Here is a 144,179-nt window from a genome sequence, read left to right on the forward strand (position 1 = left end):
CCATTGATGAATTATCTCATTGGCTTTCTCCGCTATTTGCGTCCAATCCACAGTCAGGTGCGGAATGGGTGGTAGTTCAGTAGGAACATATTTCTGCAGATCTTGGTCTATATTGGTACGTTGGACTGTGAGGTTTTCATTTATTACCATCCTCATTATTGGCTTAGGCAGAACTTGTCCACCGATAACCAGGTCTAAGGTCACATTGTTAATGGCCACATTGTGTCCTTCTAGAGGGCACTGTTTCCATCCTTTGCTACAGTTCGTAGCCGCTGTGACTATGTAATATGTTTGTCCCACAAGGGCGTATTATAAAAAGGACTGGCTGTTAACAGGCAGAATGGACAATGAACAATTTTCATAAGTACTAAACCCGCAATTAGTGAGTTTCTGTCTTGTTATCTCTTCTGGACAGGCCCAGTGACTCCCTCCTTGGTGACACTTTGACAAATCTACCCCTTTCTCAGCACCGTCCTTTACGATAGCACGAGATGGTGGGTTGCTCAAAGATATCCAAGTACCCTCATAATACTTGCCCACGTTATGAACTCTTTTTAAAGGGTATGTCAAATTGTTTCAATGCCGGGGAATATGAAACACTGCCTCAACATAATATCTCCCTTTATCCTCATGACAGGTATCTAACACCCTATTAGTTAAGGTTAAACTCCTAAGGTGACATAGGAGTATTTCTTCTCCGACCCATTTCTCTAACTGCTCATCCGACACCCAGTCTGGAACTTGGTGTGTATTGAGCTGTAACAAATTAGTACCAATCATAGTCAATATCCAGCTAGTATATAGGGTACACGTCTCGGCTTTATGGGCCTCCTCTGAAGTATTAGCCGTACAGTCAATGATCAAATTCATTGTGTCCTGTAAAGGTTTCAGCAATTTAACTGTGTCTACGGTCACTCGTGATGCATCCTGACCTATTTGGCTGGTTTGTATCTGATCCCGATAACCCTCTCCAGTAATAACCTGTATTTTCTGCTGGAGGGATTGTATCTGATTTTCCAATTCTGCCATGTCCAACGTATTGACTGTTGCCACTCCTGATGCATAACCTGCCCCTGGTAGTTCTAACAGCCCTCTTTTTTTCCTTTTCTTTACTGGCCTAAACTCATTCCTGCTTAACTGTCTCCTAAGGAGGTGGATAAATAAATGTTTTGTGGTGTATGAACACCATTCTGGAGCAGTTAGTTCAGTCAAATTGAAGACCACCTGCACATGTTGATATCCTGGTACCAAAGTGACAGATTCTCCTGTTTCTTCCAGCACCAGACCTACACCGTCCGTTTTGTACTGAGATTTGCAACATTTAGGTTTTAATCACTGGCAGGGGTGGTGTGGTAAGCCTCCTTGGGGTCCTGAAAATTATAAAGGGTCCTGGCCCCCGACAGAAACTCCTGTCTGCAGCCCTTAACGCCCTTTTTGCTCTACCCCTTTCCTGTGTTGTGTCTTCCTTTCTACAATTGATGATGATCCAGCCAATTTTTCTAAAACGCCTGCTTTATCCTCCACAGTCAATGTACCTCCGATCTGAGTTCCTACCCCAGTCAATATTCTCATAGGTGTGGTCTCAGTGGACCATAATTTTACCTCGACCGTCGCTCCCCGATGGTCGCTCAATAAATGGGCCCACAAATTGACTAATAATTTTTCCCTAAGCTAAAAGCAAAGAACTGTGGATGCTGGAAATCCAAAACAAAAACAAAAATACCTGGAAAAACTCAGCAGGTCTGGCAGCATCTTTGGAGAGGAGCACATTTAATGTTTTGAGTCCAAATGACCCTTCAACAGAGCAGTTCTGTTGAACGGTCATTCGGACTCGAAACGTTAACTGTGCTCCTCTCCACAGAAGTTGCCAGACCTGCTGAGCTTTTCCAGGTATTTTTGTTTTTGTACTAATTTTTCCCTCTGGGATTATCGACAATGTCACTTCTAGAACTTTATTGCATGAAAATTGTACTCCCGCTCCCTCCGGTATACCCAAAGTTTTCCCCACGCACGTTAACCCATCCATTCCCGTATAATACAAATTTAAGTCCTCTCTTTTCCCTTTGTTGGTTCGGACTGTCTTATTCTGCAGAGCAAAGTTGTTCCTGGTCTCAGGATATCCCTCCTCCGTAGACACTGCTTCAGGTATGTTCATTCGTTATGAAGGCTCCGAGGCAGATTCAACCGCAGTTCTGATGATGGTCAATCCGATAGCAACAAAATGCATTACCCCTTTCATTTTAGGCCGGACCTGTAATGAACAAGTGTAATTTCTGCTCTTACTTACAGTTTCTTTTGAGTACTATTTTAAGTCCAGTCTCTCCGTGTGCTGAGCCAAACTGTCCATATCCTGTTCCCAATTTGTTTCAGATTCTAACCGTCCGTTTCTCCTAATCCACTTATTCCCTATCTTTGTTTTATTTTTCTTTCGTTTTTTTCCTGGATTCACCTTTGAACGGACAGTATCAAATTTGTTTTCAATCACCTCCTCTTTGATCTGTAGCTGGTCCTGTTCTTGATCTCCCTGACGTTCGAGACTCGGAACATCATTAGCATCGAGCAGCACATGCTAATGGTGATTATCTTGTTTCTCTCCCACTAACTTTAGCTGATTAATATGATACCAGCCACTCTTATCTGGTGTCGTTAATATCTTGTATACAGATGGGCTAGCTTTATCTACTATCTCATAGGGGCCAGCAAACTTTGGACTCAAGAATGAGGTGGGTTGATGTATTCTAATCATTACTCTTTGTCTGGGGCTCAACTCTATCAGGCTAGCTTTTGTGTTGAAATAAGCCTTGCTTTGCTGTTTTTTCTTTCCCTGTCGGTAAGCGGCTACATAATTTGCTTCTTTTACTGTTTCTACTAGCTGTTGTACCCATTTTTCTGATATAATGTGGTCTACCTCAGGTTCGGACAAATCCAAACCTACCAACCCCTCCATTCCCCTCATGACCCTTCCTGTCATGAGTCTATAAGGAGTGTAGCCTGTTGATGAAGCCAGGGTATTCCTGATTATCATCAGCACATAGGGCAGAACGACCTGCCAGGTTGTCTTGTGCTGCTGCACCATTTTGGCTATCATGTTTTTCAATGTCCGATTCATTCTTTCCACAATTCCACTAGACTGTGGTCTATAGGGTATGTGGAATCTCTGTCTGATCCCAAAAAGGGTCATAACATTTTGCATTACTTGGGCTGTAAAATGTGTTCCCTGACCCGATTCTATGCTTCGGGGTAAACCCCAATGGGTAAACGCCTTCTCCAATAGAATTTTCGCAGTAAATTTGGCTGTGTTTGTTCTGGTCGGAAAAGCTTCCACCCATTTGGTGAAGGTATCCACTATTACTAGAATGTACTTGTATCCTCCTGGAGTGGGAGGAAGGGGTCCTACATAGTCTATCTGTAAATTAGTCCAAGGCTCTTCTACTGGTCTAGTATGTCGGAGGGCCCCTTTCTTAACATTTCTATCGGGGTTGTGTTGTGCACAGATCAAACAATTCTTGACATAGTGTTCCACGTCACCTTTCATTCCGGGCCACCAGCACACCTCCTTTATCTGATCCAGGGTGCTCTCCGTCCCTTTATGTCCCCATAAGTCATGGTAGCAGTGGGTAATTTGGTTTCGTCCCCCCTCTGGCACCACAAATTTTCCCTCACATAAAACCACTCCGTCTTGAATATGGACACCCTCGTGCCTTTTGTACGTGTCTGACTCTGCTCCTTCTATTAGTTTTTTCAATTCTCCGTCTTTCTTTTGCTCCTCTGTTAAATCCATTACTTTGACCTGCTTCTCTTTCTGGCCCCCGATTTCCCCAATCGGTGGCTGCCATTCCTGTCCACTTACAGCACGTCGTTTGGCTAGTTCATCAGTTTTCCTATTCCCTTCGGGAGATAGTTTTGAATGAGCTTTTACTTTTGTGACCCCCAAATCCTTTCCCCTGTGCTTCTTCAAAGATGTACCGTAATAGCGGGGAAGAAGGAAGGGGCCTTCCATCCGCTGAGACAAATCCTCTCACTTCCCTTGGGGCAAATGTTCTGTGAGGTTATTACAGACATACATGCTATCAGAGTATATGGCTGATCTAGGCGGAAAGTATTCCGGGTGACCAACCACATATGCGACGGCTGCTTGTTCTGCTGCCTGCACACTCATGGTTTTAGGTAATTTCAGAGCCGCACTAAATCTTTCCTGTCCGTGTTCATCCTCCATGTATATCCCACAGCCAGTTCTCCTTTCCCCATCCTGTACTGATGAAGAGCCATCCACAAAAATTTTAAAATAGGGTTCTTCCTTTCTTGTTTCCTCTGTTTTTCTACTTTCAGGCCCCGTCTTACTCCCTCCCTTTTTCTTTGTTACAAATGGGCTTTTGGGGTCATTTGCTATCATCAATTGACATTCATGTTTTTCTTCCTGATAAACTAAGTTGTCTGCTAACATAGTGGTGGTTTTTACCCCCTTTACGGTTATATTTCTCCCTTGCAGCAACAATGTCCATCTAACGATTCTCTTTTGGCTAACTGCACCATCCTTAATCCTTCCGTCTAACAATAGCTGTACAGGGGCGTGTTCTGTTAATATTGTAAGTGGGTTTAGTCCCACTATATAGGTAAAATACTGCACTGCCCAAAAGACAGCTAGCAAGTGTTTTTCACATACCGTATACCCCTGCTCTACTGATGAGAGCATGCGTGAAGCGTTCGCTACTGGTCGTAATTTCCTGTGTGTCTCCTGTAATAGAACTGCTGAAAGGGTGGTGTCTGTAGTAGCCACCTCCAATGAAAATGGCTCAGTTGGATTTGGGGTTTTCAGAGCAGGCACGGCAGCTAGTGCTTGCTCTAGAGCGGTCGTGGCCTGGGTGTGTTCTGTTTTCCACTCCCAGGCCACATTCTTTTTTAATAATTCCATTAGCGGGGCCGCTTTTGTGTCGAATCCATCATTGTGGTCCCTGCAATATCCCACCAAGCCTAAGAAGGACCTTAACCCTTTTACATCCCGCGGAACAGGGAGTCTGCCAACCGTCTCTATCCTTCGCTTGTCAATGTCCCTCTTCCCTGGTGTCAGAATCATTCCCAAATAAGTAACTTTTTGTTTCATGATCTGCGATTTTTTAGGGTTGATCTTTAATCCCAAGTCATGTAACAACTGCAGTAATTCACTAAGCAGTTGATAATGTTCCTTTTTGGTTTTAGTTTGTAGGAGTAAGTCGTCTACATACTGCACTAGGCATTCAGGCCTTGAGAATCCTTTTAACCCTTCCCTCAGCCGTTGGTGAAATTTGGACGGGGAATTGTGAAATCCCTGCGGCAAGGCAGTCCATGTATATTGCTGCCCTTGGAAAGTAAACGCGAATTTATATTGACATTCTTTCTCCAGTGGAATAGACCAAAAACCATTATTTATGTCCAAAACCGTAAACCATTGCGCTTCCTCATTTTGTCAAAGTACTGTCTCTGGGCTAGTTGCTACAGTAGGGGCTGTTAACGGGGTGACTTTATTTAATTCTCTGTAGTCTATCGTTAGTCGCCAGCTACCATCGGGTTTCCTCATCGGCCAAATAGGTGCGTTGTTAGTAGAAGCTATTGGTCTTAATATCCCTTGCTGCAGCAGACCCTGTATCACCTTCCCTATCTCTTCTTCTGCTTGTTTTGGGAAATGGTACTGCTTTTGTGGTTTGGGGTCTGGACCTTGTATACACACACTCTCGGTCATTTTCCCACAATCATGTTTTTGTCGGGCAAATACTATTGAATTTTGTGCGATAATTTGTTGTACTTCACGATCGTCACTCATTTCTCCTGGTTCTATCCACATTTCCCCGATCGTGCATATCCTATCCTGATAGTCCCCTACCGGGATGAGTGTGTGATTTATACTGCCGATGCCCAAAGGCATTTGCCAAATCATACAATTAACGGGGTCAAAGAAGAGTCCCGCTTTGGCCATATAGTCGCCCCCTAACATATGTTCTTGTTCTCTGGGTAATTTGATAAGGACCACTGAATGCTCTATCACTATGTCTCCCACACCGACTTCCAACGGTACACTCACATATCCTACTTGTGAATGCCCTGTGAATCTGCTTAGAATAACTTTGTTTTGAATTTTCCAATCTATGTCATTGATCTGAGTGGTGTTAACAGTGGTGCGGGACCCCCCTGTGTCCCAAAGGAATGTAATAGGGTGGCCTCCAACCCTACCATTCACTAGGGGTCTCCCCGTGTCATCCCACTGCGTATCACACACCCATAATGGAGAGGCCTGAGACCGTCATAGCAGTTCGGGGTACAAGCCGGAACTCGGTGGTATTTCTATCATATCACACTGAGGACTTGGTCTATTCGGCCCTTCCACATGTAGGCTCTGGTTTCCTCCCCAACCTGCATTCGCTCATCTCGAGTTTGGGCAGTCCCTTGCAAAGTGTCCCTCTCGGCCACAGTTATAGCATCCGGACACCTCTCCCTGAGTTCTCCCCGTTCCCGAGAAGTTTTCTTTTTCTCTACCTCTATCCACTGTCTGATAAGCTGGAGGGGGTTCCCTCTGAGTAGGTCCCCTCCCTTTATTTCTCCAGGTTGTCGCCAGATTCTTCACAGGCATTGCTCTGTCCCTGGATGCCTTGGGTAGTTTGGTGTTTCCCTTTCCCATACTCTAACCATCTTCCTAATTATCCAGGGCTCTGTATGTGTGTCATCAGTGGGATCAAACTGATCTAATGCTTTCCTCGACTCCTCAGTGCCATGTGACACTAGCGTTCTCAGCCATCGGTTCCTAACCTCTGGCTGTAAATTATCCTTATCTAGGCCTGTGCCATAGACCCCTTGAAACACCACCCAAATGCGAGCCGAAAATGCAGTGGGGTGTTCACCTTTTCTTTGATAGCATTTCATCAGCCCCTCCACTGGGTGCCCTCTGTTATCGCCCATGACAGATAATACCTGGTCCTTTAAGGCCTCATTTGTGCCTCTACCAAGTTTTTATTCCTCCGGTAGGGTGGAATGTATATGTGGGTGTAGGCACATTAGAATTAATTTTCTTTCCTCCCATCATCTAAACCGTGTACCACTCTCTGTTGCCTGACCGCTAGGAACAACTCCCAAGGATCATCCCCGGGCGCACACGTCCCAATATCTTTTGCAATATCCCTCAGTTCTTGTATCCCAAGTGGGGTGGAATATGTCATATTCGGGCTGGCTTGCCCCTGGCCATCTGCCCCTACCTGTGCTCTAGTGGTTACAAGGGGGGCCATTGGGGCAGGCAGTTTTTCTGACTCTGGAATATATGCCAGCGGTGGATCCTCTGGTGGAGGTTCCCCGTCACCGCTGCTGTATTTATCCTCCCCGTCTGCTAAATCATCCCAATCTATATCCCCTTGACCATTTTCTTCACCTCTTCCGGGTGCAAAAGCACACAGTATGCCCCTCTGTGCGGCTAGCTGATCTTGCAGCTTCACTATCAGTTTCTGACACTTTGTGTGATCACCGGTACTGCTCCTCCTTTCCTGAGCTGTTCTGTGAATCACATTCATAGCAGTTTTTAAATCACTGCATTGTTGTTTCCATCCCTCCACCTCAGCTTTAGCTGTTTCGGCTTCTCCCTCTCTCCTTTCATTAGCCAATTTTTCGCACTGTAACTGATATTGGTTCATGTGCATCAAATCCGCACTTCTCTGTTCCTTTAAATCAGTTACCTTCTCACTAAGGTGGGCTCTCTCCTCACGGAGTTTTTTATTCTCTACCTCTAGTTTGTCTCGCTCTCTCCTAGCCTGCTGTCAGCATTCTATCCATTCCTCAAATAAACATCCGATCGCTACGGACTTCTGTACCTTTTTAAATTTCTTATCTGACATTTTTGTTTGCGCAATTCTCCAAAGGGCTTTCCCACAGCAGGTTTTCCCTTGTCACCAATGTGACCTGCATACTCCCCGTATTGCAGCCACTTCCCTATTACGTATTTTTGAAGGAGTCCCTTCCAGTCGAAACAGTCCAAGCCCCCGGGGCTTGGAGATTCCCTTTGATTCGTCATCTTATGTTAATAGCTATGAATTAACCCAAACTCCTGTTCTCTGTGTACTTTGCCAACTCGGTTCAGCTTGAGTCTCCCGCTGACTCAACGGAGAGATTTATCCTCGAGCCCACCCAGGGACGCCAAATATGTTGCCAGAGATCACCGGTAATGGTTATTGGCTCAGTACACAGAGGAGAAGAGTCAATTCTCTCTTAACTCTAAACTCGCTTTATTCATGTCATTAAATTATCTACATATAGCTTATACGTCTGGTTAAATATAGACATGCAGTTTACAGCAGGTTATACAGTTTTATACCCAAAACTAGGATCTAAACGCACACCCACTAGGTTTCTCTGACACTCCCTGAGTGGTCACAGAATATAAAAGCTAATACCCGAAAAGGAGAGCTGATGCTGGCCAGGCGTTCCATTCTCTCTCTCTCTTGCGTCTCTATGTTGCTGACGTAGGTTCTTCTGCTTCTGCGATGGTTGGTCTCCGGAGTCTCGCTGCCCCACACCTGAAATCCTCTCAGTATTATACTGAATCGTATCTCTTCAAGCTGTGCTGGCTCTCTTCCCGTTGGTTTAGGCCTGCTTGCCTGATCTGTGGCATCTTCTCCATTGGCTCTGTTCCAAGACTTGCAGGATCACCTCGTTTCTCTGTTTCTAAATAAGGACACATCACATTTCCTTTGTCTTCAAGACACTCAGCTACTTTGAAACCAGTTCTAGCCAGTTCAGACCCAGTGACTGGAGTCAGGTTTCAAAAGTTACTCAGACCAGCAACTGGACTCAGGTTACTTCAGGTCAAAAGTTGCTTTTGCCTGTGTCTGGCAGTTCAGCTGCAGCCCCTGGCCAACAGTACACACTGTTGGAGGCCAGCTATGACATCAGTGCTGGAGTTGAGCCCGCACAGCAGTGCAGGAGTGAAGACCTGGACTAAGGTCTCCATGGCGGCTGCCACCTTACCAGTGTTGACCTTAGTGTGTTGGCATGCCGGCGCTATCATCTCAGCCTGAAGACGGATGGACTCCTCCATCATGCCTTGCAGTCTGAGGAGTGCAGTGGACATTCCTTCCTGATGTTCCCGAGCTTGCCTTTGCAGTTCCAGCAACTGAGGCATGACCGAGTCCAGAGGCTCGTCATCTGACTCGGACTTAGCAAATTTCTGGCCTCCAGCAGTCCTCCGTGTGCCGGAAACATGGGAAATCCCTGTCGCCGCCTGCTGTGGATCAGACTGTGCGATGTGCTCATCAGATTGTGACCCTGAGGCTACTCTAGAACTAGGTCCCACTGAGGTGTGTGCCTCTGCGCTGGTGGAGGATGTGGGTGAGCGCTGTGATGAGTCTTCAATTGGGGTTTCAACAGATTTCTCTTCCGAGGTGTCTTGAGTTGAGAACCTGGGTCATGGACTCCGTTGGCTGTTTCCCAGATGTGCCTGCGAAAGTGTCACTGAGATAATTAGTGCATGGCAAAGGCCTGTGAAACAGGACACATCAGTCACAGAATAGTTAAGCATCTGAGCCTTTCTGGGTCAGCCATACTGCAGAAGGCAATGGGAAACCACTGCAGTACTTTGTCAAGCATAAGCCTCCACCAATTCAATAAAAGTCCATCGTCACCAATGCCCTCTTAGGGCAACGTATCTGAAGGAGGAGGAGGAAAGATTTGCGACTCATTTCCAGATTGAGGGCATCATTAGTAAGGCTAGCATTTATCAAGAAGGTGCTGAACTTGCTTGGCATCTTTACAGGACAGTTCAGACATCATCTGCGGAGAGGGATACAGTTGAAGTTTCGAGTCGATATGACCCTTCATCAGAACTAAAAAATATAGAAATGAGATGAAATATAAGCTGGTAGAGGGGAGTGGGAGGGACAGGTAGAGCTCGATAGGGGGCCAATGATAGGTGGAGGCCAAGAAGAGACTGCTAAAGATGTCATAGTCAAAAGGACAAAGGGGTGTTGACAGTGGTGATATTATCTAAAAGATGTGCTAATGGGGACATTAAGAGTAACAAACAGGATAAAGTAGTGGCAGATGGCCTAGTAGGCTGGGGTGGAGGGAAGGGATCAAAATGGGCTAAAAGGTAGAGATGAAACAATAGATCGAAATAAATTCAAAAATAGGTGGGAAAAGAAAAAGTATATTTGTAAAAAAATGATAAATTATTGGAAAAAGGGGGATCGGAAAGGGGGTGGGGATGGAGGAGAGAGTTCATGATCTGTAATTGTTGAACTCAATATTCAGTCTGGAAGAGTGTAAAATGCCTAGTCGGAAAGTGAGGTGGGTGTTCCTCCAGTTTGCGTTGACCTTTCCAATCCCCCTTTTTCCAATAATTTATAATTTTTAAACAAATATATTTTTCTTTTCCCACCTATTTTTAAATTTATTTTGATCTATTGTTTCATCTCTACCTTTTAGCCCATTTCGATCCCTTCCCCCCACCCCACCCCCACTAAGGCCATCTGCCACTAGCTTGTCCTGCTTGTTACCCTTAATGTCCCCATTAGCACATCCTTTAGATAATATCACCACTGTCACCACCCCTTTGTCCTTTTGTCTATGACATATTTGGCAGTCTCTTCTTGGCCCCACCTATCACTGGCCCCCTATCAAGCTCTATCTGTCCCTCCTGCCCCCCTCTACCAGCTTATATTTCATCTCATTTCTATATTTTTTAATTTGGTGAAGGGTCATACAGATTCGAAACGTCAACTGTATCCCTCTCTGCAGATGCTGTGAGACCTGCTGAGTTTTTCCAGGTATTTTTGTTTTTGTTCTAGATTTCCAGCATCTGCAGTATTTTGCTTTTATTTACAGGACAGTTAATTGACAAGCTCACTGGTGCAGGACCATTGTCACACCCAGGCCAGGCCTTGTAATAATCGCAGATATACTTTACCAAGAGACAACAGTGGACCTGTTGGGTTCTTACAAGAACCTGAGCATTTTTGCTGATCCTATCTTTTTTATTCCCAGATTTTAAACTTAATTCAAATTTTCCTAATGCCACAATTAGATTCTCAGAATTGTTAGTCCAGGTTTACTGGACGTATCCATATCAAGATAAACATTACACTTCTACACAGATACATTCATGCCACATTAAACATTCAACAAGAGAGGGATTTTTTTTCACTGTGAAAGAGTTCACCACAGCATCAAAGGCAAGGGAATAAATGATTTTTTATTTTTTCTTTCTTGATGGCTTTGATGTACCTGACTGTACGTTGATGCATAGACTCGAGAGTATAAAACATTGCACTGCAATGTGGCTATAGCACATTGATATCCCACTTCGCTTCATTCAGATAACAATTCTCTCAGCAACTTGTTTTCTGTGACCTAATCTACCATAATTATTCCTGTAAAAGTCAAATTTTTTGAGGCCATTTTTTTTTTAGGCAAAATGTTAAGGAGTCAACAAACAATGTTTGTGAGGGGTTACTTTCAACTAAAATGTACATGCCCGGCACACCTAACACGGGTCTCAAAATAATACACATGGTAATGGGGGGAGTGGAGCCCATGCTGACTATTTATTGTCTCCCTCTCTCTCTGTGATTTTATTAAGGAGTGTGGCTAGTGTTGCCAACCCTCCAGGATTGGCCTGGAGGCTCCAGGAGTTGCAGATCAATCTGCAGCTGCACAACTGCTGTGTGCAATCCTGGAGAAAAATCATAGGGACATTAAAAAAGGTAGTTTTAAAAAAATGTACTTTGAGTATTTATCGTTACCAGATACAAAAACATTGAAAATCGGAAAAAAAAAGGCTGTTTGGCTGACAGCCAAGCATCATCCAGTTGGGTAATAAGTCTTTTCGCTTTCCAATTGGAGTAGGGAGGCAGTATGTCACAAGGGTGGATGTATTGGCCACAAATGGCTGGAGCATGAGATTAAGCCGTGTGTTGAAACCTCCAGGAATACTTTTAATCATAGCTGTCAACCCTAACCCCCCACCCCCCCAACCACGGGAAATAAACTGGTGGCATGGGCAGGGCCTGTGGTTTCACTGCTGCCCAGGGTACAGGGGAAGGGAAGGGAAGGAAAGGGCCATGATATTTGAAAATGTCACGCGGACGGCACCCAACCCTTGGCCTAGGCCTTGGTGCAGGGGGATTGCACTGAGTTAGCACCTTGTAAGGGCCCAATTGACAAGGCCTGAAGGCTCCCCTCCCCTTCCCAGGAAGGTTGAAGGTGACAGTTGAGGACACAAGGCTCAGGCCTCTATTTTTTTAATGCTTACTTTGGAAATTGGCCCCTGCGCCCTCTTTCGATCAGGGCTGTTTACTTCTCATCTCCAATCTGTTGGTTTCTCCCCTAAAAATAAAAAATGATCTACATTCTCCCTGTTTTAATTGACCGGTAGGAACTGGGGAAGTACGATGAGTGTAACTTTTTTGCTGAATGCTGAATTCAAGTTTTTGATGTGATTTTAGAAATTATACTTTGGTTCTGAAATTTCTGGACTTTGATTCCTGAAAATCTAGGGTTGGCTTTTATATGAGGTATATGAAAAATTATGTTTATTAGGCCAAAAATCATGGGGTCCATTTTCACATGAGATCAGCTTTCACACAAGTCTATACGATGATACTTTAACTATGAATTTTTGAACTTTCCACTTCTGGAAGGGACCCCCTGGGAAAAAAATCAGAAGTGCAGGAGTTAGAAGCTGACGATTAAATTCAATGGTGATAAAATCACATTCAGACCCTTGCCTGAATTTTCAACATTTTCCCTTGATGGTTATGGATTCACCCTTGGAGTAAATCCCTCTTCCTCATCCTGTTTTATGTTCTGGCTGTATCAATGGTTTTGGATGTTTGTGAACCAAGAAGTCCAGTGTACCTCAGGTGACCACCAAGGACAAGGACAGAAGACAGATGTGAAATCCCCTCCAGGAGGCAGTCTCACACTAATCTGAGTTCCCAAAGTACACAGTGCAATCAAATCTTTTGTGAATGATTGATTGGTTGTTATTAGGACAGTTAATAACATTATTCCAGACCAACATATTAATCCACACAAGAGCGCAAGTTCATACCTGCGAAGTGTTCCTCAATGATATGTGAAGAATGCCATGCATTCCTATTTTTGTACTAATATTTTATATGTATATTTTTAATGTATCAAAAGCAGAGTTGGACAGATTTTTGATTTACAAGGGAGTCAAGGGTTATGGCGGCAAGAAAAAATATTGAGGAATAACAACTTATGTTTCGATGACACACTTTGCAGCCTTCAAGACTCAACATTGAGTTCGACAATTGCAGATCATAGGGGGGGGGAAGACTCTGTGAACCTTTATAAATGGCAAGCAGGTAGGTCCGTAACGCAGAAATTCAGTCCCCATTTCTGACAGGCCATCTGGTGTAGGTTAGGAAAAAAAATTACCATCAGTTCCTGCAGTTTCCACAGAATTCTTTGCTGACATTTCTCAAGGGATGGTATTATGTCATCCGAATGCTTGGCTGAGTTTCAAAAGCTACAATTATCTCAGCAGGGGCTTCTGAGTTCACAGTTTTACTGACAGTTTAAAGAGGCTATTAAAGGATTAGCTGTATTTGATATGGAGTCTAAATAGAAGTTTTTTTTTATCAGAGTTTGAACATTTGAGGAGATTTAAAAGCTTTGTATGGTTTTCACGAATGGGAGTTGCTTTCACTTTCAAGTGTGTACGAGTGGGAGCTGTGTTAGATTGTTAGCAGTTGCTTTTCATCTCCATATGGCTCCTGAGCTCTGCCCACAGTGGACACTGGGTGAGTGGCTACTGAAGTGGCATGGGGCTATAGGGAGGGTATGAGGGGACATGGAGATGAGTGGGGGCATGAGTTGGCAATGAGGAGCCATGGGGGTATGATGATGTGTGGGGCACAAGAGTTGGCATGGAGGGGCCATTGGGATTGAGGGAGTGTGAGGTGTGGGGGCTAGAAAGCCTAATAGCTTCTGAACAACTGGGATGAAGTCTCAGGGAGCCAAGGCGGGTCTTCTAACCAGGCCACTTCAATAATCACCTATACCCATGGCCACATTTGGATCTCCTTCTGAGGTTGGCACATAATCTCTGATCCCATTTTGTCAGACAGTATGTGCTACAATTTAAAGGTCCACTACATTATTTTTTTTCTTTATTAGTCCCTTAATCAATCTTGCCTTCTCCCCATCATCAATCTTCCCTTTTGTTCTTTCCTCCTGTTGTAGGGTGGCTGAGTTGTACTATTAGTAATAGAGTTGAACTGCAGACACTTCTTAAATGGAAACATTAAGTTTATTTACAATATACTCAGCAGCAACTACACGTGTGCTTTCAACACCAACTCTATCTCTACATTGTCTGCTGAGGTAGCCTGCACTACTCTCCTATTGGTTACTACAGATCATGTGATCTTTCCTAACACGTATTATTCTTAAAGGTACATTACACATTAAATAAAACCATAATTGTTACATTCCTCCCACTTTAACTCAGCTATACATATTATATTTACAAGTACATATTTTTCAAGACAACATAATATTTGAACTGGGTAAGGAACTCAGTCTTTCAGGTGGTTTCCTGGTACGTGTGGAATGTCACAGCTCCACAACTTCAGATCCTTTGTCAGGTACCTCATTTTCCGGAGTTGCCTGAACATCAGGAGCTTCGGTGGGCACTTGCAGTTCTGTATCCTCAACTCTTACAGGAACATCAGGCATGTCAGTCCTGGGCTGAGTATCCTCAACAGGAAATGCAGACCCGCTCATGATCATGAACCATATCTTGATGATTTATCTCTCTCTTCCTTAAATGGTCTACATGTTTACGGATGATCCGGCCTTCCACCTCCACATGGTAAGATAGAGGTCCAGTCACCGCACTTATTTCACCTGGTAATCACTTTGGTTCTTTCCCGAAGTTCTTCACATATACCAGCTCTCCCACGGTAAATTTCCTCTCACAACTATGCCAGCCATCTTTAGTTTTCAGCATCCCTGTCCCTTTCCATCTTCCCCTCTAAATTCGACATTATTAAGCTTAATCTCGTCCTGAGACGGCGTTTCAATTAATAACTCCGCAGGTGTGACACCCGTTGTTGTATCAGGGGTAGTCCTGTAATGAAAAAGAAAATGTGCTAGCTTGGTTGCCAATGAATCACCGGTTAGCTTTTTCATGCCTGCATTGAACGTCTGAAACACCCTTTTGGCCAGTCCGTTTGAGGGTGGGTGGTACGGTGCAGTTTTTACATGAGTGATACCGTTGAGGCTGATAAACCATTGCATCTCAGCACTCGTAAAGGCCACGCCATTATCGGAAATGACTACTTCTGGTAGTCCATGAATGGCAAAACTCTGACACAGTTTCTCAATTGTAGCACCCAATGTTGGTGACTTCACCTCCTATACGTCCAACCATTTTGGATGGGCATCGACAATGAGCAGAAACATGTTCCCAGGAAAGGTCCTACGTTGTCAATGTGTAACTGCACCCAGGGTCTTCATGGCCACTCCCATAGGTGTAATGGAGCTGTCACTGGCAACTTTTGCAGTTGCTGACATTGCACACAGTGCTTTACCATACTCTGTATTCCACAATCCATCCCTGGCCACCACCATAGCTGCATGCTATGGTCTTCATTCGGGAAATTCCTGAATGAGCATTGTGTAGTTTAATTAAAAGTGGCTCCCTTCACTTTGGAGGAACTCGTGCACCCCACAGTAGGATGTCATCTTGGCTGGTTATTTCATGTCTTCTGTTGAACTATGGTTTCATTTAATCAGCTATGTGCTATTTTGACCAAACATGTAGTACTTGTTCTCGTACTTGAGATAGGACTGGGTCCCGACTTGTCCAGTCTCTGATCTGTCGAGTACATACCAGTGAGGAACCTAAGAAATTTAACAATAAAACGAGTTCCTGTGGAACTGGGAAATGCTCTGCATTTTCTTGTATAGGCAAATGACTAAAGGCATCAGTGTTTACGATTTGGTTGCCAGACCTGTGTACGAAAGTGCATTTATATGTTGCCAGAATTAAGACCCTATTAGTATTTCTGTATCTTCCTTCTACGTGCCTTCTTTCTAGCGCAGGCTTTAATCTCGGCCTTCTTTTTGATTTTACTATTGGCCAGACTTCTCTCAGAGTCAAGCTCAGCTTGTCTGAGCTCAGTGGCTGAGTTTCCCAAAATTCCATTTCCTGTCTGCTTCTTGGAAAATTCTGCGACTTTTGCTTCCAAAGTCTCTTTGGCTTCATTTAGCTGATTCTTCAGCTCTTCTGTATCTTTTTTGTATTTGTTTGCTGCCTCCTAGAAAATTGAGCATTGTTGTGTCTTCTCTGCCAATTCATTCTTCAGTTTGTTCAGAGAGGTGCTGAGTTATTTCTATTTCTCTTCATACTTTACCAGAGGTACAAACTTTGACTTGAGGGCAGCTTGTAGTGTGTCAAGGTCTTTCAACAGGTTTTCTTTTTCCATGCGAAGGTTGCTCACCTTGTCTCGAACTTTGTCATCAAGCAGGGACTCCTCAATTTTCTTCTGTTGTTCTTCCAGGTTTTGGCTTAAGACAGCCTGTATTTCTTCAGGTTGTTGAGTCCTTACACACTCCTTTTTCAAAACATGAAAGCTTCCAGCTCCTGTAACCTGTTCAGCTCAGTGTAGATTTTTTCTCGTAGGGCGTATGGCACCGGTCTCGACTTCATGAAGCGAGGGGTTGTTTCTAGATCCACATAAATCTTGGCCTGCAGGCCCTGGATTTGCCCCAGTTCATCCTTGAAGATGGTGGTGTACTTTCTAAGTAGCTCTGGTACCCCACTTGCCCTCAACTGGAAAATTTCAGACTATTCTAACTTAATCTTCTTTAACCAATTTTGGCCCAGGAGGCTTGGCCCTTCACCTGCTACCACCATCACAGGTAGCTGTGCCGATTGGATTCCATAATGGACAGTTACTCTGCTTATGCCTTTTACTTGAATGTCTTCATCCGTATATGTTTTTAGCTTGGCATCTGTTTCTTCTAAACTTAATTGACGTTCACCATTATTCAAATATCTGAAGGTATGTTCCCCAATTACTGTAGTGGAAGCTCTCATGTCCATTTTTGTTCTAACAGGTTTGCCATTTACTTTCACTATGACAAAAATTGGTTCTGTATTTCCAACTTTCAGATTAAACAATGAGTAATTGTCTGAATTTGCTGTTTCAGGCTCTTCTACATTGTAGATTTCACTGGGCTTTTTCTTTAGTTTACAAGCCTGCTTGAATCTTTCCTTGCATTGCCTCATCATATATCTATTCCTGTGACAACAGTAGCATTTGATTTTTTTAAACTGCCAATCGCTGAAAGGCTGAATGTTTCCACCTCTATGAAAATTATTCTTCTATCTCGCTGTCATGTTATTTTCCTTTATTCTTCAGCCAGCAGGGGCTGTTTCCTGCTTCACAGCAGGGTCTTGCTTTTTCATACCACTTTTGCTTGAGGTTTCCCGCCTGATGTGGAGGACAGCGCCATTCTGCACAGCCTGTACTGCTTTTGAATCTCTTACTGCGCTTTCCATGGCCAGTGCTATCTCTAGAGCCTTTTTGAAATCCAGATTCTCTTTGGACAATAATCTTTTTTGAATAGTGTCCTCTTTCACACCACACACTAAACAATCTCTGAGCATGTTGTACCGAACTCACAATGTTCCGTTAGCTACTTCAAATTTACCACTTGCAATTGTCTCACACGGGGCTCTAGTTCATCAATTAAACCTTAGCCTCTGCATCATGACTGAGGGCTTGGGTTGAAAGTGACCCTTCACGAGGTCCACCAGTCCATCGAAATTCTTCAAATCAAACAGTAGGTTTTGCTCCCATAAGTACGCAAGAGGATTGCTCGCCTCTTCACTTCCCCCATAATCTCGCTCGCTTGAAAAAAAGAATGTGAGGCATTCTATGTATTGAGACCAATCGTCTGTGGCTGGTTCAAAAGGATCAATTCTCCTAAATTGTGGCATTTTGAGAGGGAATAACTTCTTCAATTCTAACAGAGCTTGCTACTTATAATCACTGGGCGATGTACAGTGTCAATTTCTTTTTAACTTGATTTCTTCTGTTCAATCCTATCCCATCTGTGTCGCCAGTTTGTGGTAGGGTGACCGAGTTGTACTATTAATAATAGAGTTGAACTGCAGGCACTTCTTAAGTGGAAATATTAAGTTTATCTATAATATACTCAGCAATAACTACACATGAGCCTTCAACTCCAACTCTATCTCTACACTGTCCGCTGAGGTAGCCTGCGCTAATCTCCTATTGGTTACTACAGATCATGTGATCTTTTCTAATATGTATTATTCTTAAAGGTACATTGCACATTAAATAAAACCTTAATTATTACACCACCCCTTCCCATTTTTCTGTTTCTCTGGTTGATTAAAAATTGTTACATCTGGTTTCCAGTTCTGGTGAAAAATCACCAAATATTAACACTGCTTTGCTCCTCACAGACACTGACTGACCTATTGAGTATTTCCAGCATTTTCTGTTTTTATTGGACCTAGGATCATTATTATGATTTGTGTATCACTTCAACACTCATCCTGTGATCACTGCAGGAATGTGATTTCCATAAGCAAGTCACCAATGAATTGAAATTTGTACTTGAAGTACAGCCTGGGACCAACAATTACCCTTCACCATGACATATCAGACTGGAAACCATGTAAAGTGCCAACTAGGCTCTCCTGCCTACTTCAAATAGCAGTAGATTGCGCACGATCTGAAAATTATAATTAAGCTAAACTAATTGCTGTATTTTCATGATGTTACACAGAAGCTGGGAATCACATTTTTTTAAAAAACCAAAAAAAATACTAGAAATGCGAAGTTATCTAGAAAGGATGAACAGTGTGCCTCTGTTCTCTCTGAAAAAGTTGAGGGGTGACCTCATGGAGGTCTTTAAAATAAGGAGAGGCTTTGCTAGAGTTGATGGCGAGAGTGTTCTCACTTGAAAACTAGAGGCCATCAACATAAGATAGCCACCAAGAAATCAAATAGGGAATTCAGAATAAAACTTCTTTATCCGCGAGTGGTGAGAATGTAGAACTCACTGTCTCAGGGAGTAGTTAAGGCAAATAGCATAAGTGCATTTAAGGGGTAGCTAGAGAAGCATATGAATGAAATGAGAATAGAGGGTCAGGCTGATAGACTGAGAAGAGGAAGGTGGGGAGGAAGCTCAAGTGGAGCACAGGGCTGGATTTAAATCTCTCCCACTGGCAGCTTTGAAGGCAGTGGGTATGTCATTAAATCCAGCAGGTGGCCTGTCTGCCACCATCCATCCTGCCCCTGCCCCCACAGCAATTATACCAGTAGTGGGGATGACATTGGGATGCCCACCTACCAGTGGGCTAATTGAGGACCTTAAGTGAGCAATTAATGTCCACTTAAGATCCTCCTTAGGAAAGGCCCATGACAGGTGGCCAGCCCAGCTAGTTTCGCTTTGTGGGCTGACGGCAGGGATGGGGGGGTCCCTTCTTAAGGGGCCCCCTGTGCTCATCAGAGGGCCCCCCAAGGTTCTCCGCCCCCCCCCCCCCCCACCAACCGGTTGCCCTGCCGCCATGGCCTCTCAAAACCCAGCTTCTTGCACCCCCTGCCCCCCTCACCAGGGCTGGCCAGGCTGGTAAAACTCCCAAACATATCGAAATGGTCCAGCACCGCACGTTCGAAGTGCTGGTGAACTGCTGCTCTCTGATTGGCCAGCAGCTCTCTGAGGTGGGACTTCCTCCAGTCCACTAATGACCAATTGGGCTGCCACCGTCTTTTTAGCTGGGAGGGGGTATAACTCAGCCCATTAACACCAGCATGGACAGGTTGGGCTGAATGGCCTGTTTCTTCATTCTATGTCACAATCCCTCATTCCTCCCCAATCCCACCACTCCTGTGGAACACCAGGGCCTTCTCCCACCATTCTGATATCTCCTATATTCCCTACACCCCAAAACGCACACTGCATGCTACACCCTGGGCCCTGAATACTAACATATTTCACTGTTCCTCCCCCTCGTACCACCAAACCACATCCAATTTTCCTAAATTCAACAAATATACTTCCACTGTTCCTCCACCCTAATACCATCCTCTGCCCACTGCCCTTCTCCCCTCTTACCAGAAACAAAACCTCCACACTGATGCTCCATCTAATTTCTCTTTGCTGTACAGGGACCTGCTTATTGCACTGAATAGTCCCTTTAATATTGATGCACAACTACCCATGCATGTGCCTTAAAGGAAATGATGGTTGTGGTTGGTTCGTTACTGTATGGTACATTCTGCATTCCTGTGCAGCCATGCACCCATGCAGCTTAGAGGAAACATTGTTTTGCAGTATTCCCAGGCCTCAGAATTAGGCTCCCACCATTCACATGTTCCATTACTCCACACGAATCCTCCCAATAGTACCTCCATCACTATGAACACGGTCTGCAATCCTCACCCAACCCGAAATCTGCCCAGCGCCATTATATCTTATCACCTTCTGACGACTGGGAGCTCAGTTACCATCATAGGCGTGGCCATCTTGTTTCATTGTTACAGATAGGAGGAGGTTTAATATAAACAGCCCTGATTTCTCCTCTCACCACCGATCCGTAAACAGAAAGATGTTTTTGATTTTTGGTTTCCCCCTTTATAAGTGGTGATGTATTTCCTAATCCCTTGGTTTTGGTGTGATCCAATTCTCTATTTATAACCCCACAGCAAACCTGACATAGGATGAACTCAAATGGTTAGTTTATTTGCACACACTCAATTGTGAGAGGAGGGTAGCAACATGGCCTCTTTTCATTCATACAATAATGATGGGATAGAGAAAGAAAAGGTTTTCAGGGAAAAGACCACAGAGATCAGAATTATTGTTTCACATGAGCCCAGAGTCCAGAATCAAAGTCCGATGGTGTATTCTTTCACAGGCTGGAAACTGATTCTGCATAATTCACTCTTCCCGTAGAGATGACCTCCATGATGGGACAGGCACGTAGAGATAAATTAATCTTGTAGGTGATGGTATAGAAGCTCAGAAGTCCCAGTAGAAACAGTGTAGATGTGGGCCAGGCATTCACCTGGACTGAGGCCTTGTCCTGAACTGCTGCTTGCCAGATGGAAGATGGCAGACTGATTGGCAGTACAGCAAGACAGTGTAACTGCTACTCCTAGCAGGGGCGGGATGGGGGCGGGGGGGCGAATCATGTGACTCATACCTCTCCACTTTGGCTTTGATAAAGAATATATATTCCTTAGTCTGGATTCTTGAGATGGTTAATGTTTCAACCATTAAGAATTTCAAAGGAGGTTGCAGGGTCCTTTGTCCTAGTGGACCATTGGCCAGGCCTGGCTTAGGAAATGTAGATAGGCTTTGTATAATTCCCTTTGAAGCTGGTTTCTACAGCTCACAGGGTTGTTCACGTCTCTTCAGAGATAACAAGGTGTCAGTTTCTCTGACTTCCAGGAAGTTCCTTTTGTTTGAAAATCACAGTTAACCATGGTTTCAGTCATTTTAAAGTTTTTGTCCAGTTTTTAAAATTTTATAAATTAGCCATGATGACAGATATATATTTTATAAAAATATAGTGTGAGGTCTTAGCTTTGTTACAATTCTATTGTACTGTTGTTTTTGTGGCTGCATTAAACTTTGGTTCTTCTACCTCTGCACTGTTGTTTGCGCCATTCTGAAAGTAAACACAGCACACTGGCATGATGGCAGCATCTGAACCTTTCCATGTCCCAAAGTATCTACACCACTCACTTCGATATGGCAGACCATCCATCTACATTATGGTTTCCAGGCCATTGGTGCCCACCTTTTAGTTCTAGCCAATTTCAGATTGCAATCAGGCGAGAGGAATGAGGATGTATATCAATGTGGTGGCACTCATACACCAATATTGACCTCTATTTAATTCATAATATTACAGTAATAGTTGAAATTATGGCAGCCACACATTGGGCACCAAAACAGGGGTGCTTAGGAAAGGCCAAGATAATCAATTTGTTTGAGTACTGGCATCAGAACCTAGCTTACACTTTGACGATTGAAACTAACTTTGTCCCCTTCTTCGTTGACGGTTTCACCTGTGAGAATAGAACCAAGAATAACCCTCTCTGTGGAATCAGAGACACAGGAGGTGCAGGGGCATGTCCAGGATTCACCACCCAACAAAAAGTGAACTTATTGGATCTGATGCTAGAGCAGATAGCGAATTATTACCCTGTTATATTATGCAACTCCATAGTTAAAGCATCTACACCACTCACTTCGATATGGCAGACTATCCATCTACATTATGGTTTCCAGGCCATGGGTGCCCACCTCTTAGTTCTAGCCGATTTCAGATTGCAATCAGGCGAGAGGCATGAGGATGTATATCAATGTCTGATGGCCATCTTTGAGAATGACTTCTTGCAGAAAGGTGGACTCAGTCATCACAGTCTACCTCTTGATGAGGATGAGGAGGTCACTCTCACTGGAAAACATAGCAGTGCTACATTGATTACAACTCATTCATCCCAGTCTACCACATCTAGTGAGGCAGAGGTACAGCAACGAGTTCAGGTCACGCACCCTGGCATCCATCAACCCAGAGATCTCCCAAGCCTTGGATTCGCTGTTAGATGAGACTCATGCATTTGCTGATGCCAAGGCTCTCGGTGCTGCTGCTTCCTCCTTCCAGGGATGCTGGACCATTTCACCTTCACCTAACAAGGCCAGACTCCGTAACTCCTCTCCTTCACACACATGATAGGTATCTTGCCCATTGCATAAGCAAGCAGGACGACCAGATAAGTATTTTCTCAGCAAATGTAGTTTTCTGCCAGATTAGGCCAAGACCACCAATATGTGGCTAAAGCTTGTAAAATAGCTGTTATCCTGGATGATGATGATGATAGGATCACTATCCTATCATCCTAAAATCCTCTTTTAGGCAAAGGGGTTGTGGAACCTGCTGACGTCTCATTGGAAATACAGCCACACTCCATGTACAGATTCATCAGTCACCCTACTTAGACACATTCTTCTAGCACCCATGCTATTCAGGTGACCATTGACAGTGGAGCCACTGACAACAAGATCTGTGCTTCCACAGCTATAAAACTCAGTGTCCCAGTCAAGAGTTCATTCCAATCAGCTCATCAGGCTGATGTTTTGTCACTGTTACGTGCGGTTGGTGAAACACACTTCATTCTATCCAGAGACCATCACCACCTTGCCTTTGAAGGCCTGGTCATGAAGAACTTTGATGTTGAGGTACTTGAAGGCACTCCATTCATGGAAACCAATGATGTGTCAATCTGACAGCCAAATGCCGAGTGCTAATTGGTGACTCCACCAACTATGTTTATGGATTTCATCCTTCCTCTAGCCCATGTACTTCGTGCTCTTTCAAGGTCAACAACAACCTGGCCAGGGAATTTAATCGAGATGACTCTAATGGATGATCTTGCTGACCATACAACATTTGCAGTTGAACTGTCCTCTTCCTTCAGCACCAGAATATAGCAAGTCACCCAACACTTGGCCTCCACCACTTAAGTGGACTAGTATTGCTAACAAGGTTCATATTTCGAACTTCTTCCTTGAACCGTAAGTCTTGTCTTGCAATGAACGTTTTGATCAGATACTTCTGATCTTCACTCCCAACAACCATGATTCTCAGCCTTCTCAGGCGACAAGGCCCAGCCAGTTACCAAGCAATGCAAACATAAGCACCATCAGCTGTTTTCAGAATTTGTTCTTGTGGATCTAGATCACATCCTACCTCTGCACACACGTTCTCAGTTCTACACGTTCCTTCAGGGGTATGAAGATGTCTTCGATCCGGCATTCCCGGGTTACAATGGCAAGGCCGGACCCTTCAAGGCTGGTGTCAACATGGGACCTGTACAACTTCCACAACACAAGAGACACCTCCCCCAGTATGCCAGAGACAAACTTGTTGAGCTGCAATGAAAACTTGATGACCTTTAAAACCATAGAGTCTTTGCTCAGACTGAAGATTTGGGGATCACTGTGGGATACCTTAACCAATCATTTCTCGTGAAGATGTGGGGATCACTGTGGAGTACCTTACCCAATCATTTCTCGTGAAGATGTGGGGATCACTGTGGAGTACCTTAACCCATCATTTTTCAAATGGGGGTTTTCAACTTGCCACAGCATTCACCAATGTTGGGCATCACAGTGAGCTGCAACCTTCACTCATGCCAGATGTTGACTCAACTTTACAAATGGTTGCTCAGTGGAAGCACATCATTGGAGCTGATTCAACCAATGCCTTTTACCAGATTCTATTAGCTTGATCTTACATGAAGTACTGTAGAGTGGTCACACCCTACAAAAATGTTTGTGTATATGCTCGATCTGCCATGGGCATGCCTAGGTCTGAAACTGCCCTTGAGGAATTGACATGCATGTCCTGGGTGATCTTCTAGTGGAGCATATAGTTGTCAAACTTGCAGATGACCTTTACTGTGGTGGTAACAGTCCTGAAAAACTTGCTCAAAAATGGAAACGTTTTCTACATGCTCTGCCGCAATGTGACCTGTACCTATCTGACCCTAATACTGTCATCTGCCTGAATACAACCACTATTCTGGGATGGATTTGGTCTCAGTGCACCTTACAGGATAGCCCACACTGCGTAGCCACCCTCTCTAACTGCTCCCCATTTTTCTGGTATGAGATCGTTCATTGGAGCCTGCTTCCAAGAGTCCTGCCTCAGTATGCCTCTTACACAGCTCCTTTGATGCCGTTACCACCGGTCGTCGGTCCAAAAAAAGGATCGAATGGACAGATGGTCTGCGCACAAGCTTTCAGTTGGCACAATCTGCTCTTTCATCCACTAAAAACTTAATCCTTTCCCATACAGGTGATCAATTCTGGGTTGTCACAAACGGTGCTGTTAAGAAGCATGGCATCACGTCCAACCCTGTATGTGACCTATGGCAGTAGACTCAGGCTTTCTGGTTTTTTTTCAGTGCCAAACTGCACAGTCATCAAATCGCCTGGTTGCTTTGTGAACTTGAAGCTCTAACCATCGTAACTTCTATCAAGCACTTCAGCCCATATATTGTAAAGTCCATTCATCATTCTTGTGTGCTCACCGACAGCAGTCCTTGTGTGCAGGCCTCTAAGAAGCTGTGCAGGGGAGAATTTCCTTTTAGTTATCGTGTCACTAACTTTCTTTCCACAATCAGTCACTACCACACCTCTGTCAGACACCTAACTGGATCTGTGAGCATCCCTTTAGATTTTGCAAGCCCAAATTCACCTGACTGTGAGGACCCCACATGACAAGTCTGTTCCTTCACACAACAGACCCCAGATTCCATTGTTCAGCGGGTGTCCATTCTTGACATTATACCAGGCTTTATAAGACTCCTTTTCACTAGTAGGTCAGCATGGTTAGCTATCCCATCTCACTGTTTCCTCCTTTGCTGCACGCACTCTTCAAAGAACATTACCAACATTAACAATGTCAAATGCTACCTCCGGGTTGTTGCCATCGCACAAGATGATTTTCGCATTATTCGATGCACTAAGCCCCTTGAACTCTCCAGGGAATGTATTATCATTCCATGTGATGTTCTGGAAGGCCTTATCATGTCTCTCCACCTACATCTTGGTCATTCGTCATGTTATCAGCTCAAGTTGGTCACCCACCGATATTTCTATGTGCTTGACAAGGATGCCTTCATTGAACTGGTTATAACCAGTTGCCATAATTGTGCTGTCCTCCAGACTGTCCCAAACACTGTCATTCCCCCAGTCTTTGAGTGACCCGCCAGAGGTGGTTGGCGACTCATTTGCTGCTGACCTTACCCAGTGTGAGTGACAACCCATTTTGGTGTATGAGAGTCTGTCACTTCTTATACTGCTGCTTGCATCATTGTCAATGAACAGCATGACATCTTGAGGGATACTCTCCTCCAGTTGTGGGCTTAGTCCATTGGATTTTACCCTAGCTGTTATGTGGACTGATCCTGCCCCTGGGGTTTCCACCCTGTTAGCTGACAAGCTGCTTCACAAACATTGCATTGCCATTGAGCTCAGGAGATTGCAGAACCCCAACAAGAACCCTGCAGCAGAAAAGCAGTACGGGAACTGGAGGATAAGCTCCTATGCCACAAACCACAGGGAGGCCCTGTCACATCTTTAGCCCTGTCCATCGCCATTGCATGACCTAACTCACATCTTCATTTTCAAGGCCTTTCAGCTGGAGAATTATAGACACAGAGAGACCAGTTCACCAACTTTCAGGTTCCCCTGTCCGACGACATGGTTATTGAGACTCAACATCATCTCCATCAGGTCAATTTGTAGTCTTATGTATGTGCTTGGAATCTTTTATTTTGTTAATAAATATTCTAATTTAATTTTTTTTAAATCTCTAGAAGGCTTGATGGACTTATTACTTCTGAACTCAGTGCATGCATCTCTTAATAAATACAAATTGCAAAACTGTTGTTATAGCGCAACCAAGTTCCCCTCATGGATTTGGTCCACCTGGCACACATCGTCTGCCACATCATAACACTTTGGCCATATATGTCCACTTGTGAATGCATTTGGATGCAATGAAACTTTACATGTATTCATCTTGGTTGTTTTTTTTGGGCATCAATAGTTAGCACCAGATGAGTATGTGATGGACAGATGAGAGAGAGAAAGAAAGAGGTCATGTTGATAAATGTTATCGCTCTCTGGTGGCTGGGTGCGCATAGCCATCTTGTTTCATTGCATTGTACTGTCATTTTCGTGGCTGCATTAAAGTTCGATGTTTCCACCTCAACACTGTTGGTATTGTGATCTTGAAGATGTGCCAATCTGAAAGTAAACACTGCCTTACGGCACTGTATTCCCCTTATCCCCAAGATTTCCCACCCTGGTAGATTTTAGTTTCCTCCAGACCAATCCCTCATTTCACCCCTCTCCTATTTTTACTTAGTTCTGTTGAAGGGTCATGAGGACTCGAAACGTCAACTGTACTCTTCTCCGCCGATGCTGCCAGACCTGCTGAGTTTTTCCAGGTAATTTTTATTTTTTGTTTTCCTCATCTTCTCTCCTTCGTTATCAGCATCTCTTCTTATCACTCAGAGCTCATTCCCCCAGTTCTCTTGCATTTAATACCAACCGCTCGCTCCCCTCAGTTCCCTAACCAATCAGCGATCTGTGCAAACTCCCCAAATCCTCAATTTTGTCACTTGCTGGTCACCACCAATTGTGTCAACAGTCACCAAAACCTATACCTCTGTCCCTGCATTTTTTCTCCTCCCTTCTTCCCCAAACCTTCTCACCATTCAACTCAACCTCCCTTCTCTACATGCCACATGTTACTCTCCGCACTCAGACAGTAAACCTCATCTACACTGCAAACAATTCTTCTTGTAAGCAGTTGGTGTGGAAGATTTGGTGGGGATAGGGGAAAGAGAGGGAATGGGAGAAAGAGATGAGGAAAGAGGGCGAAACAAGATAGAGAGAGACATGGAGAGAGAGAAAGAGAGAGAGAAATGGGAAGGGAGAATCAGAAACGGGGAGAAAGAGAGACGGAGAGAGGGAGAGATAGGGAGGAGATTGAGTGTGACAGAGAGAGAATGGAAGACAGTGAGATGGAAAAGAGAGAGTTGGGAAAGAGAGAGAGATGGGGATAGAAGGGGAAGAGAGAGAAGGGCAAATTAGAGAGAGAGAAATGGGAACAGAGAGAGAGATGGGAAAATGAGATGGGGCAAGAGAGAAAGATGGGGAGATAAAAAGGGAAGAGGGAGAGATGGGCAAATTAAGAGAGAATAGAGAAATGGAAAAATAGAGAGACATGGGAACAGAGAGATGGGGTCAGAGAGAGAAAGATGGAGAGAGAAGGGAGGGATGTGAGAGAAAGATGGATAAGGTGAGAGAGATGGGGGAGGGCGATGGGGCAAAAGACTGATGGGGAAAGTGAGAGAGATGAGGAAGAGAAAGAAAAGGAGGAGAGAGATGGGAAAATTGAGAGAGAGAGGACAAGAGCTGGGGTGAGAGAAAGATGGAGAGAGAAGGGAGAGAAAGAGATGGGGAAGAGTGACAGATGGGGAGACAGAGATGAGGAAAGGGGGGAAGAGAGAGATGAGGAAAGGGGGCAAGGAGAGATGAGGGGTGCAGAACCAGCGCAGATGCAATTATCCTGAGTTAAAATTCGCAGGTCGGGAAATCGAATCGTGAGAATTAATCTGGGTTAATTTTTTGGACGGATTGTAAACTGTTGAAACGCAGGGAAAGTAGGTGGCTGGTTCATTCTTTGACGAGCAGCAGCAGCAGGAACAGGAAGATGTCCCTCCCCCTGCGCTTGTAAAGTACAGCGGTGGCCGGGACAAAGGGAGCACTCAGGCGGACAGTACAGCCCACAGCAGCGCTGCTCACTCACGGTATGTGCAACCCCCAGTCACAACTTCACTGTCCAAAATCCTCTCCAAGCATAGTCACCGGCACAGCCAGAGAGAAAATAACAAACCTTTCAAACTGACCAAATGCGGAAAGGCAGAAATATATTGGAATGCTCAGAATCCTGCCGAATACATTTTTTAAAAATGAACTAGGGCCATTGTAGAATGCTCGTATTATGTGGAAATGATCACGTCTCAACTACCCACATTTAGTCTACCTTTACCAGATAAGACATACATATAAATGCCAAGTTAAGCAAAGAAGGTGTGCAATGTTAAATGTTGGACCTCACATCCACAGTTGTGCTGTCCTCCTACAATATGTAAGCTCCTGGTATGTGTGTTTCCATATTGCTTAACCAGAAGCTGCTGATACTATAGATGGCCAACTAATGTTGTTGGAGCGTTATTGAGCAGCGGCGCTCCCATGAACAGATAGGAGAGCTTTGTCAGGGCTTCAGAGAAGGAAAGCCTTAACATTTTCACTTTAAAAACCAAGTATTTCTCTTTGTTAATTTAAAATATGGCCTGGAAACAAAATATTTTCTTTTTAAAATTTCTTGCAAATGTTTGACTGGCTCATATAAAAAAATGTTTTTTTCTCTATTTTATTGTCCAATGGTTATTCCCTGTCTGTTAAAACAGTGAGGACTAGAATTGTATTTTGTCCTTTGAAATGTATAGAAAAATATAAACAATGCCGGCAAATGCAATGCAGGTTGTTGGGAGTCTGAAAACAAAACAAAAAGAGGTTCACAGTTTCAGCTGTAATCTTTCGTCACAACTGTTGTGCGTTTCCAGCATTTTCAGTACCACCCCAGCCCCGATTAGCAGCATGTTACCTCTAACATACCCAGATCCATCTCCCTGCCACTCCCTTGACAATCTCATTGCTTGGCGACTGTTTCAAAACCTAGATGAGCCAGAACCATCAACTTAAGATCAAAACTGTTTTTTTTGTTAAAGAATTTTTGCTAAAAATGTCGTTCCGTGAAATATAATTTTGTCCCCTTTCGCAGACAGTGCATCTGATTGTCTGTAACCATGGTGCCATGCTTGACGCTTAGCTTCAAAATCTACCCAAACTTTCAGCATGATGCCCTGTGTGACCTCTTCAAAATTTCTCACCATCCATCTTAATTCACCCACATCAGCAATGAACTTCATATTCCTATCTTTGTGGACTTGAGGATTAATTGACAGGATTTTGGCCCCAATATGGGGTGCGGGAACTGAGGTGGGCAGGCGTGTAATTTCATGCCGCTGGCTGGCATGCTAGCATCACCCCATCCCAGGTCACTTTCGGGAAGGCCAGATGGGAGGCAGAATTGGTCCCCGCTCACAAGTAGTGGATGGCTTAAGGTAATTAAGGCCATTGATCAGAGGCTGACTGGAATTTTCGAGTTGGCTGACAGCATCCTCCAGCTGACTCATGGCGTTAAGAACACAGCAGCTGCCTGGAGCTGGCAGACCAGGAGCAGACCAGGATTTCAGTGCTCCAGGAAGCCTTTGAGGTCCCTTCCCCCACCCTTGGCTACAGGTCGCCCTTGTGGAGGGGTTCTCCCTCTGCAATGTTGGCGCGGCAGCAATGGCCATTTCTTTTTCAAATGTTTTATAAGTGCTGAGAGGAGAGTGCATCCCAAGATGAGAGGCGGCCTGTCTTACCTGTGTAGAGTTTAGGTCTCCTTGTTTAAGAAAGGAAATAATTATGATAGAAGCAGTTCAGAGAAGGCTCACTCAGCTGTTTCCTGGGATTGGGGGGTTATCTTATGAAGAAAGGTTGGACATGTTGGGCCTGTTTCCATTGGAGTTTCGAAGAATGAGAGGTGATCTTTTTAGGACGAATAAGGTTCTGAGGGGAATTGATAGAGTGGAGGCTGAGGATGTTTCCCCTTGTGGGAGAAACTAGAACTAGGGGACACAACTTAAAATGGCCAGGCAATGACCATCTCCAACAAGAGAGAATCGCTCCTGATGTTCAATGGCATTACCATCACTGAACCCCTCGCTATCAACATTCTGGCAGTTACCATTGACCAGAAACTTAACTGGACTAGCCATATAAATACTGAGGCAGGTCAGAGGCTAGGAATCCTGCGATGAGTAACTCACCTCCTGACTCCCCAAAGCCTGTCCATCATCTACAAGGCACAAGTCAGGAGTGTGATGGAATACTCTCCACTTGCCTGGATGAGTGCAGCTCCCACAGCACTCAAGAAGCTTGACACCATCCAGGACAAAGCAGCCTGCTTCATTGGCACCACATCCACAAACATTCACTCCCTCCAAAATGAACGCACAGTGGCAGCAGTGTGTGCCATGTACAAGATGCACTGCGGAAACTCACCAAGGCTCCTTAGACAGCACCTCCCAAACCCACAACCACTACCACCTAGAAGGACAAGGCCAGCAGATAGATGGGAACACCACCATCTGGAAGTTCCCCTCTAAGTCAATCACCACCCTGACTTGGAAATATTTTGCCATTCCTTCACTGTCACTGGGTCAAAATCCTGGAACTCCCTCCCGAACAGCAATGTGGGCGTACCTACACCACAGGTTCCTGAAAATGCAGCTCACCAGCAACTTCTCAAGGGGAATTAGGGATGGGCAATAAATGCTGGCCTGGCCAGGAAAGCCCACATCCCATGAAGAATTTTAAAAAGGGGGGTCCCATTTAAGAGCAGTCGAGGCAGGGTCATTTAATATTTTTAAGACAGAGGTAGATAGATTCTTGGTTAACAAAGAAGTCAAAGGGTATTGGGGATATGCAGGAAAGTGGTGTTGAGGTCACAATCCAAACAGCCATGATCTTATTGAATGGTGGAGCAGGCTCGAGGAGTCGAATAGCCTACTGCTGCTCCTAATTTTTATGTTCGAACCTGCAATGGCAGGCTGCAGCTCCTTCTGTGCTCGAGGTCCTCCTATTGGCTCTCCAGCTGCAACAGCCAGTCAGGCATCCTTAAGTGAATGGCGAGCACATCCTGTGGCCACTAATTGCCCAATCCAGCCAGAATTGATGTTGGGTGACTGCTGCCAAAATGGCGCTGGGTCAGGATCTGTATTTGACCCCGACCTTGGGGGTCCCGATCCAGAATGGAAAACCCTGCCTGGTATCTCCCATACTCTGATAAACAAGGAAGATAGAATCAGGCAGAGGCAATTTAGCCCCGTGAGCCAATTTACACTATTCAATTGGGTTGCGGCTGATCTGTATCTTTACTCCACCTAACACCCTTGCCGAACAAAAATTTGTCAATCTAAGTTTTGAAATTTTCAATTGACCATAGCTTCAGGAGCTCTTTGGGAGAGAGAGCTCCAGCTTTCCACTACACTTTGTGTGAAGAAGTGGACCCTGAATGATCTCGTTCTCATTTTAAGGCTAAATCCCCTTAATTTGAACTGCATCACCAGAATAAATGTTTTTGACCTAATCGTATGTTTTTTTATTCATTCATTCGATGTGGGCTTCACTGGCTAGGCCAGAATTTATTGCCCATCCCTAATTGCCCTTGAGAAGGTGGTGAGCTGCCTTTTCTTGAACCTGTGGTGTAGGTACACTAACACTGCTCTTAGGGATGGAGTTCCAGGAATTTGACTCAGCAACAGTGAAGGAACGGCGATATATTTCCAAGTCAGGATGGTGGGTGAACTTCCAGGTGGTGGTGTTCCCATGTATCTGCTGCCCTTGTCCTTCTAGATGTTAGTGGTCATGGGCTTGGAAGGTGCTGTCTAAAGAGCCTTGGTGAATTCCTGCAGTGAATCTTGTAGATGGTACACACTGCTGCCACTATGTGTCGGTGGTGGAGGGAGTGAATATTTGTGGATGGAGTGTCAATCAAGCGAGTTCCCTTGTCCTGGATAGTGTCAAGTTTCTTCATTGTTATTGGAGCTGAACTCATCCAGGCAAGTGGAGAGTATTCCATCACACTCCTGACTTGTGCCTTGTAGATGGTAGACAGGCTTTGGGGAGTCAGTAGGCGGGTTACTTGATGCAGGATTCCTAGCCTCTGACCTGCTCTTGTAGCCACAGTATTTATATGGCTAGTCCAGTTCAGTTTCTGGTCAATGGTAACTCCCAGGACGTTGATAGTGGGGGATTCAGCGTTGGTAATACCTTTGAATGTCAAGAGGTGATGGTTAGATTTTATCTTGTTGGAGATGGCCATTGCTTTGCACTTGTGTGGTGCGAATGTTACTTGCCACTTGTCAGCCCAAGCCTGAATATTGTCCAGTTCTTGCTGCATTTGGACATGGACTGCTTCAGTATCTGAGGACCATAAGATGTGGGAACAGAAGTAGGCCATTCAGCCCATCGAGTCTGCTCTGCCATTCAATGAGATCATGGCTGATCTGATAATCCTCAACTCCACTTTCGTGCCTTTTCCCCATAACCCTTGATTCCCTTACTGACTAAAAATGTGTCTATCTCAGCCTTGAATATACTTAACAACCCAGCCTCCACAACCCTCTGCGGTAGAGAGTTCCACAGATTCGTTACTCTCTGAGAGAAGAAATTCCTCCTAATATCTGCCTTAAATGGGTGCCCCCTTACTCTGAGATTAAGCCCTCTGGCCCTAGACTCTCCTACAAGGGGAAACAACCTCTCAGCATCTACCCTGTCAAGCCCCCTAAGAATGTTATATGTTTCAATAAGGTTGCCTCTCATTCTTCTAAACTCCAATGAGTACAGGCCCAACCTACTCAACCTCTCCTCATAAGAAAAGCCCCCCATACCCAGAATCAACCTAGTGAACCTTCTCTGGGCTACCTCCAATGCCAGTATATCTTTCCTTAGATAAGGGGACCAAAACTATTCACGGTATTCTAGGTGTGGTCTGACTAGTGTCTTGTATAGTTTTAGCAAGACTTCCGATATTAAATTATGAATGGTGCTGAACATTGTGCAATCATCAGCGAACATCCCCACTTCTGACTTTATGATGGAAGGAAGGTCATTGCTGAAGCAGCTGAAGATGGTTGGGCCTAGGACACTACTAAGACACTATTATTTTGCTTAATAGTCTTAAATATCTCAATTAGATCACCCCTTACATTTCCTTAAATATAGAAAATTAAGCCTAATGGATGCAACCTGTCCTCACAGTTTCCCTGAGGTTCATCAAAAATACACTCTAACCCATCCTATACTACACTATCTCTTGCCCTTCCATCACCACTCCCCTTGTCAACCACCATTGACTCCCAAATCCACAATACATTGAATTCAAAATCTTTGTTCTAGTCTACAAGTATAAGGGCATTTCCCATTCTAGTGCTGTGACCTCCTCTAGCACTAGGCATGTTATGGTTTTTTCAATTCTATCCTCTACAGCCCTTCTTTTCTTATCTTTAGATGCAGAACTTTCAGTCCTTTGGTCCTAGACACATGCTAAAGCAAAGAACATGGTTCCTCTCTCTTAAACTGTCTCTCTCTTGTCTTTATGATGCTGTTTTTCTTTAATCTCCTCTTCTTCCCCTTCTCTTCTGCTTTTCTCTGTGCCTACCTGCTTAAAAATCTAGCATCTGCAATATGCAACTCATGTATTCCTTTTTAAAAAAAATTACTTCATTTGATCATTCTTTTCATTTCACTTTTGTGTAAATTTTCCCGTTATAAATTCCTATTGCCACATTTTTGAGAAACCAATTCTGTAACTGTACAATGCGGCCACTGGGTGTTACTGTATTATTTTTTCCCTACACACACTGCTCAAGATAGTTCCTGAAACATTTGTTAAATTTTATATTCACCATTCTTTCTCAATCACTATTATTTCTAATAGCCAGATTCAGCTCAGCCAAAATGACAATTCGAGGCAATACATATTCCACAATGATATGATCAAATGCATCCATTGTCATTTAATGCTTTCATTAAAGTTTTACTTGAAGGCACAAGCCGCTCCCAAAAACCTGGGCTTGAACCTTGATCTTTTTGCCCTGGTGAAGAGGTGAATTTTGATTGTAATGTTTGAACATGCATAGGGTACCTTATTTCCTAGAATGCGTCAATCAGTTGTATAGATTAAATATTTTTCTTTAGATCCGAGCAGATTCCTTTCCACTGTTTTTTAATGCCATTAGGATTGAAAGGCAAAAAGGGAAAGGGCATTTATATAGTGCCCTTTCATGGATGCAGAATATCCTGAAGTACTCCCTGCCAATGATGTTCGTTGAGGGATAAATATTGGGCAGGACGCTAGGGGAATCCACCTGATTTTCTTCAAAGAATGCTTTGGGAATTTTAACATCCACTTCAGGGGGCAGGTAGGATCTCAGCATAACACCTCATCAGAAAGACAACACTTCAAACAGTGTAGTACTATTCTCTCAGCACTGCACTGAAGCATCAGCCTAGATTACCTGCTTAAGCCTTTGGAGTGGGGCTTGAACTCAGAACTTTGCGACTCACAGGCAACAGTGTTCAAAGACAGTGTTTTATTTAGAGAGCATATTGATGCTTCGACAGTCCTTTTCAATTGTCACATAATGCTAGTTTAAAAAAGGGACATTGGTTCCTTTTGAGTAACAGGGGTTTAAATCTTAACATTTCACATGGATTTTGGCCTTGAGCAGATATGACCGAAGAATGTTTGCTGTCATCACAATGTTTTTTTATTGTGATTTTATCGCTAATTTATTTTCAAAAAGTCAACAATGTAACTCAGAATAATATTTTATGGAACTACACTGGTGGTGATGTGTGGTTGGCTGGATTTACATATTTGAGGTGGGTAGTGGGCGTCAGGAAATTTCCTGGCTTGGTGTACCCGCCTCAGGAGAAAGTGCAGGTAAAGATGGGGTTTTCACTTTCGGAGGTTGGGTGCTAACAGGAGTCGGGCCCACCATCCCCGGAAAAGCTCGAAGGCAGCCACAGGGGCTGCCAGGTGTCAAGGTAGGGCCTTTAAAAGGCCTGTCTCAGTGCTCTGGGACTTTGTCCCACTTATAATAAAAACAGTAAGGGCCTCTAGCCCTCATCCCTCACACATCCTTACCCCACACACACTCCCCATGCCACCTCATGCACTTAATGCCAAGCTATGCCTCTCCATCCCTCCCCCCCCCCCGTGGCCCCTTACACCCTCCATGCCAAGCGATAGCACTTCTTTACCCATTCACCCACTATAAACTCTGTATAGAACCAATTAACCCTATAGTGCCAATAGGATGTGTTTAAAAAATAACTTGAAAAAATCTATCATTCATTCGTAACTTTCCACTTTGTTAAAAAAAAACTCTTTTCACTACTGCCCAACAAAGGTATCAATCAACCAGACCCTTCAAAGCATCAATAGCTGAAACTGGCAGCACTTAACCTCTATCTTTTGTAGATAAACATTGTAAAATTGACAGAATAGATCAGAGAACAAGAGCTCTCAACCAAGTAATGTTTTCCCTGGGGCACAGCTGTTTCAAAAGTCTAATGGATATCTGGGCTCTCAGCCAAGTATTATTATGCATTCTTGGCATTGAAACAGCTGCACCCCAGGGAAAATATTGCTTGATTCACAGCTCTTGCTCTATGATCTATTCTGTCAATTGCCAATGTTTATTTACACAATATAAAGAGGCTTCAAGTGCTTGCACTTTCTGCTATTGATACTTTAAAGTATCTGGATGATTGGCACTTCTATTGGGCTGCAGTGAAAGGTGCTTTTTAGGAAAGTGGAAAGTTATGAATGACCTTTTGTGAAATTTTTTTTTAACACATTATAGGGTTCATTGTATAGTAGGTGAATGGGCATAGATGTGCCATAACTTGGCATGGAGCACATGAGGGACACAGGGGGTTGGGTGGGGCGGGGGCATAGCTTGGCATGAGGGGTGTGGGTAAGACCATTTCAACTTGCCTCTCAAAAGATTCCCTCATCCAGACTATGGTGCATATTTTAAAAATCTGGCCCATCTCCATGAAAATTGCGGAGGACTAGGACATGCCTATCCCCGCTATGGAGCCGGCCAGGTCAGGCCAGCAATCCACAGCAGCCTGCACCCTTACCCTTCATTGGTGAAAAATTGGAAACCTCAGGAATGGGGTCGGGCAACCCGGAATCAGGTCCCAGCCGACATTGTCACACCTCCATGGAACTTCCCCAACTCCATGACAATCCAGCCCATGCTCACTATTCTGGACTCAAGTGTAGGTCTGTTGAAAGCAAATCATCAGATTGGACAAGAGCTTTACACTCTTTCTATAAATATGATGCATTTGTTCTAGACATATGACTAATGGATACATCTCAGGTAAAAAGCTACAAATGTATCATTGCCACTTGCATACAAGATAAAACTCACCAGCTTTAAAGTTTAAAATCTAATTTTCAATTTCAAACTTGTGTCCGAGCAAAATAGTTTCATAAAAATACGAAGAAAATACCACAGAATATTACAAAACTGTAATACAATGACATTTGGCTGAAAGTCCCATTCACATTATTGCAATTTACACCAACAGAGATGTTTCAGACCTTTGATCCAATTTAAAACGTCAGGAATTATGTGTCACTGTGACATGTCTGACCTCAATTTTGTCATAATATTGTAAATTTTCTTGCAATTGTCTGTCTCCAGTTTTCTGGTATTATCTTAAACGGTAATAATACACAATGTACTTTATTTAATCTCCTTTATAGGCCATAGTTAGCAGATAACAACATTGTGCAGAAATCTGTCAGGGTCTGTTGCTTTAATAACATTTTACATTAACGTATGACCTTTCCCTTTTCAGCACATTCTACAATATCCTGTTAAGGCTTTTATATCTTATTTTCCTTTGTTGTTTTTCTTTCCACTGCTCACCAAAAATGTAAGAGCTGAAGTCCCTCACCTCTGGAATAATTTTTGTGAATCTTCTCTGCACTCTCTCTATAGTGCAGCGCCCAGAATGAGAACAATACTCCAGCTGAGGCCAAACTAGTGTTTTATAAAGATTCAGCATAACTTCCTTGCTTTTGTACCCGATACCTTAAGGGGTTGAAGAGGAATTTTCCATTTTCTTTCCTGAATTGTTCTGGGTTTTAAGCTGTTCTTTTGCCTTTCCTGGGGATTACATAACCCTGGATTGTGGGGAGTATATTTATTCTGATCCATTAAGCATCACAACTGTATACGGGATGGGTTGGATGGACCACTAGGTCCTTTGTTATGTGCCATTTTTGTATGGTCACGTAAACCTCTTTCATGAGTTTATGTTACAAAGGATGTTCCTATGGGCCGCTTTGCAAAAATGTGCAATCTAGCTGTCTAATTGATCTGAATTTTCTATGATATGAAATGTCCAAGCCCAGTAGGTAGACAGACTCACAGGTCTCAACTAATTCCACTTTCAAACTTGCTGTCTGGATTTTCACGAATGTTTTTATGAAAGAAAAACTACGCAAGCCTATTTTAGGTCCTTATGCATAATAATGAGGGTGAATTGTCTTCGCTCAGATTTAGTGCACGTTGAGTTTTGACATCTAATGATGGATGAGTAGTGCGGGGCTCATTCATGACCAACACTCCCCCATTCTCGAATTCCTTATCACTTGCTGTATCATCCAAAAAAGGGAATACCAATATACCACATGTTGGAATGTGAACCTTATTGAGAAGACTCTTGCCTGTTCTTCTCATAGCATTTCTAATCTCAGCTATGCCACTGGAGAGAGCTACAAGTCACTTCCCCAGAGAGAGATAAAATTGAAAGGAGATTCACGTTAATCTGTCGTCGTGCAACTCCTGACAGCAAGTTTGAAAGTGGAATTAGTCAAGGCCTGTGTGTCTGTCTACCTACTGAGTTTGGTCATTTCATATCATAGAGAATACAGATCAATTAGACAGCTAAATTTCAGATTTTTGCAAGATGGCCCATAGAAGCATCCTTTTTTAAATATAAACCCATGAAAGAGGTTTATGTGACCATATGAAAATGGCATATAATGAAGGACCTAGTGGTCTATCGAACCGATCCCATATACAGTTGTGATGCTGTCAGAAAGATATAATAATTTTCATAATGTTAATGGAATTTATTGTAGAGTAATAGTGGGGTGTGTGTGTGTGTGAGACTTAGTTGAATTAAAGGCAACTGGTCTGAAGGCTTTGATGTATCAGAAGATAAGCTAGGTTTGAAATGTTAAGTAGGTAAACATAGAGGAAGTTTTAGAATGTAAGGTATAAAGGGAACATTTGCATTTTAAGTAAATCAGACTAGCTTGAATTCAAAGCTTGGGGGTGGGGGGTGGGGGGGCGGCTGAAATGTTTCACCTAGCCAGGAAAAGTTAAGAAACAGTGTGATTATTTTTTCCCAAAAATTACTGGTAGAACTGACACCATGAGAAATGCTTATTATTAAACAGGTAAAGCCCAAAGACATAGTGAAACAATGGGAATCTGCATTCAAAGGGGAAATTTGTATATAGGAGAGAAGGCTGTGTATAAGGGGATGCATTCTAAGGTCTAACAGGTGTGAAAAGCCTCCAGCATTTGAGCCTCAAGCTGTTGTCTACAAAGAGCTGAAGATAAGAAAACTTTGAATTGGATTGTTCAGGGTTTTGTGTTTCTTTGCCTGAGCCTTTTAAAATCTATGTGTCTTACTGTTGCCTCAACAAAAGTGTAACTGGGGAGTTAGATTGATTAGGGGATTTAGTAGTTATCATAGTAGTAATTTGTAGATTTATACGTGTACTTAAAATCATTTCCTCTATTAGTAAAGGTTTAATTTAGTTTTATAAGAAGCCTATAAGACCGGGTGGTTTTATTACTGCTGAATTCAAGGCACACATCTCAAAATTTATACAAATTGCAAAACCGGTGTGGCATTTATTTCAAGTTTCCTTTTGGGATTTGAGCAGCTTAGCATTTGCCATCGGCTGTGCCAGAACAGATGCTTAATACATCAGAATACACACACCCAGAGTCATGTAATTCCCAGGAAAGGCAAAAGAACAGATTAAAATCCCAGAACAATTCAGGCAACCCCTTTGGGCATAGAATAGAAAAGCAAGGAAGTCCTGGTGAATCCTAATAAAACACTGGTTTGGCCTCAGCTGGAGTATTGTTCTCATTCTGAGCACCATTCTTTAGGAAGGATTTGAAGGCTTTAGAGAGGGTGCAGAAAAGATTCACGGAAATGGTTCCAGAGATGAGGGAGTTCAGTTACATGGTCAGACTGGAGAAGCTGTGGCTGTTGTCCTCAGAGAAGAGAAGGTTGAGAGGAGATTTGATAGAGGTGTTCAAAATCATGCGGGATCTAGACAGAATAGATGGAGAAAAACTTCCCATTGGCATAAGGGTCCAGAACCAGAGGACACCAATTTAATGTAAATGGCAAAAGAACCAACAGTGGCATGAGAAAGAAATGTTTTATGGAGCACGTGGTTATGGTCTGGAATGCACTGCCTGAGAGGGTGGTGGAAGCAGATTCAATTGTGGCTTTCAGAAATAAATTGGATAAGAAGAACAAAAATAACTTATTTTTTATATAATGCCTTTAATGTAATAAAACATCCCAAGATGCTTCACAGGAGCATTATAAAACACAATACGATACCAGGCCACATAAGGAGGTAAGGCCCAGAACTTCCGATCTCCAGATAGTCGTACCGCAGAGGTACCACCCAAGATGCTCTGTGGTACCCCCTTGGAAGTCCTGATGCACTGACCATGTAGCAATTGACCGGGAAGTTTGGACTTCAACAGGCAATTCCCCTGTTCCTTCATGTTATTCTCTTCTTTGAGCCTGTGACATTTTGTGACATTAACCTCTTGGCTTGGACTTTGTCCACTCATGTGACCCAATCCCAGAGATTGTGCATGAACTAAGAGGGAAATAGTGAAATTAAAATCCTGGAAACAATGGATAGTATTCAATTCTTAATAACAATAACAGTATATAAGTTTATATTCCTGTAACTAAAACTGAGACAATTGTATTGCCAGCTTCACAGTGACTGAGGGATTAGCTGAAATTTCTTGATCGAAAACTCTCTTCACTACAAAACTCAGTGTTGCCCTGTTGTACATTGTAGGATTCACAGATTATCCAAGTGCTCAGAAACAGTATTGCTCCTCAAAAGCATTCAATATTATTCCAGTATTGAGTTATATCAGTTCATAACCTAAATTTCTTTATGATGACAAAATGAAATATTCTCAAGTTAGCGTTCAAATGATTCCTTAGGTTTGAAAATAAAGGTGTTAATGAAATTTGTATTTTTCCCTATTTAAAAATGCGGGCAAAGCAGTCTGCATTCAAAAAAAACACACAAGAAAACAAGACAAGGTCAAAGGAAAAATGTCCCTGCCGGCAGAAATAGTTGCTTTATTTTTTTGTTCATTATAACAATGCAGTCTGACACTGTTAAACAGGCTAATCTTAAAGTGAAATCAAAATGGGTTCATGACCAAATTGAATTCTATATAAAGAACTGGCTTTGTGACTTGACATCTGAAATGTCCAATTTACAGAGATGCATAATTAAATATCATGGGGTTGTAACTCGAATTTGAGATCAGATATTGATCTAGTTAGGAAATTGGCTGAATGATAGGAGACAGGGTGTGAGGATAATAGGCAGGTACTCTAATTGGCATCAAGTGACTAGCGCTGCCCTGTTAAGCATGTATTGGGGCCTCAACTATTCACTGTATTTATTAACAATTTAGGTGGTGGGATAGAAAGCCACATATCCACGTTTGTAGTTGGCACAAAGATTGGTGGCAGTGTAAGTAGTGTATTTGGAAGCGTAAAATTACAAGAGAGATTAATTGACTAAGTACATGGACAAAACTGTGATAAATGGATTTCAGTGTGGGCAAATGTCATCCTTTTTGGACCTAAAGAGGATAGAATGGAACGCTTTCAGAATGCTGAAAAGTTAAAAAGAATGGAGGTCCAGAGAGACTTGGCGGTCCAGGTACACAGATCATTAAAATGTCATGAACAGAAAATAATCAAAAAAGTGAATGTACTGTTGGCCTTTATATGTAGAATACAATGGGGCAGAAGTTATGGTTCAGCTGTACAAAGCCCTGGTTAGACCACACTGTGAGCAGTTCTGACACCACAAAATAGGAAGGATATATTGGCCTTGGAAGGAGTGCAGCTTATATTTACCAGAATTATACCTGACCTAAAATGATTAAACTGCAAGGAGAGGTTACACAAATCAGGGTTGTAGTCCCAGGAATTTAAAGGTTAATGGGTGATTTGATTGAAGTTTTCGAGATATTGAGAGGAACTGAGGGGGTAGATTGGGAGAAAAGCTATTTCTGCTAGTTGGGAAGTCGAGGACCAGGTGGCATGGTCTAAGAATTAGATCCAGCCCTTTCAGGAATGAAATTAGTAAACATTTGCACACACAAAGGATGGTGGAATTTTGGAACTTAATTCCACAAACAGCAATTGATGCTAGATCAATCTTTAATTTTAAATCTGAGATTGGTAGATTTTTGTTAACCACAGGCACTAAGGGAAATGGGAGTTAGTTATGGGTCACAATCAGACATGATCTTATTGAGTGGTGGAACAAACTTAATGGGTTAAATGGCCTAGTTCTGTTCCTATATTCATGTGTTTATTCAGTTTGATTTGTTAGTTCAGCTTCCTACAGCATGACTGTTCATTTTTCCTATAGTTTGATTTTGTGCCTTGACTGTTGCCTAACAAAAAAATGAAAGTCTGCATTTTTGCTATAAGATTGCGTTTTTCAGTTTTCTAGCTAAGCAGCTTTAGTCCATGAAGTGATTTTATGCAGTAGCCTTTTGAACTTTTTTTTTTGCAGTGATTACTGTGGAAAAAGTCAAATACACTTTGACAAACTTTAGTTTCTCTGGTGTTATTCCACAAGTACTTTCTGCTCATGGCAGTCAGTAGAGGCAGACTGTCAGGAATTTTTGAGGTGTTTTCAATAATCTTTGCACTTCTGTAATTTCCCTTTCAAAATGTTCATAACCTTTTAAAAAAAAATAAGGCTAACTAACATTTAATATTGATCATAATACTTTTGTTTCAATTTTCTCCAGAATGTTTTCTTACAGTCACGTGATGAAGCTCAACAGCAATTTGAATTTAATACCATCTTGGAGAAGTTGTAGTGAAAGTTGTAGATCTGTGCTGGTGAAAGTATGTGGAGCCATTAGCAAGTGGGCATTCCTATCGTTCAATAAAACAAGGAAATGAGGGTAAGGTTAGAAACTGCTTTCAACAAGGGATAATAGATTACAAGAAGGTTTAGTATGGTGCCTGAAGGGTACTGATAATGGATGGCATTGGGGAAATGATATGATGAAGCACAGTTCAAAGAATAGAGGGTATGTCTTGGAATGGAGGCTGGAGCAAATTGCAGAGTCATGTTGTGCAAAGGCCTTGGAGGCATCTGGAGATAAGAATGTGAATCTCTACATTGATGTATTGAGACAGGAAGCCAGTGTAAGTCAGCAAGGACAAGAGTGGTGGGTGTGCAGGGCTTTGTAGCCACACAGGCCACAAACACCCTGGATGGGGAATTGGAGTTTGTGTAACGTGAAGCTGGGGAGACCACTTGAAGAGAGAACATTGGGAAACCGAGGCCAGAGTGATTGACAGTGGAACAGAGGTAGAATTTGAAGCCAAGCTAACGCTCTTACCTTGGACTCAGCAGAGTATAGGGTTGCCAACTGTGACTAAATGTATTTCTGGAAATTTCATCACATGGCCTGCCCCCATGCTCCAGCCATTCATCAGCTAATATATCCATCCTGGTGATGTTCTGCCTTCCTATGCCAATTGGAAAGCAAAAAGACTCATTACCCAATTGAATTATTTTTTTCCCATTTTCAATAATTTTATATCTGGTGAAGAGAAATGTTCAAAGAAAATAACAAAAAAAAAGTATATTAACGTCCTGATGATTTTTCTCCAGGATTGTACACAGCAGTGTCCTGAAGATTGATCTTCAATTCCTGGAGACTCCAAGTCAATTCTGGAGGGTTGGCAACCTTAGCAGAGTGGATTGAAGCCCCCACACCAGAGAATTGAGTGCATAATCTAGGTTGACAGTCCCATGCAGTACTGAGGGAGTGCTCCATTGTCATTGGCCCAGTCTGACCTAATGGATGGACATGAAAGATCCCACAGCAATGTTTGAGGTCCAATGACCTGGTAGATATTTATCCCTCAGTCAACACCTAAAACAAGTGTTCTGCTTATTTATTTCATTCCTGTACACAAATTGGCTGTCACATTTCCTATAGAGTGTGACAACACTTCAGAAGTATTTAATTGGCTGCTAAGAACTTTGAGACCTCCTGAGCTCCTGAAATATACAGCATGAATTCAAGTTCATTCTTTGTTCCTTTGGAAACGGACAGTCCATCATGGCTGCACTCCATCAAACTTAGTTTGAATAAATAGCGTGGGCAAAAGCTGGACTCAACACCTTTATGAAAAGGTTTCTGGCGGGAAATCTTTAATCTTGCTGACGTTACATTGCAGAAGGTTTTAAATGCTGGAGGATATGATGTTCGACAATAAGTTGGACAACACAAAAAAGGTTGGGGGATGAAGGGTGGTGACGGAGAGGTAAAGCTAAGTATCATCATCATCGACGCGGAAGCAGAAATCTGTTTATGGATAAAATAGCCCAGAAGCAGTAATATAGAGAAAAGAAGGTTCTACCCCAGCAGGCTGTGTAGGGTCAGTCATTGAGCATATTCAAGACAGAGAGCGATAGATTTCTAGATACTGAAGATGTTAAGGGATATGGGGTTAGTGCAGGAAAATGCCGTTGAGGTAAAACATCAGCCATGATCTGGCTGAATGGCAGAGTGGGCTCGAGGGGCCGAATGGCCTACTCCTGCTCCTATTTCTATGTTCCTACAAAACAAGGATGAAGATTTTAAGCACACAAAGTGATAATTCATGTAAAGTAGGAATACTGACTGTATTGGGACGGGTAGGAAAATGTTCACAAAGTAACACAACTGCGGATGCTGAAAATCTGAAATAAAAACAGAGGCCAGAATTTTCCCGTTGGCCCCCTGCACGTCCATGCGTAAAATGACGTGTGGTGATGTCGGGCGAGCATCCTGATGTCACCGTGCGCCATCGCGATATTTCGTTGGGCGGGCACGGAATGCTGTCTGATGCGTGCCAGCCATTAATTAACGGGACACTTAAGTCCCTTGAGGCACCAATCGACGGCAATTTTTCGGCACCCGTGCAATCTTCAGGTCGGCACAACGGGCAGGCGGGTAGGACACATTTGTATAAACCTCATCCAAGGGCAGGATAAGAGGGCTCAGTGGGGTCCTGAGTGTGCTCTGTCAAGTAATGTTTTTTTCAAAATTACTGAAACTTGCCTGTGTGATCTGCAATACTTCAAAACGCTTACCAGCTGCTTGGTCTGGACTCACAACCTTCAGGTCAGCACTCTGCAGTGAGGAATCTTTTTTGGGCTTGCAGGTTTCAGGAAGCCTTCCCTTAGCCTGGGAATGGGAGCTGAACTGTCCACTGGAGGCACCTCCTCTGAGGAGGAAGGGAGGGCTAGAAGGAGGAGAAGGCCAGGAGTGGACAATCAGCCTCCAGGGGAGCCACCTTTGGGAGGACAGGTGCAGGCACAAGGGGCGCAGGGCCAAGAGGTTGTCCAAGGCAAAAGGGGCCGCAGAAGACACCACTATCCTGCTGCCAGGGTATACAGGTGGTGAAGCAGCTACCTCAATATGTCTGAGGTGCAGTGCTGAAGGAGGCTCCGTCTCTCAAGGGAGACGATCAACTCTATCTGTCAGATGATTGGGCCTGAGATCGCCGCAAACTGTGTGGGTGGACACCCCATGCCAGTGGCTCTAAAGGTCACAGCTGCCCTCAACTTCTATGCCTTTGGCTCTTTCCAGAGGTCGGTGGGTGATCTTTGCGGCATCTCCCAATCAGCTGTCCACGCTTGTGTCAAGCAGGTCACAGACGCTCTGTTCAGGCGTGCATTGACCTTCATCCACTTCCATTGGGATCAGGCAAGCCAGGCATAGCGAGCCAGAGGCTTACGGCCATTGCTGGCTTCCCCCGCGTCCAGGGTACAATAGGCTGCACACATCAAGGTGCCAGCAGGTGAGCCCAGTGCCTTTGTCAACAGGAAGGGCTTCCACTCCATGAATGTGCAGATAGTGTGTGATCACAGGATGCTGATTCTACAAGTCTGTGCAAGGTACCCAGGCAGTTCCCACGATGCCTACATCCCTAGACACTCCCAGGCGCCGGGGCTCTTCAGTGCTCCAGCCCAGCTGGATGGTTGGCTGCTGGGTGACAAGGGCTATCCCCTCAGAAGGTGGCTCATGACGCCTCTCCGCCATCCAAGAACAGAGGCTGAGCAGTGGTACAATAGGAGCCACACCTCCACAAGGGCTGTGATGGAGAGAGCCATCGGTCTTCTCAAGATGTGCTTCTGATGCCTGGACCGCTCAGGGGGCGCACTTGAGGAACCCCCAGATCGTGTCTCGGTGATAGTGGTTACATGCTGTGCTCTCCACAATTGTGCGCTGGAAAGGGGGGATACTGTGGATGATGAAGACGTCGATGCAGTGGCTGCAGCTTCACACAATGAGTCCAGCAGTGAGTCCGAGGATGAGCGTACACAGGGAAATGCTGACGGGGTAGACGCTGACCTAGGAGGCAGGGACACCCAGGAGGTTTTAATCCAATGAACCTTCAGCTAGCACACCACAGATGGACCACCAGGACAAGCCTGGGCTGTAGGCTCCATACTCGATACCTAAGTCCCAAATCTGCCAGGTTAGGAACATTAACTAAGAGCCTTGTAAATAAAGCTGAATGTCCCACAAAGCACTCCTAACATTTTTGGAATCCATCCACCTGCAGAAGAAAAGAAGCACCCTGAGCCATGGTGACATGTCTGAATTTAATATCACAAGCAAAGAAACTATAGGAAACAAAATGACAAAGGTGTTCAAAATCAAAGCAAAGCATAAAGACCTTATCTTGTCCAACACAAAAGCACCAGTGATAAACCCGTGGTGTGCCTAAGGTTCCTTATGTTTATGTTTCTGGGTTCTATGTCTTGGTGCTGCCCCCTTGCTGGGAGTGGCGTCTGAGACAGCCTACTGACTCTGCTGTCCTGTTGGCCTCGGTGACCTTGGCGATCTTCCTCTGGCCCGTGGAGCCTGTGCTGGTCCCGCCTGGGAGGGAGCTGCCAGTTCCACAGCTGGCATCTCCCCAGTTGTCGCAGCCTCACTGGGTGCAAAGGTCACTGGCAGAGGGGCGCAGGAGCTGCCACCCTCATCCAGAGTGCCCTGAGAGGAGCCCGCAGAGATGACAGGCAGCTGCTGCGCCGATGTGAGGTCGCTTCGGACCTCCCTGCTCACCGTGGATGGATGGGCACAGAGCTGGAAAACTTGGTGCCCAGATCATCCACACTGGCACTGACCAGCTGAGGTCAAAGCCGATGTGAGGGCTTGCAGGTCAGAGCGCATCCCTAGGAAGCCCTGATGGGTCTCCTGGAGGAGCCTCTCCACGAGAGTTGCCACTCTCTCCATGGAGGACGCATGGCGCTCGGACATGTGGCTCATTGCTTCGACGATCGTCCGCGTAGACTCCTCCACCACGGACACCAAGCCAAGCATAGCCTCATGTATCTCCCCCAGATGCTCCCGCACACCAGGCTGCATTTCCTGCACCTGCTGCGTCGCGGACGACTCCAGAGGCACCATCAGGCACCGACTGAGCATGTGCCTGGTCCCCTGCAGTCCTCCGACTGCCGACGCCATGGGCACTCTCTGTCTCTGCCAGCTCCTCCAGCGACTGTGAAGTGCCCTCACTGCTGTGCCACGTGACACCAGCCAATGTTCTAATTCCCACCAAGGTGCTAGTATCTGCGTTGGTGCCTGCCTGGCAGAGATGGTGTGACGCTGGTGAGACTTCAGGGTACCTCAGGTGTGAGAGGGGGCCTCTCCTGCTCTTGTTCTGCCCCCCACGAGCTAAATTCTGCCCAGAAATGCTAGAAGTGCTCAACAGGCCAGGCAGCATAGTCAGAACAGAAGGAAGATAAAAATGTAATTTTTAAGCCAGTAAAGGTGGGGGCTGGGGGAGGGGCAGGAAGAACAAAGAGGAAGATCTGTGATAGGGTGGAAGGCAGGAGAAATTACATAGCAAAGATTTCATCATGCAAAAGTCAAAGAGAGTGGTAATAGGTATAGTAAAGAGACAAGGGTCTTGTTCAGATGAGGGATGAGTGGCTGTATGGCAGCCACCTGAATGCAACATGAAGGGATAAACAAAGCAGGAGAATAAAAAACACATAGAACAAGATGGAGGCAGAGGTTATGATCTAAACTGTTGAATTCAATATTGAGTCCAGGTTCGAGACGAAAGATTAGATGCTTTTCCTCATGTTATATTATTATAATGATATAGTACCTAATTGCGCATAAGGGATTGGACACATACCTTGTGGGTTCATTTATTAAGACTAGGCAACAATTATACATAGGTATAAAGCTTGAAGGTATCAAAGCTGTGTGTGTGTGCGTGCTCTGCTCAAAGCAAAAGAGAAACTAAGACTAGATCACATGACATGTTTCCCTTCCAGTCATGTCATGCTACTGCCCCCTAAATGCATATTACAACACCTCAAGCTTGCGTTGAGCTACATTGGAACACCCTAATAGGCCACAGCCAGAAAGGTCAGAATGGGAGCAAGGTGGAGAATTACATTTTAAATTGAAATTAAATTATACTAAGCACCCAATTATAGGGTTGCAGGAACAGCAGTTTTTTTAAAGCAGCTTTTTGAATGGTATTTTTTCCCCTCAGCATTTCAACACTTGCATTGTTATTATATGGCGCAGTAGTTCTGTACATACTGCATACTGGATGAACGGACATGGAGGTGGTATAAGGAATGGGTGGAGGGGTGAGTGTGTGTGACGGGTGAGGAGTAGAGAGCTCAACAGCTTTTAATACAACTGGGGCACCGCCCCCTAACCAGCCTGCCTCAGCACTCACTGACTCCAATGGCTGCCTAAAATATGCTTCCGGGTTCAGCGGGCATAACTCTCTCCCACTGTTGCCTCCCCAGAGTGAAGATTGCACGTGATGGAGCCCTTTGAACCGAGGCCAGTCTGCCGAGTTGGGAAATTTTCTGACCCGAGCTATCCGAGTCGGTAGTGAAAATGTGTGAAAGAGTACAGCTTAAATAAGGCTTGTCCAACCTTACAAGTGAGGGGCCACATTTCAATTTTTTTCTTACTCGAGGGGTCGATGATCAAATTTCAGAGAAATAAATTTTGGCACAACATTAAACATGAATTTCAAAAAAAAAAATCAATGTCAAAGCAATAAATTGATAATTTTAAAGAAGGTTAATAAATAAAAAATGAGCATTAAAAGGTGCCAAGCAGCAGAGCTAACAATAAGATCTTGTTGCCTTTTTAATTAAGAAGCAGAACTAGAGAGACAGACTCAGCCTTAAGTCCTGGTCACCAAGGAAGGGGTTGGGACCGGAGCCGAGCTAAGGAGTTGGGTTTAACAAACACCTTGCATTTGCCCCTGGTGGCACACACTGTGAGCGGAATTCATATGAACTTAGGGGTCGGAAACGGGTTGCCTTTCAGCCTGGGTTTTCCTCCTCCTCCTGGCATGTTTTGTGGATAGATTTTTGGGGAGGAAGGAGGAGGGAAGGGTGTATCTGTACCCAGACCACTCCCAATCCCAGGGTTCTTGCTCTCATCTGCTCACTTACACACATTCACCACACACTCACACAGACTCACCCATTCACTCACACAGGTTCATTCACTCACTCAGAGACACACACTCACACAGACTCAATACACACGCAGACAACACACCCTCTCTCTCACAACACACACACAAACTCACTCACACACTAAACTCCCTCACTCATTCACACAAACTCATTCACACAGAATCACTCCCATTCAGACTCACTCACACTCACATAGACTTACTCACGCAGACTCTGTCTCTCACACACATGCACACACAAACTCTCACAGACAAACCACCTCATGAGGAATCAATCAGGTGGTAGTGGGTGGGACCTCCTCCCATCTGGTGGGCCTTAACAATCTCCTCCCGCTCTGCAGACCATGTCGTTGCCTCCTGCTACGTGGGCCTTCCCAACTTCCTCTTGATTGCCAAACATTTTGTTGCTTCCTGCTTGCCACCCTTCTCACCGGCTCTTTCTTGAGCCCTTGCTTGCTTCCTTTGCTTGGGACGGCCGCCAGAGCGATCAGTCGATTAGCACTATCAGGAAACAGCAGGGTTTAACCTCCGGTTCTCAGCCAGCTCTGCGTGTATCTGTTTGCAGATTTTGATATTTGATTTCAGTTTTTTTTTAAATATATGCCCTGTGATCACTTAAATAAGCAATCAACAAAAAGAGAGACACAGCCAAAAGGGGCATATTCAGGTAAGGCTGGGGAGTAGCTTCTGTTTGGCGATAGAGTGCCCAAAATGAACCAGACTTAACCAACTCCACTTGAAAGAAAGAAAGTGCAATGGCTGCTCCTTGCGGACTGTCAATTGCACTTACCTGTATTTTGAACACTGTCTATGTGGGCCAGATAGAGAGGCATGGTGGGCCGGATTGTGGCCTGTGGTTTGGACAAGCCTGCGTTAAATCAACCTGCCAAAGACAAGGAGAATTGCGTGACTGCATATTACAGTAAGACAGAGTACTGTCACAAGATATTGGATCATGAAGGCACATTCTAGATTCCAGGGGACATATGTTCTGTTTATAGAGGTGGTCATTGTTGCTGGAATTTCATAAGGTATCATTTTCGTAAATGTTGTAAAACTTATATATATAAATTGTACATAAAAAAGATCTCAGTCTATGGCATTGCTCAATTATTTCTTGAAGTAATTATATTAAAAACAATTTGGGTGAACTATACAATTGAATGAAAATAATTCCACATTTGTTACTATGAAAAATGGCAAGCTCCATTCTTAGTGCAAGGATCAAAGGTGAAACCTCTTTTTTAAAAAAAGCTTCACGTTTTGACTACCAATGCCAATCAAAGTTTTTAGAGCCAATAAGTGAATGCATGACATTTTATGTGTGAAATAACTTATATTATTATGCTTTATAGATCTTCAGGTCCAAGATGGGGTTTTTTATGTCAAAGTCAATGGATGAAAGCCTAAAGAAACAGCAGGAGTTCATGGCGGCAAACAGTGCTCTGCAGGTATGACTGTTTAATTCTGAGTGAAGTAATGCAGAGTTCTGAGTCACATGCCTGTTTTCTGTTTCAGATTGGAAATATGAGATGCTGTGGCTTAACTGGTACCAGCGTATTGATGAAATGGTGCGCTTCGGAACAGATTTTTAATGAAAAATAAATTGCTTGATAACACAATTGTTACTTATCCAGGCACCCAATGGTAGAGTAACTAAGAAATGTGCATGACATGTGTAATTTGCTGGCAAGAGTCACATAGCATTTACTCATCAATCGATCAAGGATTTTTCTATATGGAGGGTTATTGACACTGCTGGTATGAGTACAGGCCTAGTTTCCTTTATCCAAAACCCATGGAGCCGATTGTATTTCGGATTTCGGGTAATTTTGGTTTTCGGATACCGCATATAGGCCTACTTATGTTACAGTGGCCGAAGCCTAGGCTAGCCATAATCTAAAGTAAATATAATGGCTAGAAAAGTGAGATGTACTACTGAATAATAAATGCAGGGTACTTGTAATAAGATTCCACCTGTGGCACCATCTGTGATTTTGCGATTCTGGGTTCGCAAGATAAAAGTGCAGACAAAAATTGCAAGGTAAACAGTGCAGACAATCATCTAGACTTGCACGTTAAAGGTCGGATGTGATCGGTGATGTTCGTATCGGCTCGGGTCAGAGACTTCCTGCGCTAAGGGTCGGCTGCGGCCAGCAAGGTGCGTGTTGGCTTGGGTCAGAGGCTTCCCACTCTGAAGGTTGGGTGCTGTCGGTGTGGTTCATGTCAGCTCGGATCACAGACTTCCTGCGCTGAAGGTTGATGAGGTTCAAAAAAAGTGCTGTTTTCGGATTTATGGATAAAGGATAGTCAACCTGTATATTCCTATTTAAGTACACCATAGCATTGGTGCTAAACAATTTATTGGCTTTGTGCAAAGTCAATGATGCCTCATATCCTGGGGGAACTACCAGTTTGGCAAACACTTTAGATGTCTTTGCTGCTGGTGGTTGCTGTTAAAGTTTGTGAGAGGGCATGCTTGGTGAAACAGAGCTTGAATTATAGACTTTGTAAAAAAAAGTAGTTGACGAATTCTACATAAATGGTTTGCTAAATTCAACCAAATACTTTCAACAAAATTTGCAGTTAGTGAATCAGATCCTGGTTAGTCTAGAAGGTTGTCTCTTTCTGGTAATCCTAAATTATCTCCTTGAAAAGAATGATAGTGAGTTTGCAGGAGAAGAGGGCTTGGATTGGACATGTGGGGCTGGAGGAGGCTGTTGAGATAGGATGGAGTGAAGCTTTGGAAGGGACTTGTAAATGTGGACAAGGTTTTTAATAAAATGAGTAATTTGTTAACTGACCTATCCTAGCATGTGTAAAAATATTGATAGTAACGGGAATCACATCAACTCAGACAAACCAATGAATTTCTACAGAAAGCACACTTCAGTGTGATCCTTAATGAGCATGTCTAACTGGTGCATTTAATTGATGAGGTTTGGCATTGAACCAGCCAGTAGGTCTTTTTGCAGGTAATTATTTAAGAAGATGCTAGAATGCAGACCTAAGAGGATTGATGCGCCAAGGGACAACATTGACTTAGGAAAGTAAAGCTAAATATTATGATTCTGCATCTACTATTGTTGCACGAGGTTGTACAGTTTCAGTATTTTAGATTAGTCTTGTAACTGAATCCTAAGTGCCTACGACTTTGAGATTATCTTCTCTTGCCTCTATAAGTAGGTAAGCCTTTGGCATTGTGTCAAGGATAACAAAGAGGAAAACCTTTTCTGATAATTATTTATACGCTCATCATGATTCTTCTCCCACCTTTGATAAGCGACAGTGTTACAATGTCAGATTGCATTTTTGCTTTAAGCTGAAAAGAAAGTTTATTAAACATTTGAAAAAGAGCGCGGAGAGCGAGGGGAGGTCAGTTGAAAAAGAGCGCGGAGCTTGAAGGGAGGTCAGTTGAAAAAGAGCGCGGAGATTGAAAATAAAAGGCGGGGAAGCTGAAGAGGAGTGGCCAGTGTGTGAGCGGCCCAGTGAAGGAGTGGAGCTTTGAGGTTTTGGCTCGAGAGGCTTCGACGAGCAGAGGCTGAGGACGAGCTTGCTCCCAGTGGGGTAGGGCCGGGTAAGTTCCTTTAATTAAATTAGGAGTAGGTAATGGAGACAGCAGTTGGGGCAGTCGAGTGCTCCGAATGCAGCATGTGGGAAGTCAGGGACAGCACAATTGTCCCTGATGACTACACCTGCAAAAGGTGCAATCAGCTGCAGCTCCTGAGAAACCGAGTTAGGGAACTGGAGCTGGATGAACTTCGGATCCTTCGGGAGGCAGAGGCAGTAATAGACAGGAGTTTCAGGGAGTCAGTCACCCCTAAAAGTCAGGAGGCAAGCAGCAGGGTGAATGTCAGGAGAGGGAAGGGGAATAGACAGAAAGAGCAGAACACCCCTGTGGCCATTCCCATCAACAATAGGTATACCGTTTTGGATACTGTTGGTGGGGACGACCTACCAGGAACAAGTTGTAGTGGTCGCGTCTCTGGCACCAAGGCTGGACCCTCAGCTCAGAAAGTAGGGAGGGAAAAGAGGAGAGCAGTAGTGATAGGGGATTTGATAGGGGGACAGATAGGAGGTTCTGTGGGAGAGATCGAGAATCCCGGATGGTCTGTTGCCTCCCTGGTGCCATATCTCGGATCGAGTTCTCAGTATTCTCAGGAGGGAGGGTGAGCAGCCAGATGTCGTGGTCCATGTAGGGACCAATGATGTGGATAGGTAGGAGGAGGAGGTCCTGCAAAGAGAGTTTAGGGAGTTAGATGCAAAGTTGAAGGACAGGACCTCCAGGGTTGTGATCTCAGGAGTGCTACCCGTGCCACGTGCTAGTGAGGCTAGAAATAGGAGGATAATGCAGCTAAATACGTGGCTAAGGAGATGGTGCAGGAGGGAGGGCTTCATGTTTCTGGACAATTGGGCTGTGTTCCAGAGAAGATGGGACCTGTTCCGACAGGATGGTTTGCACCTGAACTGGAGGGGGACTAACATCCTTGCGGGTAGGTTTGCTGGTGCTGCTCTGGGGCCTTTAAACTAGATTTGCAGGGGGAGGGGAACCAGAGTGTTAGAGCAGATAGTGAGGTGGAGGAGGATAAAGGTCAAGCGAGAAATGCCTGTATAGACAGAAATCAAAGGTTTGTACGTGATAGAAATGTTCTCAGTTGCATCTATTTCAATGCAAGGAGTATTGTCGGAAAGGCAGATGAGCTTAGGGCATGGATTGGCACGTGGGATTACGACATTATTGCTATTAGTGAGACTTTGTTGCAGGAGGGGCAGGACTGGCAGCTCAATATTCCGGGGTTCCGTTGTTTCAGACATGATAGGGGAGGAGTGGCATTACTAGTCAGGGAAAATATCACAGCTGTGCATAAGCATGACATCCCGGAGGGCTCGTCTACAGAGGCCATATGGGTGGAGATGAGGAATGGGAAAGGTGTGACCACACTAATAGGGTTGTATTATAGACCGCCCAATAGTCGGAGAGAATTGGAGAAACAAATCTGTAGAGAGATAGCAGACCAATGTAAGAAACAGAAAGTTGTGATAGTAGGAGATTTTAACTTTCCACATTTTGACTGGGACTCCCATACTGTAAAAGGGCTGGATGGCTTGGAGTTTGTCAAATGTGTTCAGGAAAGTTTTCTAAATCAATATATAGAGGTACCAACGAGAGAGGATGCAATACTTGATCTCCTATTAGGGAACCAGACAGGTCAGGTGACAGAAGTATGTGTAGGCGAACATTTTGGGTCCAGTGATCACAATGTCATTAGTTTTAAGTTAATTATGGATAAGGATAGGTCTGGTCATCAAGCTGAGATTCTAAATTGGAGAAAGGCCAATTTTGTGGAAATGAGAAAGGATCTAAGAAGAGTGGATTGGGATAAGTTGTTTTCTGTCAAGGATGTGTTCAGTAAGTGGAAGGCATTCAAAGGCGAAATTTTGAGAGTGCTGAGTTTGCATGTTCCTGTAAGGATTAAAGGCAAAGTTAACAGGCATAGGGAACCTTGGTTTTCAAGGGATATTGGCGATCTGGTTAAGAAGAGAGAGGTGTATAGCAGGTATAGGCAACAAGGCAACAAGGAGCAAATGAGGTACTTGTAGAGTATAGAAAATGTAAGAAGATACTAAAGAAGGAAATCAGGAAGGCAAAAAGAAGACATGAGATTGCTTTGGCAGATAATGTGAAAGTAAACCTGAAGGGTTTCTACAAGTATATTAAGAGTAAAAGGATAGCAAGGGACACAATTGGTCCCCTTGAAGATCAGAGTGGTCGTATATGTGTGGAGCCTCACGAGATGGGGGAGATCTTAAACAGTTTTTTTGCATCAGTATTTACTCAGGAAACTGGCATAGTGTATAAGGAAGGAAGGGAAACAAGCAGTAGTGTCATGGAACATATAGAGATTAAAGAGGAGGAGGTGCTTGCTGCCTTACAGCGAATAAAGGTAGATAAATCCCCCGGGCCTGACATGATATTCCCTTGGACCTTGAGGGAGACTAGTGTAGAAATTGCAGGGGCCCTGGCAGAAATATTTAAAATGTCCTTAGCCACGGGTGAGGTGCTGGAGGATTGGAGGGTAGCTCATGTTGTTCCGTTCTTTAAAAAAGGCTCCAAAAGTAAACCAGGTAATTACAGGTCAGTGACGTCAGTAGTAGGTAAATTATTGGAAGGTGTTCTGAGAGATCGGATATACAATTATTTGGACAGCCAAGGGCTGATTAAGGATAGTCAGCATGGCTTTGTGTGTGGTAGGTCGTGTTTAACGAACCTTGTAGAGTTTTTCGAGGAGGTTACCAAGAAAGTAGATGAAGGAAAGGCTGTGGATGTTGTCTACATGGACTTTAGTAAGGCCTTTGACAAGGTCCCACGTGGGAGGTTAGTTCAGAAGGTTCAGACACTTGGTATCCATGGAAAGGTTGTAAACTGGATTCGAAATTGGCTGTGTGGGAGAAGACAGAGAGTGGTAGTGGATGATTGCTTCTCAGACTGGAGGTCTGTGACTAGTGGTGTGTCTCAGGGATCTGTGCTGGGACCATTGTTGTTTGTTGTCTATATCAATGATTTGGATAATAATGTGGTAAGTTGGATCAGCAAGTTTGCTGATGACACTAAGATTGGAGGCGTTGTAGACAGCGAGGAAGGCTTTCAAAGCTTGCAGAGGGATCTGGACCAACTGGAAAAATGGACCAGAATATGGCAGATGGAATTTAATGCAGAAAAGTGTGAGGTGTTGCATTTTGGAAGGACAAACCAAGGTAGGACATACACAGTAAATAGTAGGGCACTGAGGAGTGTGGAGGAACAAAGGGATCTGGGAGTTCAGATACATAATTCCCTGAAAGTGGCGTCACAGGTAGACAGGGTTGTAAAGAAAGCTTTTGGCATACTGGCCTTCATAAATTAAAGTATTGAGTATAGGAGTTGGGATGTTATGGTGAGGTTGTATAAGACATTGGTGAGGCCAACTTTGGAGTATTGTGTGCAGTTCTGGTCGCCTAACTACAGGAAGGATATCAGTAAAATTGAGAGAGTGCAGAGAAGATTTACTAGGATGTTGCCAGGTCTTAAGGAGTTGAGTTACAGGGAAAGATTAAACAGGTTAGGACTTTATTTCTTGGAGCGTAGAAGAGTGAGGGGAGATTTGATAGAAGTTTACAAAATTATGAGGGGTATAGACAGAGTAAATGCGAGTAGGCTCTTTCCACTTAGATTAGGAGAGATAAACATGAGAGGACATGGCTTTAGGGTGAAAGAGGAAAGGTTTAGGGGGAACTTCTTCAGTCAGAGAGTGGTGAGAGTGTGGAACGAGCTACCATCTGACGTGGTAAATGCAGGCTCACTCTTAAGTTTTAAGAATAAATTGGATAGGTACATGGATGGGAGAGGTCTGGAGAGTTATGGATTAGGTGTAGGTCAATGGGATTAGCGGAATAATATTTCGGCACAGACTAGAAGGGCCGAATGGGCTGTTTTCTGTGCTGTAGTGTTCTATGGTTCTAGTAGATGAACAAACAAATAATAGCAGCCGTAATATTTGCAATCGCCGTTATATTAGCTGTTCAAGAGGAAAATGTCAATGCAATGTTCCTTCATCTAATTTTCACCATTTTGGAAGCTGATCTAGCCTGGTACAACTCTTAAAGTTGCAAGAAGATGCTATCAACTCAATTCCCCTCAGCTAAACTCAGCCTGTTGGAAAGCCTGAGCAGGTCTATATTCCTCCAGCAGTTTGGATTTGAATTACTGACAGTGGATTCAAAAAGAACTGACTGCCAAAACATTTACATGGACAATTACAGCATGGATTGGTTTAACTGTGGCCTGATTGCCTACTTTTGGACCTACTGATCAAAAACCGGTTCCAACTGTACTCATACTATTTATATTCATTCAGACCAGAGACTCTGCTTATAATACAATAATAACAATTGGTTTTAAACTCCTTGACAAAAATTTGCCAAGACTTTAGGCCATTGGCAGCATCTCAGGCACAGCTGATGGCTTATCAGAAAATCATGGACATGCTGTCTGCTATTTTGTGTCCATTGCAGGCAGCGCAATAGTGAATTTTAGATAAGCCATCACTGTGTGAGGCCCTCTTGGTAGCACAGTGTCTCAACAAATTTTTTCCCTGTGTTTTGGGACGGAAAATGGAATTTAGGGCTACCGAGCCAAAACTAAATGAAATGCTTCCAGGCAGAATTTTTGATTCCCAACAGAGATAGGGCCAGAGGAGGGAAGGCCCAAAAATTGGTGTCGGAGAGTGGCTTTGCTGGCATATAACCTGTGATGTGGCACAATATCAAATGCCTTTTGGACACCTAAGTACACCACATCTACAGGCTCCCCTTTATTCGCATTGCTTGTCACTTCCTCAAAAACCCTAATAGATGCGTTAAACATGATTTCCCATTCACAAAACTATGTTGGCTCTGCCTGATCACATTATGATGTTTTAAGTATCCTGCTATAGCCTCTTTAATAATAGATTCTAGCAATTTCCCTATGACAGATGATGGGATATTTCAGCAACCTGACAATTGACATAGAAAGTGACACTCTCAGGGAGTGCGTGCTAGTCAGAAAATCAGTGCTTTTCTCTCCAGGATTTGCCATGTTTCTTACTTGTGTGTAGTGTAAAATGGCTGCATGGGACCTTTGCTCCGCACTCAGTCAGCTGAAAGCTGTACCAATTTCATGGCTGGGCCTAATTTAAATGCAAATAAAGAGCCACCAGCACTAACTAGGGTCACTACTGGCAGTTTGCTGATTGGGAAGGTGAGAAATATGCCACACAAAGAAAACCATTTGTCCTTAAAGTGAGGTGCACCTTCCAGTGGTGGACAGGTGACAGCTATTTTCTGGGACTGCAAGCAATGTGACACGAACCAAGGCCTCTCAGACTCTGCGATAGAAGAGATGCGCATAGAGAAAGTTAACAGCAGTAAGCAGTTCCTCTTTCCCTCCAACAAAAGACAGGTGCACAAACAAATCAGCAGCGATGGAGAGAACTGGCTTTGTGACTGAATGCCGCAAACATAGTTCCCAAAGCCTGAATGTAATGCAAGAAAAATAAAATGACCTCACCAGGAGTGCCAAGGTACAACTCCCTTTCCCGCACCTCTTTCTGCTTCCACTCACACTCTTACATCTACATTCCACCCTTTGGTCACACTTGCTGTTCCTTCTTTTCATTAATCACACTGTGCTAAACTACCTCAGTCACCCTGAAAGCCCTTCAGTAAGGCACAGACTAATCCATTTTTACACTTCACACAAGGGAAACTGGCACACAAGAAAGGAAAGAAATGAGAACAGGAGGAAGTCTCACCTGTATATAGATCCTGACACCAATAGTGGAAGCCATATTCAATGTCATTGACAGGGAGAAGGCATCGAGCACTGGAGATGGCCAGGCTGGAGATGGTGTAGGGTGGGTGTGCATCTTCCCTTCCTTTCCTTGTTTTACTTAAGTCTCACACACAAGCAAACATTCAGCATGATACCTGATGGTGCAATGTGCTGCCACATATCTGTTACTGCTCACTCTTGCCACAACATGCTTCCCCTGTCCACCTCTCTGGGTCCATCATGTGTGTTGGGCCTTGTAGTTGCACAAATTTTGGGCAAGAACCCTTCCAAAGATGAACCATCACTCATTCTCACCAGCACAGAAATTAACCTGCCAGGTGAAATAGATATTGAGCTAAGTTGAGTGTGGGCAGGGGTGGGGGTGTTTGGTGGGCGGGGGAGGGGGGGCGTGGGCAAGGGAGAGGTGTGGTTCTACTTTGGGTGATTCACTGAGCTCAAGTAAGCCGGAGCAATTGTAGTTTGAAAGGCTGACCTAGGCAAGTGTTCACAGCTCACGTTCTCACTCTGCCGCTGAGGACAGAGGTAGATGCAAATCACCTTTTAAAAGATAAAGTACTTAGAAAAATACTTGCTGAGCACCAGCAATGCCCCAATGCATGGGACTGCCTCCCAGCCAACCCCTGCGAATATGCTGAGTATGATGTAGACTCGCCCCAACTTGTGTGAGGTTCTGCGCATTTGCATCAGCACTCTGCAGTCAACATGTGATTGCTTCAGTGGAAGCTGCAGGGGTCTGTGGCACCATCAGTATCTCGCAGAGTTGCTAATACTGGGATCATGCAGGAACTGGGTTCAACCATTTTTTGTGCACAGATTTTAGAAGATGGCACAGTGCTAAGATGGCCAAGTTATAGGTTATGACTATATTTTGTGCCCTGTTTCTATCTTCCATGTATGTAAGGCAGTCTGAATGCTTGGCATGCAGCAGTCGATGCTTAACAGTATATAAGGAAACATATTTTGTGTATGCATACTTTACCTGTTCTTGTGTTATATCCTGATGGTGAGCCTTGCTAAGGCTGATTCCCTCAGTTAAATTTCTTTCTCATTTGTTGGGTTGTTTCTTTGGAGGGACAATGTGGCTATCTCTTGCACTGTCTTCTCGCAGCTAACCTACACTACTGAGGAGGATGCTATGGAGTGCCAAACTTAGCAATTCATCTTTCATCCACTTCCTACTGCAGCAGCCCTTCAGCTGTGAATAAGTGGTTGTGGACTTTGAAGTAAATAAAGTGTTTGTTTCGTGAAAACGCTCTTTCTTTTAAAAGACTGCTGCAGTCCTTTAAATACTGCACTAGTGCTGATTACCCCACCTCTCCCAACCTGCAAGTTCACCACCTGTTATGAACATGAAATGAGGCAGGAATTCGTACAGAAATGGCTACAAACAGCCAGAACTGTTTAAAACGTATTGTGCATCTTTTCTGCTGTTGGAGCCCAGCTGTTAGAAAATTCAGTTCTCTGTCATTTTTAAATGCCTCTTTTAGCTTTATTCTTATCAGCCAAATTCTTATTTGTGAAAAATATATTCACTGGTTTATATATGGATCTGGATACCCCTGCTACTCTTCAAAAGAAAGTTAAAAAAAAATGCTGTACTTGGGATCAGATCACACGTTAACCTAGTTTAATTTCTGATCACTTGAGGTTTATTAACCTTTCCATGAGGGTCATTTTGAATCTGGACAGAAAATAAGTTCTGAAATGTGTAGTGTGTTGGTAATCCCCTCCACTTACTGCCCCTGTATTCTAGACGAATGGAAAGTATGCCAGTCAGACTAGACAATCTTCAGATACACAATTGGAAAAGGGCAAGAACATTCAGTTTTCTGATATCCTTGTCCCCACACTGCAAAAACATATCAATAACCTTTTCAAAATTGTTGATAAACTTACAGGACACACCGAGGCCAGAAATCTGGTGACATTACCAAATAAACAACCTTTATCGGCAACCTTTTACCAAAAATAAACAGCTGTCTTTTCATAATCGCCAGTTGTTGTCACTTGTGTTTTTTTGCCTGGGCCACTGTGCTGTTTAATAGAAGATAAGAATGCTTCTGGTAACGAAATGTGAGACTGGAAATTAAGCTGTACAGTTGTTTCACGTATGAATATTTAACACATTTGTAACAAGTTTGTTTTAAACAGTTTAGCTGTGAGAATAATGGATTAAGGAATTTGACACGAACCAGCTAAGCTCTCATCCGAAAACATTGAACAATTCTTTTGATGAAGTTCACAGAATAGACCAAAGATGTTCAAGGAAAGTTCTGAAGAAGCTATCAGCAAGCAGCCAGCCACTCTACTATTAGGACAGCACCTAGAAGAAGCTCAAATTTAAGAACTAGAATATATAAAACATATACTACAGCCAAGGAGAAGCTTCAAGATAAAATACAATAAAGCTAAAATCTACTCAATTATGCTCATGAGCTTACACTCTGGTTTGTAGAGATTGCCCTGGTCACTGCCTGAGGCCAACCAAACTGTTTGCAACCTCAGCCAACTGTTTGACCCGTACCTGACCCTATATCCGCTCCACCACTAAGATCATCTACTTCCACCACCATAACATCACCCATCACCATCCCACCCCAGCTAATTTGCTGCTGAACTATCTCCATGCCTTTGCTACCTCTAGACTCAACCATTCCAAAGTTCTCCTCACCGGCCCCCACCTTGCACCTTCTGTAAACTTGAGCTCATCCAAAGCTCTGCTGACTGTATCTTAACTCACACCAAGTCCTATTCAAACAACACCCCTGTCCTACTGACCTGCATTGGCACCTGGTCCTCCAATACTTCGACTTTAAAAAGTTCATCCTTATATTCAAATCCTTCCATGGCTTTTGCCCCTCCCATTTCTGCAACCTCTTCCAGGTCGTCATGCCTTCAAAATCTCCATTCTCCTGCAATTGTGACTTCCTACACAACCCAGGTCTTCATCACTCCACCACAGGTGACTGCATTCAGCTGCCTGGGCTCCAAACTCTAGAATTCTCTCCTAAACTTACCTCTCTCTTTCTCTTTGGCTAAGGTTTTGATCACCTGTTCTCATAGTTTCAACATGGTTCAGTGTTGAATTTTATTTGATAATGCTCCTGTGAAGCATCTTGAGGCATTTTTGCTATGTTAAAGGTGCTATATAAATACACATTCTTGTTTTTGTTGAAGATTTGTTTCCAGAATTGGGCTTCAGCCTTGAACATGAGAGAAATATCTCATGAAGCCCTAAGTGAGTAACATACCACTTTCTGGAAATGCTGGTGCCTTGCGTGATGGGTGGAAAGCCAGTGATCAGCTTCTCCTCTGATTTCTTGAACTCAACCAGTTGTTCAACACCACTGTCACTAGCCTTGGCAATTGGAAATATAACTTAATATAACTCAATAAACTCCAACTTAATAAAGATCTCATAAATTCCATTACCAAATAATTGCAATCAAATTACCCCATTCTTGCTCATGTGGTACCTGCTGTTTCATCATGTTTAATACTGAAGTATTCCAGATCTTTATCACATAAATACTGAACACATATAGCACGTGGAAGAGTTCTGGAAAACAGAAATATGATAAATTTGCTTGAACTCTGGCGGACCTGTAGTTTCATAACTATTTCCAAAGTAAAACACATTCAAAATGAGCACTGCTCAGATACCTAATAGTCACAGAGAGTAGACTATCAATGATTATCTAATCACACTGGTGTTGTAATCAAGTTAGCCTTAGTTCTATAAGCAACTTCTGACAATTAGGCACTAACAAGATGAATGTGAACTCCCAGTGAGCATTTGTGTAAAAAGTTTCAAGTGGGAATTTTTCCATTACATTTCTTGGCTGCATATGATCCACTAATTTGAGTTGTGGTATGGAACTGTTATGGTTTCAAAGGCTTGGATTACTGCTTTTTGTTAAAATGCCTCTTCTGCACTGTGCATGGAAGAAAAATTTTGTTTAGTATGTTTCGGTCCTGTATGATACTGATGCTGAGGAGATTTAACTGTTCACAGCAATGGATGTTAGAGTACAGTCACCAGAAGAAACTCACTGCCAATGACTGTTTGCCACACAGTAGAGGGTCGGGACCCACATTTGACCCACAATCAGGGTCCCGAGCCAAAGCCCAAAATCCTGTCCCATGTTTTTCCAAAGTCTGATCTTCCCAGCTTGCATATGTATACACTTTGGCAGGCAATAACATAGATATATAGGGTGCTTCTCAGTTGCTTTGTGCAGATTATCATGTTGGCTTGAAGAGCAGGAGGGCCAAAAATCAGAAATATGTAATTAATGATTATGATACGGCTCGACAGCTCTTGGAATCCGAATATAGTTTAAATATTTACACAACCACCTCACTAGCAATCAGTGTTCTGGTTATGCTATCAGGGAAAATACATAGCGATCCTATTGCTAACTTCTTGCTATCAAAGGATTTAATTGAAAGGGTTGACCTAGCGATAATGGGCTGGATTTTCGCCATGTCGGGATGACGCAGGAGCCCTTTAAAAACAGCAAGCAGGTCCTGGTTCCGGGATTCCCGACCCAGTCAGAGGGTTAGTTTTCAGGAGTGCATTTTAAGGGGGGGCCTCAGGTCCAAAGCCCACACCCTGATCTCCCGACCTGGCGAGCTCCACTGAGGGGGATAGGCATGTCCTCGTCCCTCGCAATTTTCATGCGGGCGGGCCAGCTTTTCAAAGAACCGTGTTTCACCATGAGGCAGCTCAAGAGCTGTCAAGAACCATAGTCTACACGCGGAACAATTAGCCTGTGACAAATGTTATTGAGCCACTGGGTGAAGCTGTTGTGGATCTTTAAAACCACGAGCAAAATTTCCGCGACCAGCTTGGGGTGAGTTTGGAGGTGAGTGAGTGTGGAAATTCACACCACTGGCATCAATCCCACCCTTGACCATTTTCCTGGAGGCGGGATGAGGGGTGGAAGGGTGAGCAGCTCCTTCAGGTAAGTTAAAGGCCAATTAAGACCAACAAACGGGATCCAACTGGAATTTTCCTTTTGGGATGCAGGTCCAAAAGTTAATTCTCATGCCCCACATGCCAAGCTATGCCACTTCCATGCCCATTCACCCACTATACACTGTATGAAACCAATGAACCCTATAGTGACGATAGCATGTGTTAAAAAAAAGCCTCTTAAAAGAAGTAATTGATCAATAACTTTCCACTTCTTAAAAAAAATCTCATTTTTACCACAGCCCAATGAAAGTGTCAATCATTCAGACCCTTTAAAGTATCAATATCAGAAACTGTAAGCACTTGAACTCTCTTTATCTTGTGTAAATAAACATTGTGAAAATGATGTAAAAGATCAGAGAACCAGAGCTGTCAATCAAGGAATGTTTTCTCTGTGGCTCAGGTATTTCAGCAGACTAATGGATTTTTCGACTCTCAGCTAAGCCTCATTATGTATTCTTGGCTGAGAGCCTAGACATCCATTAGAGGACTAAAACATCTAAGCCCAAGGGAAAATATTGCTATACAGTGTACATTGAGTGAATGAGCATGGAAGTGCCATAGCTTGGCAAGGGGCCATAGGGAGTGGGTGGGGTCATGAGCAGTATGTGGGATGTGAGGAGTGAGGGCTGGAGGGCACTCTGGTTTTATTGTAACTGGGACAAGTCCCAAAGCATCAGAATGGCCTTCTAAATACTCCACCTCTGCACCCAGCAGCCCCTGTGGCTGCCTCCAAACGTTTCCCCAACTGTAGCCCGCACCCACCACCCCGCCCCACCCACAATGAAAATCCTGTCCTTGTGGGCACTTTCTCCTGAGGCGGGCAGGCCAGCCATGAATTTTACCAAATCCCGCTATCATCTACAAGATGCACTGCAGGAAATCACCAAGGCTCCTTAGACAGCACCTTCCAAACCCACGACCACGTCTATCTAGTAGGACAAGGGAAGCAGGCAGTTGGGAACACCACCATTTGGAAGTTCTCCTCCAAGCCACTCACCATCCTGACTTGGAAATATATTGCTGTTTATTCATTGTAGTTTGGTCAAAATCCTGAAACTCCCTCCTAACAGCACTGAGTGTATATCTACACCACATGGACTGCAGTGGTTCAAGAAGGCAGCTCACCAACACCTTCTCAAGGGCAATTAGGGATGGGCAATAAATGCTGGTCCAGCCAGCGATGCCCACATCCCGTGAACAATTTTTTAAAAAGTTGTAACTTCGGTTGAAATTTCATAGCATCTTAGGAAGAAAATTTCAAAACAAAAATGTTTGCTTCAGGCTGGTTCAGACAAGTGCTTCTAAAGATCATAATATAATCTGGGGGATTCTTCATTTAATTTTGTTGTTTTGCCGTGTATGACAGCTCTGAGATCAGTAGCAAACTAATAAACAAGGTACACTAATCCCATTAAATGTGGTGCGTGTCACCTACAGCAGTGATGTTGCTCCATGCCTCAAGTGAGAGTGCCACTCTGACGGCACATCTTCTGAGGGGAAAGTGACCGGGCATTTGGCCACTGGAAGCTAAGCGGCTGAAATTCTCACAACCATGTTGCACTAGAATTTTGCTCACTGCCTTCTCCACTAGCTTCTGCAGCTAGAGAGCTGTCTTATGAGAAAAGGTTGTGGAGGCTAGGCTTGTATCTGCTGGAGTTTAGAAGAGTAAGAGGTGACTTGATTGAAACTTAAGATGCTGTGTGGTCTTGATAGGTTGAATGCGAAAAGGATGTTTCCTCTTGTGGGAGAATCTAGAACTAAGGGTCACTGTTTAAAAGTAAGGGGTTGCCCACTTAAGACAGGAGGAATTTTTTCTCTCAGAGGGTCTTGAGTCTTTGGAACTCTCTTCTTCAAAAGGCAGTGGAAGCAGAGCCTTTGAATATTTTAAGGCAGAGCTAGATAGATTCTTGATACGCAAGAGGATGAAAGGTTATCAGGGGTAGGTGGGAATGTGCGGTTGAGGTTACAATTAGATCAGCCATGATCTTATTGAATGGCGGAGCAGACTCGAGGGACCGAATGGTCTACTCCTGCTCCTAATTCGTATGTTTGTACAACAGCCTCAGGAATATCATAAACAGCAACTGTAAACAACTGTGCCTATTTACCATTATGTCAGGTTAACAAGGCCATAAAAATGCAAATAAAACACTGTGGGCCATTTCTAGAGAAATGGAATTGAAAAGAAGAAGAGTTATACTAAGCTTGTAGCAAACCTTGGGTAGACCATACTTGGAATGCTGTGCACAATTCTGGTGTCCATATCACAAAAATGATTTGAAGAAAGTGCAACAATGCTTTATAAGGATATTGCCAGAACTGGGAGGTTATAATTGTCAGTAGTGTGAACAGGCTAATGCTCTTTTCTCTTAGAGAAGAGAAGGCTGAGTGAGGTCTTCCAGGTTATAAAAAGGTTTGATAAGATAAAGGTAGAGATTATTTTCCAAATTATGGGGAGCCCAAAATGAGTGGACATAAATATGAGATGGTCACTAATAAATCCAGTTAGGGATTCAGGAGAAACCTCTTTACCCAGAGAGTTGTTATAATGCGGAACTCGCTACCACAGGGAATAGTTGAAGTGAATAACATTGATGCATTTAAGGGAAAGATAGATAAGTGGGTCAGGAAGAAAGGAATAGAAGGATATGCTGACAGGGTTAGAAGGGAGGAGGCTCATATGAAGTATAAACACCAGCATAGACCAGTTGGACCAAATAGCCTGTTTCTGTGCTGTAAATTCTGTATAATATGTAGAGTTTTCCGATGTTGACCAATGCCAGTGGAAATGATCCTACAACACCGACAAGGAAGTTTCTACAGCACGGGGAAATCCACCTGGTAAGAAATAATGATTTCCTGAGATAGTTGTGCAGATAATTACAGAGTGAGAGACACCAGCTAAATATAAAGGTATTGGTCACCCTTATTTAACATTTATGGTTCATTAGGCTGCGCATTACCCTTTAACAGCTCAAAGCCATGCTTTGCTTTGGCACATTCAGTTATTTAAACTATTGAAAAGAAGTTGTTGACATATATTACTTGCAAAAGTTTTTGACGTCCCTTAGGGTATTTTCTTTGCTTGCTTTAGTTAGGAAAGGTAGTTACTTAGATTAAAATTTGTTATAGGGTTGTTAAGCACAGAGAAGTTAACCATTGTGAACTTTTCTAGACTTAAAGTGCAAGAGAAAATAATCCCAAGTACAATTTCTCTCTATGCTTGCAGGGCATATCATTAGAAATTAGTATTAAAGCATGATTTTTAAACCAGCATTTTTCATTTCAAATACTGTCGTTAAGTATTCAGTGTCTGCCTTATCGCACTGTTCTCAAATCCGAAAGGGCAAAACAAAATTATGATATCTTTTAAATAAGTGATCACACCTATTCGTCAAACCAAATGTGTATCTAAGCATCAGTCAATGAAAAACAGGGAGTTTAACCTTTAAAGTTATTTTCCTATTGGAGTTAAATTGACAACATAAAACTCTTCTGCAACAATGTGTTAACCTTTTGGTTTCCTTGTGATGAAGAACTAGATGTGGAAGTGCCAGGCAATTAGGCTCTTAACAGTGGAGAAGACTAACTTACCAGTGATCAACAGAAAGGGAAACATCAATGAGGTAAAACAAAAAGTAAATTTAGGCATGGCAGATAAACATGAAAAAGATTTTCTTTTTAAAAAGAAAAGCTTAAAATAACAGTCCAAAAAGCAATCCGGGAGTTTACAATATGGATTGAGTATGAACACCAAACAGTCAAAATCAATGGTAGTTAGAAGGAATACATTAGAAGAAACTAGAGTGAAGATTGAAGTGGATTGTGTCATACTGGAGCAAGAAGATAGTTTGTCCATGTCAGACAAATGGTATCAAAAGATGGTAGATGTGATGCCGAAGTCAGAAGAAGGATAGAGATAGTCAGAATTAAGTTTGTGAAGATGAAGGATGTGTGAACAACACGAAACTCAAGCTTGTAACAAGGAAAAGCTTCTCAGATGCTACATTCTATCCACTATGCTGTATTCCTCAGAAACCTGGACAATAAGTAACGACCTGTGGAAAAAAATAAGAGGCCTTTGAAATGTGGATGCTAAGGCGTATGCTTAAAAATTCCATATGCAGACCATAAGACAAATGAAGAGATGTTTGAAACAGCAAAAGCAAAAAGAACTCTTAAATAGTGACACCCAGAAAAGAAAATGTCAGCGTTTCAGCCATTTGATCAGAGCTGAAAAGCTACAGAGATCTCTTCCAGAGGGAAAAGTGGAGGGCAGCAGAAAGAGGAGTCGACCTCGGCATAGTTGGATGACAGACATCACAGAGTGGTTGTAGATCAGCTACAGTGAATGTGTGAGGATGGCACAAGGCAGGGCATGACTTAACATGACAGCAAATCTCCTGGTAGGTGTAGCTTCAAGCAGCGGCAGCAGCAACAGGGCAACAGGAAAGAACATAATTCGGTATCTTCAACTGAAAGCTAGAAAGCATTAGGAATAAAAGTCTGGAGTTCAAAGCATAGACAGCAGGAGGGAAATATAGGGCTGAATTTTGCATGCCCCGAGCGGATGTATTTCCCACAGGCAGGCATGTAAAATGGGTTGGGTGCCCATCCCACCACCTCCCACCCACCACAGAGCTGATCCTCATAATAGGGGCAGTGGGGAGGCACCAAAATCGGCAGTCTACTGCCTTATTAAAATGACCATTTAAGGGTCAATTAAGCTTGTTATCAAGCCTTTTGGCCCAAATAATACACTTCCCACACTATAATACATTTGGCACAGGCAGCAGGGCGGGAGAAGGAAGCCCGATTTTTAACCTCAAATGGTTAAAGGGCGGGAAGGAAGGGTGGGGTTATTCTTCAGGGGCTGCCCTTTGCCGATGGAGGGCAGCCCCTCCTTAGACTGAACCCCAGCACTTACCAGCATTTTTCATTTCAAATACTGTTGCTGAATATTCAGTGTCTGCCTTATCGCACTGTTCTCGAATCTAAAAGGGCAAACAAAATTATTCTGATATCATTTGAATAATTGGTCTGATCCGTTACTTCCTCAATGTCAATTTGCCATCTCACAGTCAATTCCACAGTTCGAGAGTACTGAATTAGAATAAAGTTAAATTTATAAATGTAATGTTGTTGCCTTTTCCATTCTTTCTTACACTCATACCTGTGCGACTTCATTCACAAGCATATCACTATGGGATCAGCTTTACAAACATGCACTCCTAGCAAAATGCCTATTAAGCCAGGAGTGCATAATAAGGAAATTCTGGCGAGCAGGCTGATGATTTTACAATATGTACTCCTGAAATATGAGGTTCTCCATCTGGAATGTGATCTCACAAAATCTGTACTATTGTTATTGTCTTCTTAGCAGACAATTTTGTAAATTGGTATTGTGTACATTATTATGAATTCCTTGACGTTGTTTGATTATGAATTGTTCTTTAAAAGGTGTCGGAAATCTGAATAAGTCAGAATCTTATTGTAATATGCACATACTTCGAAAGTCTCATTGGTGTGTTTCATTTAACTCAGCCTCTCTCTCTCTCTGGTTGTCTCTCATCTTCTCCTGAAGGCACTCACTCGTCCGGAATGGTTCCCCTGGCACCAGCAGCCCATTCTTTGTCAATGTAACAGAGATTGTAACTATCAGAGAGATTTGATAGGTTGCAGCTTTTTTCCTCCAATAAAGTGAACATTGAGGGGTGGCCCAATTGTGGTCTTTAAAATTGTGAAGGGGTTCAATGAGGTAGAGGTGAAGAAGATTTGTCCACTTGTAGGCAGTTCAGAACCAGGTGTCGTAAATACAGGATAGTCATTAATGGCCCAGATTTTTGTTGTCAGTGGCGAAGTGCTGACCCTGAAGAAAGTTGCCTACAAAGATCTACAGATCTCAGTAGTGTGGCTTTCCCCTTTCCCAATGTTAGTTTGTACCCGGCACCAAGTCAAGCAAATCTCTAGCCATTCAGTAGCAATTATGTCGTAAACCAGGCTAAGCAAAGAGAGCAGGAAATATCCAATACTGTTTCCCCCAATTAAAAAACAAGTTTTGACTTCATGGTAAAGAACAAGATAAGCTTATTAGGTCAGATTGTAACACTAGTAAGCAACTTTATAATCTCTACTCAGCCAGATAGAGAATAAATACAATAGCAGAGCAACAATGGGACATTCTCAACCCCCTAGAGCTCTCTCTCTTCAAATCCACCTTTTTCAAGCCATCCCTCCAAGAAATTCTTGTAACCTCTGGCGACCCTCAAGTTAAACACACTGGTCACTGATAGGTCTTGAAAAACGACTATCTTCTTTCTTCATCATGTTTTTCTGTTGCCCTTTTTCTTCTCGTTCATCATTCCCCTGTCTGTCTTTCATTGATTTTACCTTCCTCTTTCTTCACAGCTTTCTTATACTCTCTGGGCAGGATTTAAACCTGCAAAGGGGGAGGTTGAGGGGGCTGGTGCCAGTATATGCAGGGTGTTAAAACATCAAAAATTATTGGCCTGTCAGAAACCCAACATGATCCTGCTCATTTCAGCAATTAACTGGTGTACTTTAAAAATGTGCAGGAAACCCTTGTACAAATGGCAAATCCGTGAATGTAAAGAGGCAATTGAAAACAGATTTCACTCGGCATTCTGGCTTTAACTACCAATACACTGGTTTGCCGAACTCTCTGAAACTTGGCAGTGTCAACAGGATAAGAACACAGAACAGATTGACTGGGCTGTGAGATTGACAGACTAGAAACCCTTTACATACTGAAACAGAGTAGCTGCTACCTCGCCAAGATGAAAGGGTTTTTTGCTCACGGCGCTTGTCCTGGAAGCATAGTTTCAATGCTTTAGAGACGATTTCCAACATTTTTGTGGTCATTTCTTCTTGGACTTCACTCCCCCTGACCTGCACTTCCCTGCTGTCAGCCTTCACCGCAGCTTATGCAGCTCCGCTTTGAACCTCTGATGGGGAACAAGAGGAGCAGCAACAACAACACCCACAGCAGGAGCAAAATCAGCAGCAGCACCAGCTCCCTTCACCTCAGCCACATACTACTCCACAGGGCAGAGCTGATGGACACTGAGATCCAGCTGGGAGGAGGCAAGAACCCAAAGCAAGGTCTACATTCAGCGGGTCAGCCCTCTCGATATGTGTGAGCATCAGTGCATCAGGAGGTTCAGGCTTTCATGGCAGGTTGTTGCTGACAACTATAGACTTCTGGAATAAGACCTCCTTCAAAGAGGGCCATGTGGACATGCATTGCCAGTGGCTATCAAGGTCATCACAGCCCTGGATTTCTTCACTTGTGGCTCCTTTCAGGGATCTGCTGGTGACATCTGCAGGATTTTGCAGTCTGCTGTGCACAGGCACACCTCCCAGGTGACCAATGTTGTTTACCAGGGTGCCAATTCCATCCACTACCAATGAAGCAAGTCAGAAGGAGAGAGCTCTCTAACTTGCTGCAGAAACCAAGTCAGCCTGCGAAGATCAACTGCAGAGAGCAGCCAACAGGGCAGTAACATCTTTGCATTTTAAAACCTGGAGACTGCAAGTCTTAAAGTCTCCCAGCTTGGCCCTTTACAAGTCCACCAGTAAAGCAATTTGACCTCCTGGTAAGAAGACTACAAATAATTAACTTTGTGACCCACTGAACAATCCGTCTCTTCAAGGGAATCCTGCAATAATCCTGATATACAACCTGGGCTATTTGAACCCACCTAGCCTACCCTTCAGGAGTAAAAATGCCCTCTTCGCCAAAGAAGTAATGTATGCTTCTTTCGTAAGATGAGCCAAACACATGAGTGATGTAGTGTTAGACTTTCAGAGTGAATGCGTGATTCAACAATCCTCTTTATTTAAACCCACAAAAGCTTGTGGCTTTTAATACCGATTGACTCCACGCTCCAAAACTGAGAAACACATACATCTTCCTTTTCAAAAAACACACTGATTACAGACAGTAATGGAAGGGAATTTGGGTTTCAATTCTGCCTCATCGTTGTCCATAATGTGCACTAATACAGAATCAAATCCCACCCTCCCACCCATCTAAACCCCAACACAAATCATTCCCACAGTCAATAACCCTTCCACCCCATTGTTAATTTTTATTCGTCTTCTGCTCTGGTCATACCATTCTCTTTAGGCTAATAGCCATTTGGCAGGCAAGAATCAACAATGGAGATGATTGGACAATGGAGACTTGAAATGAAGTTTGCGCTTTATTAACATTTTCAAAAGCATTAACATAGTGGCATCATTATAATCACCTAAGATATTCCTCTTGTGGAATAAAAAGCCTCCCTTTGAATTTTCCTATTACTCGGGTGTGGTGTTACGCTTCTGGCTTCAGCAGAGCTAGAGGCCCTCTGCTTGTTCCCCTGCTCTGACAGCTGAAATGGCATCTGTCCCCTGGGGGCCCGTGAGGAATCCACCAAAGACTGTACAGGGACAAGAGGCCATATGTGGGGCTATGACTGAGGGGAGTAGGGAACAAAGGATGAGCATAGTCTCCACACCCAGGTGACCTTTCTCCACCTTCCCTCCCCTGGCTCGGTGGAATTTCCCTGGTGGACAAAAGCTAGAGGGTGTTTTGTTTCACTTTATTGAGGTGCTGAACAGCCAAGGCGAGGCTTTCCTCCACCCTGTTTCAAGGGCAGACTGAGTCCGCAGGCCATTGGCCAGGGCAGGCATGCACTCAGCTTTTTGTCATGTCTGGTGCTCCATGGAGATGGCCACTCTTCCCATGATTGTAGACATCACGGCTCTTCTGCTAGAGACGGACTCCTCCAAACTCTTCCCAAGAATGAACTGTGCTCCTGAAAAGGCTGACAGAACCTCACACTTTTTCTGCGCTGCCCAAGAATAATTCTCTTCATGGAGCTCAGCACCTGTGTCCAGCCAAGGAAGTTTGGGCCCTTCAGCACGGACTTTCCACTACTGTCCTTGCCTCGCTTGTGATGTGTGGCTCACTGTGCAACACCAGTTACTTGTCTTGGAGGCCCCAATGAGCTGTGTGCATCTGAGATGGTGGAAGTTGCACACGAGTCCTGTCACAAAGACCCCTCAGAGTATACAACCCCCTTTGAGCTACCTTCCCACCTCCTCCCAGGTCCTGTGTCATGCTTGAAGGATCTGTGGAAGATTAAAGACATGAATCAGAACTGAAAAGGGGAAAGGGTTCAGAGTCTAAATTATGCAGATGATCATATTTCAGTTAGTGATGACCACAAGTTGACATGAGTGATTGTGGCAATGTGACATCTAATTCTGTCACTAAGACCAAGATTTTATGGGGCCTCAGGAAACATGCTGGGAGGCGGGGATGGAGGAACGAAAAATCATGTCAGATGGCGGTGGGAGGGGCATGACTTTCCTGTCGCCTTCCCGCTGAGGCTGACATTTTACCAGTGGCAGGAAAGGTTGCGGGCATCCCTCCCACCTTTAGGCCAATTGAGGCTCTTAAGTGGCCAATTAAGGGCTGCTTCTTGCCGCCTCCTGCATTTTACCAGCAGCAGGTGGGCTCTTTGCCATGTGGGAAGACAACCAGGTAAACTCTGGCGGCCTCCTTGCGGGCTTGGGAATGGGGGTTGCTCCTGACTGGGCACCTAGCAGAGGGCCACCCCCCAAAATGGCAAGGGCCACCTCCTTGGTAGCACCCTTCTCTGCCCTCACAAACAACTACTCCCCCCACCCACCATCACCTCGTTAGGGACTGCATGAATGGCCCCAGTGAGTCTGAACCCACTTACCTGGGTTCCGGGACCTATTCCATCAATGTTGCCTTTAAAGGGGCAGGAGCCCCCACTTCAGGCACTAAAATTGAATTGGATCAGTCCCCTCCCCACACCCCTGATTTTCCAGCCAGTGGATGGGGACGTTGTTACCCTGTAAAATCCAAGTGTATATATTTAGGAAACCCCCATCTCTCCATTGCCAATGGTGGCTCACTCCACCACCCTGCCAATTTTCAAGGCCTCCACAGCAGTGGTCAGGGTGGCTCTTTCTTAAGGGTTGCGCCCAGTTCCCTGCGCCCTCCCGGGTGTTCTGCACGCTCTTCTTCATAAGGAGGGGACTTAGAGAGGTATCAGTGTGAGAAATGGATTGTGTGGAGAGGAGGGAAGGAAAACACTTGTGGAGGGTAATTGTAAAACATGGGTGAGAGATAGCCCCAACGTGAGGGTGAGTGTAGGCTGTTAATATGGAACCGTGAGGATGTGGCTCAAGGGAGAATGATGAGTGAATCTGCAAGGTGTTTGGATCTGAGGAGTGTTGTGCAGGAGAAGGCTGGAAAGTCAGAGGCTTTGGAGATACCACTCAATGTTCCTCATGAGATCAATGTATCTCTTTTGACACTCAATCCAACTGTGAGGCGCCACATTCCTGTTGCTGACCTCCTCAGCTACTTTGAGCCATGCCTGTATTGTTTGAGAAGCTGGCACCGTCCGCCCATCATGATCTCCAGTGTGTTACAGTGGCCCCTTAAGGGGATATCACTTTAATTTGATTTGTTCAGAAGAGTATAAAGAGAGACCGGCGCTCAGTGACCAGTGGGCACTGCAAGGGTTGGAGTGCTTCATCAGCCCCCGAAAACCACATTTTGATTTAGTTAGATAAGTTTGGAGTTTCGTTCCATTATAGTGCCCCTTTGAGGGCCAACACTTTAATTTGATTTGTTAATTTGCCCACTTGTTTTATTGTATAGAGTATAAGAACGGAGGGTGGCAGGGGGGGCAATGGGGAGGCAGCTTTCCCACATTGTAAGGGCAGGCAATCAGCCATTGTCCACAAAGGACCACAGACACCTCGCTCCAGAGAGAGAAACAGTTGGTTATATGCAGCTTGAGGGGCACCACTCCGCAAGCATGGGGCAATGCAAGGAGACAGGCCTCCATGAACTACCACAGCCAGTAAGGGGATTGAACCCATGCCATTAGCATCATTCTGCATCACACTCTGAACATCTAGTCAACTGAGCTAATCAACCTACCCCAACCCAGAAGATCCTGGGGGCGGGCAGGGCTGGAAAATCCCGGCCACAGTTCCAAATCTTAACAATCTTTCAAACCTCCTAAATGTACTACCCTAAATACACTTTTGAAGCTTCTAAATTTCCCTCATTCTTTGTCCACCTTGCAAAAAAAAGCATGAGGCTTTGCATTATGACTGAAATGAACAAACCACAAATCAAGTTAAAACAAGATAAATTGCTTCATTTTTATCAGATGTATAGATATCCATTTCCCAGACCCTTACACTGAGAAGGTGTGAGCTCTCAGTAATTAACTCAATTTACTGAAATTAATTTTCACTTTGAAGTCAATTGGAAGAATATCCAGGCAGAGTGTACAATGGACAACAGGTCCACATCTACAGCTTTGCACCATTGTCCGGAATGAAAAATTAGCCTTACTGCATCTCATAGCAGAATCATTTTGGAAGGTTTTCAGAACATTCACCAGTACTTTAGTAACATATTTAAAAGGAACGCAGTTATTTTAGTCAAAATTTTAATTTTTATTGGCAGAAAGGTTTGGTGACTATGTGAATAGAACTTCTATTTCAAACTGCTAGTTTTTATTGAATATCTCCTCAGATTTTGTAATTAGGGAACTTGGAGACTTAACATAGGATATATATTATGCCTTATTTTACCAGGGACAAAAACAAATTGTTCTGTAAAACACAAGGTGGACAAAAAAGGTAAACTATTGATTTTCCAGTGCTTGCCTAGAGTTAGTGGGGCCAGCTCTCAATGAGTGTTAGACTCAACTACTTTGGCTGAAGCAGTGAGAAACTGAATTTAGGTGATCTTACAAGGTTTAAATAGTTCAAAGAGCGAATTTTCCACCGTTCATGAGTCTCTTCCAAATGATTTCCATTTTAGGCTCCCTGCAACCTCTCCCATCTTTTTTAACATATTTTTGAGGAGGAATTTAATTGACAGAAATATTTTTGCTAACATTTATTTGTACCTGTGTGAACCTGGGCTGTGACTAGCTACTTAACCTTAAGGGCATTGCAGCTGATTCTAATCCTGCTCTTGTTCAATTCCACACTCGCACTTTCTAACTGGGGTCACTGGATTCAAGTGAGCAAAGGGAAGGAACTATGCAAGATTCTAGCTTTCATAGAAACGTAGAAATTTACAGGATGGAAAGAGGCCATTCGGCTCATCAAGTCCATGCCAGCCCACAAGGAGCCGTCCAGTCTAACCTCACTTCCCAGCTCTTGGTCTGTAGCCTTATAGGCTACAGCCCTTCAAGTTCATATCCAAGTGCTTTTTCAATGCTATAAGGGTTTCTGTCTCCACCCACCTTTCAGGCAATGAGTTTCTGATCCCCACCGGATTCTGGGTTAAAAAAAAACTCCTCTCAAACCCCCTCTAAACTTCCTACCTCTTACCCTAAATCTGTGTCCCCTGATTATGGACCCCCTCAACCAAAGGGAATAGGGCCTTCCTACTCATTCCATCTGGACCTAGGGTTGCCAACTGTGATTAAAAGTATTCCTGGAGGTTTCATCATATGACCTGCCCCACACTCCAGCCATGGAGTTGACCGACACATCCATCCTTGTGACGCACTGCCTTGCTACGCCAATTGAAAAGCAAGAAGACTCATTACCCAATTGGATGATGCTTAATTGTCATCCAAACAGCTTTATCTCCCATTTTCAATATTTTTCTATCTGGTACAGAGAGAAGCTCAAATAAAATAACAAAAAAAAAAATTTTTTATGTCCCTATAATTTTTATCCAGGGTTGCACACAGCAGTGCCCCAGAGATTGATCTTCAATTCCTGGAGACTCCAGGCCAATCCTGGAAGTTAGCAATCCTATCTAGACCGCTAATAATTTTATATACTTCAAGTAGCACCATCACCCCCCACCGCCTCTGTTCCAAAGAAAACAACCAATCTTTCCTCATGACTAAAATTCTCCAGTCCAGGCAATACGATCATAAATCTCCTCTGCACCCTCTCTAGTATAATAACATATTTTCTATAGTACGTGACCTAACTACTCTTTTATACAGTTACACCTTAACCACCCATTATGCCCCAGCTAATAAAGCCAAGTATCCTGTATGCCCTCTTGACCAGTTTATCTACTGCCCAGCCACCTTCAGGGATCTGTGGATATGCATTTCAAGGTTCCTCTGTTTCTGTACACTTCTCAGTATCCTGCCATTTGTTGTGTATTCCCTTGCCTTGTTACCCTTCCCCAAATCCATTACCTCACACTTCTCCAAATTAAATTCCATTTGCCACTGTTCTGCCTACCTGACTAGCCCATTGATATCTTCCTGCAGTCTACAGGTTTCTTCTTCATTATCAATCACATGGCCAATTTTTGTATCATCCCCAAACTTCTTAATCATATCTCCCTACATATATAAACACTGATGCTACTTGTAGTATTCTTCTGTCATTGCCGCTTAGTTTAGAGAAAGCCATTGAAGAGTGTTTAAAATCTAAGCCCATGTAGACATTTATTTGTCAAAGAGACAACAAATTGAATTTGTTTTAAGAATACATTTTTACAAGTGAATGCAAGAAAGCATAGCATGTTTTGTAAAATGTTAAGCCTAAAAGTTACAAGCATCCTGTAAAAAGTGCAATTTTTGGAATTATTCCTATGACAAGTATCATGTTTTCTTTCGAGCATGCTTAAATTGGCTTGTACCAAGGATTCAGATGGGATCTCAAATGGATTGTTCCCCAAATGAACTGTGATAATGTAGAGAAATACCATCTAAAATTTATTCCGGATTTGGGTATCTTTCATTGACCGCCAAGTAGAATCTCATTATGGATCACCTCTGTTAAAAAAATTAGATCTTCAGTTTCTCAATGATACCTGCAGCATGGCTGACGTAAGATGCCAAGTGTCTGATTCAGTTTTCCGAACACTTCTTTGCAGATTGTTGGAATCTGTCATTTCCCTGCTGATGAGGACTTTATTATAGTAAATGTTGATCAATGATGCAAAGCTACAAATGTTAGATCCTGCAGCATGACGTCTGTGCTGGTGGCAGAGCTGTAATCAATAGTACTGATAGTGCTTGTCACTTCCATTATCAATTAGCAGCATTAGTTTGGCAGGTTTTGACCTGTTTTTACCACCTCCAGCCCCCAACCCCTGCAGAAATTTCTCCATCCCATCAAACTGTTTCATTTTCCCCTTTCAATAAGTCAACAGCTTCTAGTTCAATATTGCCAAGTCTCCCTGATTCCTTTGTCTCACATTCATTTTCCATGAGAAATGTGTGACCAACATTTTTCTCTTATAGGTGTCGGGGGTGTGAGGTTCGGAGGGGGAAAGAGGGTGTCCAAGGGGAGGAGGGAGCAAGGTGGGGATGCCCAGGTGAATGTCCAAGGGATGGGTCCGTGGAGTCAATGATTGCCACCTGTGGGGCAAACTGAGGGTGGGTGTGGTTGGAGGGGATGGTGAGTGTGAGAGAGGCCAGAGGGAACCGGTAGGTTGGGAGGGTGAGAGTGCGTCAGTAACAGGAGAAGGGACAGCGAGGGTGGTTGGTGGGGACCTGGAAGCAGGCACGGACCCTGGGGATGACAAGAAGGAGGTCAGTGTGGATGGGAGTGGGATTTTCAGGAAGGTAGGAAACGTGCATGTTCACCTGGACACCCTGGAATGACAAGGGTTCAGGTTGGTAGGTGATGGTGGAGAGGTGGAATGTGGTGCCGGGGGTGGGGGGTCCACACTGATGGGAGAAAGGACATGGGTGACAGGGGGAGGGGAAAGGATGGGGAGCTAACAAGAAACTTGACAATTACCATTTCACAGAAATCGAAAGTGAACGGAGCCTCATGTTGGACGGGCACAGATGCTGCATGGGAGTGTGACCAGTGGGTGGGCAGAGATTCAGGTCAGCTCAGATGGGCAACTGAAAGGGAACCCCAGCAGGCAGCATTGAAAATGCTCAGGACAGTGAGATGAAGGCTCCACATATGTGAGAGAGTGCTTACACGAGACTCCGAAAGGCCCTGCCACATGCACATTTCTCCCTCCAGAACGACTCGTGGTCCAGCTGCAAGCAGCTAAACTGCTAGTGAGGGGTGTCATGAAACTATGATATTTTTAATAATGTTGTTGGGGGATATTGTAAAGTAAGCTTGTGTGTGTGTATGGATGGTTATTCCTGTGTGGTTGATTTAATTAGAGACAGATAGACTGCAAGGTTGAAGTTGTCAAAAGAGTTGGTGTAAAAAGGGCATGTGAAATGCTAATGAGTGAGCTAGGGTAAAGTCAGCAGGTAGGGTGCGAACAAAATTTGCATTTTTAGATAAGTGGAGAGGTGTTTGATTTTCAAAGAGACATGGTAGGATGTTTACAACTGACAAGGTACACAAGGCAGGTTATTACATTGATTTTTCCCAAAAGCGCTGACCATAATGACAACGTAAAAGATTTTTATATTATGGGAAAAATAAATTCCAAAGACATATGGGAACAATGGGATTTACATATCAAAGAAGGAAAAATATATTTAAAGAAGGATGGAAGGCTGTGTGGAGGGATGGCTGTGTAATATCTGAAAGGTGCACCATATGAAACAGACTTAGGGAGAAGTGTCTAGCCACTTTGCAGAAGTCTGCTGTATCGGTAACCAAAGTTGTGTTAGAAGCCGTTGGAATTCCACTGTCGAGTGGGTGTTTGTGGTAACCTTGCTGGATTGTTAGTATAAATTTAAAATCTATTTGGACTGTTGCCTTAAAGTGGGTGTGTAGTTAGGAGTCTGGTTAACTAGGAATTTTGGGAATTATTATAATATTAGGTAACCATGAAATTGTAATCTTGTGTTTGTGTTTTATTCTTTTCTTTTGTTAATAAATGTTTTAATTTAATTTTTAAAATCTCTAAACGTGTTAGCCGACTCATCACTTCTGAAATCAGTGCAAAATCTTCTTGTAATAAATGCAAATCACAAAACCATTATAATAGCGTGACCAAGTTTTCCTTGTAGATTTAGTTAACCTGGCAAATACCACCTGCTGTAACATAACAGGGGAGATGCAGTGGGAGGATTGGCAAAGCCTGTCAAGGAAGCTGAAAGGCAACATTACACATTATTCAGTGAATATATTTTCAGATTATAAGGTGACAAAATGTGTTCACCCATGCAACCACTTGTGATTAGAATTTCTTAACTTTTCTAGGCTTACCACTTCTTCCAGGTGCTGCCTTGACATCCGCAGCAGGTATGGAGACAGTTTGTGCAATGCTTGGCCCTGTTGCCTCTGATGTCTTCAGCGTGTGTCCTCTGGGGACCCGGGGCCCTGCTTTGGCTGTCCTCTCGTGGGCCAGCTGCTCCCTCTGCAGTGACACAGGATGAGGTTGAAGGGTCACAAGCAAAGGGGACTCCGAGGGAGTGGACAGCCTCTGAGATTCCTGAGTGGATGACGCTGGGGTGTCCAGCTGCCGCTCCTCCTCCCTTCGGGTGCCCAAGGGCCCCGGCCTGACTCCTTGAGGGGAAGGAGCACCAGGAGGGATGTCGAGGTGCCCCATTTTTCTCTCACGAAGCCACTGTAGGAACTCACCCATGGCTACTGCGATGGAGTGCAGGTCTGTGCGCATCTCTGCGTCCTGTTGGGCCAGGGTCTCCATGGTGTCCGCCATCCTTCCCATGGAGACCTCCATATGCACCACTTCATCAGAGAGCAGGTGGACGTACCCCTCTGACTCGCGTGCCATTCTGTTGAGGGCTTCCAACAGCTCTGAATGATGTTTCCCCACCTTCTGCTCACTCTCCAAGATGAGTTGGAAGGCTGAATCCAGAAGCTCATCAACTGACTCCGATCTCACAGATGCCTCTTCCCCAGCAGTCCTCCGAGTGTCGGAGATCTCGGTTGAACCTGCCACCTCCTGCTGCGGGCACGTGTCCATGCGATGATCACCAGATTGTAAACCTAAGCCTGCTAGATCTAGGTCCCACCCAGGTGTGTATCTCTGCGCTGGTGGAGGGTGTGGGTAAGCGCTGTGATGGGTCTTCCAAGCTGCTTATTTCCAGCTCTTCAATGGAAGAGATGTCCCATTGGCTGGAGGTGAGGACCTGGATGGAGCTGAGGGACTGGTTGGAGCTGACTCCATGTAAACCAAAGTAGAGATGATTAATGCATGGCATCAGAGTCAAAAGCAGGAAAGAGAGCACTCACAATTCCGTTGAGAGAGGGATGATGTGGTGCAGGAACCTTGTGGCCGTTCCTGCTGACCTCACTGTCACCGCAGGCATGGTCCATGTCCACACCAGTCGGCGCGATAGCACACTCCTCAAGGTGAATGAGGGGCCTAATGGAGTCTACTCCTGGTCTGGGACCTCTCCCTGCTGTTGTCAGCCAGCTTGTCCTGCATAAAAACAGATGGAGAAAGTGTGAGAAGGATGCATGGCACTGCGTGGAATATTTGTGCGGTGAGCAGAGCCGTGGACAGGATAAGGACACGAGCTCCAGATGGAGCCTGATGGAGATGTGATGGTGTGTGTGAGAGTTAATGGTGTTGTCCCTTCAGGTGTGAGATCCCAGTGGATGTGTGTTGGGTTTGTGAGTGCATGTGTTAAGAGTGATGAGGTGCTTGACTTACCCTGGCGGAATGGATGAGAGCATTCATCCTCTTCCTGCACTGGATGGCTGACCTCCTCTGTGCTCCGGTGGCACTGACCGCCACTGCCCACACCTCCCAGGACAGATTGGTGACTTTGGTCGACCTCCTGTGGCCAGAGCGGGGATAGAGGACATCGCAGTGTCCTTCCACTGCGTCCAGCCCCAGAGAGGCATTACTAAATTTGGGGTTGTCGTCGTCTTTGTTTTCAGGATGAACTGTGGCCTGGAGCAGTCCTGGTCTGTAGACACGAAGTAGGCTGTGCTTTGGTGAGCTTTATATATGATGCCCAGAATGAGGAAGTGCTGAAGCCATGGCGTGGCGGGCAAACCCGAGCCCGCCCACCAGCGATCCGGAGTGCTTCCCTTGAACGCATTATTAATGAGCTGGGACGCACCAAGAAGGGAACGATACGGCATGAAAACCCGCCATTGCGACCAGTGGGTAAAAGGTCTTTTTTCATGCCCGCTACTGCACTTAGTGCAAATCTGGGACGAATCTGCCCGTAGCCTACTTTTCTCATTTCAGGCTACAGCTTTAGATCAGGTAATGTCAGGGTTAAAGAAAGCTTTCTTCTTACTGTTTCTAATGTTCATTCGGAGGTATTTGTCTATGGCAGTGTTGCGCAATATGCTGCACACTTTTCTAAAGCATGGTTTCCAGACCAAGATACATTTGCTCACTATCCTGGGACTCACCCACACCCATGTTCTTAATCCCAGCAAAGCTGTCACTGAGCTTCAATTACTTGAGAGAGGATCTGATTGAAACGTATAAAATTCTAACAGGGCTAGGCAGAATAGATGCAGGGAGGATATTTCCCCTGATTGGGGAGTCTAGAACCAGGAGCCACAGTCTCAGGATATGGGGCAAGCCATTTAAGACTGAGATGAGGAAAAATTTATTCACTCAGAGGATGGTCAATCTGTGGAACTGTCTACCACAGAAAGCTGTGGAGGCCGGGTCACTGAGTATATTCAAGAAAGAAAGTGATAATTTTTTGGATATTAGGGGCATCAAGGGGTAAGGAGAGAAAGCATGAATATGGCATTGAGATAGAGGATCAGCCATGATCATACTGAATGGCGGAGCAGGTTTGAAGGGCCGAATGGCCTACTCCTGCTTCTAGCTTCTATGTTTCTACAACACATCTGCACCAATCAATGTTTGCAACCATTCACTCACCTTGTCTCCGGTAAAGCCTTCACTCTCTCCCATCCCAGTCAATGCTCTGGTGTAGCTCTCACCTTCACTCCCTCAAGTCCAAGGGGTTCAGACTTGAGGGTATCTGGGTATAACCCTGACTTCGCCGTCCATTGCCAGACCTGGCTGGAGCACATCAATCTGTGTTAAATCCTATTCTCCTCTGCCAGTACTCTTGGATTGTTCCGTGGAACAAGGAAACAATGGTCACCTGGACTTCAATATTCCACTACCAGTCGTCTCATTAAACCCTCTCTTTTGTCTCATACACCCTTAACTCCAACAAGTAATTAGAGCTGCTCATTGCTCATAAAGTTCTTTATAATCAAGGTAGAGACCTTCCATTCAGCTACGTTGGCCCCCTCCCCCCTCACTATAACCAAGCTATAGAGCCCTAGCTCTGAGCCTTGTGTCCCCTTCTATCTCTCCCATCCCTTCTTTGCACACATCTTCTCTGTGACGCCCACCTCCTACTCCCTGCCACCCATGTTTTTGCAAAACCCATTTCCACATTCCTTTTCCTCTCCAAATTCTTCGATCATCGACGCGCCGAAATTTCTGAGGCCTATGGTGGTGGGCTTGGAGGCAGGTGAGTAATGTGAGCAAATACTTGCACATAGGCAAGGAAGCAGGTGTGAGGTCTCAGTACTTCTGGGATTTGTTGCCTTTCATTTCTTCAGCCCCTTCACTTGCCATTGTGCTCTTGCTTTGCTTTCACTGGCAAGAAATGATAGGTGGCGTGCGTGGAAAATATGGTGGGATGCACTTCAAAACGGCATGAAGGCAGGTCGTGATCTGCTCAGCCCGCTGATGGTGGGCTGCGTTTCCCGCCATCGGTCGGCGGGGAGCTAATTGTAATACATCAGCATATAATTAAAAAGCCATCCCGCCAGGCTCTTGGAACCCCGCCATATCGCCAGTCCATGTTGGTGGGAAAGTGCACTGACGTGTTTCACAACAGCACGCAGGCGACGTGCACTTGGCGACCTTCACTTTGGGGGACCTGAGGTGAGTGAGCAGCAGCGTTCTCCACAGCTCGCCTGTTGTTTACAGGCCTCAGGGGGGCCAGGGGGGAACGAATGCCTGGCCCTGCAGGCGACTGCTGAGGGGTGGGGGGATCAAGTGCTGCCCTGGTGCTGCATCCTGCACACAGGAAATCAAGGTGGGGGGGCAGGGTGAGCAAGGGAGATGGCCATGTACTAGGAACACCTGTATAAACTGACCATGCCTCTACAACTGAGACAGATCAGGCACAGCCACAGTGATACGATTGGTGTCAGGCTCCTACTCTGCCCATGCAAGCAATACGGTGCACCAAAGGGCCACCAAGTGCTCCACACTAACCCACCACCTCACCCCCACCGCCCCACCGCCACTCCCCCAGCACAGACTTTGAGTCTGCCACCACTTTATTCGACTGCAGAGCAATTGGACTGCACACGTTGTACAATCTCCTCGCCAACACTGGCCACGTTGCAGTCACTGCTGGAGGTGCTCACAGCCCCTTGCAATCTCAGCATCCCAGTTTGTACCAATGTCCCCCATGTCGCAGGTTGACAGGGCAGCCATGCAGCGCACTCATCTCTGGCCATCCGAGGGGTGACCAGCACTCTCTGGGAAGCATTAAGGGGCAGTCACACAGGGCCAGGAAAGGTCATGCTAACCACGTCTCTCTCTCTCTCTCTCTCTCTTTCATGCTGCAGGAGGACCACATCAGGATCATGGATCCTGGTGACCTAGCTGTATGCCTGAAAGCCTACAGAGACCATAGAAGACGGAGGAGAGAGCGACTGAGGCACCTGGCTGCACAAAGGCAGGAGCAGCAGCCTTATGAGGAAGGGGAAGCAGGGGCTCCCGGCACACTGCCCAGGAGCGACAGCGAGCTGTGGCTGGTCAGCACCCTGCATCAGCCAGGGTCTATAGACGCCGCCTGCCATTTCTGCAGATGACTGAGAACCAGTGTCACCAATGACTGCGCATGTCTAGGGACCTGGTGGCTCACATCTGCCACTCACTGCAGGACTTGGCGCCAAGGGGACATGGGGGGCATCCACTGCCAATGGCTGTGAAAATAACCACGGTGCTCAATTTCTGTGCCAGTGGCTCCTTTCAGGACTCCACAGGTGACCTCTGTGGGGTTTCACAATCTGCCACCCGCAAATGCATCCATGAGGTCACAGAGGCCACCTCATCCATGGCACACAACTTTGTGCATTTTGCCCGGGATTGGGACGGCCAAGATGCAAGGGCCATTGGAATTGCCCTGATCTCGGGATCCCCACAAGTGCAGGGTGCGATTCACTGCACTCATGTGGCGCTCAGGTCTCCGTCGCTACACTCAGTGGACTTCATTAACCACAAGGGCTTCCACTCACTGAATGTGCAGCTGGTATGTGACCACCAGAAACACATCCTGCAGGTATGCGCACGATTTCCAGGGAGTGTGCACGACGCCTACATCCTGAGTCGCTCGCAGATCCCTGCAGTCTACCGGGGTCTACAGATGCTGCAGGGATGGCTCCTCGGGGACAAGGGCTACCTGCATAGGCCGTGGCTGATGACACCCGTGCGGCGGCCTCAGGCTGCAGCAGAGTGACGCTATAATGAGGCTCATGCAGCAGCTCGCAACTTGGAGCAGACCATCAGGATGCTGAAGATGCGGTTCCAGTGCCTGGATCGGTCTGGTGGAGCCCTGCAATACAGTCCACAGAGGGTGTCACACATCAATATCATCTGCTGTGCCCTTTACAACCTGACATTGCAACAGGGTGAGGAGCTGGCTGAGGAGGAGATGGAGGAGCTGCATGTCTCCTCCAACATGGAGGATGCTGATGGGAATGAGGGTGAGGGGGTCCTCGGTGGTGACGATGATGGGGATGAGGCTCTCGCACTGGCTAGATGAGGCAGGCGCACTCGGGAGGCCCTCGTAGCTGCCAGATTTGTGGAGGATGATGATGACATGCTGTGAGGTGTCCCCGTAGTTCCTCACATAGCAGTTGTGAATATTTGACTCCAGTCTGGCTTATCGCAGCGCCAGTACCCTCTGAGAATGCTCCTGTCATGGAGATACAGTGGAGGCCTTAATAGTCGCTCAATCAGAGGAGGATGATGACAACGTATAGTGAGAACACTCCATAGATCTTCACATAGCCTCTGAGAATGTCTGACTCCTGTCTGGCCGAGGGCAGCTCACTTGTGCTCCATGATCAGGGTCATCTCAGAGACACAGCCATGAAACTTTAGACACATCTGATGCTGTGTCCACCTTCAGCACCTGGAGCTGATGCACAGCATCGCTGGTCACAGACGCTGGTGTGATGGGGGCCAGCCCCACCTTAAAGGTGCTGAGAGCACACAGAGAGAATGAGATAACTCTGTGGTGCCTGCCCACTACGTTCTGGCAGCAATGACCAGCACCGTCGAGGTACAGGCATCAGTAATGTTCCCAGGGAATGTGAGGCTGGACCATCACTGTGGTCTTAAGGCCGCACAGAGCACAGGGAAGAGTCCCTGGATTGAGAAACCTGTCTTTTATCTTGTGCAGAAAGGTTCCACATCTGAGTGACAAGAACACTGCTCATCAGAACAAGGAGACATAGGGAGGAAGACATTCTTGGGAATTTATTGACAATAGTGATCGTTATGTTCAAGTGATTAACACCCATGCTGTGCAACTAATTCTCCTTAACTGTCCTAACCCTGCCACTACCTCTTGCTGCTCCCCGGACATCCACAGCGGAGGTGGAAGCAGCCTGCTGACTGCTATGCCCTGCCTGTGATGACTTTGGCGGGTGTCCTCTGGAGGGCTGAGATTTGGAGGGCCCCAGCCTGCTTCCGGGGTCCTGCTGCGTGGCAGTGGCACCCTCCTTGGCCTGTGAAGCTGGGTGTGCGGAGGTCACAGGAAGAGGGGAGTCAGATGGGCCGGACACTCTCGGAGTCATCTGCGTGGATGGCCCTGTTTTGTGCACCTGCTGATCCTCCTCCCAATGGGCGCCCGAGAGCCCCTGGCTGACTCCGTGAGCAGAAGGGGAAGCTGGAGTGAGATCAAGTACCCCTCTCGTGTATACACTGCTGGAGGCCAACAGTGGCATCAGCGATAGAGTTAAGCCCGTGCAGCAGTGCATGAGCGATGTCCTGGACCAAGGTTTCCATGGCGGCCGCCATCCTGCCAATGTGACCTAGGTGCATTGCAATGCCGGCACTATCAACTCAGCCTGAAGACGAATAGACTCCTCCATCATGCCTTGCAATCTGAGAAGTACAGCGGACAACCCTTCCTGATGTTCCTGAGCTTGCCTTTGCAACTCCAGCAACTGTGACATGACCGAGTCCAGAGGCTCGTCATCTGACTCGGACTCAGCAACGTTCTGGCCTCCAGCAGCCCTCTGAGTGCCGGGGACCTGGGAAGTCCCTGCCTCCGCCAGCTGTGGATCAGAATGTGCGATGTGCTCACCAGATTGTGGTCCCGAGGCTACTCTGAAGCTAGGTCCCACCAAGGTGTGTGTCTCTGCACTGGTGGAGGGTGTGAGTGAGCGCTGTGATGGGACTTCAGGGAGGGTGCTTTCAGACTCCTCTTTGGAGGTTTCTTTGGAGCTTGCTTGGAGGCCCTGGGTCGTGGACTCCGTCTGCTACTTCCCAGATGTGCCTACAAAAGCAAGGGGAGATAATTAGTGCATGTCAGTGGCCTGTGAAACAGGACACATCACTCACAGCATGGTTGTCTGATGCGTGTTGCACTGCTGGATCCTCACTTGGTAGAGCAGCGCTGACCTCACCATCAGCACAGGACCTGTCCCGGTCACCGCTGGCCAGCTGAATGGCTCTGTTTTCAAATTCTGTGAGAACTTTGAATTCCCGCATCCCTTGACAAGTTTTCGATCTTTCCCTCCTGTTGTGAGCCACTTCGTCCTGCATGGTTAGAGATGGGGAGAGTGTATCAGGATGCCTGCCAGGCCAGATGATATGTATGCCTGGCCTGTGTGGGTGGTGAGTCGTCCTGTGGGTGGGAAGAGGACTATGATAGTGAGTATGAAAGAGTGAATGGTGATGTCCCTTGCACTGGCAGTGAGTGAGGGCCCTGTGGGTGTGTGATAGGTTTATGAGTGTGTGAGTTGGGAGTGATGAAAAGAGTGACTCACCCTGGCAGAACAGAGGAGATCATTCATCCTTTTGCAGCACTGGGTGGCTGTCCTCTTCTGAAGGGCATTGGCGCTAACCACTGCTGCCACCGCCTCCCAAGCTGGGTTGGTGACTTTGCTGCCCATCCTGCGGCCAGGGCAGGGATAGGGCAAATCCCTCGTCGGGCCTCCACGGCATCCAACAGTCGCTCGAGGGACCCGTCGTTGAAGCGGGGGGCTGCAGTCCTTTTGCCTTTGCTGGCCATATCTCCCAGTCAGTGGTGGTGAGCTGTTGGCGATGAGCGTTTCACTGGCGGGCTGCCTTTTAAAGATGGCAGCCGGCATGATGCAACAGCGGGGTGATGGCAAGCGGGCAAATGAGAGCCCGCTTGCCATGGAAATGGCGCGTTTCACGGGAGTGAATATATAATGAGGTTACCACTCTCAGTGTAATTCTGGGAAAATTCAGCCCTAAGATGATAGCTGCACAACAGCCCAAAGGTCTCCGCACAGGCCATATACTAGTCAGGCCATTTTAAGATACCATTCATGCACAGTCCTGCAAAATAACTCAGCCCCCAAACTTAAATGAATCACCCAAGCACTACAAAAAGTATTTGTAGTCTACGTTGCTGGCAAGCACCAAAATGCACAAATCTGTACATCCACAATTAAATTTGAAAACCTCTGTTAAAATAACTCTTAATGAGCTATTAACATATTTAAATTAGCAACCTGCCTCTCCCGAGGGGGTTTCCCATGCACACCTGAAGGCTCTGCAGCTGAATGCAGAAGTCAGCAAGTTGGAGCCACCTCCTTGACATGCTGTCAACTTCAGCGTTTTAACCGCCTACTCATTTCCAAACCCACTTGCTCTTTGAAGTTAAGTTTCCACTCCCCACCCTCTCATGCGTAACACGGTACTACCATTTCAGAGCCTCGTTTCTCCTATGAACAGTCACTAGGCTGCTCACCAACTTTCAGGCACCCATACTTTAATTGAACCTTCCCCTTTTATGCTCAACTGGATGGGCAAAGTCTCTCCACCCTCCCCACGCTCCAACTACAATTACTTTTCATAAGTGAGATTCTTAAAGGGGCCATACCCTCCTTAAAGGGCCAATACAAGCCCTCAATTTCCATGCTATAATATATACTCATACACAACCATGCAGTTCAAATATGTGAAAATAGTTTCCCAAAGAACTTACATCATTTCTCTGTTTCAATGCTCGGTAATGCCCTTTCAATGCACTCAGGTTTTGGTCAGGTGCACTAACAGCTTTTTAGAACTAATCTTATCCAGATTAACAATGTCACCTTTTCAAAAGCAATCACACACATTTGCTTTCAACAGGTTTCCATCCAATGTCAACTTCATTGGATAGTTTTTCAACAAAACGCAGACATAATGAGATCTCCATTGATAATGAGGATCTGATGTTTCTGTGCGTCATCTCTTTGATGAAAGATCTCATATAGACTGCACACTTTTCACTTCATATACAAATCTAGGGCACTTTGTTCATTTTGTTGATCAATATGTTGGTTTGAAGTAATGCAATTAACCTGTTCCCTTGTCAATCAGATACTCATCAAGATTACATAAAATGTAGCTAAGGTCATAAAATTTGACCTTTGAAAATTGTTGAGCTATGAAATAGGGAAATATTATCTCTCTAGAGAATTTTTCACCACAGAGAATGTTAGTCTTTTATACAAAAGGATGTAAGAAGACTTGAAGCACCTGCACTACATTACGTTATATCTTACAAATAATCCATACCTGCATGTTGGGCGTGGAAATCATAATTGATATCATTAGTACATCTGTCATTGAATTAACGCTGATAAAAAAAATCACATTTTCTACGAATCAACAAAATCCTGATGTTTACTATAGACAACAACTTGCATTTATATAGTACTTTTAATATAGAAAAAAATCCCACGGTGCTGCAGAGGTCAAATCTGACTCAAGCCAAATAAGTAGACATTAGGAGGTGCAGCCAAAATATGTGAGCTAGGAGGGTCTTAAAGGATGGAAGGGGGGGTGGACAGGCTGAGGCATTTGGGGAGGGATTTTCAGAGTTGGGGGCTTTGATAGACGAAGGCACAAACAGCAATACCTTTGGTACCTCGAAGCTTGACTATTGAAATGTTCCCCAGGATGATTTCCCACCTTATACCTTCCATAAACTTGAGCTCATGCAAAAACTCTGCCTCCCATATCCAAGCTCCCACCATGTCCCATTCATCCATCACCCCTGTGCTTACTGGCCTACATCGACTCCTGGTTTGTCAACAGCTCAATTTAAAAATGATCATCCTCGTTTTCATACCCTTCCATGGCCTCAGCCCCCCCCACCCACCCCCGCCACCACCCGCCACCCCCCTGCCATATCTCTGTAACTTCCTTTAATCCTAAAACCCTCTGAGATAGGTGCACTCCTCCAATTCTGACCTTCGCATCTGCAACTTTAATTGCTCCTCCATTGGTGGTCACGCCTTCAGCTGCCTAGACCCTAAGGTCTGGAAATCCCACCCGAAAACTCTATACCCTCCCTCCAACAGTAACTTGCATTTACTTTAATGTGGTAAAATATCCCAAGACACCTCACAGATGCATTATCAAACATAATTTCACACTGAACCACATAAGGAGATATTAGGGCAAATGACCAAAAGTTTGATCAAAGAGGCAGGTTTTAAAGAGCGTCTTAAAGGAAGATGAGAGAAAGTGAGGTGGACACTCCTTAAACCCAACTCTTTGACCAAACCTGTCCTAATATTTCCTTTTGTGGCTTGGTGTCAAATTTTAGTTCACCAAGCAGGTGTGAAGACCATAAGACAATAAAACGTAGGAGCAGAAGTAGGCCATTCGGCCCATCGTGTTGCTTTGTCATTCAATGAGATCATGGCTATCCTGCTTTCCTACCTTTTCCCCATAACCCTTGATTCCCTTACTGATTAAAAATCTGTCTATCTCAGCCTTGACTATACTTAATGACCCAGCCTCTACACCCCTCTGCGATAGAGAGTTCCACAGATTCGCTATCCTCTGAGAGAAGAAATTCCTCCTCATCTCTGTCTTAAATGGGTGACCCCTTACTCTGAGATTATGCCTTCTTGTCCTAGACTCTCCCACAAGAAGAAACAACCTCTCAGCATCTACCCTGTCAAACCCCCTGAGAATCGTATATGTTTCAATAGGGTTGCCTCTCATTCTTCTAGGCTCCAATGAGTACAGGCCCAACCTACTCAACCTCTCCTCATAAAATCCCTTCATCCCTGAGATCAACCTAGTGAACCTTCTCTGGACTGCCCCCAACGCCAGTATATCTTTCCATAGATAAGGGGACCAAAACTGTCCACAGTATTCTAGGTGTGGCCTAACTAGTGTCTTGTATAGTTTTAGCAAGACATCTCTATTTTTATACTCCATTCCCTTTGAAATAAAAGCCAACATTCCATTTGCCTTCCCTATTACCTGCTAAACTTGTATGCTAGCTTTTTGTGATTCATGCACGAGGACCCCCAAATCCATTTGTGCTGTAGTTTTCTGCAGTCTTTCTCTATGTAAATAATATTCAGCTCCTCTATTAAGCATCCTGCGTAATTTTACTATGCTAAAGACACTATATAAATTCAAGCTCTTGTTGTTGAAGAGAGTGGGAGGAGAGGAGAGCTTGGTTGGGGAGACAGAATGTAGGGTTGAAGGAGGTTGCAAAGAAATGGAGGCAAAAGGCCTTTCAAGGGTTTTAAACATCAGAATGAACAGTTTAAATTGAAGGGGCCAGGCACCAACATAGGTCAGCAAGGGCAGGAATGATTTGTGTGGGGTTTGGTGAAGTACAGGATATGAGCAGCAGAGATTTGTATCAGCAGGAGGTTACAGCAGTGGAGGGCTGTGGGTCAGTCAGGAGAATTTTGGAATAGTGAAGTGTATAAGTTTGAAAATAGCACTGAGAACATGATTCAAGCTGAGGCAGTCACCAGAGGGGTGTGAGGGAAAGGGGAATAGAATCAGTGGCAAGAGTGTGGAGTTTGTGATCAGGAATCAAAGACAATGACTTTGATCTTCCCGATGTTTAACTGGAGAAAACTCGATCACATCCAAAACTGGATACTGGACATACACCCTTACAAGGCCGGGGCAGTGGAGGGGATTGCGAATGCTGGTGGAGAAGTCGAGCTAGGTGTTGTCAGTATACATGTACAAAATCTTCTGTGTCTTCAGATGTTGTTGCCCTTGCGTGAGGCCACAATGAATTTGTTTGCAATTAAAACACATGAAGCTGTAGTATTTTCTTAAAGTGTCCTTCTCCACCAGCATTCTCAAACCCCTCCATTGCCCCGGCCTTGTCAGGCTGCATGTCCAACATTCAGTTTTGGATGTGATCGAGTTTTCTCCAGTTAAACATCGAGAAGATCAAAGTTATTGTCTTTGACTCCTGATCACAAACTCCACAATCTTGCCACTGATTCTATCCCCCTTTCCCTCACACCCCTCCGGTGACTGGCTAGCTAAACATTTCAGGGGTAAGAATAACAATTGCACTCTGCTATTGAATAAGTTTGGTTCCAATGATATTCTACTATATGCTGTGGAAGATATTTGTTTACTGCCCACAGTTGTCCATTGAACTTTAAATGGGAAGATGAATGGCAACAGTTAAAATCATTAACATTTACATCAATTTGTTCAGTACATGTGGTTTTCCCAGCCATTTTATATTTACAACATGCACAATTTATTATCAAACAAATGTTTACAATAGTCTATCTGACATGTTAGTAATTTCTAAGAATGCTTGCACAGTGCTGAGGTCTATGACATTATTACTAAGCACTACTGAAAGAGACATGTCAAAGCTTTTCATCTTGCACTCATCAGGACACTTCATAAGAATACCAATATAAGGAGAACACAACAACTTATAGTTTATGAGATGAGAGTGGTGATTGGTTGGCAAGTGGACTCTGATTGGTAGAGGTATTGCCATGGAGAATGCACCAGTTGATGGTGACTCATGGTTAACTGCCAAGCATTGTCTGAAATTTCAACCGGGCAGCTTGCTCAACTGAAACAAAATAAGTGACAGCCATTCCCTGACTCATTCCTCAGGACAATGCCTTGATCAATCAAGGTCAAGCTGCCTGGTTTAAATTTCAAACAATGCTCGGCAGTTAACTGTTAGTCACCATCAAATGGTGCATTCTCCTTGGCAATGCCTCTACCAATCAGAGTCCACTTACCAACCAATCAGCACTCTCATTTTATACAGTGTAAATTGCTGTCTTCCCCTTATAATTGGTATTCTTGCAAAGTGTCCCGATGAACGCAACATGAACAGCTTCAACATGTCTCTTGTTTCAGAAATACTCAAGTTCTATACTACCAAATGACTATTAATACTAAGTACCCTGTTAAAACACAGCAATCTGAAATGCATAATCGAAGAAACATACACTAAAATCACTTCTTTTCATTTTCAAGCCAAAAATATTGCTCAGTAATGCTGCCTAGTTGTACGGTGTGTTAACACATATGAGCTACCAGTTGTAAGATTACGCTGCTAGTCCTCAACTCAGCTGACATTACAATCCAAGCTTCTTCCAATGGTGAGTTGCTAATCTGGGCTGAGACACTGAGCACCAAGCAGAAGCGAGCGGTTTGGGGCATTTGGATGTGTGGCACATTAGAATCTCGAAATCAAGCTACTGAAAAGCTTATGCAGGTCGAGGTTTTATTTGCATTCTCTGGCCTGTCTGGATGTGCCCATTGACCCAAGTCCAGTTTCCTTGGGTGCACATTGGCAGAGCCACAGCTTAGAGACTTCCAAGTGTGCATAGAGGCACTGCTGGAGTTTAACTAGCTAAAACAATGCAACAACCAATACAGACCACTGATAAACTCCCTGTTGCCATTATGTGTAAATGTATGTAAAATTTGGCTAGTAACGGTATAATTTTACGGGTTTGTGCTCTTTGCTACCCGAAGCCATGGGGACCATGCCCTCTGTGATATTTTTTTCCTTTTTGACTGAACTTCAAAGTGATACATTGGAGTCTGTGGACTACAGTATTTAGAAAACGTTAGAGCCTTCCGTGACATTTCTCTCCTGAATACAGTACTCTTCAGCCAGTAATCAACGCAATGTGCTCTAAAGGTCATCAGCTGAATTTGTCCCCGATTTTGTTGTTTCCTTTCTGAATATTAATTTCTCAAAGGTGGCATTTTGATTCCATTATCTTAACTCTTGTTTGCATATTATAGCAAGAGCAGCAAGGAATACAATATTACATGAATGATTTGTAGCCTTGACCTTTTGATATGTGCTATCTGGTTATAAGAATCAATTAGTAAAGATCGCTGCACTGTATAATCTGAGGTTTTCGTGTTACATTAGACAAAGGGATATTTAACTTTATCCAGAAGCTTGTTTCGTACCTCAGCAATCTATGTGTGTTACTGGAAAGCAATTCAATACTTTTTCTGGCTCCCACTGGTGGCATTTCTGCCCTATTTTATATCAAGTGTTTGTGATTTTCCCTATTTAGTTGCCTTTCCAAAATTGGTGGCAAGGGAACAGAGTTTGTGACAGGGGCCGAATGGCTCCAGTCTTCGCATTGTTAAACTGAAGGAACTCTTGCTCATCATGATGATGGCAAGCAGCCTGACAACACAAAGGTGGTGGAGCGGTCAAGAGAGGTGGCGCTGAGTTAGATCTCAGTGTCATCAGTGTTGCCGTGAAACCCAGATATGTTTTCAGATGCAGTCGCATGTAGACGAGGAACAGGAGGGAGCCGGGATAGATCCTTGGGGCACTACAAAAATAATGAGCAGGAAAGATTCAGAGACCACCTCCAGCCTCTTTAGGGAAGAACATGAGTTCTTACAAGGTTGCCCTTAATGATTTTTAAAATTTATTCTTTCATGGGATGTGGGCATCACTGGCAAGTCAAACATTTGTTAGCCATCCCTAAATGCCATTGAACTGAGTGGCTGGCTAGGCTATTTCAGAGGGCAGTTAAGTGCCAACCACATTGGGTCTGGAGTCACATGCAGGCAGACCAGGTAAGGATGGCAGATTTCTTTCCCTAAAGGGCATTAGGGAACCAGATGGGTTTTTAAACAACAATCAATGAAAGTTGTTATTACTGTTATTATTACCATTACTAAGACCAACTTTATATTCCGGATTTCCTCCAGCAGCCATTGTGGGATTTGAACTCATGTTTACAGAGCATTCACCTGGGCCTCTGGATTACTAGTCCAGTGACATTACCACTGCATCACTTGATGTTCATCTTATTGTGATATAGTTCTCCTGAATTACTAAATGTATTAGTTTTAAATTAGAATAGATGGGCTGGAAACTTTCTTCAATAGTTTTAAATGAAACCTAATATCACACTGCACTTCCAAGCCTTAAAATTGAAGCTAGCCTGGCATGAAAAACAGTCTCTTTTCTCTGCTAACTCTAAGGCTATGACGTGAAAGCCTGTCCACCATCTACAAGGCACAAGTCAGGAGTGTGATGGAATTGTCTCTGCTTGCCTGGATGAGTTCAGCTCCAACAACACTCAAGAAGCTTGACACCATCCAGGACAAAGCAGCCCGCTTGATTGGCACCCCATCTACAAACATTCACTTCTTCCACCACCGACGCACAGTGGCAGCAGTGTGTACCATCTACAAGATGCACTGCAGAAACTCATCAATGCTCCTCAGGCAGCACCTTCAAAACACACAACTGCTAATACCTAGAAGGACATGGGCAGCAGATACATGGGAACACCACCACCTACAAGTTCCCCTTCAAGCCATTCACCATCTTGACTTGGAAATATATCGCCATTCCTTCACTGTCGCTGGGTCAAAATCCTGGAACTCCCTCTCTAACAGCACTGTGTACACCACAGGGACTGCAGCGATTCAAGAAGGCAGCTCACCACCACCTTCTCGAGGGTAATTAGGGATGGGCAATAAATTTTGGGCTAGCCAGCGAAGCCCACATCGCATGAATGAATAAAAAAAAATGTATCAGCACAGAAATGCATCATCACTCCTTTATTGTTCCTGGGTCAAAATCCTGGAACTCCGTACCTAACAGCACTGCGGATGCACGCACATCACAAGGACTACAGTGGTTCAAGATAGCAAATGGCGACGGGCAATTAATGTTGGCCTTGGCAACAATGCCCAAACCCCATGAACAAATTGAAAATGAAACGAGAGTTGCTATGAGGTGTGCATGGAGCAGATTTCTCATGCTGGCAGCTAGGTTCATGCTGTGGTTCCATTCACGCTTGCATCTGCACACAAATGAAATTGAGATTACAGATCAGTAAATTGATCTGCTTTCTGTTTCAAACATCTTCTACTCCAAGCTTGCTTTTGAATGTCTTCTAAAATTAGTTACAACAAAAGGATACTTAATAGGCTATATGAATAGTTACTTTGTAGTTTACACATGTGCTGTGCTAACAAAATGAATAAAATTAGACCTAATTACTTTAATATTTTATTAAGTCGTCTCTGGTCTGTTATAATTGTCTCAGTTAATTATGAAGACAAGGAAATTATGCCATAAATGACTCCATGAATGGGAATTAAATAGAGCCATTCTTGTGTGACTTAACATAAAGTAAGAGCAACGGTAATTTTCAGCATTGAGCACCTGGTATTGTTTTTCTTTTAATTATTAGTCTACAAAATTGAGTGTAGGTGACTGTCAGTTCAACAGAATTTCAAAGAATCATAGGATAATACAGAAGGAGGCCATATGGCCCATTGTGTCTGTGCCAGCTCTTTGAAAGAGCAATCCAGTTCATCCCATTATCCTGCTCTCTCCTCATAGCCCAGCAGTTTGTCCCCTCCTGGTATTTAAACTTGAAATTTGAACAGGGTGGAATTTTCCATGGCAATTAAATTTAGATTACACTTTCTGCAGTAGTAGTAACATCATTCAAAGGAAAAAAGTTTCACTGGATTCTTAATATCAAGTATTTACCATTATCTCAAGTATTCTTGTAATGTGAGTATTCAAAAAATGACATTTGATTTGCATTCGCAATGAGCTTCACAAATATTGCATCTTACCCTTAGCCTCCTCATTTTGTTATGGGAACTTTCTGTATTTGCCCATTAAACTTGCCATAGAAAGTTAGGTCTAGCCAGTAGAAACATGAGTACCCATTAAATGAGATGATAAGTTGCAATGACTGCCAATCAACCTGTTGGCCATCAAAAAGTAACTATTACAAGTGTGGAGTCGCATTCCTTCAAGTTTTGAATTATTCAGGAAGCTCTAAGGGAAGGGAGCACCTTTTCTTCCTCTCCAAGATTCTCAACCATATTGTTGCCTCAAAATGGCACTCTCACCTCTCTTTATTCGAGCTCTTCCAATCTGTTTTTCTCTCTATCTCCCCCTGTGAATTCTCTGCCATCCTAAGACTATCCCAGTCAAAATTACACATCACATACTGCATGACAGTGACTCCCTCTTGGGTCTCCTGCCACTATCAACACTTTTGACCATTCCAGTTTCTTCTACATCTATCCTCCAAAGTTTATGGCTAGAGCACTGCTCTCTCTCACTCTCACTTTCTCTAGGTTCTGCAGGTATCTGTATCAACAAATGCACTGCTTTAGTGCCAATGGTTTCTTTACTTATATGGTCACCTCTTTTTGTACTCAGTTGTTCATCCTGGGCCCCTGGATCTTCACTATCCACAAATGATCTTTAGTGGCATTGTCCAAAAACCCATGGTCAGATGCCACCTGTATCACTATGGCCTAAGAGTTGTTGCCACATTCTCAAACTACCTGTCTGATATTAAGCCCAGAGTGAGTCAAAACCTCCCCCAGTTAGATGTTAGCAAAACTGAAGTGATTCTTTCACACAGCTAACCATGCAACTGGCCTCAATTCCATTAACCTTCTTGGCTTTCACCTTAAGCCAACAGAGGTACATGCTTTGACACCTTCTTTCATTCTGAGTGCAGTAACTGGCTTTTTTTCTGCTGCTGCTTTACATTGCCTGCCTCTGCTCCATCTCATCCCTTTCACTGTCGAAACCCTTGTCCGTGTCTTCACCAAATCAAGGCTCGACTTACCCAATGCCCATCCTCCTTTCTGGTCTCCCCATTTTAACCTCCCACAAGCTTAAACTTCAATTCATTAAAAACGCCACAGCCATATTACATCCCGTCATCAGTGTCCTCTCCAAGCTCCACTTGCTTCCTGTCCCCTAGTGTGCTCAATTTTACATTTTTACACTCGTTTTTAGATTCTTCCGTAGCTTCAATAGCCCTGTGTTCATAATGCCCTTTGTATATGTAACAGTGCAAATCCTCGACTCGAATACTGATCTTCCTCTCACCCATTTACTTTTCCATTCTACCGTTGACAACCGCTTGTTCAGCTACTATACCTCTGTCTTCTGTAACTTCCTACACAGTTGACACTTTACTCCTTGCTTTTGAAAATCTCAAAACTTTCTTCTTCAAGTGTGTATTTGGTTTCTCATCCTAACCAATCCATATTTTCCCTTTTGCTACACTTGGTGTCCACTGTATCCTATTTCTCCCTATTGTAACATGCTCAGAGACACTTTATTGCACACGAGGAGCCACACATAACTGTAAGATTTTGTACTTTACTTCTGACAATTTTTGAGCATTGTTTTCTTGTCCCTTGCTTCTGGGATACGATAAATCAACAATTATAAAGATTAAAGAGACTTAGTCGAAGGGAACAGTTTAAGGAGATTTTTAAAGGCAGGAAGTTCAGTCTTAAGGCAGAACTGGCAGGGGAGAGAATACCAGAATGTGCACGCATCGTGCCAAAATGCGTGGCCATCATTGGTGGAGGAGAGGGAGAGCGTGAAAAGTTGCAGTTTGATGTCGGAGGATTACAAGGTCAGCCAGCCATGTAGCTGGAGATGATTGCAGAGATAATAGGATAGGTGAGGCGGTAGAGGGAGTTGGAATCAAAAATAGGTATCCTAAAGATAATTCTGTGGGATGTGCAGTTTGGTGAGGAAGAGGGTTTTAGGGGGAGCAGGCTTTTGTGTGGCTCAGAATACTATCTGTAATGTTGAAGGGTGGTGGTGACCATATTGGTATAGATAACATAAAGCATTACAAGAAAGATGGTCATCGAGAGAAATAGAGAGAGATTGGAAGCCAGTGGTGAGAAAAGCTTTAACATACAGATGCCAATCTTTTTCAGTTCAAAAAGGAGTCTGGCAATGTTTAAAGATGATTCTTTCAGTGGGAACGTACAACAGCATAGTTCCGCCAGTATGGACTGTAGTACACATTAAAAAACAAGCACACTCCATAAACATATATCTTTACCCACAAACAAGCTATTTTCTTCTCTTTATTTTGCTTGTGGCAGATCGTACACCAGCTATGGGTCAGAGCTGTCCCAAGCTCCTGCTAGTCTTGTCCTCAAGGAGTTGCTGAGTGATGACCCCTCATATTTTGCTGTCTGTCTTTGGGTGAGTTCTCCACTTGCATTTGGCACTCCTCCATAAAATGAGGAAACGTGGATGCTCACCAGCTGCTGTCATTTGATAGGACGGTGCATTGGCCATTCAATTGGCCTTGCAGCCTGAACGCCGTTTAAGTTGGCAGTTCCCAGTTGCACTTACCAATTCTCAGAAACATAAAAAGATTTATGGTGCAGGAGGAGGCCATTTGGCTCATCATGTCCCTGTTGGCCGAAAGAGTTATCCAGCCGAATGCTACCTTCCAACTCTTGGTCCGTAGCCCCCTAGGTTTCAACATTCTATGAAGGTGAATGCTGACAGGTGGCACTGAATAAAGTTTCGAACCCCTGCCCCCACACCCCTGCGCCCGCCACCAACTCTTCAGACTTCCTGTTGTACTGAGTCCCCTGAGTCAGAGTGCAGCTTATATACTTTGTACAATTATATCCAGCAGGAGGATTAGCTTAAAAAAGATTGGAATGTCTTGTAATTGAGAGGCAAGCACGATTTGAAGATCCAAATTAATATAATTGACAATAAACGTTGACCAAAAAAATCATTTATATGTACGCCCCTCTTTTGGGTCTCATTGTTTCATTCGGTATTCACCCACAGAGATGGTGGGATGTTACTCCACCTGAGCCTATAAGTTGATATAGGCCACTGGCCCCACTGAAGACAGTGGTTTCAACCTCATCAGGTCCTTCAGCTATCGGCAAGGAAATGCCAGGGAATCTCGAAGATGATAAGAGTTTTGTTGTTTGCCACCAGATTTCTGACATTTTCTACATCTACTGACTTAACTGACATGTTTTTTTTTTCCTGTTGCTATTCACCAATAACTTATATTTTCTTCAATGATGACACTATTTGATCTTATTCAGTGAGATTTTCTTTCAGATTTATAGACATGTGATCCTCAGGAGTGTGTTGATATTTATTGTACCTGTATAATTTCACATTACACTTACAACACAAAAACCGACCATTCGGACCAACTGGTATTTGCTGGTTTTTATGCTCCTCGTGTGCTTCCTAATGTCATTTTGAGTAACCGATAAATAACATATCCCTAAACACAACATTAACTTCAAGGCTAGCTACTTAGTTTTATTGGGGAAAGAAAACATTTTTTTTAGGATTTGGGAGAGCAGTTTGCAATTTGTTTTCTGATTAACATATTGCTTGTGTCGCCTTTTACAGCTGCAGAGGCAGATTCTGATGCAAGATGAAATGAGACAGAGACAAGTGGCAATGCAGATCGCATGGTCCCGTGAATTTATAAAGTACTTTGGAAGTTTTTTTGGACTTACAACTATTGGTTTAACATTAGGGTAAGTATTTCATTTTTGTTTTATGGTCATTGACTGCTTTATCATTACAGCAACATCTTATAGCACAAAATGATTGCCTGATTAAGCATCCTTTACACATAGCTGACTCAGAGATCTCTGGACTATGCCATATTACTAATGCTCCAACTAACATGGGCACAAGGATAAGGTTGTGAAGTACCAATATTCGCCAGAATTTCAGAATGCAAATAGTGGCCGGATTGCTGCTGCATTTGACAATTCCCCCAACTTGAGGCTGCTGAGCATTTCTATCACGGTCTCCCGATCCCAGATTTCACAGAAATGCGCAGCATGGCGTCCCTCGTGGAACTCCATCAGAGTGAAGCAGAGTTGGGGGAAGACAGGACATGCCCCTTTTTACAGCACGAGCACGCATGGTGAGTTTAAATGTCCAGTCTGAATGTTAGCGAATGGGTGAGTGGATGAGTGAGTGAATGGATATTCAGCTGGGGTGGGCAGGTGGGTAAATGCTGAGTGGGTAGCGGGGTAAGGTGGTAGATGGGTAAGTAGGTAGTCGGGTTGGTGGGGGTAATCAGGTCAGGTTGAGGGGTAGTCGTGAGGGGTCAGGTCGGGGGTGGTTAGTCAAGTGGCCGGGAGGGTGGTCAGGTGGTCGGGAGGGGTAGACAGGTTCGGGGGGGTAATCAGGTCAGGGTCGGGGGGCGCAGTTGGGTCGCGTCAGGAGGGTAGTTGGGTGGTCGGGAGGGTAGTTGGGTCAGGAGTAGTAGTCAAGTGGTCAGGGAAGTAGTCAGATCTGGTCAGGAGCTTGTCGGGTTGGGTCAGGAGGGCAGCCGGGTCGGGAGTTGTAGTCAGGTGGTCAGGGGTAGAATTACGGGTCAGACCAGAAAACTAGTCGGGTGGTCAGGGGTGGTAGTCGTGAAGGTCAGGTCTGCTTTGGGGTTAGTTAGCTCAGGTTGAGGGGGTGGTCAGGGGCGTAGACAGGGTGAGTAATCTAGAAATAGTCGCAGTTGGTAGGGGGGGTTAGTCGGATGGTCAGGAGTGTGGCTGGATCGGGGGGTAGTCAGGGGTCGGGGGTTGGAAGGGGGGGAACGTGATTTGGGAGGGATGGGGGGGATGTGATGTGGGGATCAGGTTTGTAGTTACCCAGATGTTAGACTAGGTTTTAATCTGTTTAACATTTCCTGGGTAACTACCCAGGTAAGTATCACGGAACTGTTCAAAGTCCCCGACTCTAACTCAGAGTCCGAGACATTTGCGGAGGTTCCTGGCAGCAGGCAAACTGTCCATCAGAAATTGAAACCTCCCGGACAATTCCCACGTAGCTCCACATGTCAGGGCTTCTGTAGAGTCCTGATGTTTGCATCTCTGCGATATACAGAGCGGAAGATTTGGTCCAGCATGATTTTTTAAGAAAGCATTGATTGCAACTCTTTAATTGTCCCCTATAACAAGTAGTATGTCTCCTCATTTTAAGATATTTAAGCTATAAGGTGAAAGCAGGCAAAGAACATTATGGATTGCCTCTTATTTTCACTTAAATCTCATAATCAGAGGTGAAGTAATAGCGGAATCCAAAACTGAATAACTATTATGACTGTCACTCAAAGCACTCCTGAGTAATTACTGCAAATGACATCAGAACACAACTGATTACACTACTATTTGACAGTGTTTACCTCTGTGATCACAATAACAATGACTTGCATTTATAAAGCGCCTTTAATGTGGTGCTTCACAGGCATGTTATCAAATAAGATTTGGCACTGAGCCAAGTAAGGATATATTAGGACAGGTGGGAAAAAACTTTCTCAAGAGGTAAATTTTAAGAAGTGTCTTAAAGGAAGGGAGAGTGGTGGACAGGAGGAGAGGTTCAGGGACAGAATTCCACAGCTGAGAGCCTAGACTCTAAACACGCAGGCACCAATGTTGGAGTGATGACAATATGTAATGCACAGGAAACCAGAGTTAGAGGAATGGAGGGATCTCAGAGGGTTGAGGAGCTTACAGATACAGGAAGGGGGAAGTGTGAAGTGATTCATTTTGGTCGGAAGGATGAGGAGAAGCAATATAAAACAAAGGATGCAATTCTAAAAGGGGTGCAAGAGCAGAGGGATTTGGGGGTATATGTGCACAAATCAGTGAAGGTAAAATCATTAGGCAGATTGAGAGAGCAGTTAATAAAGCACATGGGATCCTAAGCTTTTTAAGTAGGGACATAGAGTATAAAAGCAAGGAAGTTATGATAAACCAGTACAATATGCTGGATTAGCCTCAACTGGAGCACTGTGTCAAGTTCTGGGCATCACACTTTAGGAAGGATGTGAAGGCATTAGAGAAGGTGCAGAAAAGATTTACGAGAAAGGTTCCAGGGATGAGAAATTTCAGCTACGTGGGTAGGTTGGAGAATCTGAGACTGTTCTCCTTAGAGAAGAGGGTAAGAGGAAATCTGGTAGAGAGTTGTACTCGGTGCCACCTCCACCCACATGGTACAAGAAACAGTTTTTACACATTCACCCCGCAGAAACAGCGCAAATGTGTTTTTCCTCTGTTCAGTCTCCTTGAGGGTTTAGAGATCATTTTCATTAAAACTAACTAAGTGAGGTCTTCTTTCATTCCTGTGTGCAACATCCATGTTCAGTTGCCTGTGTCAGACAAAATTGTACAGCAACCAGCAACCCGGCAGTGGACACAGTCAGCTAGACATATTCCTACTTACCAACTGCTTCCCTGGGCTACATCTGCAGTTTTTAGCCAGACTGACTTCGTAAAGACCACACTCTAGTTTCCAAGCATCCCGGCACAGGATATGCCAATGGTCTTAAAATTGAGTTGATCCACAAAATTCTGGTGAATTCAGCCCTGTAGAGCATCAGCAGGTCCAGCCCAGATTCACTGAAATCCAGCACAATTTTCCATATTCTATTTAGGGCATTAGTGTTTAATATTATTAATATTTTAAACATTTTCCGATCTCCTATAGCTTGCATTGGTCACTTCGAGGACAGTAATGGATGTTAAAATAGTAACTCATGACCGCAAGGAGTAGTTGAGGCAAATATTTTTGATGTATTTAAAGGGAAGCTCGATAAGCACAGAAGCGGGAAAGGAATAGAAGGATACATTGATGTGGTTAGGTGAAGAGTGATGAAGGGAGGCTCATGTGGTGCATAGACACTGGCAGGGACCTGTGGGGATGTATGGCCTTGTTCTGTGTTGTAAGCACTTTGTAATTCTTGAATGGATAGAATTTTAAGGCCTCCTGCCCAGTGAAATGACTTAGCACCCAATTCCCATCATCACTGGGGCTGCTGCAGTGGTTCCTGGGTCTATTGCAACGCAGTTAGTGCATGCACCTGAGGCAGCTGGTAGTTGGCCCAATTAAACTGGGCTTCTGCTTGCCACTTTAGGACAGCACTAGGCAGTCCAGCTGAATCAGAGCCCACCAGTGCGCCTGTGTTTAGATTTTGGAGCCAGGAGGAAAGTTGGGTTGCCAACACTCCAGGATTGGCCTGGAGTTTCCAGGACTGGAGATGAATCTCCAGAGCGCTGCTGTGTGCAACCCTGGAGAAAAATCATCGGGACATCGAAAAAAGTGTTTAGGGATTTTTTTGGCATTTTCTTTCAACATTCCTCTTTACCAGTTAAAGATGTGGAAAATGGGGGTACAAAGACTGTTTGGCTGACAGCTAAGCATCATCCAATTGGGCAATGAGCCTTTTTGCTTTCCAGTTGGTGTCGGAGTGCAGTGCGTCACAAGGATGGATATGTTGGCTGAATAATGGCTGGAGCATGGACGGCAAGTCATGGGATGAAACCTCCAGGAATATATTTAATCACAGTTAGTAATGCTAGAGGAGCGCGATATTAAGTTCCACGAAACAAGTGTTTCTTACTACAAATTTCAGCAATTTAAATTTGACCTTGGCTATTTTCTGTGCAGAGCCATGAAGAGGAGGGCACCGGTATTTCTGTTTCCTATCGTTCCACTAAGCTTCATTCTTGCCTATCAATTTGATCTGGCATACGGAACATTAATGATAAGAATGAAAGGTAAGATACAGCAAGAGTACATCTGTGACTTTATTGGATGAGTCAAGGGAGGGAGTTATCTACACTTGGTATTCAAAAAGTGATCATGGACTTTTGACTAAACTTGCTCTCATAATTTTTGCCCAATTCAAGAGCAACTTCTGAGAAGAGTATCATAGAATGGTTACAACACAGAAGGCCAATCAGCCCGTCATGTCCGTGCTGGCTCTCAGCCAGTCCAATTCCATCACGTTTTCTCGTAGCCCGACAAATTTTTCTCTTCGGATAATTATCCAATTCCCTTTTGAAAGCCATGATTGAATTTGCCTCCGCTACACTCTCAGGCGGTGCATTCCATATTCTAACCACTCGCTATGTAAAAAGGTCATGCCGCCTCAGGCTTTTTTGGCAATCACCTAATTACATGTCCTGTACAGACCCTTTTCTATGTTGAACTCAAGTCGCCTTTAGTGAAAGTTAAGAAATAAGGTCAGTATTTAAAACTTAGGTAAAAAAATCAAATTCCTGGCTGTCAACACAGACCAACCTAGTTAAGATAAACACGCAGATCTCCCATTACACCTCCATAGCCAGAACAAGGAGAAAGCAGGAAATATAAGTTGAAATAACTCCAAGCATTGAAATATTCCAACTGCATTTTGGAATAAGTAAACTAATTGTAAAAGTCCAAAATCTAGCTGATCTTTAACTAGCAGTCACTCTTTCATTTTCTAGCCCGTCGGGCTGCAGCCCAGAGTTTGTACACAAACTTATGTAATCCTTCTCCTTACTGTATCACGCTGTCAGTGAGCAAAGAGAAGTGTCAGCCACTGAGGCCAACTCAATTCACATTTTTTAAACATATTTTTTGCAGTTTTGTCCACAGGAATCGGTGCAGGACATTTGGCAGTTTAAGTGAACATCTCACATTTCCTTCCTAGTTTGTGCGTTCCTCTGTCCTTCGCTTAGCTGCTTGACTTTTCCACTTGCAACTTATAGCTTGGAGAGCAGCCTGGTTGTCATCAGCCTAAACAATAGCCCTTCAGCTTTTGCACTGCCTTTTAGGCTGGATTATTGTGTGTCTGTTTATATACATATATGCACACATATAAACATAACATGACTCCATGCACTACTAACATCAGTTCAGATTGATGTCTATGCACATAGTTTTTTGGTATTTTCTAATCAAATGTTGATAGCGTGAAACTGTTTCCACTTTAAAATTAGAGCTAGGCGTTTCAAGGCTGATGTCATGAGGCACTTCTTCACACTAACTGTAGTGGGAACCTGGAACCCATTCCCCCAAAAGCCATTAAGGCTGCAGGTCAGTTAAAATGTAAAACCTGAGCTTGATATATTTTTGTTAGGTAAGGGTACTAAGGGTTATGGAACCAGGATGGGGACATGGAGTGAAGATTCAGATCTAAATCAGTGGTAGAACAAGGCTGTTAGGTGAATGGTATGTGTCTACTGTACAAAGACACCCAGTTGTGGTTAACAATGCAAGCAACAGCTTAATTCTTGCTGAAGAATGGGCTAAAATATAAAATGGGTGAGGTGGTGAATACTGACTTTGATTGTGTTTAAAATCTGAAATTACTGCATTCCCACATGAACATACATACAACATACAAAATAGAAGCAGAAGTAGGCTTTCCAGCCCCTCAAGCCTGCTCAACCATTCAATAAGATCAGGGCTGATCTGTTTGTGTCTTGAATTCCATGTTCCCATCTACCCCCGATAACCTTTGATTCCCTTGCCTAAGAATAATCTATCTATCTCTGCCTTAAAAATATTCAATGACCCCTCAACTACCGCCTTCTGAGGCAGAGAGTTCCAAAATCGCTCAAACCTCTGAGAGAAAAAATTCTCCTCATCTCTGTCCTAAAAGGGCGACTTCTAATTTTAAAACTGTGGCCCCTAGTTCTGAACTCACCCACTAGAGGAAACATCCTTTCCACGTTCACCTTGTCAATACAGTTCAGGACCTTATATACTTCAACCAAGTCACCCCTCACTCTTCTAAACTCCAATGGAAACAAGCCCAGTTTGTCTAACTTTTCCTCATGAGACAACCCACTCATTCCAGGTATCAATCTAATAAACCCCCTCTGAACAGCCTCCATCGCATTTACATCCTTCCTTAAATTTGGAGACCAAAACTGCACACAGTGTTCAAGATGTGGTCTCATCAATGCCCTGCATAAATGAAGCGTAACATCCTTACATTTATAAAACAGAAAATGCTGGAAAAACTCAACAGGTCTAGCAGCATCTGTGGAGAGAAACACAGAGTTAAAGTTTCGAGTCCGTATGACTCTTCTTGTCATACGGACTCAAAACGTTAACTGTTTTTCTCTCCGCCAATGCTGTTAGACCTGCTGAGTTTTTCCAGCATTTTCTGTTTTTGTTTCAGATTTCCAGCATCCGCAGTATTTTGCTTTTATCCCTACTTTTATGTTCAATTCCTCTCATGATAAAGGATAGCATTCCATTAGCCTTCTTATTTACTTGCTGTACCTGCATACTAACTTTTCGTGACTCATGCACTAGAACGCCTAGATCCCTCTGCACCTCGGAATTCTGCAGCTGTTCTCCGTTTAAGCAATACTCTGCTTTTTTATTCTTCATGCCAAAGTGAACAACATCATATTTTCCTACATTATACTCCAGCTTCCAGAATTTTGCTACTCACTCAACCTATCTATATCTCCCTGCAACCTCCTTATGGCCTCTTCACAACATACTTTCCTACCTATTTTTGTGTCATCTGTAAATTTAGCTCCCATCCCTTCACTCCCCTCATCTAAGTCATTGATTATAAATTGTAATAAGTTGAGGCCCCAGCACAGACCCCTGTGGGACTCCACTTGTCCCACAAGATAAAGTGGGAACAAGATATTTTACATCTCACAAGGTCAGTTAGATTTAAGCACTTGCAGTCATTCCATTTGAAAAAAGTTGATCACCTCTAAAAATCTAGATTTGAAATTCTCTTCGTTTTGTAAAATGCCAACGAAGGAAACAAAACCAACAAAGATGTAAACGTGGTTCCAAAGAACAAGTTGTAATTCATTTAACTGATTTCACACACGCCATGAATAGGCTGAATAACCTGTTCCTGTTCCTGTCCCAATACTACTTTAGAATTTCTGTGAAGAGAAAGTTCATTAAGGTCTGTAGTCACTGAAGGTATAGCCTCTCCTGCTGCCTATCAGGGGTCACGTGATGTTCTGGGAGGCTCTGACTAATGACCCCTAAATGCGGGCAATCCAGGGGATGGGGCTTCCTGATGAGAGTCCTGATCGAGCATGCAGCACCTGAAAAGTTCTCTGTAATAAAGTTTATCTGTTTCTTGTTGAAATCTGTCTGCCCCATCGAGTCATTACAAGGCCTTAATTTTTAGCACAGCTCTTAGCATAGCTTTGGCCTTATAAGGGCCCCTGATGGCATTCTATTGCTCAATGCATGTTGTCTTTTGCTCTTCTACTAAAAACATACTTTAAATTATTCAGCCCCACTTCTTTCATTTTTATCAGTCAATGTCAACTCCCAATTTTAAGATCTGCCACTCGCATCGTGCCCAGCAGTTTTCTGCAGTTGGTTTGCTTTTCAGCCAGATATATTTAGGGGTTTTGCCTTAAAGATATAATAATGAATCCTCAGTCTTTTGCATTGACTGACTTATGTCTTATAAAAAAATATAGTGTCGTCCCTGGGCTTACAGAACATTGATGTTGTATTCGCATCATATTCTATATAAGCAGGGAACACTGCATAAGTTATCAAAAAAGGCAGTGTGTGGACTTTCACATTTAGCATCAGTTTCCTGACATACAAGTGTGCACTTAATATTTTCAGCTATTCGATAATACACACTTGACAGTTAAATGGATGGTTATTGGGTTTCATTTTATCTTTCAGACGAGGCGGAGAACATAATTGATACAGAGCGAAGCCTACTTGACATGCCAAAGGGAGTGCCAACCTTCGAAAGTATCGAGAAAGCCAGGAGGGCCCGGAGTATATTTTTCAGTCAAAAATAGGCTTTAAGCATAAAAGATGAGGCTGAAGATGTCGGTCACAGATCAAAGGGGAAAATGTATTAGTAGCAGCTGATTATCCATCTTTTTAATCAAATGTTGTGCAGTTGTTGCCTTCAATAAATTATCCAAAATTGAATAAAGCACCAAATACCCTGGAGCTGTCCTTTTCTTTTTGCATTAGTTCAACTTCTTGTTTCACCCTGCAGTAGCCAGAAGTGCACCAAGCAGTACAGCGCTAACATTTCATCTGTTGAAAAAAAGTTTGAGCAGCTCCCAGTTCAGTGCAAAATTGCAGAAAACCTGTGGCAACGCTTTTAGTGATATGCATTGTAACATGGTCCGGATTTTCACAGAATTGGCAAGACTCCGCAGACTTTTAAAAAAGAGGGGCCATCGGGGGGGCGGGAGGGTGGTGCAGGGTGGGCGGGGAACATGAGTTGGCATGGCGGGTAGGGGGGAGCAGGGGCGGGTATGAGGGCTAGAGGACCTAACAATTTCTAAACTAACTGGGAAGTAGTCCCAGAGAACTGAGGTGAGCCTTCCAACCGGCCTGCCTCGGCCCTCGCCAGCCCCTGTGGCTGCCTGCACTCTGTCTCTGGAATCAGTGAGCCTGACTCTTTCCCACACTGCATTCCCCACCGACCCCCTCCCCCAGAATGAGAATTGTGAGTTTCAGAATAGCTTTAACCGAGATGGGTCCAGCAAGTCAGGAAATTTTCCGATTCAAGCTTTCTGCCTTGCTATCCAAAATCCAGTCCGTTGTTTGCGGATAGTCAAAAACATGGGCGCCTGCTCCTCAGAAAATTGGGTATAGATGATTTCAGCAAGCCAGTGCATCCCAATGTAAAGGGCACCGGGAAAGGTGCACACAAGATGTGTTCAAGGCTTATTAGGCCCCTGAGAAACATTTAAAATTAAGGGGGTGTCCATAGTGTGACAGGAGCCGTCCAGCTATATAATACCAAAGTGGAACAAGCAGTGATGGGAATGTTCCAATTCATAAGAAGACAGCTCTACCATCCTGTCCATTGCCCCCCTACCCTCATACTGCCTCTGCCCCTGACCCTGTGTCACCTCTGCCCTGTGACCTCATGGCACAATAGAAAATCCACCTGCTGCCAAATTGGCCTCCAGCAATATTTCACTGACTGCTGGCATCCAAAACACCAGCAATTTACACTTTGCTGTGTAATGAGATATACATCTGGACTTGACTTCAAATAAGTTAACATCTCATTAGTGGATGCTTTCAGCTCATTTATGTATGAGTGCCAGCAGGAGCTCACCAATGTCAGCCCTTGTGGCCCTCTGTAAAGTTTTGATTATGGCACCAGTGTGATTTTTTAAAAAATTGTTCATGGGATGTGGGCATCGCTGGCTAGGCCAGCATCATTGCCCATCCCTAATTGCCCTTGAAGAGATGGTGGTGAGCTGCCTTCTTGAACCACTGCAGCACATTACAACAAGATATGCCGGGTGATTGCGAATGGACAGAAGCATTGTGTTTCCCTCCTGTAACATTTCCTGCTTCTTCCCTACTCTCTAAACCTATTTCTGTTCACCGCTGTGATTTCTATTTATGTCTCACACTTTGGGTGGTTTTTAATGGGGGCAATGGGAGTCTGGTCTGCTGGCTGGAGAGCTGGTGAGAGCCCCATGCGCCTCATTTCAGGAAAGCCCACCAAATTAAGTACCAATCAGGCACTTAGGTGGGCCTTACCTTGGAACAAAGACCCTGGGGCGGAAACCCTGTCTTCCACGAGCTGCCGGCCAATCAGAGGTTGGCAGCTGTGTTTACTCAGCAGCGCCAGCAGGGGCAGTGTCTACTGCCGCCAATGCACCCATCAAAGAGCCAGGAATGCCAAGGGACCAAGACCACAGGTGAGTGATGGTGGGATGGGGGTGTCACAGAGTTGGCAGTGTTCACAGGGAAGGGGGAGTCAACAGAAAGGGTAGGGAGTGACTCTCAGCAGGATCCATCCACCCTCCACCCATGCCGGATCTCTCAATTAGACACTAAGTGCCTTTGAACTACGGCTTCCCCCACACAACCACCCTGCCCCAACTGCTCCACCCTATGGAAACCTGCAAGCAGCTCTCACAGGTTTCTGTGATTCTATGGTTTGCTTCCCAGGCTTCCCATCTGGCAAGTCCCCACGCTGCTGCTGAGTGAATACCAGTGGTAATGGGATAAGGCCCTTAAGTGGGCATTGATAGCATTGATTCCCCACTTCAGGCCTCAATTCGTGGCAGGGTAGGAAAGCCATCCACAAACCTTCCCACCACAGACGTAATGCAGGGCAGAGGTGAGAACGCAGTGGGGTCCCTCCCGCCCAATGAAATGCCCCGCCACCACCAAACACACCTCCTAGGAGGCCACTAAATTCCACCCTTTTTCTCTTTCGATGTCCTCTTCTTGTGGCATCTCTATCCCTGCGTCCAACACTTTCCTCACCCTTTTTATCCCTCTTTCTGTAACTCTCTCTTTCTAATTTACAGCTCCCTGTATGTGTCTCTCTATCTGTCTGCGTTGCTATCACCTGTCCCTTCACTGACGATTGAGGGGGGACATGATTGAGGTGTATAAAATTATGAGAGGCATAAATAGGGCAGACAGGAAGGAACATTTCCCCTTGCTGGAGGGATCAATAACCAGGGGGCACAGATTTAAGGTAAGGGGCAGGAGGTTTAGAGGGGATACAAGGAAGAATTTTTTTCACCCAGAGGGTGGTGGGAATCTGGAACTCACTGCTTGAAAGGGTGGTAGATGAGGAAAGCCTCATAACATTTAAGAAGTACTTGGAAGTACATTGGCGATGCCATGGCATACAAGACTATGGACCTAGTGCTGGAAAAAGGGATTAGAATAGTTAGGTACTTGTTTGACTGGCGCAGACTTGATGGGCCGAAGGGCCTTTTTCTGTAATGACTCTATGATGCACTCAATTTTTATACCAGGGATTTGTGAGCAATGGAAGCCAGTGAGCACCGAGATTAGTTGGGCTGGGCTTCTCAGTGGCTGCTGCACAATTGAGAAACAAACAAGGGCTAAGGCCAGAAAGGAATGAAGATGTTGGAATTGGCACATGGAACTGATTGAGCACGAATGACGGGTAGTGCAGGGAGTTATCACCTGAGGGTGAGAGTGAAGCAGGCAGTGGGGCAGGGACTACGCAGCAGGGAACACTTTCAAAAAGGAAGGGATGAAGTTTGGGAATGGCTATAGGAGCCAATCTGTTTAAAGGCCCAAACCCTGAAATGTATGGAATTGTGAATCTTGCTGATGTGGGAGCTCTGAATCCCTCCAGGTAAAGAGCGGAACTGCTTGGAAAGTAGATAGTTTTGCTGGTCCTTTGAGTCTGCCATCATATTTCCAATCCCCAGGCAGCTGTTGATAAAGGAGATTGGGGAGAGCTTCCAGCTGCCATGGGGAACCATGCAATGCAAATTTTCACCGTGTTCTCTTCATTTACTACTGTTTGTTGCTAAAGAGCAGTGGAATAAAGCCACACAGGAAGCAGAAGACAGACTGGAATGACAGGCTTGAGAAGAGTAAAGGGAAGAGTAGAGATACAAGCTGAAGGAAGCTGGGGTGGGGATTAAAAGTGAAAGGAATGCTTGAAGGAACAATAGGAAAATCTAAGGGTGGAATCGTCCCAGATTTGCACTACGTGCGATAACGGACGTTTTAACCACTGGCCGCAATGGCAGCTTTCCACTCCATATAATCCCAATCCTGCCTCGTGAATAATACATTCCCAGGAAATACGAGGTTTTAATGCTAAGTGGGCTCTCATTTGCTTCCTCGCGCCGGGTGCCATATTTAAAGTGCAGCCGCGCAAACACCTCTCAGTGCTTCCAGCCCATGACTGCTGCAAAGAAGACATGGCCCCAAAAGGCAAGAAGACTGGAGCTCCCCAGTTTAATAATGTGTCCCCCGAGTGCCTTTTGGACATAGTGGAGGCTCGCCGTGATGTCCTCTGCCCCCGTTCTGGCCACAGGAGGGGCAGCAACCTCACTAATCCGGTTTGAGAGACGATGGCAGTGGTGGTCAGCGCCAACACCCTGCAAAAAAGGACAGCCACCCAGTACCTGTGCCCTCGCCTGTATGCACAGCTCTTCAACCTTGAAGCTCAACAGGTGAGCGCTGCTCAACGTTACTGTTATCTCACCTCCAAGTTCCCCTCGAAGTGCAGGCTGTCAAGTGTATGCCTTATATATGCTGTTGTGAAACACAGATGTGCTCGGATGATCCAGCGTGCAGGGTTGATTCTGGCGAGCAGGTCTTATAATGATATGCAGATGTATTAGCTTCGTCTCCGTGCTCACTTCTTTGGGCAGGAGTCCTCTCCCCGTTCAACTGATCCTTTTATCCACCTCCAATATTCTCTCTCCACCTGGAACCCTCCCTCTGGATTCTTACCTTCTCTTGATCTTTTCATTGAGAACTGTCGGCGTGACATTAGTTGTCTCAATTTCTCTGCTCCTCTTACCTATTCTAACCTGTCTCTCTCTGAACTTACTGCACTCCATTCTCTCAGGTCCAACCCTAACATTGTCATCAAACCCGCTGACACGGGTGGTGCTGTTGTTGTCTGGCGCAGTGTCCTCTACCTCGCGGAGGCTGAGCATCAACTCGCAGACACTTCCTCCTACCTCTCCCTAGACCATGACCCCACCACTGAACATCAAGCCATTGTTTCCAGTACTGTCACTGACCTCATCTCCTCTGGAGATCTTCCTTCCACAGCTTCCAACCTGATAGTCGACCAACCTCCGACGGCCCGCTTCTACCTCCTACCCAAAATCCACAAACAGGACTGTTTAGGCAGACCGATCGTGTCAACTTGTTCCTGCCCCACGGAACTCATTTCTCGCTATCTTGACTCCCTTCTCTCTCCCCTTGTCCAGTCCCTTCCCACCTACATCTGTGATTCCTCTGACACCTTATGTCACATCAACAATTTCCAGTTCCCTGGCCCCAACCGCCTCCTCTTCACCATGGACGTCCAATCCCTTTACTCCTCCATCCCCCACCGGGATGGTCTGAGGGCTCTCAGCTTCTTCCTCGAACAGAGGCCTGAACAATTCCCATCCACCACTACTCTCCTCCGTCTGGCTGAACTTGTTCTCACACTGAACAATTTCTCCTTTAACTCCTCTCACTTCCTCCAAATTAAAGGTGTGGCTATGGGTACCCACATGGGCCCCAGCTATGCCTGTCTCTTTATGGGGTATGTGGAACATTCCTTGTTCCAGCCCTACTCCGGCCCCCTCCCACAACTCTTTCTCCGGTACATCGATAATTATTTCGGTGCTGCTTCATGCTCTCATCGGGACCTGGAAAAATTTATTAATTTTGCTTCCAATCTCCACCCCTCTATCATTTTCACATGGTCCATCTCTGACACTTCCCTTCCCTTCCTTGACCTCTCTGTCTCAATTTCTGGTGATAGACTGGCCACCAATATCCATCACAAGCCTACCGACTCCCACAGCTGCCTCGACTACATCTCCTCACACCCCACTTCCTGTAAGGACTCCATCCCATTCTCTCAGTTCCTTCGCCTCCGTCGCATCTGTTCTGATGATGCTCCCTTCAAAAACAGTTCCTCTGACATGTCCTTCTTCTTCCTTAACTGAGGATTTCCACCCACGGTGGTTGACAGGGCCCTCAACCCTGTCCAGCCCATCTCCCACGCATCCGCCCTCACGTCTTCTCCTCCCTCCCAGAAACATGATAGGGTCCCCCTTGTCCTCACTTATCACCCCACCAGCCTCTGCATTCAAAGGATCATCCTCCGCCATTTCCGCCAACTCCATCATGATGCCACCACCAAACACATCTTCCCTTCACCCCCTGGCGGCATTCTGTAGGGATCATTCCCTCCGTGCCACCCTGGTCCACTCCTCCATCACCCCCTACTCCTCAACCTCCTCCTACGGCACCTCCCCATGCGAACTCAAGATATGCAACACCTGCCCCTTCACTTCCTCTCTCCTCACCTTCCAAGGGCCCAAACACTCCTTTCAAGTGAAGCAGCATTTCACTTGCATTTCCTTCAACTTAGTCTACTGCATTCGTTGCTCCCAATGCGGTTTCCTCCACATTGGAGAGACCAAACGCAGACTGGGTGACTGCTTTGCAGAACACATTCGTTCTGTCCGCAAGCATCACCCAGACCTCCCTGTCGCTTGCCATTTCAACATTCCACCCTGCTCTCTTGCCCACATGTCTGTCCTTGGCTTGCTGCATTGTTCCAGTGAAGCTCAATGCAAACTGGAGGAACAGCACCCCATCTTCCTACTAGGCACTTTACAGCCTTCCGGACTGAATACTGAGTTCAACAATTTTAGATCTTAAACCCCCTCCTCCATCCCCACCCCCTTTCCATTTCTTCCCCCTCCTCCTTGTTTTTTTCCAATAATTTATATAGATTTTTCTTTTCCCACCTATTTCCATTATTTTTAATGTATTCCACTGATCATTTATCTATACCTTTTATGCCCTTTTAGTCTTATTTTACCCCATCCCCACTAGAGCTACCTTGCTTGTCCTGCTATCCATTCTTAATTAGTACATTCTTTTAGATAATATCACCACCTTCAACACCTCTTTGTTCTTTTGTCTGTGACATCTTTTGGTTATCTCCTTCTATCACTGCTTGCTTGTCCCAACAACCACACCCCCCCTTCTCTCGCCAACCCCACCACCCCCCACCTTAAACCAGCTTATATATCACCCCTCTCCTATTTTACCTTAGTTCTGTTGAAGGGTCATGAGGACTCGAAACGTCAACTGTACTCTTCTCCGCCGATGCTGCCAGACCTGCTGAGTTTTTCCAGGTATTTTTTATTTTTTTGTTTTGGATTTCCAGCATCCGCAGTTTTTTTGTTTTTAATCTCTGTATTACAATGAGGTTCCCTATGTCCAACGGTGGGAAACGCGGCCCGCCATTGACGGGCATAGTGGACGATTGCAAACCAGTTTCACGACGTCGTTAAGCCGAGATTCGGCCAAACCAGTTTCACGACGTCGTTAAGCCGAGATTCGGCCTTGTCGCCATATTGTTCACTCACACCGCCATACACCCCCAACACCAGCGGGCACAGAAAATTCAACCCTAAACGTCAGTTATGAAAACACTGGGGTCAGCAACTACAGGAAAAAACACAAAAAAGAATGAGAGAGAGAGATAAGAGCACAGGATGTGGTGCGGAAAGTCCAGCAGTGAGAGGGACAAAATTACATCTATGCAATTTGCACCTGCAGTTTTACTGGAGAGTCTTCATCTCCAGGTAGGCCCGCCCTCCTTTACAGCATCGCCTGCAGCAGGATCTCCAAATCTTTGGCACTCATAAGAACATAAGAAATAGGAGCAGGAGTAGGCCATTCAGCCCTTCGACCCCAGTCTGTCATTCAAGGAAACCATGGCTGATCTTCTACTTCAACAGCATTTCCCTGTAATATCCCCGTACCCCTTGATGTTTTTAATATGTAGAAATCTATTGATCTCAGTCTTCAACACACTCAACAACTGAGCCTTCAGGACCCTCTGGGGCAGAGAATTCCAAAGACTCACCACCCGCAAGGCACTCAGGCCAAGCAGCCAGGGCTCATCCCCTTGGCTGGCACCAGTGTCAGTGACAGTTGGCACTCAGACTCTAACTCCCCTGAGTTCCATGGGGGGATGGCCAGCCATTAACACTTCTCCACACTGATCCATGCCAACTCAGTACTCACCCTTGCCGAGCGCAGCAGATCGTTGAACCTTTTGTGGCACTGCACCCATGCGCGCCGCACAACTTCATGGCCACTGACATCGGCTGCCACCTCCATCCCAGGCTTTTTTGGTCAGGTGCAGTGGCCTCCTCCTTCCATCCCTGGGTACTAGAGTGTCCCAAATGATACTGACCTCCTCCACAAGGACCTCGAGGCACTCGTCCGAGAAATGGGGTGCTGAGTGCCCACCTGACCTGCCCTCCCACCTGATGCCTCCAGCCACTGGCGAGGCCATTGTTTGAATGAAATGGTTTCCTGGACAGACTCCAAAGATTCTCCCATGGCGGCCTTCAGGGAGCTGCCTCTGTTGGCTTTGAAGCGTCCGCCCATTCGCCATTGGACCAGGTGCCCAACAGGCCCCACCCCCAGCCAGCCCTACCCGGTCGTTGAAAGGACGCGTTTCACGCTGGGCGGACCTTAATTGGCCATCCAGCGTGAAATCGTGTTTGCAATGCAACCGCAGCCAGGAGTGGATTCCACATCTGCCTCCATTCCCGCCGACTTGGGCACGCAGGCCAAGAGTGAAATTCAGGCCACGATTTTCATTTTGTAAGTCCAGGTTGACTCAGCCCAATCCTACCATTATTTTCTAAATACCCTGTCATCACATCCTTTATTATAGATCCTGGCATTTTCCCTGCGAATGATGTTAGACATCAAAACAGCAAATGTTGCCTGCCTGTCTGCTGTGCCGCAGTGACTAATGTCTCCACTTTTCTGTCCGCACCGCAAGTTCCCCTTTAAGGGTTAGCTGTACCCTTTTAAGAGCCACACCTTTGCTCGATTTTCTGATCCCCACAGGCCCAAGGAAAAGTTCACCCATCTGTGCTTTAGGTGCAAGTGAATCTTCATGCTGGATCAAATTGAACAAATAAGTGAGACTTTAAGTGTCAATGAACGACAGATAGAACCCAGTTTGCTTCTGTGAGCTCAAATGAATCTTCCATGAGTGGTGGGTGAGAATCCAATTTGCACAGCAGAGGCAAAGTGATTGGTATTTAACAATCTAAGGCAAAGGTGAATTGCATTAATTGTTAAAAATAATCCTTGAAGAGGCGTTTTTGCAATCTGCTAAACAAGATGTTTTTTTTTTATGCAGTTGTACAAATCCTGTCCTTGGAACCATATTACAAACAAAATGGTCTTTCTAGGAGGAAAGGTGATCTGGGAGCTAATTCCTCTCACTTCACCTCTGCACACCCCCATCATTTATGTAAGACAATGCACTCCTTGGAAACCGAGCTGAATGCACCTGAACCTATATTTCAGCACTAGGGCTATTAACCTATTGTGGATGAGCACAGCTGAGGGCTCACTGCCCAGGGATGGGAGGCTTGACTTTGGTGGAATACACTCAGCCCTTAAAAGGAGTGAACTTAAAGAAGAAGTTCCTGTTTTAAATGCTGGCAGCAAAAGTTAGCTGCGCAATGGAGATATGCCTGGGAACCAATGCTGACAACTGTGATTAAATGGATCCCTGGACCACGCTCCAGCCATTAGTGGGCCATACTTGTGATGTACTGCCTTCCTCCACCAATTAGAAAGCAAAAAGACTTATTACCCAATTGGATGATGATTGGCTGTCAGCCAAACAGCTTTTTTCCCACACCACCATTTTCAATGTTCTTATACCTGGTAAAGAGAAATGCTCAAAGAAAATGAGAAAAGAAACAATCTTTTTAAATGTCCCAATGATTTTTCTCCAAGGCTGCATGCAGCAGTGTCCTGGAGACTGATCTTCAATTCCTGAAGACTCCAGGCCAACCCTGGGGAGGTTGGCAACCCTATTGGGAGCAGCAGTAACTTTTTGCTTTGGAGTACTTAAGGCTTACATTTATACCGTACCTTTCGGGACCCCAGGACATCCTAAACAGTTTACAGCCAACGAAGCACTTTTGAAGTGTAGTCACTACTGTAATGTTAGAACTGCAGCAACAAAGTTGCATTCAGAAGACCCCATGGGCAAAGTGGTAATGACCAGATATTTTTTTAAAAATTCATTCATGGGATGTGGGCTTCGCTGGCTGGGCCAGCATTTATTGCCCAGCCCTAGTTGCCCTTGAGAAAGTGGTGGTGAGCTGCCTTCTTGAACCGCTGCTGTCCATGTGGTGTAAGTACACCCACAGTGCTGTTAAGGAGGGAGTTCTAGGATTTTGACCCAGTGACAGTGAAGGGGCAGTGATATATTTCCAAGTCAGGATGGTGAGTGACTTGGAGGGGAACTTCCAGGTGATGGTGTTCCCAACTATCTGTTCTTTGTGATGCTGATTGAGGGTTAAATATTGGCCAGGACAGGAAAAACTTCCTTCAAGATTGTATGATGGGATATTGTCCATCCGCCTGAGAGGTCAGATGGAGGCCTGGGTATAGTGCCTCCTCCAACAAACAGCTCACTTGACAGTACAGCCTTCCCTCAGCACTGCATTAGACTGTCAGCCTTCATTTTTGTTCTCTTGAATTCACAACCTTCAGACTCAGAGGTGAGGGTACTATCCACAGAGCACCAGGTGATAGTCCTGCTGATGTAGAAATCTTGTTGATGCAAGTACAGTTCAAATTGGAGGTTTGGGGGAGGTGGGCTCAATCCGCTCCTTCTCCAAGATGGATGTCAAGTAAAAACACCAAACCTGGCAGATTTCTTTTTGCAAAAATATACTTTATTCATAACATATCTGAAAGAACATTACAAAACGTTTCAAAATGGCCATCACAAAAAGCGTAATAATATTCATGTTTTCCACATAGATTATGTTGCACCCTGAAGTGCATCAATACAATCAAGGAACATTACAGGCATTTCAAAATGACAATGCCAGACAGTGCAATGGTATTTAAGTTGCCTCCATAGATCATGTTGCACCCAGGGGTGCTTCAATACAATTGTGATACACTGCATACATTCAATGTGAGTCATACAGCCCAAGGGGTCTATACAATTCCCAGCCCCTTGGTACACTCTGGCTGAAATGTCTTAGGCAGTGACCTTTCCCCATTGTGCCTTAGCGGCGCCTGACCCAAGCTCTAACGCGTGCCTCAGCACGTAGTCCTGGACCTTGGAATGTGCTAGTCTGCAACGCTCAGCCGGGGGCAACTCTTTGCACTGGAAGACTAGCAAGTTTCGAGCAGACCAAAGAGCGTCTTTCACCAAGTTGATGATCCTCCAGCTGCAGTTCACGTTTGTCTTGGTGTGTGTCCCTGGGAACAACCCTGTGTCACAGAACTGTTTGGGATGAACCTTGACCAATACCACTCTCTCCAGACCTCCTTTGCAACGGCACATTCCATAAGGAGGTGCACAATGATCTCTTCCCTGCCTCGGCCACCTCAAGGGCAGCATTCATAGGGGGTGAGACACCTGGCATGTGGAAGGATCTGATGGGGAGGGCGTTTCTCACCACCAGCCAAGCTACGTCTTGATACTTGTTGGAAAGTCTTGGCGATGAGGCATTCTGCCAAATGTCTTTGACAGTCTGCTTGGGGAACCATCCAACAGGATCCACCATCTCCTTTTCTAGCAGGGCCTCTAGGATGTTACTTGCTGACCACTGCCTGGTGGACTTGAGGTCAAAGGTGTTTCTCTGCAAAATTTTTCCATAAGGGACAAGTGGTACGGCACGGTCCAACTACTCAGAGTGTTCTGCGGCAGCGTGACCAGACCCATCCTTCACAACATTGGGGACAGGTAGAAACTCAGCACGTAGTGACACTTGGTGTTTTCGTACCGAGGGTCTACACACTGCTTGAAGCAGCCACACACAATGGTGGCAATCAGGATGAGGGCGATGTTGGGTACGTTTCTTCCCCCTTTATCTAGAGCTTTGTACATCTTATCCCTGTGAACACAGTCCATTTTCAACCTCCAGATAAAGTGGAAGATGGCTTGCTTGATCAACACAGTGCAGGAGTGAGGAATGGGCCAGACCTGTGCCATGTACAGCAACGCCAAGCATGCCTCACACCTGATGACTAGGTTCTTACCCACAATGTAGAGGGAGCATCACTCCCACATGCCCATTTTTTTTTTCACCATGGCTACTCGCTCCTTCAAGTTTCTAACGCATGCCCCAGTCCCTCCGAACCATGTCCCCAACGCCTTCAGGCTATCTGACCTCACAGTGAACGGGATAAAGGGTCAGTCAGCCCAGTTCCCAAAGAACATGGCCTCTCCCTTGTCACAATTTACCTTGACACCTGAGGCCACTTCGAATTGATTTCAGATGTTCATCAGGCTGCACACACACAGCAGATCCGAGCAAAAGACGGTGACATCATTCATGTAGAGGGAGGCTTTAACCTCAGTGCCTCCACTGCCTGGGATCATCACTCCTCTTATGCCCGGATGCTTCCTGATGGACTCAGCAAAGGGTTCTTTGCAAACACAAACAGGACAGGGGACAGAGGGCAGACCTGCCTGACGTCAGATTGCATTGAAAAGCTTTCTGATTCCCACTCATTGATTAAAACTGTGCTACGGATGTTTGTGTAGTAAAGTTGGATCCAATTGCAGATCCCCTCCCCAAACCCAATTTTGGAGAGCACATTCACCATGTAGGTGTGTGATACTCTGTCAAAGGCATTCTCCAGGTCCAGATTGATGAGGCAGGTGTCCACACCTCTGTCCCGTACATCGACAATCTTATCACTGAAAAGCACAAGGCTGTCAGAGATCTTCCTGCCAGGTACAGCGCAGGTCTGGTCAGGGTGATCACCAACTCCAGGGCAGACTTGAACCTATTGGCGATGACCTTGGACAGAATTTTATAGTCCACATTCAACAGTGAAATGGGTCGCCAATTTCTAATTTCCTCCCTTTCCCCCTTCCACTTGTAGATGAGGGTGATGATGCCTTTCCTCATGGATTCTGATACACTGTTGGCCAGAAGCATACACTTCCAGCGGGACTAGACCGGTCCAATCCAATCTGGCTCTGAGCTATCTCAAACTTTACCTTTACCTACGCGTTCTCCCTGATCTGCTTTCCTGGATGACTTCTGCAAGTCTAGTCACAAAACATAGTGGGATTTACCATAGTCAACTTCAGGCGCCATTTCCTCAAAGAAGTAAATGTTGTCAAACAGGATCTTCCCCTTGTGAATCTATGTTGGCCACTGCTAAACGTTTGCTGCCATTAATTGCTGATCTTAGATCGCCACTGATCTGCATTTCCTGTGTTCTTGACATAAAATTTTGTTCACAGAGTTTAAAGACTAAAAGGTAAGAAGGAGGTGTCAGCTGTGGCTCAACTGGTAGCACTTGTACCTCTGAGCCATAAGGCTCGAGGTTCAAATCCTGCTCTCAGGACTTGAGTGTGTAAAAATCAAGGCTGATGCTCCAGTGCAGCAATGAGGAATGGCTGTATACTTGGAGCTGCTGTCTTTCAGTCAAACTGTTAAACTGAGGTCCCAGTTCAGGGATATAAACATTCCCATTGTGCTATTCCAAAGTAAGAGTATGGGAGTAATCCCTGGTGTCCTGGCTAATGTCTGTCCCTCAGTTTACATCACACAAGAAAAAATTGGTTATGTGGCTGTTATCACATTGTTAACTGTGTTCCTTTACAAATGTTGGTGGTATACAGATGCTAGTCTGTGATGCCAACACAGCTGAAGAAGAGGCAAGCTGCTTGTATTGTGATAATTCTCTTTTTGGGAACTTAAACTCACTGCTGCCTTCCTTTTTACTTCCTGTTCTACACCTCCATAAAGCTCAACTTTCACTGTCTCTGAGCCTGCTCTATCTAAAGCAATGTTAGGTGCTATCTAACCTTAAGGCCGGCCCCACCTGTTCTCTTCAATCTGCTGCTCTTTGTATTTTGTACTTGTTCCTTGGACCATCTTCCTCCTCCCTATGGTCTCTGAATGTCTTTTCACCTTCTTTGTATTCCCAATCTTTGCAGTTTCTCATTCCTATACTTTTCTTCAATTACATTATACTCTTTTGCTGCATCCTGGATTCACCCATATCTTTATATCAGCCACTCAGTAGATGGGAATTAAACTCCAAAATATCTCCTGAATCTACTGGGCTTCCTAATTTCAATCTGGCCTTAAGTGATTAATCAACACCTCCAACTGATTAATCAACACCTCCAGTGGTTCTTATTTCTATCTCTTCACCCATCATCTCCAAACTGATTGGTCCTGTTCTTGATGTTCAGTTGGCTGCAGATACTGGCATTTTCTATAAATGCATTCCACTGCTGCCTCATGGCCCATTGGCTCCAGTTTCTGCATCAGAAAAGCCATAAATCTCTACTCTGCTTGCATAGTTCAACTTTTACCTGTGTGTCTGCCTTGGTTGCTGCTCTGGACCCAAGCCGACTACTCCCATTAGCTTTCTCTGGCACTTCCTGAGCTCCACTCACCTGACTCCCTTCACCCCATCATTCCAAGTTCTATCTCCTCTGCCTCCTACAAATACCACCCGATCTTTACCCCCTCTGCATTTGCTCTGCCTGCCCTCTCTCCTTCTGCTACAAAAGGCTTGTTTCCTCCATAATCAAGACACCCTGTACCTCTCTCAACATTCTCCATTAGGGCCATTGTGGTGCCTTCCACTGCCTTTCTATGAATAGCAATGGCAACTGCCATACCCTCCACTCTCATCAATCATACCATCTAGTGCGCTTTCTTAGGATTTACCGTATCTACAAACACCTTCCTGCCTCCTACAATGGATCAATAATTCCCATCCCTCTCCAGAATGGTTGCCCACTTGCAAACAAGGCCTTTGTCTTATTCCGGATGATTACATTCATAGCCTGGCATTAACTGAAGCAGGGCTCACAGCCAACCCTTTTCCCCTTAATAATATCCCTTTATCGGGCTGTGTGAGCATTGTGTGTTTGAGCAGAAAGACCCCAAGCCAGCCTGAACCTCCACCTCATCTATTTAGGAGGATTGAATTTTTGCCACTTGTCTCACCAGGAAAGGCCTCAAATAACTCCTGGAGATAGTGGGGAGAACAGCAGAAAGGGTGAGAATGTGCCCTCGATGATTTCAGTTTTCAACTTACCTTGACACCTTTTCCACCATCTTTTGTTCATTTCATTGCATTTGAAGTGTAAGTTGCTTCATTTGTGTTGCTTAAACCTGTTTATTTGGTGCCTTATTTGTGGGCTGTTGGAATCCAGTTGGTTACACAACAATGTGATCAACTGTTCTCTGAATGAATGTATTTTCCAATTGTTTTGTAAACTGCGTTTTATGTTTAAGTGGACAAGTGAGAGTTTAACCTCAAATCACGTGACTCAGTGGAGTGAGAAAGACCAGGAATGTGGAATTTAGCCTCAATGAGGTGTTTGTGTCATAGCTACAGGAATTTTCACAAATATTTGATTAAATTCTCAATTTAATTCACCCCACTTCACAATGAGACCTAGGAGGTGCACGTTCTACTTGGCAATGAATTGAGAGTAGGCTGGGGAGGGCGGGGAGGCGGGGGTTGGTGAAATCCTTTAGCATATATGAAATCTGGAAGTCGGGGTTTTTCCATATGCTTTGGAGTTTTAACTTCTGGTCTTGATGGGTGCAACAAGTCAGTCCTGACAGATTTCCTGTCCAGAAATCAGCGTGATTGACAGGCTTGCCTTCCAGGAACGCAACGGACACTGTGAAGACCAGTTAGGCCCAAGCCCTCTTTCCAGGGTGTCTAACTTTGATTCTAGGGAGGTCCAATTGCAGGGGACCGGGTGTGGCATTTGGGGATTCTAATGGGCGGGTGACTGTGGGGGCGAGAGGAAGCATTTCTGCTCCTCCTGGCCCACAAGGACAGCTGCAAAGGCACTTGCCTTCTTCGTGTGGCCATCCTCGCCTTGGCGCAGCATTTGCATTCCCAAGGCCTGGGAAACCCAGTCGGCCACAGCCAAACCTGCAAATCTGAGACTGCCAGCCTCATTAACTTGTTGAAAATGCCAATGCACCTCCTCAGAGTGGATCAGCTGCCTGCCCCTTGCTTCCCAGCCGGAACTGGGAAGCAAGGCTTCCTGATTCACTCAGAATTTTTGTCCATTTAACATCCATAGTGCCCATTACCTGCTCCAATCCCACCTGCTCATCCATATTAAAACTTTCCAGTTGGTTTCAGGACATGAAAGTGCAAATAAAGATAAATAAAGCCACAAAAATGCAAACATTCCTTTGGATTTTATAAATAATAGCATTGAGTACAAGAACAAATAATAATAAATTTCTACTAGCATTATTTATGCCACAGAGTACTGAGTAGAGTTTTGACTGCCCTCTTATTTCAAGGATGTTAAAGTCATTGAGAATATGCAGCATCGATACAACCGCACAATGATAGTCATAGAAACTATGAGGAGAGATTTGTGGTACAGAGCCTGCTGCTGATGGAATAGAGAACTGCAGGCATATAACACATTTTTAAAATTAAGGAGAGTTTTTTTCAGAGTGAACATTTGCTCTGATTAGGGAGCCAGTGATAAGAGAGTCATCAATTTAAAATTGTCAATGAGAATGGGGAGACAGGTTAGAGACTACTGTATAATTTAAGGGGAACAATATATATATGAAACAGAGACACATACAGAGTTATGGGGGGAGTTGTGCACTGGGATTAGCTGGGGACTGTTGGAGCAGAGAGTGGAAGCCGATGATGATATTGAATGGTGGAGGAGACTGGGCGCCGATCTGGTGTAGATTTGCTCCTGTTTCTTTAAAGTCAGTTTTTGTTTTTGCTCCTGTTTCTTAATGCTCTTATATTCTCATGTAAAGCTGGAATAGACACAGTGGACCAAATAGCATTAATAAGTACCAACTTAAAGCACAATTACCAACAGTCACATCGTTAAAAAGGCCACTAGCAGATTGACAACAAATGGTTAAACCACAATATAGAAAATCAATTTTAGTGATAACAGATTCATAGGGAGGGAAACAGAACAGGGAGAACAATGAGAGAGCAATGGGAAAAACAGTCCAAATAAAGGTTTTGCCCAAGAGCTGAGACTAAGATGAAAGCTGAGGAGTCTGCCATGAGGAAATTGAGGGAAAAAATGTAGTGGAAAATATTTAACGTGAGCTAAACATTTCAAAGAAGTTCGATTAAAACTATGGACAAAAGTGTTAAATGAAAACCAGAAAAAAATGACAATGTGTATGAAGGATGAGAGGAGATAAATGTATTGCTGATCGATGCACTTATTCAATCATTCCACAAATTGTAAATGTAATAAGGATCCAGGGGGAGTGTCTCAACTGAAACGGCGCAAGAATCTCCAAGGGAAAGAGGTGGGACAAGTGATTTAAAAAAAAAGAGCTGCGATGAGTCAGAGCAAAGGAGTAAAAACAGTATATAAAGGGAGAGAGATCAGGCATACAGAAAACCACAGGGAGAGAGTCAGAGCAATATAGACATCTCACCAAAAGCCTGAGTACCAGTGAGGGAGGGAAACACTCGTGAGCTGAGATGAAGTGTCTAGTGTGTGTCCTGGTAATCAACCTGCTCCTCACCTCCTTTCCCACTCCTATCTTATCCCTGTCTTTAAGGAGTGCGGAATCGACAATCAAATTGTGCGGTCGGGAGTTCATCCGAGCCATCATCTATACCTGTGGGGGTTCTCGTTGGAAGAGGCTCCTCGATAACCAGAACGGTGAGTATTCAAAAAACAATCTCCCTTTGCTATGCCCCTGTCCAGGAAGTTGGCCGTTTTAGCATCATTGCAATCGAGATGTCTTAATGCTATTTATCGAGTCTCTCATTGAGTTAATAATAGTGATACTAGTTAGGCTATTGCAACTGGAATCATCTTATTTATCTAACGGACCCAATCTTCAAAATGACAGCGAGTATGAAAATAGCGAATGAGAAAATGTTTATGCCAATTTTATTTGCGAATGGCTGTCCCTCTTGTGGGGACAATGTACCTGTTATAAGCATATTATTAACATATCTCATGATGTAAAGAGTGTGTGGACTGCTGCCGTGTGGACAAGGGTGAGTACACATGCTGGAAACACAGAAACAATGCTGGTAACTTCTAAAAGACAAGTTAACCTGAGGCTTGTTATCAGCACAGTTACTGTCAGGAGGGGACAGCTGACTTTCAATAGCTGCCTGGCCTGATATTCATTTCCAGGACTGTCAGTTCTTATTTCAGATTCTACAGCATTGATGAGGGCTTTCTGGGTGGGGAGAGTTGGGTGCAGTCCTGTCAGTCAGCAGTGACTGTTTATTTGGAGTCACATCATTTACCACAGAGCAAGGTTTCCTTGTTCATGGTGCAGGACTTTTCCTGGGTAAATCAATCAGCAAACGTCCTGATCACTTTATAGTGGAATCTGCTAGTGTTTTGACATGATAGTGGCATATATTAGTTTAGTGTGAACTTCATTTAGTAAATTCTACACATTTCCGATAAACATTTTAAAATAACAAAGCCTTATTGTTGCTTCACATTGTCACTATACTGCAGCTACTACCCACAGGATCGAACGCGGGAAGTGTGATGCGAAACTGAAGGCCAGAATTGGACCGCTGACTTTGAAGTAATGTCAGCAGATAAAATTCTGACAGCAAGGGTGACTCATTGCCAATACTGAAAAGATCCAATTCTCAGTTTGAGGAGTCATAGAGTACACTGCTAGGACCTGGTGAAATTCCACCTGACAGAGTTATACCACACCTGGAGTGCAGCTCAAACCTTCCAGGAATGGTTTCATAGCATGAAAGGAATGAAGCCATTCGTCCATCATGCGTGCGCTGGCTCTTTGAAAGAGTCCCTTCCCACTCCCATATGTAAACCTCTACGCTACATCAATTGTCTCACACCTGTTGCCTTTGATATACTGGAGATTTGGATGGGTCACCCAACTCCTGAGTTATACTTCCAGTTTCAAGGTGCTGTGTATCTATGTGTCTCTACAGATTCACAGAATGGTTACAGCACCGAAGAAGACACATTCAAAGTGTGAAAATAATACAGTTAAAGACAGATCTGTAATTCGAAAGAGGAATCTGAATGGCCAATAGTGTGGAGATGTTAATATAAAATGGTATAAACTTGTAAACCACTGCTTTATTGCGCTAACAATTCCCCTTTCAGGCAGTGGGAGGAGAGGTGGGAAATGCTAGGAGAATAGTTCTATGATTAAGCTGCTGGTAGAACAGTGAGTGTACGCATGTAGAAAGGTGGAAAGAGAATATCACCCACCTGACAACATTCCAGCATGTCAGCCCTGAACATTGAGAATGGTGACTGATAATGCAATCCCTGATCCATAGTGATTACAATGCAGCAAATTTAATATTGGTAATTATCAATGTTCTACTTCCATCAAACAGCACTGGCATCACCACAGATGTTGTCAGACCTGGTGAGTTTTTCCAAAATTTTCTGTTTTTATTTCAGATTTCCAGCATCTGCAGAATTTTGCTTTTAGCACTGGGATGGTATCAGTTTATCTAAGTTCTTTTCTGCTTTATTTTCTTTCCCATTCAGGATCCTGGCAATAATAGGAAGGAATGGTTTGAGATATTTGAAGGACTAGGCTGAAAAAAGGCAACAAACTGGATTGGAAAATTTGTTGAGACAAAGAAATTTCTGGTATAGATCCAGAAGCTGAAGTGCACGACCTGAATGCCAGGATTAGTGACTGACTCCCATTCAGCAGGCAGCGACTAGAAACAGTTTGACTGTATCTAATGCAGTAAAAAAAAGCAGAATTTTCACCTGTCAAGCAGGGGTTCAAACCTTTTAAATCAAAAGTACAAATACAAAGTTCCCATTGGCAGGGGTGGGGATAGTCAGGGAATGATGAGGAGCAAAGAAAGGGCTACCTTCTAAGATTAAGAATATATTTACTTGCCAATAGACTGCAATGTTTATCCAAAGATGTGTTAGAATGGATAGACTCTCTCATGAAGTTGCTCCTCTTGAGAATTGGTGTTCCATTGACCGGAATTTAACCAATTTTCTATCACAGCTGCAGAGTAACACAATTGTTTAACCAAACATTGATGGTCACTTAGAGATGGTTGTCAATTATTTCTCTGACTATACAGCAATGTACATTTAATCGACTATATTTGTGTAGTCAAAATACAATGCAGCGCAATTAAGCAAGTGACTTTTGAGACTCCAAGGGCCATTGCTCTGCCCTAGTCAGAGGAGAGGAGGAGATGGCCATCTACTACCAGGACCGAGTGAACAATATAACTTCAATTTCATTAATCTGGTACATAGTCACAGGTGCAATTGTATTCCTGTTTTAGATCCCTTCCAGACCTCAGCTGATAAAGACGACTTCAAGGAGATGGACAGCATGAAGAATCTTCAGAGAATGTTTGGCAATGACAGGAACCAAGAAGTTGAGCTATCTTTTGTGGAGCAAGCGATCGACGAGTATTACAACCAGCACAATCAGATACCGGAGGATTTCATTGAGTACCTCCGCCAGATTGATGGAGGCAGCAATAACGACCCCGCATCTGCATTATCACAGATGCAGCATCTACCCTGGGCCAGATCCTTCAGGAAGAAAAGGGCAACAAAACCAGGATTGTCAAGCAAATGCTGCTATAACGGCTGCACCAAAAAAGATATCAGCGTTCTTTGCTGAAAACTATACATCTCTATAGATTATTCTATACACATGGACTCTGCTTCAGTGAGATTTTAAACCATGTAGTCTATTAAACATCTCACAAACATGGAATAAGGCAAACGTAATTTACCTGTAACTTCTCGTATGGTCTATGTGACAGGCTTGTGTTCTTCATGCTGAATCTCTTCAAACCAATTAAATAAAATGCAGCTGTAAAGGTTTCAACTCAATTTCTCAAGACAATTGTTTTTTTTTGTGAATAGTTTATTTAATTCATTCAAAATATTGAAACTTATTTCCCACTGAACACTGCCCACTAACACCTATGCACAAACTCTAAAAATGAGATTCTAAAACTATCTAATCTTGGCAAATTTAGTGTGTATTTATGAATCCAGATTTAACATTTAACATAAGTGAAACCATATTAGCTGGAACAGTAAAGTATAATTTGTAATGACTTCCTCCTGATAGGCAAGATCTGATTCAGGTGCTCCTCCTTTACAACAACAATAGCTCGGATTTATATAGCACCTTTAATAAATTTAAAGGCATCATCAAACAACATGCTAAATGGGTTTAACTATTATTTAGCCACAAAGGTGCTCCTGTGTGAGAGGAACAATACAAAATATAAGCTAAAAACAATCATGTTATTAATTTCCAATGCATCCAATAATGCTGAACCCAATGAAGGCACTACAATTATCAGATACGCGTTTTCTAAAGCAAGATAAAATTATATAGGCTGAAAGCAGGTTTCATCACAAAAGCTTAATGCTCAGACTAAAATTAAAGCTTTGTTGTAGCATGATAGGGCGATTAAACTTATTATTCATATTCAGCAAATTCTCATGTAAACACGAAGAAAGACCTGAAAAATCGGGGCTGTGTTTAGAACAGCTGAGTAAGTGTGATTTGATAAAGGTGTATGAAATTATGAAAGGATACAACACAATAGATGAAACAACAGTTGATCTGTTCTGATTGAGAGATCTAGAATAAGGAAGCATAGCAATGGGAATAAAATGGAGTTTAGCACAGGGTATAGGATAATGTTTTTTGCACAGTGTGTTACAAGATTGTGGAATGCACTACCAAAGTAACAACACCCAGCTCTACCTTACCTCCACCTCTTATGACCCCTTCACTGTCTCTAACTTGTCACACTGTAAATTTCTTTCAAGTATTAAGAAAGCCGACACCATTGTCTTTGGTCACTGCCACAAACTCTAGGCCAAAGTCAACATCTTGCTTCCTGGCAAATGTTGCGGATTGAACAACACCTTGGCGGTGTATCTAGCCCCGAGATGAGATTCTGACCGGATGTCTTTTCTAACACCAAAACTGCATAGGTCCAATACCGTAACAACGACCTCTACCCCTGCCTCAGCTATTTGCTGCAGAAACTCTCATCCATGTTATAGTTACCTTAGACCTGACTCCCCAGTGTTCTCCTGCCTGGTCCCTTCTTCCACTCTCCATAAACTTCAGCTCGTCCATGTTCTTCTGCCTGCATCCTAATTTGAACCAAGTCCCGTTTACCAAATACCACTGTCCTTGCGACCCTACATTGACTCCATTTGCAGCAAGGCCTTCATTTTAAAATCCACATCCTAGTTTTCGAACCTCTTCATGATCTCGTCGATCCCTATCTCTGTAACCTCCTCCAGCCCTACGACCCTCTGAGAGTAAGCTGAAATTTCCATTGGTCTGGTACTCTCACTGTATCATACCCCAAAATAGCACAAACATTTCTGTTGGCAGAGAAATTATTTTTCACTGACAACAGGAACTTATTTTCATACAGTGCCTAAAGGCACCACAGTATTGCAAGTGCTTCACAATGACATGCATTCCTGAGTAGAATTAGGAGGGAAAATTGAGGAAAGAACTGAAAGCATGTTTGATGAGGTAGATTTCTGGGATGTTTTTCAAAGCGGAGAAAGAGTTTCAGAGTTTGGACCCAGGTAGGAGAATGGAGAGTGTGAGCAAGGTGAATAGGATAGAATTAAAACAAACAATGTGAGACCACTTCCAAAAGCTTGCACTTCAGTCCATATAGAAAGCCATAATTTAAAAGCACCTACTTAAGTTTTAAATACGACAATACAAAAATTGTCTGCCTGATTGATAATGAGGAAGAAAGTTGTAGTTTGGAGATTATCAGGAACTAGGAACTAAATTAAAGAACAGGTCCTTAAGGGTTATAATCTCTGGATTACTACCCGAGCCACGTGCAAATTGGCAGAGGGACGCGAGAATAAGGAAAGTAAACACATGGCTAAAGGAGTGGTGCGGGAAAGAGGGGTTCCATTTCGTGGGGCACTGGCATCAGTATTGGAACAGGAGGGATCTGTACCGTTGGGACGGTCTCCACCTGAACCAATCTGGGACCAATGTTCTAGCGAAAAGGGTAAATAGGTTGGTCAACAGGACTTTAAAATAGAAATTGGAGGGGGGAGAGAAGGGTAAAACTCCAAGAAGTATGACTAATGGGAAACAAAGCAGCAGGTTAGTGTGTGGAGGGGTGGATTCAACTTCATGGAAAATTATGAAAAAACTGAAAAGAAAAGAGAGCCCAGGAGAGGCTATTAAAGTCTCCAGAACACAAAATAGGACAGAGTGTTTGGAAAGGGCTAGGAATCTAACTTCAAGCACAGCAGATAAAGGGACAACAATGAGAAAGGGGACGGGAAATACAGAACTGAAGGCGTTGTATCTGAATGCACACAATATACAAAATAAGGTAAATGAGCTTGTGGCGCAGATTGAAATTGGCAGGTATGATGTGGTGGGCATTACGGAGACATGGCTGCAAGGGGATCAGGACTGGGAGCTAAATATCCAAGGATAGACATCCTATAGAAAGGATAGGCAGGTTGGCAGATGGGGTGGAGTTGCTTTGTTAGTAAGAAATGAAATTAAATCGATAGCAAGAAATGATGTTGGGTCAGATGATGTAGAATCTGTGTGGGTAGAGTTGAGAAACTGCAAAGGTAATAAAAACATAATGGGAGTTATATACAGGCCTCCGAACAGTAGTCAGGATGTGGGGCACAAGATACACCAGGAGATAGAAAAGGTGTGTAAGAAAGGCAAGGTTACAGTGATCATGGGGGATTTCAATATGCAGGTAGACTGGGAAAATCAGGTTGGTAGTGGATCCCAAGAAAAGGAACTTGTGGAATGTCTACGAGATGGCTTTTTGGAGCAGCTTGTGGTGGAGCCCACTAGGGAACAGGCAATTCTAGATTTAGTGATGTGTAATGAGGCAGATTTGATAAGGGAGCTTAAGGTGAAGGAACCCTTAGGAGGAAGTGACCATAATATGTTAGAATTTGCCCTGCAATTTGAGAGGAAAAACCTGGAATCAGATGTAACAGTGTTACAGTTGAATAAAGACAACTACAGAGGCATGAGTGAGGAGCTGGCCAGAATTGACTGGGAGATGAGCCTAGCAGGAAAGACAGTGGAACAGCAATGGCAGGAGTTTCTGGGAGTAATTTGGGAGACACAGCAAAAATTCATCCCTAGGAAGAAGAAGCATACTAAAGGGAAGACGAGGCAACCATGGCTGACAAGGGAAGTCAGGGACAGCATAAAAAATAAAGAGAAAGCATACAATGCGGCGAAGAGCAGTGGGAAACCAGGGGATTGGGAAGCCTACAAAGACCAACAGAGGACAACTAAAAAAGAAATAAGGAGGGAGAAGATTAAATATGAGGGTAAACTAGCCAGTAATATAAAAGAAGATTGCAAGAGTTTTTTTAGATATATAAAGGGTAAGAGAGAGGCAAAAGTGGACATTGGGCCGCTGGAAAATGACCCTGGAGAAGTAGTAGTGGGGAACAAAGAAATGGCGGAGGAACTGATTAGTTACTTAGTGTCAGCCTTCACAGTGGAAGACACGAGTAGCATTCCCAAAGTTCAAGAGAGTCAGAGGGCAGAAGTGAGTATGGTGGCCATTACCAAGGAGAAGGTGCTAGGAAAACTGAAAGTTCTGAAGGTTGATAAATCACCTGGACCAGATGGATTACACCCCAGAGTTCTGAAGGAGATAGCTGAAGAGAGAAGGCAGTCAGGCAAAAAATGGGAAATTACAGGCCGATTAGCCTGATGTCGGTCGTTGGTAAGATTTTAGAGTCCATTATTAAGGACGAGATTTCAGAATACTTGGAAGTGCATGGTAAAATCGGGCAAAGTCTGCTTGGTTTCATCAAGGGGAGGTCATGCCTGACAAATCTGTTAGAATTCTTTGAGGAGGTAACAAGTAGGTTAGACAAAGGCCAGCCAATGGATGTTATCTACTTGGACTTCCAGAAGGCCTTTGACAAGGTGCCACACAGGAGGCTGCTCAGTAAGATAAGAGCCCATGGTGTTAGAGGCAAGGTACTAGCATGGATAGAAGATTGGCTGTCTGGCAGGAGGCAGAGAGTGGGGATAAGGGGGTCCTTCTCAGGATGGCGGCCAGTGACTAGTGTAGTTCCGCAGGGGTCAGTGTTGGGACCACAACTTTTCACTTTATACATTAATGATCTAGATGAAGGAACTGAGGGCATCCTGGCTAAGTTTGCAGATGATACAAAGATAGGTGGATGGACAGATAGTATTGAGGAGGTGGGGAGGCTGCAGAAGGATTTGAACAGGTTAGGAGAATGGGCAAAGAAGTGGCAGATGGAGTACAACGTGGGGAAGTGTGTGGTCATGCACTTTGGTAGGAAGAATAGAGGCATGGACTATTTTCCAAAATGGGGAGAGAATTCAGAAATCTGGAGTGCAAAGTGTCTTGGGAGTCCTAGTCCAAGATTCTCTTAATGTTAACTTGTAGGTTGAGTTGGTAGTTAGGAAGGCAAATGCAATGTTGGCATATATTTCGAGAGGACTAGAATATAAAAGCAGGGATGTGCTGCTGAGGCTTTATAAGGCTCTGGTCAGACCACATTTAGAATATTGTGAGCAATTTTGGGCCCCGTATCTCAGGAAGGATGTGCTGGCCCTTGAGAGGGTCCAGATGAGATTCACGAGAACGATCCCAGGAATGAAAGGCTTAACATATGAGGAACGTTTGAGGACCCTGGGTCTATACTCGATGGAGTTTAGAAGGATAAGGGGGGATCTGATTGAAACTTACAGAATACTGAAAGGCCTGGATAGAGTGGACGTGGGGAAGATGTTTCCATTAGTAGGAGAGACTAGGACCCGAGGGCACAGCCTCAGAGTAAAGGGAAGACCTTTTAGAACAGAGATGAGGAGAAACTTCTTTAGCCAGAGAGTGGTGAATCTATGGAATTCATTGCCACAGAATGCTGTGGAGGCCAGGTCATTGAGTGATTTAAGACCGAGATAGATAGGTCTTGATTGGTAAGGGGATCAAAGGTTATGGGGAGAAGGCGGGAGAATGGGGTTGAGAAACTTATCAGCCGTGATTGAATGACGGAGCAGACTCAATGGGCCGATTGGCCTAATTTCTGCTCCTATGTCTTATGGTCTTATGGATTGCTGAAAGATATCAATGGACTAGTTCAAGTGAGCAGAAACGTGGCAAATATAATTTAATCCAAAGCAGCATGAGGGGCTCTTCATCCTTTGAGGCAAAGATGTCCATGTTCATCATCTGGAGTGTTTGGTAGGGATCCCGTTGGTACGTTGGTGACTGCTAAGGCCGATCTGCACCCAGAAGGCTCTGCTGAAAATGATAGCTGGAATCCAATGGTTAAACTATGATGAGAGATTAAACAAACTAGGGAGGTTGTACTCCATGGAATTTAGAAGGTTAAGGGGTGATTTTATTAAAGTTCTCAAGATATTGAGGGGAGTAGATAGAGCAGTTTGTGAGAAACTATCCCCACTAGTTGGGAAGCCTAGGCCTAGGGGGCATAATCAAAAATTTAGAGCCAGGTCTTCTAGGAGTGTAAAGGATGGTGGAGCTTTGGACCTCTATTCTGCAAATGGCAACTGAAGCTATTCTAATTGTTAATTTTAAAACTGAGATCGATAGATTTTTTGCTGGTCAAAGGTATTAAGGGATATAGGGCAAAGGCAAGTATATGGAGTTAGGTTATTGATCACCCTAACCATTAAATAGCAGAATGGGGTTAAGGGGCTAAATGGCCTATTATTGATCTTATGTTCCTACATTCCTAACGTGAATTCACTGACCTTGACCATTCTTAATGATATTTGAACTCCTTGACACTAGCCTCATAACTGTGACCGTGCAGCTATCTGCTTCCCTGCCTCCCCTCCCTAAATAGGACGGAATTCATGCATCACATTCCCCATAAACAGAATGAAACAGGAAGAGACTGCAGTAGACTTTGCCTGCATTATCTACCTCAGATTCCAAGGCCATAGAATGGACTCACATTGCATTTCACACTCCTTATCACCAGTCTGACATATTTCTCTTCTGAAAGGGATACCACTCCCTAAATATAGCTTGTTTGAGGCCGTAGGCTGTCATGTAGAGTTGTGGCTGGTTTCTTGGTTTTCAGCAAAGAACGCTGATATCTTTTTTGGTGCAGCCGTAAAAGCAGCATTTGTTTGACAACCCTGGTGATGTTGTCCTTTTCTTCCTGAAGGATCTGGCCCAGGGTAGGTGCTGCATCCGTGATGATGCAGATGCGGGGTTGTTATTGCTGCCTCCATAAATCTGGCGGAGGTACTCAATGAAATCCTCCGGTATCTGATTTTGCTGGTTGTAATACTCGTCGATCACTTGCTCCACAAAAGATGGCTCAACTTCTTGGTTCCTGTCAATGCCAAACATTCTCTGAAGATTCCTCATGCTGTCCATCTCCTTGAAGTTGTCTTTATCAGCTGAGGTCTGGAAGGGATCTAAAACAGGAATACAATTCCATCTGTGAATATGTGCCAGATTAATGAAATTGAAGTTATATTGTTCACTCTGTCCTGGTTGTATATGGCCATCTCCTCCTTTCCTCTGTCTAGGGCAGAGAAACAGCCCTTGGACTTTCAAAAGTCACTTGCTTAATTGGGCTGTATTGTGTTTTGACTACACAAATATAGTCGATTAAATGTACATTGCTGTATAGTCAGAGAAATAATTGACAGCCATCTCTAAGTGACCATCAATGTTTAGTTAAACAATTGTGTTACACTGCAGTTGCGATAGAAAATTGGTTAAACTCCAGTCAATGGAACACCAATTCTCAAGAGGAGCAACATCATGAGAGAGTCTATCCATTCAAACACGTGTTTGGATAAACATTGCAGTCTATTGGCAAGTAAATATTTTCTAAATCTTAGAAGGTAGCCCTTTCTTTGCTCCCCGTCATTCCCTGACTATCCCCACCCCTGCCAATGGGAACTTTCATGTTTGTGGTTTTGATTTAAAAGGTTTGATCCCCTGCTTGACAGGTGAAAATTCTGCTTTTTTTTTACTGCATTAGATACAGTCAAACTGTTTCTAGTCGCTGCCTGCTGAATGGGAGTCAGTCACTAATCCTGGCATTCAGGTCGTGCACTTCAGCTTCTGGATCTATACCAGAAATTTCTTTGTCTCAACAAATTTTCCAATCCAGTTTGTTGCCTTTTTTCAGCCTAGTCCTTCAAATATCTCAATCCATTCCTTCCTATTATTGCCAGAATCCTGAATGGGAAAGAAAATAAAGCAGAAAAGAACTTAGATGAACTGATGCCATCCCAGTGCTAAAAGCAAAATTCTGCAGATGCCGGAAATCTGAAATAAAAACAGAAAATTTTGGAAAAACTCACCAGGTCTGACAACATCTGTGGTGATGTCAGTGCTGTTTGATGGAAGTAGAACATTGATAATTACCAATATTAAATTTGTTGCATTGTAATCACTATGGATCAGGGATTGCATTATCAGTCACCATTCTCAATGTTCAGGGCTGACATGCTGGAATGTTGTCAGGTGGGTGATATTCTCTTTCCACCTTTCTACATGCGTACACTCACTGTTCTACCAGCAGCTTAATCATAGAACTATTCTCCTAGCATTTCCCACCGCTCCTCCCACTGCCTCAAAGGGGAATTGTTAGCGCAATAAAGCAGTGGTTTACAAGTTTATAGCATTTTATATTAACATCTCCACATTATTGGCCGTTCAGATTCCTGTTTCGAATTACAGATCTGTCTTTAACTGTATTATTTTCACACTTTGAATGTGTCTTCTTCAGTGCTGTAACCATTCTGTGAATCTGTAGAGACACATAGATACACAGCACCTTGAAACTGGAAATATAACTCAGGAGTTGGGTGACCCATCCAACTCTCCAGTATATCAAAGGCAACAGGTGTGAGACAATTGATGTAGCGTAGAGGTTTACATATGGGAATGGGAGGGGACACTTTCAAAGAGCCATCACAAGCATGATGGGCGAATGGCTTCATTCCTTTCGTGCTATGAAACCATCCCTGGAAGGTTTGAGCTGCACTCCAGGTGTGGTATAACTCTGTCAGGTGGAATTTCACCAGGTCCTAGCAGTGTACTCTATGACTCCTCAAACTGAGAATTGGATCTTTTCAGTATTGGCAATGAGTCACCCTTGCTGTCAGAATTTTATCTGCTGACATTACTTCAAAGTCAGCGGTCCAATTCTGGCCTTCGGTTTCGAATCACACTTTCCGGGTTCGATCCTGTGGGTAGTAGCTGCAGTATAGTGACAATGTGAAGCAACAATAAGGCTTTGTAATTTTAAAATGTTTATCGGAAAGGTGTAGAATTTACTAATTGAAGTTCACACTAAACTAAAATATGCCGCTATCATGTCAACACACTCGCAGATTCCACTATAATGTGATCAGGACATTTGCTGATTGATTTACACAGGAAAAGTCCTGCACTATGATCAAGGAAACCTTGTTCTTTGGTAAATGATGTGACTCCAAATAAACAGTCACTGCTGACTGACAGGACTGCGCCCAACTCCACCCACCCAGAAAGCCCTCATCAATGCTGTAGAATCTGAAATAAGAACTGACAGTCCTGGAAATGAATATCAGGCTAGACAGCATTTGAAAGCCGAAATACCTGGAAAAACTCAGCAGGTCTAGCAGCTTCGGCAGAGAAGAGCAAAGTTGACGTTTCGAGTCCTCATGACCCTTCAACAGAACTAAGTAAAAATAGGAAAGTGGTGAAATATAAGCTGGTTTAAGGGCGTGGGGGTGGGGGGCAGTGTGTGGGGTGGGGGGAGGGTGGGGTTGTTGGGACAAGCAAGCAGTGAAAGGAGGAGATAACCAAAAGGTGTCACAGACAAAAGGACAAAGAGGTGTTGTAGGCGGTGATATTATCTAAAAGAATGTGCTAATAAAGAGTGGAAAGCAGGACAAGCAAGGTAGCTCTAGTGACAATTGTTTCCACAATTGTAGATCTTGAACTCCCTCCTCCATCCCCACTCCTTTCCGTTTCTTCTCCCTCCTTTTTGTTTTTTCCAATAATTTATATAGGTTTTTCTTTTCCTACCTATTTCCATTATTTTTAAATGTATTCCACCCATCGTTTATTTCACCCCACCCCCACTAGAGCTACCTCTTTGTTCTTTTGTCTGTGACATCTTTTGGTTATCTCCTCCTATCACTGCTTGCTTATCCCTACAACCCCAAGCCCCCCTTCTCCACCACCCCCACTTAAACCAGCTTATATTTCACCCCTTTCCTATTTTTACTTAGTTCTGTTGAAGGGTCATGAGGACATTTGCTCTGCTCCGCCGATGCTGCCAGACCTGCTGAGTTTTTCCAGGTATTTCTGTTTTTGTTTTGGATTTGCAGCATCCGCAGTTTTTTGTTTTTATAGCATTTGAAAGCCAGCTGTCCCCTCCTGACAGTAACTGTGCTGATAACAAGCCTCATGTTAACTTGTCTTTCAGAAGTTACTTGAGCCGCTCTGTTTCCAGCATTTGTACTCACCCTTGTCCACACGGCAGCAGTCCACACACTCTTTACATCATGAGATATGGTAATAATATGGTTATAACAGGTATATTGTCCCCACAAGAGGGACAGCCATTCGCAAATAAAATTGGCATAAACATTTTCTCATTCGCTATTTTCATACTCACTGTCATTTTGAAGATTGGGTCCGTTAGATAAATAAAATGATTCCAGTTGCAATAGCCTAACTAGTATCACTATTATTAACTCAATGAGAGACTCGATAAATAGCATTAAGACATCTCGATTGCAATGATGCTAAAACGGCCAACTTCCTGGACAGGGGCATAGCAAAGGGAGATTGTTTTTTGAATACTCACCGTTCTGGTTATCGAGGAGCCTCTTCCAACGAGAACCCCCACAGGTATAGATGATGGCTCGGATGAACTCCCGACCGCACACTTTGATTCCCGGTTCCGCACTCTTTAAAGACTGGGATAAGATAGGAGTGGGAAAGGAGGTGAGGAGCAGGTTGATTACCAGAACACACACTAGACACTTCATCTCAGCTCACGAGTGTTGAGCCTGGGCTTCTCTGTAAACCTCGCAGTAAGTGTTCCGCTCCCTCACTGGTACTCAGGCTTTTGGTGAGATGTCTATATTGTTTTGACTCTCTCCCTGTGGTCTTCTGTATGCCTGATCCCTCTCCCCTTATATACTGTTTTTACTCCTTTGCTCTGACTCATCGCAGCTCTTTTTTTTTTTAAATCACTTGTCCCACCTCTTTCCCTTGGAGATTCTTGCGCCGTTTCAGATGAGACACTCCCCCCGGATCCTTATCACATTTATAATTTGTGGAATGATTGAATATGTGCATCGATCAGCAATACATTTATCTCCTCTCATCCTTCATACACTTTGTCATTTTTTTCTGGTTTTCATTTAACACTTTTGTCCATAGTTTTAATCGAACTTCTTTGAAATGTTTAGCTCATGTTAAATATTTTCCACTACATTTTTTCCCTCAATTTCCTCATTGCAGACTCCTCAGCTTTCATCTTAGTCTCAGCTTTTGGGCTAAACTTTTATTCGGACTGTTTTTCCCATTGCTCTCTCATTGTTCTCCCTGTTCTGTTTCCCTCCCTATGAATCTGTTATCACTAAAATTGATTTTCTATATTGTGGTTTAACCATTTGTTGTCAATCTGCTAGTGGCCTTTTTAACCATGTGACTGTTGGTAAATGTGCTTTAATTGGTACTTATTAATACTATTTGGTCCACTGTGTCCATTTCAGCTTTACATGAGAATATAAGAGCATTAAGAAACAGGAGCAAGAACAAAAACTGACTTTTAAGAAACAGGAGCAGTTCTACACCAGATTGGCACCCAGTCTCCTCCACCATTCAATACAATCATGACCGATCTTTGGCTTCAACTCTCTGCTCCAACAGTCCCCAGCTAATCCCAGTGCACAACTCCCCCCATAACTCTGTATGTGTCTCTGTTTCATATATATATATATATCACATTGTTCCCCTTAAATTATACAGTGGTCTCTAACCTGTCTCTCCATTCTCATTGACAATTTTAAAATGATGACTCTCTTATCACTAATCAGAGCAAATGTTCACTCTAAAAAAAACTCTCCTTAATTTTAAAAATGTGTTATATGCCTGCAGTTCTCTATTCCATCAGCAGCAGGCTCTGTACCACAAATCTCTCCTCATAGTTTCTATGCCTGTCATTGTGCGGTTGTATCGATGCTGCATATTCTCAATGACTTTAACATCCTTGAAATAAGAGGGCAGTCAAAACTCTACTCAGTACTCTGTGACATAAATAATGCTAGTAGAAATTTATTATTATTTGTTCTTGTACTCAATGCTATTTATAAAATCCGAAGGACTGTTGGCATTTTTGTGGCTTTATTTATCTTTATTTGCACTTTCGTGTCCTGAAACCTACTGGAAAGTTTTAATATGGATGAGCAGGTGGGATTGGAGCAGGTAATGGGCACTATGGATGTTAAATGGACAAAAATTCTGAGTGAATCAGGAAGCCTTGCTTCCCAGTTCCGGCTGGGAAGCAAGGGGCAGGCAGCTGATCCACTCTGAGGAGGTGCATTGGCATTTTCAACATGTTAATGAGGCTGGCAGTCTCATATTTGCAGGTTTGGCTGTGGCCGACTGGGTTTCCCAGGCCTTGGGAATGCAAATGCTGCACCAAGGCGAGGATGGCCACATGGAGAAGGCAAGTGCCTTTGCAGCTGTCCTTGTGGGCCAGGAGGAGCAGAAATGCTTCCTCTCGCCCCCACAGTCACCCGCCCATTAGAATCCTCAAATGCCACACCCGGTCCCCTGGAATTGGACCTCCCTAGAATCAAAGTTAGACACCCTGGAAAGAGGGCTTGGGCCTAACTGGTCTTCACAGTGACCCCTGCATTCCTGGAAGGCAAGCCTGTCAGTCAGGCTGATTTCTGGGCAGGAAATCTGTCTGGACTGATTTGTTGCACCCATCAAGACCAGAAGTTAAAACTCCAAAGCATATGGAAAAACCCCGACTTCCAGATTTCATATATGCTAAAGGATTTCACCAATCCTCCCCTTCCTCCCCAGCCCACTCCCAATTCATTGCCAAGTAGAACGTGCACCTCCTAGGTCTCATTGTGAAGTGGGGTGAATTAAATTGAGAATTTAATGAAACATTTGCGAAAACTCCTGTAGCTATGGCACAAACACCTCATTGAGGCTAAATTCCACATTCCTGGTCTTTCTCACTCCACTGAGTCACGTGATTTGAGGTTAAACTCTCACTTGTCCACTCAAGCATAAAACGCAGTTTACAAAACAATTGGAAATTACATTCATTCAAAGAACAGTTGATCACATTGTTGTGTAACTAATTGGATTTCAACAGCCCACAAATAAGGCACCAAATAAACAGGTTTAAGCAACACAAATGAAGCAACTTACACTTCAAATGCAATGAAATAAACAAAAGATGGTGGAAAAGGTGTCAAGGTAAGTTGAAAACTGAAATCATCGAGGGCACATTCTCACCCTTTCTGCTGTTCTCCCCACTATCTCCAGGAGTTATTTGAGGCCTTTCCTGGTGAGACAAGTGGCAAAAATTCAATCCTCCTAAATAGATGAGGTGGAGGTTCAGGCTGGCTTGGGGTCTTTCTGCTCAAACACACAATGCTCACACAGCCCGAAAAAGGGATATTATTAAGGGGAAAAGGGTTGGCTGTGAGCCCTGCTTCAGTTAATGCCAGGCTATGAATGTAATCATCCGGAATAAGACAAAGGCCTTGTTTGCAAGTGGGCAACCATTCTGGAGAGGGATGGGAATTATTGATCCATTGTAAGAGGCAGGAAGGTGTTTGTAGATACGGTAAATCCTAAGAAAGCGCACTAGATGGTATGATTGATGAGAGTAGAGGGTATGGCAGTTGCCATTGCTATTCATAGAAAGGCAGTGGAAGGCACCACAATGGCCCTAATGGAGAATGTTGAGAGGTACCGGGGGCCTTGATTATGGAGGAAACAATCCTTGGGTAGCAGAAGGAGAGAGGGCAAGCAGAGCAAATGCAGAGGGGGTAAAGATCGGGTGGTATTTGTAGGAGGCAGAGGAGATAGAACTTGGAATGATGGGGTGAAGGGAGACAGGTGAGTGGAGCTCAGGAAGTGCCAGAGAAAGCTAATGGGAGTAGTCGGCTTGGGTCCAGAGCAGCAACCAAGGCAGACACACAGGTAAAAGTTGAACTATGCAAGCAGAGTAGAGATTTATGGCTTTTCATATGGATGAAAAGTGATTAATCAATTACTCCTGCTCTCAGGACTTGAGTGTGTAAGAAACTGGAGCCAAATGGCCATGAGGCAGCAGTGGAATGCACTTATAGGAAATGTCAGTATCTGCAGCCAACTGAACATCAAGAACAGGACCAATCAGTTTGGAGATGATGGGTGAAGAGATAGAAATAAGAACCACTGGAGGTGTTGATTAATCAGTTGGAGGTGTTGATTAATCACTTAAGGCCAGATTGAAATTAGGAAGCCCAGTAGATTCAGGAGATATTTTGGAGTTTAATTTCCATCTACTGAGTGGCTGATATAAAGATATGGGTGAATCCAGGATGCAGCAAAAGAGTATAATGTAATTGAAGAAAAGTATAGGAATGAGAAACTGCAAAGATTGGGAATACAAAGAAGGTGAAAAGACATTCAGAGACCATAGGGAGGAGGAAGATGGTCCAAGGAACAAGTACAAAATACAAAGAGCAGCAGATTGAAGAGAACAGGTGGGGCCAGCCTTAAGGGTAAATAGCACCTAACAGTGCTTTAGATAGAGCAGGCTCAGAGACAGTGAAAGTTGAGCTTTATGGAGGTGTAGAACAGGAAGTAAAAAGGAAGGCAGCAGTGAGTTTAAGTTCCCAAAAAGAGAATTATCACAACACAAACAGCTTGCCTCTTCTTCAGCTGTGTTGGCATCACAGACTAGCATCTGTATACCACCAACATTTGTAAAGGAACACAGTTAACAATGTGATAACAGCCACATAACCAATTTTTTCTTGTGTGATGTAAACTGAGGGACAGACATTAGCCAGGACACCAGGGATTACTTCCATACTCTTACTTTGGAATAGCACAATGGGAATGTTTATATCCCTGAACTGGGACCTTAGTTTAACAGTTTGACTGAAAGACAGCAGCTCCAAGTATACAGCCATTCCTCATTGCTGCACTGGAGCATCAGCCTTGATTTTTACACACTCAAGTCCTGAGAGCAGGATTTGAACCTCGAGCCTTATGGCTCAGAGGTACAAGTGCTACCAGCTGAGCCACATCTAACACCTCCTTACCTTTTAGTCTTTAAACTCTGTGAACAAAATTTTTTGTGAAGAACACAGGAAGTGCAGATCAGTGGCGATCTAAGATCAGCAATTAATGGCAGCAACCTTTTAGCAGCGGCCAACATAGATTCACAAGGGGAAGATCCTGTTTGACAACATTTACTTCTTTGAGGAAATGGCGCCTGAAGTTGACTATGGTAAATCCCACTATGTTTTGTGACTAGACTTGCAGAAGTCATCCAGGAAAGCAGATCAGGGAGAGAGCATAGGTAAAGATAAAGTTTGAGATAGCTCAGAGCCAGATCAGGAGAGCAGAGGTCAGGGTAGAACATGTAGAGCCAGGAATCAGAAGTTGCATTGGAGGTCTGGTTGGGAGGAAGGAAACAGTTAAACAGCTAGACTATAGGTGATTTTATAACAAGAGCCAATGCCTTTCACTGTCTTTTCACTCTCAGTCAACAGGTTTCTTCCTTCTTCCTGAATAGAATGTGTCCCCCATCACCCAGCTGGGTACCGTTTCTTCTGATTCCTGTACCGGAAAGAGTTTGTGTATCTTTTTCCCATCCGTCAAGAATTCTGGGTGAAACAGACCTTATTCACTGCCTTAAATATTTCCTCTGTTCACCACTGGTGCAACATGGCTGCAGGGTGTACCATTTACAAGATGCACTGCAGCAACTCGCCGAGGCTTCTTTGAAAGCACCTCCCAAACCCATGACTCCTGCCAACAAGAAACGCAG

General features: G+C 44.3%; 3 protein-coding genes across 4 annotated transcripts; 2 read left to right on the forward strand and 1 right to left on the reverse strand.

The window, feature by feature from the left end:
• Positions 1-4,944: 4,944 nt before the first annotated feature.
• On the forward strand, positions 4,945-108,529 carry plgrkt (plasminogen receptor, C-terminal lysine transmembrane protein). 2 transcript variants are annotated; one of them, XM_078570604.1, is made up of 5 exons: positions 4,945-5,080; positions 50,535-50,630; positions 100,184-100,314; positions 104,234-104,343; positions 108,251-108,529. In XM_078570604.1, the coding sequence occupies exons 2-5, from the start codon at positions 50,550-50,552 to the stop codon at positions 108,370-108,372; spliced, it is 444 nt and encodes a 147-aa protein (XP_078426730.1). In that variant the 5' UTR covers positions 4,945-5,080; positions 50,535-50,549; the 3' UTR covers positions 108,373-108,529. The 2 variants fall into 2 exon arrangements, with proteins under 2 accessions (XP_078426730.1, XP_078426736.1); XM_078570610.1 differs by lacking the exon at positions 4,945-5,080 and adding an exon at positions 27,999-28,421.
• A 17,055-nt stretch (positions 108,530-125,584) lies between these two features.
• On the forward strand, positions 125,585-128,946 carry LOC144690746 (relaxin-3-like). Its single transcript, XM_078558543.1, has 2 exons — positions 125,585-125,768; positions 128,390-128,946. The coding sequence occupies exons 1-2, from the start codon at positions 125,585-125,587 to the stop codon at positions 128,734-128,736; spliced, it is 531 nt and encodes a 176-aa protein (XP_078414669.1). The 3' UTR covers positions 128,737-128,946.
• Positions 128,947-135,214: 6,268 nt separating this feature from the next.
• Positions 135,215-139,240, reverse strand: LOC144690756 (relaxin-3-like). Its single transcript, XM_078558556.1, has 2 exons — positions 138,963-139,240; positions 135,215-135,561 (listed from the first exon to the last, which is right to left on the reverse strand). Exons 1-2 carry the CDS (start codon positions 139,144-139,146, stop codon positions 135,215-135,217), a joined length of 531 nt encoding a protein of 176 aa, XP_078414682.1. The 5' UTR covers positions 139,147-139,240.
• Between the last annotated feature and the right edge of the window lie 4,939 nt (positions 139,241-144,179).

This window comes from Cetorhinus maximus, chromosome 2, assembly GCF_964194155.1.
Source record: "Cetorhinus maximus chromosome 2, sCetMax3.hap1.1, whole genome shotgun sequence".
NCBI classification, from domain to species: domain Eukaryota; kingdom Metazoa; phylum Chordata; class Chondrichthyes; order Lamniformes; family Cetorhinidae; genus Cetorhinus; species Cetorhinus maximus.

Coding starts and splice junctions, on each gene's coding strand:
- plgrkt (XM_078570604.1), top strand. CDS start 50,550: ATGGGGTTTTTTATGTCAAAGTCAATGGATGAAAGCCTAAAGAAACAG. Junction 50,631..100,183: donor CGGCAAACAGTGCTCTGCAG/GTATGACTGTTT, acceptor CGCCTTTTACAG/CTGCAGAGGCAGATTCTGAT. Junction 104,344..108,250: donor ATTAATGATAAGAATGAAAG/GTAAGATACAGC, acceptor TTTATCTTTCAG/ACGAGGCGGAGAACATAATT.
- LOC144690746 (XM_078558543.1), top strand. CDS start 125,585: ATGAAGTGTCTAGTGTGTGTCCTGGTAATCAACCTGCTCCTCACCTCC. Junction 125,769..128,389: donor GCTCCTCGATAACCAGAACG/GTGAGTATTCAA, acceptor TTCCTGTTTTAG/ATCCCTTCCAGACCTCAGCT.
- LOC144690756 (XM_078558556.1), bottom strand. CDS start 139,146: ATGAAGTGTCTAGTGTGTGTTCTGGTAATCAACCTGCTCCTCACCTCC. Junction 135,562..138,962: donor GCTCCTCGATAACCAGAACG/GTGAGTATTCAA, acceptor TTCCTGTTTTAG/ATCCCTTCCAGACCTCAGCT.